Consider the following 125,576-nt stretch of genomic DNA (forward strand, 5'->3'; position numbering starts at 1 on the left):
CCTACCAAAATGTGTTCCCTAACAGAGACATCCAAATCAAGCTACCAGGGGGAATTCGACATTGCAAATACATGAAAGTAGGGGAACCTTTGGCTCCCACCGAAATGGGTTCCCTAACAGAGACATCAAAACCAAGCTGCCTGGGGGAAATCGACATTACAAATACATGAAAGTAGGGGGATCTTTTGTTCCTACCGAAATGTGTTCCCTAATAGAAACATTATTAAAGAGTTTAACGATGTAATTTTTCAAACATATCCAAAATCAACAGATAGCCTAACGGAATCCTACGTCAACTATGCGGTCGTGTCTCGGACACAACCCTCCTGCGACTTTTTTCAAAAGGATCTTAATCATACAGTACAGTTATCTTGCCATTGTGAGGCGTTTTCTGGCCTCAAAAAATATGATTTCAAGTAATCTTGTAATCGAGAAGGAGATGTTTTATTTGTTGATGAATTATGAGCAAGAAGATTTCTATACAAGCGGTTATGTTTTGCAATCTGTGGAATTGAAAACGTGCTCTCTCTGAATTTTATAATGTTATGAAGAACACAAGCACTCTTAATTATTGAAATAGCTGACTCTTCTTGATCTAATATTGGCCTTCGAAAAAATTCAAATTTGGAAGCAAGCATTCCGAATGCACATTCTACACTTTTTTGCCCTCTTGATAGTCTACAATTAAATATTCGTTTTTCATTATCAAGATTTTTAAGAGAACGCCTCATCTCCCACAAAGTAAAATTGAAAATCGAGCTTGTCATTTCGCAATGGTGTTGCCTCCGGAATAAGGTGTTTTTCTTGTCTAGCAATCTTTCAAGAGCAGAAGAGCGAAAAAACGCAACCGTCACTCATTGCACCTGTTTCATCAGTATTGGCGCAGGCCATCAGAACCACAAAAAAAAAGTGAAAAAAGTCACAGGAGGGTTGTGTCCGAGACACGACCACATAGGTGACGTAGGATTCCGTCAGGTTATCTGTTACATGCTGATTTTGGATATGTTTGAAGAATTACATTGTTAAACTCTTCGATAGTGATTTGGTGGCCCCGTAAAGTTTTGTCTGGTTGTTAGGAATTGTTTGTTCACTCCACCAATGTCCATAACCGATTGATAATGATAGAAAGATGGTGATTAGTCATTTGATAGTGCGTATCACGATAGAAGATGCCTAAATGAAATGAGATATGATGAAAGCCGCCCTCTGTGGCCCTGGACGAGCTGGATCCTGTGTTATTTATAGATGAAATAAAGAGAAAAAAAATCATCAATGTAATATAAGACAATTATCATTATCGAACACAATTATCAAGTTTTCTCACCAGAATAAAAAGTGTTATTTTATTATAGAAAAATTATATATGAAATGGAAAAGGCAATTTCACTTATAATTTTTACTTTCTGAGTGTTTACTCAACCCATTTCCATTTTCGCTTTGAAGCCAACGGAACACGATGCTACATACCTCAATGCGAATTTCAATTGGAAATTGATATCGGACATTGATATGAAATTTCACGAAGCAACCAACATAAAAGTTCCAAATTTGAATTTTATCGAACATAAGTTCTATTCATTGAAATATCATTCTTTAATTAATCGAAAGATTCTTATTGGAACGAAAATAAAAAACACTCATTCATCGTTCCCTACTTATTCGCCAGCACGTATGCAATCAGCACTGCCCACGCTAGTTACAATGAGCACTATCCATTTGAGCGCGTCGTTAGTTAAACTATCGACCACGAGGGTATTTACTAGAGATGGGCAAACCGTTCACGAACGGTACGAACGAACTAGTTCGCCGAAAAGAGTGAACGAACGGTCGTTCTTTTTCAAAGAACGGTAGTTCTCCCCACGAACTGATTGCGAACGAACGGTTTGTGAACGAACTGATTCCGAAAGAACGGTTTGCGAGTGAACTGATGGAGAGTGAACTGCTTGTGAACGAACTGGTTCAGAACGAACTGTTTGCGAGTGAACTGTATGGGAAAGAACTGATTGAGAGTGAACTGTTTGGGAACGAACTGTTTGAGAACGAAGTGTTTGCGGGCGAACTGTTTGCGAACGAACTAGTGCAGCTGAACTGATTTGCGCTGGACGGAATGAACAAATATAACGAGAACGCTTGTAAGGAAAATAAAACGATATTGTCATGATGAGCAAAATGCATCTAACGCAGGGTTTATTTTGTTAATGTATACTCAATTTTGTGTTAAAAATTAAATTAGATTTTCGTAGTTTTAAAAGCAAAAATATGTATTTTCAATTACATGTATTCTTTCAATTCCGCCTAACATTCATATATTTCGTGATTATCAGAAAAAAATCTGGGGGAAGCTGGGGCGATTCATGGATTAGGTAAACATAAAATTTTATAGTGAGGGCATGTTGAGAAAAAAGTTTTTTCGTGGCTTTCAATTCATTGATTGGCCTATTGCGTGTACGTGTTATTGTGATTGTTTGTATGATTGATTGTTAGTGAAAATCGCTGTTGATTTTTTTCCCTGAATGAACATTATGAAATATGTAATCTTACATGGAACCAGTGTGTTGTCCAAAAAGAGAATATGAAAAATTGCACATATTTTGTGCGGATCAAATTATTACATAAATACCATACGTACACTATCCAATCCAACGATATCAATTAATAGCTGTCTATTGATGTTGGGTTCCAGCCAACATTCTATGTTGTTTTTAATACCGCTGAACGAAAGAACGGTTCAAAAGAACTGATTCACGTAGATGAACGGTTAGTGAGTGAACCGTTCATCAAAGTGAACTGTTTTGCCCATCTCTAGTATTTACATGCTGATTTCCCCTAGACACCTTGGATTAGACATCTCTGTTAGGGAATACACTTCGGTGGGAACAAAAGTTCCCTCTACTTTGATGTACCGATTTGTCCGTATCTTCAATTTCGACCAATCAGAACGAGGTATTTCCGTTTGGAGATTTTTTGATTGTTGGCTAGTTAGTTTCATATGATATATTATTTTATCAAATGTGATGAATTGTTATGGAGTGCTCAGATCGATTGATGCAAATATCTCGTAAATCCATCAAAAAATAACTGACCTATAATTATAAGTACATGAGCCGCCGCATGTGTCGTCAATTTCGACCAATCAAAAGTATGTATTTCCGTTAGGATAGGGGTTGAGATTTTCCAATTATTCGATAGTTAGTTTCATGACATATATTATTTGATTCATTGTGAAAAATTGTTATGGAGTGCCGAAATTGATTGACGCAAAAATATCATCAATCCATCATGAAATGACTGAGCAATAAACGTTTGAAATTGGACAATTTTCACGATGTGCTCGATTTTCGATTTTCAATTTGTACCCCAATATGTTCCCGAAAGACGTAATCCTACGTCAAAACTCTTGCAATTATAACAATGCGATCCGGTCTTGGAAAACTAGTTTATCCGACAATGCTTCCCATCGATTGACCCTATGCAGTTTGGAAGGTCCCATAATTCATAGTGTAATCTTTGTTAGATTAGGAAACACGAAGTTTTAAGATGTTAAAATTTGAATGAAAATTTCTACGTCATGTTATTCAATTACTTGAAACACGTATTTCCGACTCTTATTTAACCATTTATGTATACATTCCCGATATTTTTACTGAAGCTTTTCATTTTATTATAAAATTGTCTTCAGACACAATTTTCGTATGAGATTTTTCATCACCTGAGAAAAAGGATTTTAGTTTAAATAGAATACTGATTTGACACGGAGAAGATATTTTCATTCATAATTTGTACTTTAAAAACGTGTTTATTCCGTCTGAAAATCAACGCTCCTCCAAACTGGTAAACGAAGCTCAATGCCGTCAACACGAATTGATTTGGTATGCAGTACAACAGAATATGTTACGTATTGCTGGTTGCTAGTTGCGTTTTGCTTTGGTGTGCGAGCCACCTAAGGGTACTCGCGTTAGTGTTAGTAAATAGCGGGCAAAACTGCCTGAATTTGTATGGTTTTTTTTAATTTTTTGTCGTAGAACTACGTCTTTCAGGAAGGATGCCAAATCAGAAAACAGGTCACGATTTTGTGAAATAAAGTTAACGTTAATAACTATTTTCACAGTGAACAAATTCTGATACTTTGCACACCAATGGAATCGGAAATTCCCTAAGATTTGTTTGATATACTATACAGTACAATCCACTAATACCTAGACAGTTTAAATAAATGAAAACTGGAAGAATTCTCATTTTCGCATACATTTGTTCTACCGATTTGAATAAGAGTATCCAGAATTTTGGAATATAGATATACACTGCATTTATTATCAGGGTAACCTTACTGTTGCATGTCGTGGGGTTCGATCACATATCAAGCGGAATATAGGAGCAAAAGGGTTCATAGTTTGTGATCGATATCTAAGTCTGATGCGAGTTGAACCAAATAAACGAGAAGTGCTGATAGCTTTCGACTCTATTCTCTATTCTAGACTCTATTCTTTCGTGTCTATTGAAGTAATAAAAAATTGAAAAGCTTAAAGGTTATTATAACAATTTCGGTACATTCTAAAATAATATCCGAAGTGATAAACGGGTAGATTGAATAATATGATTCCGTAGTTCCAGGTCGAAAACTGCGGTCGTGCCCTAGATACAACCTATTACATTTTTTGTGATTTAATGAAAAATGAATAAATATAAAAAAAGCTAAAAAGCCTCGTATTTGATGTAGAATGAAAAATATGATTACCAACGTTTCTCTACTGCAGTCTGATACGGCTGACTTAAAACCCAGCACGTCAGCATCGTATACCTCGTTGACAGCGTCCATAAACAATACGTCTTTCATTGAAACATTGACAGATGCATGATACCGCTGCTTCCAATCTCCATGAAGTCCCCGAAGTATCCAGATCTGGAAGAACAAGGAAAGTATTAACATTCTTTAAAGGACAGCACAGACAAATTAACGAAAAGAATAAATTACCTGAACGGTACCTAACCTCTCCATGATAATCGCTAAGGAACCACGCTTGAGCTCGAATTACCGAAATTAGTACAATGAGAATGGTTTGCTACTCTCAAGCGTCACTCGGTGTGTTCTTTGTGCTATTTCATTGATTCAGGTCAATCATGGAGACCAACTACGAATTGTACAGTTTACCCAAGCTCAAGTCCTTAAAAACAAACAATGAAATGGAAAGAAGTCAATTTAGAGACGAATCCTTCAACTAAAAAAATTAGAGTGTGTTCATTCCACATGAAATTCCATGATTATTTTTGACGCTTCACAAACCTGTATAACTAAGCTCAATGTTATCAACACAAATTGCAGGAGTACAAAATTCGATCTTGATTAAATCGAGTTTCAAATCTGATCGGTTTCGGAATATGGGTGGAATGAAAAACAATAGAATCGACTTTTATTCGAATGACGCAATTGAAAAACCTATCTTACTTGTGCATCTCTAGTCAGCGTATTGTTTATCCGGTGAGATCCGGTGCTTCTTTCAGCCGATTTGTTTACCATTTTCACGTTCGCAAATCTGACAGTTCTCTGCCAGTCTGCGTTTTCTGCAACTTCATCTCGTACATTGTTCGATTGTTGATCAGTTTTCCGCTAAAATTTTCCCAAGTTTCGCTTTCTATTTGTTTACCAAGATTACGTTCGTTCCCCGAAACAACGTTTCCATTGTCTTATCTTCGATTTGTTTATCTTTGATTCGCCGGTTTCATTTAAAGAGTTACAACCAGTGAAATACAGCTGTTCCGGCACAGTCATGACTTTCAAGTTTATTGGCACCGCTAAAGCTAACGAGGTGATTCCTGTGCACAAATATCGCTCGGAACGCACAGGATTGACCGTCATCGTTGGTGAAGTAGAAGGTATGTAGTTTACGACATTAGAGTGAATGTTCTAGAGTGTTGTGTTCCTCCCATAGGTCCGCTGGTCAATGGTTATTTTGCACTGGCAACCGAAGCGCATGATGATGATGGATTACCGCACACATTGGAGCATTTAATATTTTTGGGTTCCGAAAATTATCCCTATAAGGGAATTCTTGATCTGGTTGCCAACCGTTGTTTGGCCTCCGGTACGAATGCATGGACGGATACGGATCATACATGCTATACGATGACTACCGCCGGTAGCGGAGGCTTTCTGTCCTTGCTACCGGTTTATTTGGACCATATTCTTTATCCCACTCTAACCGATTCAGGATTTTTGACCGAAGTTCACCATATATCTGAGGAGGGAGAGGACGGTGGTGTTGTCTACTGTGAAATGCAAGGACGGGAAAATACGGGTGAGTCCCGAATCCAGTTGGAGATGCTACGATCGATGTATCCAAACTGCGGATATAGCTCTGAAACAGGTGGCATTATGCACAATCTCCGAACCAGTACTAACAATGAGAAGGTTCGTGCATATCACGCTGGATTCTACCGTCCCGATAATTTGCATGTGATTATAACTGGCCAAATATCGCCGGAGGATATTTTCAAAGCACTGGAACCGGTCGAGCAGAAGATTATTTCCAGGGGTGGACTGCCTCCGTTCGTGCGGCCGTGGCAAAAGCCGGTCGAAGCGTTGCCCGAATCGAAGGACATCCGAATAGTTTATCCAGCCGATGAGGAAGATTGTGGTCTAGTGAATGTGGCTTGGCGGGGGCCCAAGGCTCGGTGTTACGATACGCTGACCGCATGTTCCGTTCTGTTGCGTTACTTGACAGACACATCCGTTAGTCCTCTGCAACGGGAGTTTGTCGAGACTGAGGATCCCTATGCGAGTCGTGTTGGTTACAATATTGCGGAAAACTCTGAATCTTTGCTTTATATTTCTTTTGAGAATGTTCCGCTAGGAAAGATTGACGAAATCTTCCCTAAATTGAAGGGAGTGTTGGAAAAAATCGCTAACGGGACGGAGAAGATCGACATGAAAAGGATGGGGAGTGTCTTGGAGCGATACATACTGGAGTCGTTGAGTAATTTGGAAAGTAATCCGCATGACGATGTAGCTTTCCATGTGATTGGCGATGTGTTGTATGGTGAGGTGGAAGAAGATGTAAGTATTTTAAGCAATAATTGTTATTCAGCGAAAAAATAGCATATTAAAGTACAACATCGAAAATTGTAGTGGGTTGAAGGTTGTACCTTTCTGATTAAAGAACACATGGAGATGAATTATAATCGATCATTTGAAATCTCTAATCAAATAACTCCACACTGCAGTCTTCGAGCTATTTGTTTTTGGTTTACAAAATGTATGATAACGATTAGAAATGTTGGGGAAACGAAAATCGGACCATTTGTAAAAAATATTCAAGTATTCAAATTTTTTAAATACTGTGAGAAGTTATGGAGATACCTCGAGTTTGTTGTCAATTCGTGAATCGTATGCGCGAGTGAATCATCATTAATACATTTAAAAGCAATGATGTGCCATTCTGGCGTATTTACACGCAAGTGTGTGTTTGCTTGTTCCTTTGGCGTGGATGTACTGTTTTTTTCCCCTGTTGGGTGTGAACCACTGCTTCCATTATTTTGAACTATTGTGGTATACCCCTTTTTCTATACTTCACTTCAAGCTTATCTACTGCTTATTGATGAAGGAGTAGACTGAAAGCTATAGCGTGATAGGTGCCAATCAGGAATAATCTGTTTGATAAAATTTATAATCCTGATCGGCGACGCAGACCAAATTTCCTTGGGCTCCAGAATAGCTTTATCAAGGTGTTGAAGTTTGCGTCTAGTTAGAGCTCCGCAGTTACAGAGCAAATGTTCCGAGGTTTCGCTTTCGGCATTACAAAAGCGACATATATCATCTTGTGCTAAACCTATGTTCTTAAGATGGTATTTACTCGAGCAGTGTCCTGTTACAAGACCAGTGAATGTGCTTAAGTCTTTCTTATTAAGGCTTAGCAGCTGTTGAGTAATTTTAATACTCGGTGTAATAATTTTTTTCGCCTGTTTAAGTTTTGCAGCCATCCAATTGGCTGTCACTTCCCGGCCTTCCCATTTTTTCAGCTCGCTTTTCAACACACAGTCGGAGAGTCCATAGAATGGTTCTGGACCAGTGAATGGTGAGTTTGAGTCGTTCCTGGCAAGTTCATCTGCTCGCTCGTTGCTCTCTATACCGCAATGGCCAGGAATCCAGTACAATTGTACCGAACTTATCTGACTTAATTGCCGTAAAAGAGAAATGCATTCCCAGACAATTTTTGAAGAGCACTTGAAGGCTTTTAGCGCTTTAAGTGCCGCTTGACTGTCAGAGAATATGCAGACATTTAGACATTCTATTATTGCAGCTATTTCTGCCTGAAAAACTGTTGGCCAGTTTCCCATAGCCACAGAGATTTTTGTTCTGGGACCATACACTCCAGTAGAGATGGGCAAAACAGTTCACTTTGATGAACGGTTCAGTCACTAACCGTTCATCTAAATGAATCAGTTCTTTTGAACCGTGCTTTCGCTCTTTCGTTCGGCGGTATTAAGAACAACATAGAATATTAGCTGGCTATTCATTGATATCGTTGGATTGGATAGTGTACTTATGGGGTTTACATTTTTGAAATTTAGTGAGGAAAGATAAGGTACTTCTTCTTTAAAAGCAGCAAACTGTATGTTTATCGACCGACAAAAGTATATGTAATAATTTAATGCGAACAAAATTGTATTTTCATATTTACTGTTTGGACAACACACAGGTTCCATGTTAGACCATATTTATTTCAGAGAAAAAAAATCAGCGATTTTCATTAACAATCAATCATACAAACAATCACGATAACACGTACACGCAATAGGCCAAACAATGGATTGAAAACAACGAAAAAACTTTCTTCTCAACTTACCCTCACTATGAGATTTTATGTTTACATAATTCATGAATCGCCCCAGCTTCCCCCAGATTTTTTTCTGATAATCAGGAAGTATTACGCGGAATTGAAAGAATACATGAAATTGAAAATATATAGCTTTGCCTTTAAAACTACGAAAATCTAATTTAATTTTCAACCCAAAATTAAGTATACATTAACAAAATAAAACCTGCGTTACTTGCATTTTGCTCATAAATGACAATATCGTATTATTTTTTTTACAAGCGTTATATTTATGCCTTCCGTTCAGCACAAATCAGTTCAGCTGCATTCGTTCGTTCGCAAACAGTTCGCCCGCAAACACTTCGTTCCCAAACAGTTCGTTCACAAACAGTTCACTCTCAATCAGTTCTTTCCCATACAGTTCGTTCTGAATCAGTTCGTTCACAAACAGTTCACTCTCAATCAGTTCTCTCTCAAACAGTTCACTAGCAAACCGTTCACTCGCAAACCATTCACTCGCAAACCATTCACTCGCAAACCGTTCTTTCGGAATCAGTTCGTGGGGAGAACTACCGTTCTTTGAAAAAGAACGACCGTTCGTTCACTCTTTTCGGCGAACTAGTTCTTTTGTACCGTTCGTGAACGGTTTGCCCATCTCTACACTCCAGCACCTGTTCTGATTCCCATTTTCGACCCATCAGTGTAGAACATGATTGAACCATTACGACCGTTGGGGCCACCTTCATCCCATACTGAGCGAGAATGTTCGATCACTCTGTATGGAATGTCATAATTGATCCTAGGTTCCATCCAATCATTGTTCATCTCTGAGGCTGGTCCAATGGGTAAAAGATTCAAGATGCTCAAGTCAAGTTGGAGTTTGGTTAGCTTTTTTGTAGCTACAGTCTCCTTAGTCTTTGGCCACCATACAAGTGAGGCATAGGTTATCCTAGGCCGCACAATTGCAGTGTAAACCCACATAACCATTTTTGGTTTAAGGCCCCATGTTCTTCCTATCACTTTAGAGCATGCCCATAGAGCTGAGTTGGCCTTGCTGATTATTGAATCTAAGTGTGCGTTCCAGTTTAATTTAGCATCTAAGATTACACCTAGATATTTCACTGAAGCGCTGCTTTTTATTTCCTCTCCCCCAAGATTCAGAGACTGCAGATGCAGTTTTTTCTTTTTGGTGAACGGAATAATTGTTGTTTTTGAGGGATTTATGCTCAGACCTTCTGTGATACACCAAGATTGTGTAAAGTGCTCTAGTATCAGGCTTGCCTTAAAAATCTCGATTAGAGGTGGAATTAGTTTAACCCAGCAACTATGTTAGCGACATCCTTTGCACTTTCAGGTCTTGTGGGGTGCCATCGAGAGCATTTTGTGTTGCTATTATAGCCAGGATTTGTATTCGAGTGGACAAATGTAGATCCCGGAAAGTGAGTCTTCATCAGTAAGTCTAGTACTTCTGAGGGAGTTTTTGTAAACGAACCGTCGCCCTTTTTAAGGGAACCTAGCCCGTTTGAGTGGTCTTTTGCCAGAGTCTTATTGAGTCTAGCAACGGTTGGAGTACTTTCAATGCTTTCGCAGTTATATACCCAGGATTTTCGTTTGGATCGTCTCCGTTCTCTGCTGTACTCAGTTAGAGCCGTTTTGTATTGAGACCAGTCCGAAGTAATTGTTGCTCTGTTGTACTTGTCGAAGAAACTTTTCTTAGTGGGCAATTGTTGTTGTAGACAGAGACTATCGTTTCGTTTAATTCTTTTGAGGCTGATTCAAGCTGCTGAATCGACCGTATTTTTGAGTTTAGAGTTTTTGACTCGAGTTCAAGGGAATATCGATCCCAGTTGGTTTTTTTTGGGATCTCGGTATTCTCGCTGAACTGTCATGCCACCATCCCATTCAAAAATAAGTTGTCTATGATCAGACAAAGATGCCTCTTCGGAAACGTGCCAGTTATGAATCTTGTCAAGAATAACCGGGCTACACAGCGTTAGGTCTAAGACTTCTTGTCTGATTGCGTTTATGAATGTTCTTCTTCATCTGTAGGAGCATTGTACTACTGCGACCATTAGTTTGATCTATTGTAGTGCACTCCAGTTTGCTATGTAAGCAGTGTCAATTCGTTCCATCACTCAGGGAATAAGTGATAGTCGCACCGGGACTTTGCATATCCCCCCACGAAGGTATGACTTCCTTTATGAAGTTCCTTACCTGTTTTGGTTCAGCAGACCAAATCTCGTTAGGCATAAGAATGCCCTTTCCAAGAATTCGCAGTCTTCGCTGAATTAGTGTACTGCATTGACATAGTAAATGTTCCGAAGTCTCAGCTTCGAAATTGCAGAAACGACTGTTATCATCTGCCAGTTTTCCGATTTTTTTAAGGTGATACCTGCTCGGACAGTGTCCGGTCAATAGACCGGTTAATGTACTCAAATCTGCCTTATTCAAGCTGCGTGTTATTCTGTTACAAGGTGTAATGAATCATTTGGATTGTATTGGTGTTGATAGAGCCCTCCAGTTGGCTTCAATCATTGATATTTCCCAGGTTTTGAGCTCCGATTCCATGCATGATGTAGATAATCCACAAAATGGCTCAGGCCCGACGAATTTAGTTGAAGATCCTAATCTTGCTAAGAGATCGGCTTTTTCATTACTTTCTATACCGCAGTGACCAGGCACCCAGTATAGGTTAACTTCGTTAGTAGCAGCTAGTTGTTTTAAGGATAAAATACATTCCCAAATTAGCTTTTACTGTCATGTGTATGCTTTTACTGCATTAAGAGCTGCTTGGCTATCTGAGAAGATACAGATATTGGCATACCTGTATTTTCTAGTCAAACAAATATTTGTACATGTTAGAATAGCTTGTATTTCTGCTTGAAAAACTGTAGGCCACTGTCCCATTGGAATTGACATGTCGATTCCTGGTCCAGTAATACCAGCTTCCGTAGATTTACCGATTTTAGATCCATCGATATAAAACAAGAGTGATCCTGGACGAGTTTTGGGACCACCTTCTTCCCATTCGTTGCGATTGAATTCAATCACTTTGAAGGGAAAACTGAAGTTGTGCTTTGTTTCCATCCAGTCTTCATTCATGCTTACTATAGTGTTCAGTTGAAAATCTTCAGGATTTGTAAATGCCCTGTGAGATCTCCTTCTAGAAAATGTTTTATACGTTTCAGCCTAAGAGCACCTTTTTCCGCTTCAAGTTGCACATATTGGTGCAAGGGTAGAAGGTATAAAAGAGCACCTAGGGCTTTGGAAGGTGCGCTAGGCATTGCTCCAGTTATTGATAAGCATGTCAGACATTGTAGTTTATCGAGCTTTTTCTGAGCTGATATTTGTGTAGTTTTAGGCCACCACACTAGCGAAGCATATGTTAGTCTGGGTCTCACAATTGCCGAGTAAATCCAGTGAATTATTCTCGGTTTTAGTCCCCACTTTTTCCCGAATATACTACTACAATTCCAGAGAGCAGTCTAAGCTTTAGATATTGCATACTCCAGTTGGTCGTTCCAATTTAGTTTTTGGTCAAGCATGACACCTAAATATTTGGTTCGTTTTGAAAGCTCCAATTGTACACCTCCCAATCTAAGAGGTAGAATCTTATACTTTCTTTTTCTGGTAAATGGAATTATGACTGTTTTTGAAGGATTAACACTAAGTCCTTCCAAGTTGCATAATTTGAGTGTGTAGTTAAGGGCTGTTTGCATTCTAATGGAAATAGTATACTCACATTTACCCCTCACTAATATGATTATGTCATCAGCAAAACCAATGACTTCGTATCCTAAATTAGCTAGGTTATTAAGAAGATCGTCGACAACTAGGGACCACAACAGAGGAGATAGAACTCCTCCTTTTTAGAGGCGAATGAACTGCAAAGTTTAAAGCCTCTTAAAAACAAAGAAGATAAGATAAGAACTCCTCCTTGAGGGCAACCTCTAGTTGGTTTCGTTGTTAGAGTAGATCCTACTAATTTAGCTGTTATTAGTCGGTTGGTTAGCATGGCATGTATCCAGTTGGAGATGCACATGTCAAAACTACATTTTTTCATAGCTTTATTTATAGAGTTGTAGGATGTTGTGATCCCCCAATATCAAGAAAAGCTGTAAGTGAGATTTCTTTAGCATCAAAAGACTTCTTTATTTTTGAAATTAACGTGTGAAGCGCTGTTTCAGTTGATTTATTTGCTTGGTAGGCAAATTGAAATTTGTTCAATGGTTTTCTGTTCAAATATGATGATTTGATATGGAGTTCAATGACCTTTTCCATCATTTTTAAGATGACAGATGTTAGACTAATTGGTCTATACGCTTTGGGAGTCGTCCTGTCACGTTTGCCAGCCTTGGGAATAAATATAACCCGGACTTCTCGCCATTTACTAGGAATGTAGCTTAGAACCATACTAGCTCTAAACATCTCCGTTAGAAGAGGGACAGTGATATCCTTGATTTTTTGTAACAGCACCGGATAAATCCCGTCTGGTCCTGGAGATTTAAAGGGCTTCAAGGAATCCACTGCCCATTCAACCCTTGACTTCGTGAAGACCACCCTAGCCAATTCATTAGCTCTATTCTCGTCTCTGATTAGACAAGATTGAGCTGTGTTGAACACCTGTGCGTGTCCGGAAATCAATTGGATTGAGCCTGGGAAGTGTGTTTCCATCATGATACTAAGTGTTTCCTGGGAATCGGTTGTATATTGACCATTTCCTTTTTTCAGACTACCAAGTCCGTTGGTACGATCCTTAGAAAGGGCTTTATGAAGTCTTGCTACAACAGGTAAACTTTCTACCTGTTCACAAGTGAACTTCCAATCCCTTCTCTTAGATTTACGGATTTCTTTGTTATATTCTGTTAGACTGTTTTTGTAATCTGTCCAATCAGAGGTAATTTTTGCTTTGTTGAAAAGTTTTCTAGACAATTTTCTAAGCCTTTCAAGTTTTTTGTTCCACCAAGATGCATCCTTACTTGAAGTTTTTTGCTTCAGTGGACAGTTTTCTTCGAAGGTGGATTTAATATTGGTTTCAAATTTTGATGAAATTATTTCAAGCTGTTCAGTGGAAGAAATACTTTCCACTGATATCAAAATTTTCTCCTGAAGTTTGGAATGATAACTATCCCAATTTGTTTTTCTCGGATCTCTGAATTGTTCGATAAAAAGATCACCAGAATTATAATTAAACATTATATGTTTATGATAGAGATTCTTCATTTGACACATGCCAATTTTTTACCTTATCTGATAGTTTTGAACTGCAGAGTGTTAGATCAAGGACTTCTTGTCTAATAGAGTTAACAAATGTTGGGTCGTTTCCTTGGTTACAAATGTTAATATAATTTGACATTAAATATTCAAGCAAACATTCACCTCTAACATTGATGTCGCTACTGCCCCAGACCGTATGGTGGGCATTGGCGTCACATCCTATGATGAATTGTTTGTTATTTAATTTACAATGTTGTATCAGCATAGCAACTTCAAATGGAGGAACTTCAACGTTGTCCCCTGGGAAATATACCGAAGCGACGATGATAACGGTTTTCCCTCGGATCGTTGGAACCTCCAATTGTATTGCCACGATGTCACGGTTGATAAATGCTGTGATCGGGTCATACCTAATGTTATCCCGTACAGGGTTTTCCAACTTTAAATTCCGAAAGTAAATTGAAATAAAACACACTTAGAATTCGAATTTCGATGAAACTTTTATTTCAAATTAAAGTTTGGTTTATGCCATTATGTGTGAAATACAACATCATTCAAATGTCCACCTAGGGCTTCCTCGCACACCTTGATCCGGAACAGGTAATTTTCGATGACTTTTCGGCACATATGGGGCGGTATCTCCGTCATAACTTCACGAATGTTGTCTTTCAAATGTTCAAGAGTTTGCGGAGGGTTGGCACGTTCTTTCGCATAACCCCACAAAAAAAGTCTAGCGGGTTCAAATCGCATGATCTGGACGGCCAATTGGCATCACCAAAACGCGAAATTACTAAGAGAGCAGCTCTTGGGAAGTCATGCTTGTCATCGTAGAACAACTTACATGAACCTGTTTGAATACCTAGTATTCTTCCTTTGTGAACCTGAGGCTCTTGGATAAGAGCTAGATCCACAGCGTCTTTTGTAAATCTCCTGGATAACACACTCGACGCTGCTTTAGCGTAATGGAGGTTTATTTGCAAAACTTTAGTGTTCTGCTTTAGGTTGGGTTGACCGATCCGGGGGAGAATCGGAGCCCCATCTGTTTTGTTGAAATTATGGTCAGGTTTTTAGCTTGTTCCAGTGTCCATGCTCGTTTTGGATCTGGCGTGATGGGGGGTTTGAAGAAACTCACCTTTTTCACTTGACGTAGTTGAAGTTCCTACCCATTTGCGATTGCTTTTATGTTTGAATCGCTTGGACCAGGAACAGTCAGCTTGTCAAGTTCCTTGTTTTGACGTAGGACTACGTCTTTCATTTCTATACCGGGGTGTAAAATCAAAGTTTCGAAAACGAAAGCGTTACGCCGGAGACCGAGATTTTGAGTGTTAATAGCTCCTAAACAACTGAATGAAATGGTATGATAAACACTTCATTCGAAAGATAAAATGTCTACGCGTTCTATACTTGTTACTTTCTGATCCAAAAACTTGTTTCAATAGTCTTAAATTTGCTTTCAAAATAGGCTATTGAAATCACCAATCGGTATATAAGCGAGCGCCGCTCGGAAATCCACTCAGTTCTAATTGAACAGCGATTGGAGCATGTTGTCGCTGTTGTGGTGAAGCTCTTCATTTATCATGAAAGCGCGGATGAACGGTGTCACCAAGAGCCTGTTTGTGCACCTTAGGCCAGAAGGGAATCCATCAGGAGGAGAGTGATGCTACAAACGGTTCCCCGGGAAGATCTCGAAGCAACCGCTACACACACACACATACACGCACGGAATTCTTTCCGTTTGGATCGAGAAAGATCCGGAAAATAATCTGCCAGTTCCTCTAGGAATTTAAAAATACATTCATGTGAAAGAGTTTATTTGAATGTTTTCTATCCATGTAACACTGTGACCAAATATGTTTCAATCAAGTGCTATTAACAGATGGTTATCGAGTTAGCATTAACCACTGGTGGGCTTCCAGTATCGAGGAAAATGTGGAAATATCTAATCGTTACTGAAAATAATCTGCCAGTTCCTCTGGGAATTTAAAATTACATTCATATGAAAGAGTTTATTTTAATGTTTTCTATCCATGTAACACTGTGACCAAATACATTAGGTTTTGTGATTTTTCAATCAATCGCAATCAACAGGATAGCTTCTGAAGATTATTCTTCCCCATCAGTAGGATATTTCCGTATCCAATATTGGATGCATAAAACCTTGTGCCTCCAACGTAACGCTCTCGTTTTCGAAGTTCTCCAAATATTCATTCATTCATAATGAATTCAGATTCAACTTCATACAAATGATCTCTAAATCAACGATAGTCCTACGTCACCCTTGCGGTTATACCATAGATATAACCCACTTCCTGTTTTTCGGAGAAACTTCTCGAGGAAACTTCGATTTACCAGAAACCCTGCTGATGACTTTTCGAGCATTTTGTGGCTCCTCAAGTATGGAGTCACTGGGCTCTGAAGACTTCAGATTACCTGGGTTTTTGGAGTTATGAAGTTTCTCGTTTCTTGACACCAGATCTCCTTCGAGCACACTGGATTTCTTTTGAGTTGTGGTTTGGCGCTGCTTTGGATTAGTTTTCCTCAGCTAAGTTTCGCCAAATCGGAAGTTTATTTTGAAGTGGTTGCTAACAAGTTGACGCATTGAAGCTTCGTCGACTGTTAGCGTCCAATCCGCGTGGATTTCATTGGGATTGGATCTGTTGAGTATTCGCCATTTATCGTTGGAGAGATTCTCGTTTTGGCTCTCAACGAGGCTTTTGAGTCTTTCGTCGCTGTATGTTGCACATTGTGAAGAAAAGGCATGAAGAATCTCTGAACGCGGAATATTTTTTGCGTCTAGAGCAACCAGTTTTGTGTTATCCTCTAGGGTTATCATGGGAACCACTTTCTTCAACCATTCCGAAGTTTGATGGTCTTTACAAGAAAAGTTCTGTTCTTATTTTTAAGGGACTTTAACCCGAAGGTCATTCCTCCCTTTTACAAGAAAGGATTAGATAACCCGACTTATATGAACAGTTGAAAAACTTGGGTTTCACCGGTTCATTTCTTTGTTGCTCTATTGCAGTGAGATTCTGAATAGAATCTAGTTGAACTGTAGTCAGTTCAGTGTTGGGATAGTTCTCCGGGAGAATACCAACTTTGATCTGCTCTAAGGCTTCTTTGAAGGACATTCTAGATTCGATAGTGGTTGTTGTGGTATTGTTTGAAGAGTGTTTTGTGCAATTTTTTTCTGCTCATCCTTCCCCGCTCTTTGTCGGGGGCAGAGATTTTGCTTCGATTTTTTAGGAATCGGTTTTTCATCACTACTAGGTAGCTCAGATCCTCGGGGGCGTTTTGTTGGTCCAGTGATATGCTGACTCAGTGCTTTCAGCCGAGCTTCCTTTGCAGGAATCCCAGCTGCGACCAAGTTCTTTAGTTTTCTTCTCTGACCCTTAGTGAGGTTCTTTTTCCACGAAGAGTGGACCTCGACTGAATCTACAACTTTAGATTCAGTTTTTGTAGTGACGCTACATTCGTCACTATCATCCTCTAGCGACTCACAACGAGTCGGAGTATTGAGGATGGAAGAGGAGCATGACTGAACATCCACAGGTGCGTCACTCAGTACTTCATCCTCTTCAATATTCATAGAGTCGATCTCTATGGAGGTTTTTTTCCGACAGAGAGAGGCTGCCGGAACCCGAAGTTTTTTTTATTGTTATCATTTGGATTATTCATAGAAGTCCCACGAGTCTCGCGGTAAAGAAGGTCCGCTGCATCAGTGACCGGCTTAATGCAGCAAGGATAGACGATACTGTGGGCACTCTCCACAGGTGCTCCACAGGCTCCGTTATCGGCAGGGTTTAGATCCCCCCTACCATTCATCCCTCGGCACGGGTCGCTTTACACCTTGGATTAGGGGTTTATCCATTACTTTCTTTCCATAATACCCATGGATAACAGTTATTATCACCATCCTCCTTTACCGGGGCTTTGGACCCACTGCTCTGGTTCTCAATAATTTCAGGTTCTTATTCGGACATGCTATTATTGGGATCCGTCATTCGCAGGCGGAGTTGGATGCACTGTTACTAAACGGGACTTGTTTACAGGCAGGTCTGTGCAGGGATGGGTGGCGCAGGGGCAGGTTTGTCTGTGGTTATATTTGGTATTTTTGTGCAGATTCTATTTTTATTTCGTTTGTTATCCGTGATTTTTTATTCCTTTGTTATTCGCGATGAGCAATTAAATATTGGGTTGGAGAAAAAGAAATGTCATATATTGGCAATATATGGCACCACTTAAACATGTCTAGTGTTGTACTTATCGCATCGGGTCATACTATACGGCTATTTAGAAACGACAATCTGTGCTACAAGTGTCGTTTTGACAGTGCTGTGATTGTCCTTTTCAGTCTCATGTTATAGCGCGTCAAAGATGGAGTTCACCAAGCAAGAAATTCGTCATATTTTACGTTTTTACTACCTGCGAGTACTAATTTGGTTTGGTAAAAATAATTTTCATTTATAATTTTTATTTTAAAAGTGTGTTCATTTCTTCTCCAAACCCATATTGTCATGCCTACACCCCCATTTCGTAATACGAGACTCAATGCCGCTAACGCGGATTACATTATACATTTCTCTCCGTCAGTCTCTCCTAGTTCTCCTTTTTATCGAGGAAAGAGAATACAAAGATTGTCAGCCGTTCAGTCAAAGCTACGTAACAGATAATCCGATTCAACGAAACTGCAATTAATTCGAAACACTAGAATTTCCAATTTCGTTCATATTCTCCCAAAAATGTACGATTAATGCTCTCTCCCACAATATGGTTCAATTTAACGGAAGGTATTTCCTCGGTGACCTTGTGAGGTTTCCCAAAAATAACACTCCGTCGTCGCGATTGAAGTTCGATACAGAATAAGCGTGACTATTGATGGAACATATTCCCGGCTCGATTGGCTTCAGAGGAATTCTCTCAGTTACCAACCTGCTTAGGTTTCCCACAGTTAAATCTCCGCCGGATTGATTGAATTTCGATCAAAAGTACATGCGATGAATACTAGAATAAAAGCCGGTTCAATCTATTTGACAGGTTTTCCTTCTCAGGATACCCTAATCTTCGCCGCGTATTGTAACACATGTTGTTTTCGAATTTTTGTTTCGTCGAGTGGTCGATAGTTCGCGTTTACATAATCACATCACTTACCTCAGTGAATCCTGATTTTTACTCCTCCCCACTAACAACTATCCCTCCCATGATAAACGCTAGGGAACCACGCTATAGAGGCGACTCTTCTGGCCTACGGGCGGAAAATATTCTACTAACATTCCTTCCCTTCCCCTGGTGACTGTAAGGACGTGGCCGGCGTCGTTATTGACCATTTAAAGCTCGAATCACCGAAAATTGCACAACGAGAATGATTTGCTAGTCCCAAGCGTCATTCTGTGTGTTCTTTGTGCAATTTGCTTGGTTCAGGTCAATCACGGAGAGCAACTACGAAGTGTACAGTCTACCCAAGCTCAAGCTGTGAGAAGTTATGGATTTTTGAAAAAAGTCATTTTTGGAAAAAAGGGGAAAAATATTTTTGGACCACCCTAAAATGGGAATGGGCACCCTTATAAAATATATCAGTTTGGCATGGTTGGCTGTTTGTGTAAAACTTTTAATTGCAGGGGTAAAAATTGATGAATGTTTAGGTAAAACTAGTCTCAAGTGTAATGTTTACATGTGCAAAATTCCGTCACAATCTGTCAAGTGGTTATCGAGATGGATCCCAAGCAAGAAGATCGCGAAACAGTTGGGAATCGACAAATCGACCGTGTCCCGCGTGATAAAATCGCTCAGCGAGACCCAGACGACCCAGCAGCGAGTTGGCAGAGGAAAAAACAGGAAGTGGGTTATATCTATGGTATAACCGCAATGGTGACGTAGGACTATCGTTGATTTAGTGATCATTTGTTTGAAGTTGAATCTGAATTCATTCTAAATGAATGAATAAATGAATATTTGGGGGACCTCGAAAACGAGAGCGTTACGTTGGAGGTACAAGGTCTTATGCATCCAATATTGGATACGAAAATATCCTACTGATGGGGAAGAATAATCTTCAGAAGCTTTTCTGCTAATTGCACTTGATTGAAAAATCAAAAAACCAATTGTATTTGGTCGCAGTATTATATGGGTAGAAAACATTAAAATAAACTCTTCCCCGCGAATGTAATTTTCAAGTCCGAGGGGGACTGGCAGATTATTTTGCAGCAACGATCACTTCTTTCCGGATTCTTCTCGATAACCAGCAAGCATAAAGACTTGCGCGCGTGTATGTGGGTGGCGGTTGCTCCGATGTCTCAAGCGGAACAAATTTTCGATGCTGGTACTCTCTTGATCGCATTCTCTTCTCCTGCTGATGGATCGGCTCTTCAGCGCTCCCTCACAGTCCGAAACATACTGAATGCGTTTCGGGTTAGGTTAGGTTTTTGATTATAGAGACTGTGTGTTTTTAGTTCATTCGTCTCTAGCCTTGAGTAAAGCCCTTGGAAATATTTACTCTACTCCTGCACTACACCTCCATCCTCATTGCCTTGAGAAAAGCACTCGATCCCTCGTCGTCCAGTTCGTCCAGCAACGATGTTGTTCGTTCGGCGTCCACACAAAGAATGTGGTTGAATGCGTTTAAGGTAAGGTATTGTATTATAGAGACTTTAAACTTTTGCAGTTCATTCGTCTCTAGCCTTGAGAAAGGCCCTTTGAAAACTCTACTCTACTCCAGCGCTACCACCTCCACTCTCTTGCCTTGAGAAAGGCACTCGATCCCTCGCCGTCCAGCTCGTCCAGCAACGATGTTGTCCAGTCGGTGTCCACACAAAAAATGGCTGAAATGCGTTTAACCACCAGTATACCGCTTAAATATGCTTTTTTCCGTGATTGAATCGAAAGAAGTTGTGGTTTCAATGGCAATTTGGGAGGCAAACTAGAGGCGAATGAACTCTTTGAGTTTGAAACTTTTGGCGACTGAGCAATAATCGATTGAAAATTATATGATTTTCGCGATGCGAAACATTTTCCGTTGCGCGCGTATCCTATATTGGATACGAAAATATTCTACTGATGGGGGAGAATAATCTTCAGAAGCTTCCCTGCTAATTAATTGCACTTGACTGAAAAATCACAAAACCAAATGTATTTGATCGCAGAAGTACTATGTAGATAGAAAACATTAAAATAAACTCTTCCGCTTGAATGTTATTTTCAAGTCCAAGGGGGACTGGCAGATTATTTTGCAGTAACGATGACATCTTTCCGGATTCTTCTCGATTCTTCTCGAAGTCCACCACCAGTGGTTAATGCTAACTTGATAACCACCTGTTAATTGTACTTGATTGAAAAATCACAAAACCAAATGTATTTGGTCGCAGGGTTATATGGTTAGAAAACATTAAAATAAAATCTTTCGCATGAATATATTTTTCAATTCCCAGGAACTGGCAGATTATTTTTCAGTAACCAGAATCCTTCCGGAATCTTCTCGATGCTGGATGGCATCCGAACTAAAAGAGTTCCGCGCGTATACGTGTGTGTGTGACGGCTGCTCCGATGTCTCAAGCGGAACCGTTTGTAGCATCACTCTCCTCCTGATGGATTCCCTTCTGGCCTAAGGTGCACAAACAGGCTTTGGTGACACCGTTCATCAGCGCTTTCATGATGAACGAAGTTAGCTTCACCACAACAGCGACAACATGCTCCAATCGCTGTTCAATTATAACTGAGTGGATTTCCGAGCGGCGCTCGCTTATATATCGATTGGTGATTTCAATAGCCTGTTTTGAAAGCAATTTTAAGGCTATTGAAACAAGTTTTTGGATGAAAAAGTATCAAGAATATAACGCGTAGACATTTTATCTTTCGAATGAAGTGTTTATCATACACTTTCGATCAGTTGTTTAGGAGCTATTAACGCTCAAAATCTCGGTCTCCGGCGTATGTTTTTTTTTTTTTGGTGAAGAAGGTGGAGATCTTCATAGACACCCAGTCGCCATGTTGACTGGGTAGTGTGAGATTCTTACTCACTAAAACCACCTCCTATGCGCCTTGCCTTTCCCCCCCCCCCGGAACCACCGTTTGGTATTACTTCGGGAGGAGGCTGTGCTCATGCACTCATCTCTATGAATTGCTACTTCTTTGTTCTTCTCTCCATCTTCGTTGGAGCATCGTGAGTATTTTGGTAATAGCAGAATTAACCGCATTCCACGTGCTCTCTTTTTCGCACATTCGTTGAACAACGTTTCCAGCGTTCACATCTGGGCTGATCTCCCGGTACATTTGTTCTCTTTCTTGGACAAAGCGAGGACAGTAGAAAACCACGTGCTCCGGCGTTTCCTCTATTCCATCACACTCAGGGCAAAACGGTGAACTTGCATGGCCGAATCTGTGCAAGTACCGTCTAAAGCAACCATGTCCGGATAAGAATTGCGTCAAGTGGAAATTGACTTCACCGTGCTTTCTTTGTACCCAATTGATTATATTTGGGATCAGTCTGTGGGTCCATCTACCGTTAGGGGTGCTGTTCCACTCCTGCTGCCACTTCCTCATGGAGTCGGCTCTTGCTGTTACTCGAGCTTCTCTATTGCTCTGTGTGCTTGTCGTTCTCAGATTGTAGCACACACTATCTTCGCTCAGAGTGATTTCGATAGGAACCAATCCGGCTATGACACATACCGCCTCCGCAGATATCGTTTTATAGGCACTGGCTACTCTCATCGCCGTCATCCGGTAAGTTCTGTACAACAGTCTACGGTTTTGTTGTAATTTAAGCGCTGCTGTCCAAGCCGGACCACCGTATCGCAATATCGAAGTGGCTACACTGGCCAGAAGGCGCCTCTTACTACTGCTTGGCCCTGCATTATTGGGCATTATCCTAGCAAACGCCGTGGAAACTTTAGCCGCTTTTTCACACGCGTATTTCACGTGGCTCTTAAAATTGAGTCGGTCGTCTATTATAACACCCAGGTAATTAAGTTCGCGTTTGGAGACGATAGTATGCGCCCCAACTGTTATTTCTGCCTGCTGTACTGCTCTGTGGTTGCTGATTATCACCATTTCTGTTTTGTGGTGTGCGATCCTCAGTTTAGCATCGTTCATCCAATCTTCAACAGTTTGTATTGCCTCAGTAGCCAACATTTCTACTTCCTCTCGGGACTTGCCTGTTACCGTCAAGGATATATCGTCGGCGAAGCCGGTAATCACTACACCCTGCGGAAGCTTCAACCTCAGCACTTCATCGTACATTCCATTCCATAGTGTTGGACCCAAGATGGAACCCTGTGGGACACCCGCTGTTATGTTAAATGACTCCTGTCCCATGTCTGTGTCATAAATCAAAACTCGGTTCTCGAAATAGCTTTTCAGGATCTTACAAACATAGTTTGGTACCGTCAGTCTGTGCAACGCTTCGGCGATAGCTTCCCAGCTGGCACTGTTGAACGCATTTTTTACGTCGACCGTAATTACTGCGCAAAATCGATTTCCACGTTTTTTCTGCTTCAACACTTTTTCAGCTGCTTCGACAACTGACAAGATGGCATCCACCGTAGATTTATTTTTCCGAAATCCGAACTGCATCCTCGAGAGTCCGTGTTCACTTTCTGTGCATCTCGACAGCCTGTTGAGGATGATCTTCTCTAACAGTTTCCCAAGGGTATCAAGGAGGCAAATCGGTCTATACGAGGATGGATCCCCTGGTGGCTTCCCTGGTTTTGGCAGTAGCACCAGTCTCTGCTTCTTCCACATGTCTGGAAAGTACCCCTCATCCAGGCACTTTTGCAGCGTTGCCCTGAAAATGTCAGAGTTCGCTTGTATTGCGGCTTTAACCGCCACATTTGGGATTCCGTCGGGGCCAGGTGTTTTGTTGACTTTTAATTTTCTTGCTGCCGTAATCAGCTCCTCTGTTGACACTCTCTCGACGCGTTCTTCATCATCGCCATATGGCGTTGCTAGCCAGGTAATCGGATCATGCTTCGGGAAGAGCCCTTCTACGATTTTCTTCAGCTTATCCGGACAGCTTTCACGGGGCATCGATGGGCCTCTGATTTTGGCCATCACTACCCTATATGCTGTGCCCCAAGGGTTCGCATCGGCATCGCGACATAACTCTTTGAAGCAGTTTCTCTTGCTGGATCTGATTTCGTGCTTAAGGGCGGCTTTTGCCGTTTTGAATAATTCTCTACGCTCTATTCTTTCGCTAGTAGTTCTAGCCCTCTGCATTCTCCTTCTCGCTCGGAGACAGTCCGAGCGAAGGGAGTTAATCACCTCGTTCCACCAATAAACTGGGCAGCGTTCGTTTTTCGGTGTTCTTTTTCTCGGCATGGCGACGTCACATGCTCTCACCATTATACTTGTCAATTCACTGGCGCTCGTGTTATTGACTGATCGTTCCTCTCGGAGTGCTTCCAGGAAGAGATTTTTGTCGAATTCCTTCGACTTCCATCTTCGACCCTCTGTTCTCATTATTCGTCTTTTTACTAAGTTCTGGTATAGCGAATTGCTTGGTGGTCGCTGTGAGTATAATCATCACACACTCTCCAATTAATGTTTGATGCCAGTGTCGGACTGCAAAATGTGACATCAATAATTGATTCTCGACCATCTCTATGGAAGGTGCTGGTGCAACCTTCATTGGCCAGTCTCACATTCAGCTTTGCCAGAGCTTCCAGCAGACTAAAGCCCCTCGTGTTGGTAAATCTGCTACCCCATTCCACTGCCCAGGCATTGAAGTCTCCGCCGATGACTATAGGGCTCCTTCCTACGAGATCTTCGGTTAGATTGTGGAGCATCTGATCAAACTGCTCTATCGTCCATCTCGGGGGGGCATAGCAGCTACATACGAAGATTCCATTTATTTTGGCTATCACGAACCCTTCATATGCGTTGGATACCACTTCCTGGATGGGGTATCTTCCCGTTGTCTTCACTGCAGCTATTCTAGCTTTGTCGGTCACCCAGTTTCCGTTATCTGGAGGTACTTGATACGGCTCTGCTATGATCGCTACATCGCATTTGGTTTCTGATGCGGCTTGCCATAGCAATTGTTGCGCCGTGTCGCAGTGATTCAGGTTTATCTGGGTTACCTCCATTTGGTTATTGCTGCCATCGCCCTTTTAAAGACCGGGCATCTCGGTCCCCCTGTAGCGTGGTCCTTCTCTTCCTCAGTCGTGCAGAGCAAGCACCTTGGGGGCTTCGTACAATTCTTTGCCAAATGCCCCTTGTCGCCGCATCTTATACAGAGCTCCGATCTGTCAGGTCCTTTACAGTACTTTGCTTGGTGGCCAAAGTCCATGCATTTGAAACACCTAGATACTTGCTGGATAGCTCTCAGGGAGCACACCGTCCATCCGACTTTCATCTTACCAGCCTCCAACAGCTTGCTGGCTGCAGTTCTTGGCAGTCTTAAGGTTGCTATTTGGGTATTTCCAAATGCTTTCCTCAACCTGATTGATATGGGGACTTCTCCCAGCTTAAACTGTTCATTCAGGGCTTCTTTCAATTCGGTATCTGTAGTGATCTCATCCAGGTTTCTACATTCTACCGCTGTTTCTTGGGACAGAGCATTCACTTTCGCTGTTTCGCCCAACGATTTCTCGACAAGCTCTTTATAAGTTGAGCTTTTAATCGTTGGGTCCTTCTTTAATTCGAACAGCAATTGTCCATTTTGAGTTCGCCTTACTTTGGCCACGTTTTCTCCGAGATTTTTCAGGGACGGATCCTCTTTTACTTTCCGCAAGATCTCAGCATATGTTGCAGCGCCCGCTGTAGCCACAATCAGAGCGTCCGGCTTTGGCCTCTCCAGCCTAGGCTTTAATTTTTCTTTCTTCTTCTCTTCTTTTTTCTTTCTTTCGATCTTTTTCCACTCATTTATCTCTTCGTTGTTCTGTTTGCTTTCACCATTAGCCACTTCGCTACCATCTTTCTGTTTCATTGCTGCCCTTTTCTCTTCAGGAGTTAGTCTTTTCCTTTTCGCGGTTAACGGGGTACTGTCACTCATTGGTGTCGAGATCGCTTCTATCGGCTTACTCTGCACATTCTCTTTCAGTGCGTTCTCCGCCTTTTCAGCTTTTGCTCTCCAGAATTGTTGCTCGCGTTCGGCTGCTGCAAGCGCCGATTTGATTTTAATCGTCAAGGTCCTTATGACGGCGTGAACGTTACTGCGAGGCTTAATGTACTCGTAGAGTTCATCAGATGCCCTTTTGGCCTCACCCAGCTTAGTTTTCTCGTGTTGCAGGTTTGGCTGCTCTCCGATGTATTTATCGCTTGTGGATTTTGGTGCTGGTGGTTGGCTCAGCGGCGGAGATCTCATCACCTGTCCCCTTCTGGCAAAGATGCCTACCTCTTCGATTTCGCTCTCGATTTCTGTTGAATTTGTTTGGAAACTCATTTTTGTTGTTGGGTCCCAACTCCGGGCCGCTATCTCCGCTCGTTGCACATAGTCGCTATCAGTGATCCCATGGTTATCTATGCAAGCAGTGAGGCCATGCAGGGGGTTGACACGGTCCTTCATGGGGACCGTGTTCAGAGCCAGATCAGCGCAAGTCAGGAATGTGACATCTGACGCCTAGTACCTAGTGCCTGAGCCTAGACGAGCATCGAACGTACCCGAAGACTTGCCAAGTTATTACCGGGACGGTGGCAACCGCGCTATTAGCCCACACGCCTTTTCAGGAAGGTGTCACCCTTCCTTACTCAGGGAACAGGATAGCACGATTGTCAGCCTTTAGCGTCGAAAGTAGTTCTCATCCTTAACATGTCCGTTTTCCGTGTCGTACCAGTATGTCGTAATCAGGATCTTACTGGCGTCAACCCTGATGTGCTCGGCACTCCCTACGTTGCTCCTGTACACGGTATTTCCCCCGTGCAATCTCCATAGGTTTTACCGCGCCCTTACTCGCGTTGTCACCCGATTAGTCGCCTTCTACGACAGGGACAGGGACCAAGACCCGAAGTGCTATTCTAGGCCGGCAGCTCCACGGCCCGGTCTCCGGCGTATGTATGTTTGAGTGTTTGTAGGGTTGTCCCACATTAATAGAAAATTGACCCCATTCCTGTTGATTGATTGATCTGAAATTTGAAAGACACCTTTAATTCTACTATCATTATAAACCTTCGTATTCCATGATCTTAAAATTCAATTTGGCCATCGCTAAAAAATGGCTGAATGGATTGACTTGGAGAACATAAAAAACATAATAAACAACATAAATTCAAAAAGGTCATCGTGAAAACAGCTACTACAATCAATGTGTTGGTCTCGCATCATACGATACCACTCAGTGAGTGAACGAATCTTAACATTTGGTGGACAAGTTCATTCTGTCTCGTAAGTAGACCGAGCAGCAGCTCTGTCGACCAATGATTCACTCTCCATTGATCGGATTTGTGTGCGGATGAGACAGAGAAGGATCGCCAAGCGATAATTTTCCCGTGATTGCACTCATTTGAACAATTATCATACCGACAGTAAGCGTTTTAGGGGCCAATGCCGCGAATGTCTGTAAATTGTGATGCATACCATACAAACATTTATAAGCAAGGAACAATGCGGTGATTTTCATTCGATCAGTTGTTTTGAATGTCCCCTGCTTATTCTTAAAATTTATCAGGTGTAATACATATTTTAGATTTATGTTGGCTTATTGTATATACGATAAAAGATGTCATGTTTTGTAAATGCTTGTGGCAAAGTAGTTTGTTTTCGAAGAATAGCAACATTAAAGGTAATCGGAAAACCGCCAGCTGATAACTTTTAACGACTAATGTAAAGCTAACGTAAAGAAGAAAACATCGAATAAAAAAGTCTGGTGCATGCGAATATACACACAGATGTGATATGAAATTGAAAGCAAGAATTTTCCTGTTATTCGGATGGTCAATATGAACCATTTTTCGCATGGAGTATAGCGTTTCACCAATCGATGGAAAATGAATATGATACAGTAATATTCCGAATATACATATTTCAGTTTTTTGCGGAATGTTCCTACAGTTATTCAAGAAAAGAAATGAGGTTTTAATGTAAATTCGAAAGAACATTTCACACAATCAAATAACGTTACGTTCCGGATTGTATCCACTACTTCTCCCAACAAAACGTTATTCATTTTAAGGACCATTATGTCTTTAACCCTAATTAATTCACGCAGACGGTCTCCCTGACCGACAATCAATAATTTTGTGCATTAAATGACTTTAAAAGCTGAGTGAAGGCGAAGAACACATGTTTTCTGGAGTTTCTTCATTCAATTATATCTTTTTCTTAAAATAAATACCAATATCGCCTCAAAATACACAATAGCAATATTACAGAGACACGTAAAATCTGTGATGAGTTGTGTACACGCGGATTGCTGGACAGAGTTGTTGGCTTTGTTTTACAGTTTAACTAGTTTAATTTTGTCTCGATTTTCGAGCTTTATCAGATCAAACATCAAAGATTCGTTTGATGAATTCTCAGTTGAACTGAATGCAAAGGCGTCTTGGCGTCCTTCATCGAAAAAGAACATTAAATAGTCCTCCACGAAGCCGCTGTTGTTTACCGATGCTGCATTTGTACATTGTATATTGATTCAATGCGATGAGATAATCCTAAAAGTCGTCCAGCGTCAATTTCTTCAGTAGAACAGTGAGGGGTAAAAGTTCGCATTGTACTTTTTGAAACATACCAGCATAACAATCTTGCAATGCGGTGTAAGTTTAACATATTACACCAGCCGCTCGCACGTATCAACAAGATACATTTCATAACAATGGCGGAAAGTTTCAAGGCAAGAGGTATTTTGCGTTATTATGTTCTAATTTAGTCAATTCTCAGAATAACGAATATGAATCTGTAGTAGTTCATAAGGTGTATTCGTTTTTAAGGTAAAGGATATAGAAAGGATATAAAGCAAATATAAAGGATGAAGGAATCTAGAACGTAAATATTTTCAACCAAAATTTTTTCATACAGGACTTACAAGAGAAAATACATCTGGAAAAAATTCACTCCAGAAATGCAATTAAAGGATTACATTTTAGAAGCAACACATTTTTACATAAAATGATGTACTATGATTGAATTTCTCGTGATGGATAAATATTAATGGGGGGCCAATGTCTGGAAGGTCGGAAAATCATGAATTTTCGTGGATTTTTTTCGGATGTTACGCATAAAGTAAAGTGTTCGTGTATTTTGGTTATTGTTTAAGGCATATTTGAAGATGTTTTTTCCATTTTTTGAGTGCACGAATTATGATTATGACGCTGTTGACAGCTGGATGCGTAGATGCTGTCTGAAAATCGGTATCTTGCTGGTGGTATCGGTTCTGAAGCAACGGGGTGTCGTAGAACAAATTCCATAAAAATATTTTGAAACATTAGAATAATACCTAAAGCGTTACATAGGGGTTTTTGAAAATTCGAAAAATTGCCAAAACGGCGGCCATTTTTGTTAAAAAATTAGATATTTTTCATGAAAAATCTCTAAATAGAGATTTTTAAAAAATAGATAACTCATTTCAAGAAAAACACGTTTTAAAATTCGTACAGCAATAGTCCCTTGAGGTGACTTCATTATTTTGGCTGTAACTTTCCAACGAAATCAAACATCAAAAAATCCTTTTCTGAGGGCATAAGCCTCCCAAAAATGCAAGAAACAAAAATTCATTTTTTTCGATTTTCCAGACCGGGGTCCCCCTTTAATGGAGTATCAAGTTTTCTGCAAGGAATATTGAACAGATTTTCTTCTGTTAAGAACCTTATAACAGAAAAGGTTACAATTATGATTATAAATGACGCTAGTTGATGCATACGTTGAGACGGCAAAAGTTCCACAGGGAACGTTAACGCCATTCAAGAAGAAGATGATAGTTACCAATACAAATACACTAGAATATAAATTGAAGCGTTGTTTGTTTACAATGACACAAAGCAGCAAGATCATCACCTGGTCTTATAGAAGTTGGACAGAGTATATATGGGTAACATAATATTTAGATCGCGAATGCTTAAGCTATCATGATCTGACATGTGTGACTATAACCTTTAAAACCTCAAAATCAGCAGCCAGATAATTTTTTAATAGCATTTTTGTATACATTACTAAACAACATGCTCGATATCATGATGGCATGGATCACAATAACATAAATTGTTAGCAGCAAGATCTATACGATGAAAAATGGAATTGAGCACGAACCTGAACGAACCAACGACCTGAACATCTATTAATAAAATCTCTATCGATGATTAACCTTTTAAGCCAGGCTCTCATCAAACCTTTGGGAAGAATAGATTAAAACCATCCAAGATCATCTACAAGATTATTTCAAGATCATCCCTCCGTTAATTCTGCCGACTGATAAATGCTTATTATCGGCAAACGGAGAGTAAAGTGCGATTCACATACAACATCCACGTCACGTTCACGTTCCGTCCCGGCACGTTGCGTCAATTATTCTTCCAAGCAGTTCTTCTGCAAACATTCACATACACCGGCAACGGGAACTTCGACTTGCCGTTGCTGGTGTATGTGAATGCTTCAATAGGAATTCCATGGAAGAATAATTGACGCAACGTGACGTGACGGAACGTGAACGTGACGTGGATGTTGTATGTGAATCGCACTTAATTCGTAATACGCATTGACTCACGTTGTGAGCTGAGGGAGAGGAGCCTGCTGAATGACAGATAGTTTGTTATCTTCTTATTTCCTCACGTCTTTTCATCATGAAAATTCAAATCGGATAATTTCATACAAGCAAGTTGTCGTCATTCATTTTCGGGAAAAGTGTTCAAACTTGACGTGAACTTTTTTTTGTGAGATTATTTGTGCGTTTTTATCCGGGATTTGATTTTCGACGTATGACTACGCCTAACAGGAATATATGAGGGTTAAACTGAAAATTTGAACACTGATCATGTAGGAAATAATGAACGATGTACCAGATCAGCCCACAGTATGGCTTCCAGCAGCTTCGAGGCACTGCAAACAAGTTTTTTTACTACATTTCATTTCGATGCATTCCAAAGCAATATCCGAAATAATAAGCAAACTGATTTTTATGATTTGTTTGCCGGTGGAGATTTCGTATAAAATTATGGGTGTTTGGGCTCATTTGTGATTTTTTTCGATTGTTCATTCATGCAGTTTCTATCAATTCGCCGTGAAAACCTAACCGATTCGGTTCCGACTTCTGTCTTTCAACGAAAGGTGCATATACAAATTTGTGGATTATTTATTTTGGAATGATTTTTGAGTTTTTGAGAGGATTTGAGATGTATTTTTTCTGTAATCATAATGAAAAACTAATTTGATATACAAAACAGTTCAGTGTTTCAGCGTCGCTCTAGATACCAAACAATCAAATGTTGAGGCTTAGAGTTAATTTGGAAGTTTTATTATTCTACTGCTTTGATAATGGTTTGCGCATTTAGTCTAGATTACATCTATAATGTATATAAATATGATGTGTGTGATATAATTTGTATACCATTTCCAATAGACAAAATATCTGTCATTTCCAATCAGTCTAAATAAATGTTGCGCTCGCTCAGCCCTTCCTCACAATACCCACTTCCCGTTTGAGAAATTGTTGAGTGAGAGTGCGAGAGTCGAACGGGAAGAAATTGTCTGTCTCAAGATTCATTGTACCGCTAATAAATTCTCAAAAAATGTAATCTTACGTTGATCGCACTTGATCGAAGAAATTACAAATATTATGTATTTGAGGGCAGTATTTCTTCAAAACAATTTTGGGCAATTTGGGGGACTGGATTTGATTTACAAATAGATTGACTCGTGTTGTACGTGATGTGTGGAGACGGCAGTTCTTTTTCGAAGCCGCTGCTAAGTTCTATGGTTTCGGCGTTTTCGGCTTCAGTGCAGCGATTTTTGAAGATTTATTTGACTTTTAGTTTCGGGCAGTCGCATCATCAGTAGCAGCAGCTTTCTTTTTGTTGGTCGTCTTCTTCACAGCAGCAAGTTTTTTTTTTACAGCAGTAACTGTTTCCCCGGTAACAGAGGCAGATTATTTGCTAGCGCTGGATTTGGTTCGCGCTGACATAAGGGTGGTCACAACAAACGCGAGCTGGCTTCTCTTTCTCAGATTATGAACAAACACCCGAATTGTAGACGAGTTGTGGGCGGAAATGAGTGGCTAGTAAAATCGAAATAACATACCCAACTCACGAATGGGTTTCGATCTGGTTAAAAATCAGTCTGGTTAGTTCAGAACCTGGAGGCGATCTGGCGTAGTGGTAACATCCATACCTCTCACGCAGAGATCACGAGTTCAATTCTCACTCCCGACATTCTTCCAAAAATGGAAGTAAAAGTGACGAACCAGCCGAAATGTGCTGAAAATCACTATAATAGAGAAAAAAAGGTCAGAACCTCGTCCGACTTTCATGAACTGGTGTGTTATTTGGTGCAAAATGGCAGTAAATGATTTCGAAATACTTCGTTGTAATTCTGGTTATTTATTCGTGTTGATAGGAAAACTATCTGAACCAGTCCTTTATTTATTGAATTTTCCCTAAACTATCAGCATCCCATCTCTATTGTTGGTGTTTCGACTAGCAGCTTTGAATACGAAAATTTGATGGTTTGTGAAGAACTTTTTTAACCCTCCTGAACTTGCGTGCAAAATCATAACACGTATACTCGCGCACGGTGTCACAGACCGAAAATTGAACTTCTCTGTAATGTTGCCATTGTGTATTTTTCAGGCTTTATTGGCATTTTTTTGAAGAAAAGGGTATGATTGAATGAAAAAACTCCAAAAAATGTTTTCTTCGCCTTTATTATGTTTTAATAGTCAATCTAATTCAGCCTCCTGAAAATAGAGTAATTTTTGATACTCCAACACAAATAACGAAATTCGAATTTTTCACTCTTATTAATTGAAAGTAAGCAACTGAATATAATTCATGGAAGTGTATAGAGCTATAAAATAACATAAAAACGTATTAATCGATTGTGGTTTTATTGGAGTAAGAATCAGAACATAGCATAACTGCATGCTCGAAACAAACATATTTTTTACATTTCATGCAGTTGTTGCGTGTTTTTCGAGTCTTTTATCGAAGAGAAGTAGGTATAACGAACTTCTAGATAATTACCAGATGATAAAGGCTCTGAAATATAAAGTTTGCATATTTCTAATATTCTTTGTCTCTGTTTTCTTGGTAAACTAAGAATTAATGCCTTTTTGGATGGGGCATAAAAAGATGATATAAAAGGATTTCTAGGAACTTCCTTTTCTTTTTCTTGTTTTCTTATCGATATTGTCCATTATAAATAAAATATCCCCGAAACTGTAACTGTTAAAAACTACCATAAGCCACCGATTAGTTTTTAGTTAACTGTTTACAATTATTCCACAAGTGAAATTCTTTCACAAGTGTGTATATGTATGACCATTATATTTAGCGAATAACTATACGAAAGTCAAACATTTATATTTTGCCTTTGAACGTATGAATCTAACGACGAATATATCTACGAATAGTTAATGTATGGATCCGTTCAATCCAGTTACAAAAGGGATTGAAATCAAATAAGAATAGTCCGGTAATGATCTTATGCATTATATGTAATAAAAATTCCACGCCACTAACATTACTTTATACATTTCATTCAACAATTTTCTAGAATATGAAAAAAGGCACTTGTCCAAAAAAGTTACTCCTATACTCGCGTCGGTGTGTCAGACCGAAAGTGTTAAAAAAGTGACACACGTCCCCTTTGTACCAACACATGCGATACGCTAAACGATGACGAACGACGAATAACGAAGCTAGAAAGAATCGCAAAGTCGTAGTGTTGATATTTTCTGAGAAATAAACGAATTATTGATTTCTCGGTCTGACAGACCAATGCGCGAGTATAGGAGTGTTAAGAGACCTGATTCCTATGGCGTCCTCATTAACATGAATTAACAATCAGGAGAATTCATGGGGATGATTAAACAAAGAACTCATGGAGAGTGATCTTACGAAGATGCAGCTAACAAACAGTATGGGATTGTTGAAGAACTTAAACGGGCAGTTCTCTCTTCGTGGAACGAGATAAAAATTTCAATAAGTCGAAAGCACGCCGAATAGGTTGTGTTGAGCGGATTTAGAACTAGGAATGACCTTGAACTTGTGTCTGATTCTTATGGACTCGGAAACTACTGAACCGATCAACATGAAAATTGGTATGTAGGGGTTTTTGGGGCCGGCGAAGGTTTTCGTGATAGTTTGAGACCCCTCCCCCCTCTCTAAGGGGGGGGGGCTTCCATACGAATGAAACACAAATTTCTACATTACTCGAGAATTAATCAACCAAATGAAACTAAATTAGGCATATTAAGGTTTTAGGATGCAATAAATGTTCCTACGGTGGTTAGAATCTCCACCCCCCCTCTCTAAGGGGGGGGCTGCCATACGAATGAAACACAAATTTCTGCATTACTCGAGAATTAGTCAAGCAAATGAAACAAAATTTGGCAAGTTTGGGTTTTAGGGTGCAATAAATTTTTTTACGGTGGTTAGATAGTCTTCCCTTTTCTCTAGGGGGGGAGGAGGGGGCTGCCATATAAATGAAACACAAATTTCTGCATTACTCGAGAATTAATCAAGCAAATGAAACCAAATTAGGCATATTGAGGTTTTAGGGTGCAATAAATGTTTCTATGATGGTTAGACTCTCCACCCTCCTCTCTGAGGGGTGGGGGGCTGCCATACAAATGAAACACAAATTTCTGAATTACTCTAGAATTAATCAAGCAAACGAAACCAAGTTTGGCATGTGGAGGTTTGAGGATGCAATAAACGTTTCTATGGTGGTTAGACTCTCCACTCGCTCTTTAAGGGTGGGCTGTCATACAAATGAAACACAAATTTCTGCATAACTCGAAAACTAATCAAGCAACATGAACAAAAACATGTTATTTGCAAGTGGTTGAAAAATCTCGAACTAGAATTGTGTCTGAAAATAATCTGAGTTTTGTTAGAAATACTAAGAATTTTATAGTAAAAGATAAATTCAACGGGGTCGAATAGAAGATCAATCAATGAATAGTTCTGCGATTGGACCCTTGAAATTACTCATAGTAAGAAAACGTGAATGTTTGAAGGTATTGATAACAAAAAACAAATTTTAGGCGGGATGAAGTTTGCCGGGTCAGCTAGTATCCCTATATATATAAAAATGTTTGTGTACGCGTCAAAAAAAAACTCGAAAAGTGCGGAACCGATTGAACTCAAAGTTGGACACAATATACAATCCACTTCAAGGAGTGTTGTTACGGCATAACACATTGGAAAATTGGAAGAAAAATGATTTTATATATGACCAGAGTGCGTTTCTGAAATTGAGCTTCTAATGAAAATCGACTATTCAGCAATGAATATGTGTTCTATGTGATGGAAACATCTTTTTTCCCCGTGTTTGACAAAATCATGAACTGAAATTGTGTTTCGAAGTGATTTAAAATTTATCGATTTCCTTCATCTATCTCTATATATAAAAATGTTCTGTTCGTTTGTGTATGCGTCAAGAACTCGAAAAGTGCGGAACCGATTGAGCTCAAAGTTGGACACAATATACAATCCACTTCAAGGAATGTTGTTACGGCATAAAACATTGGAAAATTGGAAGAAAAATGATTTTATATATGACCAGAGTGCGTTTCTTTGTGCGGAACTCCTCCTAAAACACCGACTGGAGAACACGAGTAACATTCAATGCATATGTTGTTGACAGCACAGCGACGCGAGAAATTGTGATTCGAAGAAGAAGAAATAATCTGGAGTTCATCGTTCACACAAGTTCAAACGACGCTCTCCATCTTCTTCTTCAATGATACTTTTTTATATATGATGATGGTCCCACCTCTTTCCCCTGCAAAGGTTTGAGCGGAACGAGTTATCTCATTGATAATAATTATATTACGGTATTTACATTTTTTCATCAACTAACCAGTAGGCAAGCTAAATTGAAAAGAAAAAGGACTGGTTATCTCGCAGGCATAGATTACTAATCGAAAGAACAATTTAAGCCATTATATGAACGTATTTATTCCATGGCATGTCGAGGGAATTTCCAACCGGGGAAGACCCTAGACCGATCGGGAATTGAACCCAATACCTATGTCAGTATTAGCCAAGAATTTACAAGGGAATTCCCGCTTTATTAGATCCCCAGCCACGATGAGATCGTTTCCGAGTTCAAGCAGCTGAGCAAACCCAAGCCTAACTCTAGCCGATACTTCAGGCCCATTACTTATCTCAAGGCATGTCAAGAAAATTTCTAACCCGAAAAATTCCTTGACCGATCAGGAATTAAACCCAATACCTATGTCAGCATTAGCCTTGAATTTACAAAGGAATTCCCGCTTCACTAGATACCCGACAAATTTTCATTTCTGTTTTTTTTTCTTAAATTTGGCATAAAAGTATATATGATTCGATCTAAAGTATTTTTATGTCTGTCAACGCGCGCGGCCTAAAACTATTGCAGACTTCACAATTATTTTATTTTTTAATTTATTTAAAAACTAAAAATGAAATACAAACAAAATCAATCAATACCATCATCATCAAAGTCTTGAAATAAAAAAAAAAATAAAATTAAAAAAAATACACAAACACAGAAGACAATATTTCAAAATATGAAATCATGATGATGGTACCCTTACAAAAGCTTGAGCTGAACGACTCTTGTTAATAATTATTATAAAGAAACTTATGAAAAAACAGACTGTTTATGTCACAGGCATAGATTCCCATCCGAAAGAGCAACTTAAATCATCATCTGGACCTATTTATTTCATGGCATGTCGAGAGAGTTTCCAACCCGGGAAGACCCTAGACCGATCGGGAATTGAACCTTAACAAAGGAATTCCCGCTTTACTAGATACCCGACAACGACCTGCTAATGCGGTCATTTTCGAGACCCGACAACTGAGCAAACCTAAGCCTAATTCCAGCCGATACTTCAGGCCCTACATTCAACCCAGGGTGTAACGTGTCAACCTGACTCTGCAATGAGATCCGCCACAACACAGAAAAATCTCGTTATAATTATTAGTTGAGAAGATGAATTTACGAGTATTCTGGTTGAGCTATCCCTAGCTTCATTCTGGTTTCCACATTAAGCCTATTGGAATGTCGAGAGAAATTGCTTTTACTTGTGTTGAATCTCCTGCTTCTTTGCATCTGTCACAGCGCGCGGGCTCAAACTATTGTTTGAAGTTAAATTTGGGTCTACGACTAAAAGGAAAAGAATATATTGCAAAACTAAACAAATAATTAACATACCATCATCATCATAGTCTTAAGATAAGAAACACAAATATCCGTTATAACTTCGTCATCTTACACACTAACATTGATTAACATTGCATACTGGGTTAAAAATCTAGATCATGTTTCAAAAACTCTTTACAAATACTACGGAACGTTCGAAGGCTTGTTGCTATCTTTGCTTCATTTGGTAATGTGTTGTATAGTCTATATCCTTTATAAAAAAAGTGACTTTTGGGTACATGACATTCGAAAGTTCATGGTTCTGAGGTCGTTTGCTTGTCTTGTGTTATATCGATGCATGTCTCTTCCATACGCTATCGTGTTTTGTAAATAATTCGGTGTCATCCCGTTAGTCATCTTATGTATGAACGTAAGCGTGCAATATTTAATACGCTGTCCCACTGACATCCACTGCAGGCAATCGAGCACAAATCTCCGTGAAGTTAGTCGATCACATCTCAATATCAGGCGCATTACCTTATTTTGCACAATTTGCATTCTTTGCATTTGCCTCTTATTCGCCGAGAAATAGCACAGATGCACAATAATCAAAATGTGGAGCGATCAGCGCTTTGTAGGTCGTGATTTTACTTTCAAAAGTCAAGAATCGATTTATTCTACAAAGCACTCCATATTTTTGAGCTGCCTTCTCTATTGTATAGTTAATATGTTCATCGAAGTGTAGCGTTTCGTCAAGAATAACGCCAAGATATTTGATCGATGATGCTCTTTCTACCGTTTGCCTATCAATATTTATACTAAGACCTTCACTGCCAAAATTGCGTGTCGATACTACTATTTACTTTGTTTTGTTTATGTTTAACTCTTTAGTTTTTTTCCATTTCAACCATTCGTCTAAGTTTTGCAGTTCATGGTTCATCTTTTTGTAGTAATCTTGCAATGTCTCAGCTACAACGAATATTACAGTGTCGTCAGCAAATAAGTTTACGTCACTGTCATTTAGCACCTGTTTGATGTCATTGATATAAAGCAAGAAAAGTAGCGGCCCCAGAACACTTCCTTGAGGCACACCCAGATTCACTGGTCCCGCCGATGATTTATTGTCCCTGTAAATAGTGATTTGTGTTCGTCCGTTCAGGTAACTTTCGAACCATTTCAATGCAGGTGAATTTTCCAGTAACATTGTAATTGTAAAGCAAAATTAGTAATTTTATTCGATCTATTGTTCCAAAAGCCCTTTTCAAGTCAATAAATACGACTAATACTATCTTCTTCGCTTCTATAGCCTGTTTCCACTTCAGGAGCAACAAATTGAGAGCCGTTTCGCAAGAGTGGTTTTTTTCTGAACCCAGACTGTTCATCCACCAGTATTCCATTTTTCGTTATATGTTCCAACAATTGATCTTTAATTACAATCTCGAGAACCTTTTCGTATAATGGCAACATATTAACTGGTCTACGGTCTTCTGGTTTGGATGATTTCGGATTTTTTGGAATCGGTATGGCAACAGATTTTTTCCAACTTTGTGGGCATTCGCCGCGAAACATCGATTCATTTACGATATATAGCAAATTCTCTTTGATTAAGTCAAATGCATCTTCTAATACTGTTTTATTGATGTTTTCAACACCTGCACAGTTTCTTGAATCCATCACTACCTTCCTAAGAGTTCCCATGTTGATAGTTTTAAAACATCTCAATTGCGAAGACAGGCTAGGGAAAACAAAATTCAGTCGATTTGATGGAGCTACAATACCATTGTGGATTTCTTCTACACTTGACGTGAAAAATTTGTTAAGTTTCTCTGCTGTTATGTTGTCACTTTCCTTGTTACCGTCAAACTCAATGTCGATGTCTTTGCGGCCGCCTGGATTACACAATGCTTTAATTTTTTTCCATAGCTTCTTCGTATCATGTTGAATTGCATGTATTTGATTTTGGATGAGTTTATTCTTTGAATTGTTCAGCTCACGTACATAAATATTTCTCCATAATCTGTACGTGTTCCAATTTCCAATAGTTTTTGTGCGTTTAGCTATTATTAGGTAATAATCTCGTCTTCTCTTGATGTAAGCCAATGAAGAGTTATACCAGACTTTGTTGCCAATATGTCTGAGTACTGAAATTCCAGTGTGAATACCAGCAATTATCTGGTTCATTGAAGAGCAAAGCGCTTCTTCAAGATTTTCTGCAACAACATGAAGAGAGATTCGTTCACTAACCGGAGTTATGTTGTTCTGAAGAACAGATAGCAACCTTCGTTTAGAATAATTATTCCAACACTTATAAGATTTTTCTTTTTGTATTTCGGAAAAGTCTACATCAGAAATATTGTACTCCATACCAATCGTTTCATGATCCGAAATTTTGCTATCATAAAAAATCTCAATCACACCATCGTCAGAATTTGTAAATACTAAGTCGATGTTCGTCGAAGATGTTCTTGTTATTCTGGTGTGATAATTAATTCTCTGTTTGAATCCAGCGGCTTGGGTGATTGCTCGTAATTCAGAAGATTTTCTATGCTCGGTCCAATCAATATTAAAATCACCAGTAATGATAATTCTTTTTTGGTCATGTACTTGTATGTGTTGTAACCATACATCTTCCATAAAATCTAAGAAGTGCTTGTCACTACTGCTAGGTGAATGGTATATTCCAGCGTAGATTCCCGAAATTTTGCATCCCCTGACTTCTAAAGCTAGAAACCAATTGTCCCCGTATGGCTCATTGAAAATCTCTTTAAAATTTAAAAGGTTCGAAATATACATAGATACGCTTCCAGTATGGACAGATCTCGACAAGCAATTAACCATTGTGTATCCAACTACATTGAATCCATTCAGATCAGTTGATTCCGTTAAATGTGTTTCAACAATAATTAGTAATTTCGATTTTTCGTTGGATAACAAATTTTCTATTTCGTCGAAATGTGTGCGTAATCCAGCCACATTCAAATAAAGTACATCATATCTTATATATGCCCCTTTCTTGGATGGCTATATATAGAAGTCCACCTGTTCCTTCTTCCTCTCGTAGTTTCGTAGGAATATAGGACAACTTGTACTCCACGCAAAATGTTTCGTGTCTATGTTAGTGCACCCGTGGCCGAGTGGTTAGCGTCATAACAAACATGCCGGGTGTTCGGGTTCGATTCCCGTTCTGGTCGGGGGAATTTTTCGTCAAAGAAATTTCCTCCGACTTGCACTGTGATCACGCGTATTCTAGAGCTTGCCACTCAGAATGCATTCAAGGCGTGTTATTTGGCATAGAAATCTTAACTAAGTACTAATTAAAATGACATAAGTAATACTACGTTGAGACGGCGAAGTTCCTCTAGGAACGTTAGTGCCATTGAAGAAGAAGAAGAAGAAGTCTATGTCAATTCGTCGCTCGTTTTTAATTTTATTACAATTTGAACATTGAATTTCTTCGGATGTGCAATTCTCCAATTCATGATTTTTCCCGCATTTCGGACATACGCTGTGTTCAGCTTGGCAGTCGACAATCTTGTGACCATATTCACAACATTTGAAGCATCTCAGAATCTTCAAACCATCAATCACGCGACATTTTTCAAACCCACAAAATACTGATTTCGCTACTATCATTTTGTTATAAGTAACCGACTTCTATGATCGCGCTGTATTTATTATATTTCATCTTACTATTACAATAGATTTTCCTAACTTCGAAATGTTTGTTTTCATGCAACGATGGATTTTGTTTCATTAACGTAGCTTTCAATTTATTTTCACTCATTTGTTCGCTAAATCCTATTATTCTAATCGTCGGTCTCAATGCTTCTGGTATTTTAACCTCGTAGTCTTGACCCAGTTTTTTCTCAACATTCACCTTGATCAATTCAATTGAATTTTTGTCTGAAGCAGAGACAACAACCGTACCGTTTCGCAGTCCATTTATATTTAATCCCTTGGGATTGACATTCTCTTTCAATATTTTTCTAGTTATATCAGATTCCTGCTTAGTTTTTGGTTTTATGATCAAGATTTTTTCCCTGGTCAAAAACTTTCTTTCTTTCAATATTCTCAACATTAGCTACATCCACAGTTGTTGTTTTCCCAGCGTCTTTCAAAACCGCAGCAAAACTCAGTGGAGTTGCATTTTCATTCTGAATAGTTTGCTCGTCCCGTCGGCGCTTTTTCGAATTTGAGCGCAAATTGTATCGCTGAGGTGTTTCCTCTGCATTTGTATTGATATCGATACTGTTTTTGAACAAATTTCCGATTTCCGCCCGTACTGCTTCTTTAACTTTAAGCTCAAAGTTGTTGGCCAAGTCTACCAAACACTTCAGCTCTTTAATATCGCTTAAAATTTTTCCAAAGGAATCATCAAAATGGTTATTACCGAACCCATTTTCGTGTAACAATAAACATGTGTCACATACAAAAACGGCATTTTTTATTTTTTTCAAAACATCGATATTGTCCCGCACCGCGCTTGGTAAACAGTCAATATGTATAGTCTCATGCCACTTACCGTAGCACGTTATCGCTTCTGTGTTTGGATCACTTATCTTCTCACAGCAGCGACTATACATGTCTACTAGGCTCATATCTACAAATTCGCTATTGTTCGCATGTGTACCGGCCATCGGCCGGTCCGTGCGAGGGAATGAAAAACAAACAACAACACAATCGCCTGCTGTTAGAAAGTGCTGGGAGAACACTATGTATCAGCAGCAGATTGGCAGACTTACGATTAAGGTACTCAAGCTCTCTTAAACACTACCACCACTACAGTGATGACTATGTGATTTAGCTACTTGACTACCCGTTTCAGTCAACTTTTTAATTATAATTTACGAATAAAAAGTAAACATAAGAACTTATCTTTTTCTCGCCGAATACATATGTGTATTTCACCAGCGAAGATCCCTGCGATAAAATTGAATCACAACACTAAAGTTCCTAATGTTCCTAACGTTCACCATCTCAACGTAGAATTGCTTGCGAACGATAGAGAGGTAGAGAGCGAGCGACTGTGATTCTCGACAATCAGAAACAGTGTGAGGAAAAATACACTCACTTGCGAGATGCTGCGAATGCTCATGAGCAACGCCGACACAGCCTTATATATATATATATATATATATATATATATATATATATATATATATATATATAAATGATATTATAATAATAAATAAATGAAATTCGGGTGTTTAAGAGAACAAAAATGTCAGTTTCGTTAATGAAATACATCGAATTAACAGAAGGAATTGATTTTTTTTAAATTTGTCGGTAAGAATCGCTCTATTCCTCGGTATGTCAAACACAAATATGAAAACAAGAGTTACGAACGTTTCACGTATGTGTAGATTGTTAAACTTTTAAACGCACTTACAATACATTAGTTATTTTTTTTATTTAGCAACCAACTTGTTCACTACAAATAATTTTTATGGTAGAACAACGTTTGTCTGGTCAGCTCGTTAACATAAAGTGCAAGCCTATCAAAAATCATCAAAAGATTTGATGTTGCACTTTACTCCGCAAATTTTTGTGGTATTCATTCGAAAATAATCTGAATTTACTATTTCTACAGTTTGAATGCCGGCTGAATGCAAATCGATATTTACAACAATTGAAAGGAAAGGGCGATGAATTTTGGATTTCTATACTTACTCAATATATCGTTAACGTGAGTACGAAAATCTTAGTTATACGAGGTTATGTGTATCGGCTGAGATCGATTCCAGACGAAGCATGTGGTCGTTCGGGCAGTCCCCAGCATCGAGGAGCAAAAGCGTTCTGCCAAGGAAGAACAGGACCGTGTCGAACAGCAACGGGCTGCGCTGGGAGAAGAAGGTCTCGCTAGCAAGGGTAAACAACTCCACGATGCAATGGCAGCCAATGAGATTCCACCACCAGACGAGATGTTAACTTCGATTCCTGTACCATCAATCGATGGTATTATGTTTCACCCTGTGGAAATCTTCAGGTCTACCGAAGGAAAGAATCCCCCGGGATTGAATTTGGAAGATTTGCCTGTCTATGCGGAAGCGTATCATTTGCACACCAATTTTTGCTATGTAAGTGTTCCATTTATACATCTTTTTTAATACAATTTTATGAACCTTTTGTAAATCTTGCAGTTGATGGTCACCATGAACACGGAACCGGTGCAACCAGAATTGCGCCCATATCTGTTACTGCTAATGGAACTCTTGACCGAATCACCAGTCCGACGGGGTGACGAACTGATGCCTTATGAAGCCGTTGTGGCGGCGCTTGAATCGGATACGATCGAAACGGAGGCACGACTGGGCATCGACACCAGATCTCGCTTCAGTTTGGGCCCATTCAGTAACACTGCCACGCTTTGTATGCAAGTGGTGCGCGAAAAATACGAAACTGGCATTGGCTGGATAACCGATTTGCTGCACAATACCCAATTTACCGCCGAGCGGGTGAAGGTTTGTGCGTCGAAAATGGTGAATGATGTGGCGCAATCGAAACGAGAGGGGAATTCAGTGGTACGGGACCTGCTAAAGGCAATGCTTTACGGGAGTGGTGAGACGACAAAACACTGCAGCAGAACAGAGCTGTGTTGTTGAGTCATATATTTTTTTTCTATCACAGAAAGTAATGTTCGCGTAAGTTCAATCCTTAAGCAGCAGAAATTTCTGAGTGCATTGATAGAGCGATTGGATAGCAGCGCTGGAGCTGAGATCGTTACTAATGATCTGAACAAGGTTCGCGAAATTATAACCAAACCAGAAAACCTCGCACTGCATGTCGCTGCCGATTGGGATGAGATGGCCAGGCTGGGCGTCATTTTGGAGGCACCCTGGGCGAAACTTATCAAAGCGGAAGGAGTTCCAAAAAAGATGTAAGTATCGCGAGGTGATTTGAGAATGTGTTTTTCTTAGAAGCAAAAATGAAGAAAACACTACATCTTAACGTGATGAATACATGTTTAGTTCAATGAACAAGGTTTCGTCCAAATAGGGGAGAGTGATGCATATTTTTAAAAATTTCGCCGACAGATTTCATTAAGAAATGCTCTGAAGCAGCGGTACTCAATTTTGTTTTCATAGGGACCACAAACACAGGTTAATCATGGTGTCGTGGGTCGTAAAGAATAAACAAAAAACGCAAGGTAGACGTAGGACTATCGTTGGCTCTGTAATCATTTGTTTGAAATAACATCTGAATCAATTGTCAATGAATGAATGAATAATTATTTCTAAAGATTAGAGACGAATGAACTCTCAGAGTTTAAAGTCTCTCTAATTCAATACCTTCCTTCCTTCCTTCTAAAGATTGCTGAAAGTTTTCCTTGTTAGTGTGTGAGTGGATGAGTATGAGTATGAAATTTTTATTATGTAACATGAAATTCAACTATTTCGAACTTGTTGGTGGTCCAGAAAAGAACCGTTGGGTTTGCGTGGTTTTGCAGAAGCAACTGATGATGTTTGGTACACAATTCTATTTTGTTCTCGTGAGAATAATACGCGAGAGTTTTTATGACAACTCCACGCGGAAGTAGAATAGAAACTGATGTTCTTGGATTCAATTGCATCACTGAAATCGAATGCGCAAATCTTCCTTCGCTCGACCGCAATTACAAGCAAATATTATTTCATGACAATTCCATGCGAAAGCAATACAGATACTGATGCTCTTGGATTCGATTGCGTCACGGTAATCGAATGCGCAAATCTTTCTTTTACGAGCGCATTTGCAAGTGGGTAAAAGATATCACAGTCTGCATATATTCGCGATGACAGTTTCTCCAGGTGCACCAGGTGCTAGATTGTTATGATTTCAAAGCCTGTTTTTAAAGCAATGTTTATGCTATTGAAACGATTTTGACGTAGAACCACGTTTTTCATTAAGGGTGCCAAATCAGAAAGCAGGTCACGTTTTTATGAAATAAAGTTAACGTTAATGACTATTTTTACCGCGAATGGATTTCATACCAAACGAATCGGAAATTCCCTTAGATTTGTTTGAAGTGCTATACATCACAATCCCATGAAGTTTAAATGATTAAAATTCATTAAAACTATAACCGTTTCCATTTTCCCATACATTTCACGCTCAAATTTTCAATAGGACCTATCTATTTTGATCGATTCTCTTCATCGACAATCTCTACCGTTAATAACTCAGATGTTAAAGCATTCCCTAATCTGTTCGAAGATCAGGAGGGTAAAAGGGATCCTCGTTTATCGAGCTATGTGGCAAAACTGGCGCAAAATCTGTATGCAAGGCCGTGGTTATTGAAAGAGGAAGTCAGTTAAGAGAATCGATCAAAACAGATATGTTTCTACCCGTACCGTCAATAACGAGCTTATCGACGATCAACGAAGGGGAAATCGTGAGATTTGAAGTGTCCGTGAACAAAGGAGAAGAAGAGAACGAAGGGGAATATTTACCTGGAGTATAAACAGTGAATCTCGTTGAGGCAAACTTTCAGTACCGTTCTAGATACGAAGCAATGAACATCGCTCGATCTTCCTTGTTTTGCGCTATCACATGTCTTCGTTTCGAATTGAGCTGTGGACGCGAACAAATTACTTACTCGCTGATGTCTCTGGCACTGCAACCATTGCATCAAACTGATGTCATTGCATTAAGGTTGTGAACACAATTGTGTGGGGAATCATCAAGCTAGGCTATCATCGGCTCACCAAGAAAATATTAGTTCTGGAATTTTGTATGTGATTTGGTTTCGCATGATGGTAGCAAAACTATCTCTACCAAGGATGGCAGCTAAGCTAATCGAGACCGGCAATATTAACAGAAAGGACTTCTGTTTAGAGGAGCGCAAAACGGAGATAAATGTGTGTATATTTAGTTGCTTCAAGCCATGATATATGGATATTTGTTTGTGCGTGCTTCATAACTCGTACGTAAAATAGTGCATCTTCGCTACGCTGAAACCCCATTTGTATCTGCTTCCGTGTGCATTGGCCCAATCACGATGCAGCAATCGCCTAATTTTTTGATGCTATGATTGACATGATTGACTATGATTGTTTCATGGTGCAAATTATGAAACCGTAATGATAAGTATAAACAAGAAGGGTAGATAGCGGGAGGGAAATATTTGCGCTAGGGTATTAGTAATGAACCTCTGCTGAGGCAAATATTCAGTCTTTTTCCAAGCAGTTAACATTGTTTGTTTTCCGTCATCAGAAAGGCTTCGTTGGTGTTTTGACATTGCATCAATGCATTGAACTGACGCTATGGCGAAGCAGGCGTTATGGTTTTGCGCCAAAAATTATTTAGGGCACCAAGCATCTTGAATGTCGTGCTGGAATGTTATAAGTTATTTGGGTTTGCCAAACTGCCTTCAACTAGGATTGCATTTGCGCTAATCTTGATCATGCTTCTCTTTTCGAGGTTATTGAGATTAACAGAAAGACTTTATTTTGTTTATTTAGTCACTAAGAAAGTAAATATCGTTCTGGAATATTGAATGTAATTCGGTTTCGCTTATCAGTAGCAAAACTTTCTCCACTAAGAATGACAGCTGCGCTTATCTTGAGCATGAGAAAGTAATGAAACTTTTTTTTAGGCCAGTAATATTAACAGAAGTGTTTCTTTAGAGAATAGCGCAGAATGATGAAAAGTGTTTATATTTCTAGTAGCTTCAAGCCACCAGTGTATGGCTCTGTATTCATGCTATGGCGCTTGTTTGGTGCTTGGTTTACGTTGTACGAACTATGTCTAAAGGTGTGTTTCCACTGAAACGATACTAAATAACATGTAGCATAATATTTCATACTTGCAAGTATTGTCATTGTTGTTTCCATGCGGTGCCAAAGATATATTGATTAAGTTATGAGTGCAACGAGTCATCGTCTATAGCCGAGTCTATGTAAATTGCGAAAAATGCCATCGGAATAGCGTTCGAGGTAAATTTTCAATGCATTGACACGAACCAAATTGCAACATAGGATCAGCGAGTGTATTGTTCTTTGAGGGCAAGAATGAATCATCAATACATTAACGTCAACTGATTCTACAATAAAGAAATCGTTTCAGGGCGATCAAACCATTCTATTAAACAGTTATTTCTAAAATCTCACAGCATTATGAAATAATATCCGAAGTTATTAACAAGTGACTTATATAAACAGCGTAGTGCTACGTCACCAATGCGGTCGTATCTTGGAAACAACCTCCTATAATTTTTTTGGAACAAAGTGACAATCATATAACTCTTTGACATTTTATCTTTCAACTGCAGTGATTATTATACCACTCCAGTCAGCCGGTAAAGTGGTATTAACGTTCAAAACCTTGCACTCCAGCGTCACGCTCTCGTTTTCGAAACTTTGAATTTACAACCCGGTACAGAAATCAAAGACGTAGTCCTAAGACACGACGGCATTGTTAACGTAGGACTTAGAAATTATTGCGGACGAGAACAAACATTATAGAAACCTGAGAACGGGATTTATTACTACAAACATTTCTTCACACTGATGCGGAATTATTAAATCGTTGAAGCTCGAACCATATTCACTGAAACTAATCAAAATGACGATGTGAAAAAATGTGTAGTATACTAGCAGGCGTAATCAGTTGTCGGCACTGATTGTAAGACTAATACGCCCCCGACACCTCTTTTAATTCCACTTTTTTGAAAGACGGTCTGGGAAAATCCAGTTTGGAGAAATAAAATCGAATGAAACGATGATCGTCCTTTCACGTGTGAAACTGAAAGTGACATAGATCCCATTCATAGGGCAGTTTTGATCGTCAAGTGAAAGCGTCTGCTTTCAAATTCAAAAGAAACGACATCAAAACGAAAACGAAATTGAAGAATTGATGTTTCAGTTTGCGTAGTGAATACACACAACCGAAATCGAAATTGACTCAAGAGAAATGGAGAAATAAAAAAGTCATTTTCATCTTTTCATTTCGAAATTGTCAAGCCTTGGTTATAGTAGTGGCGACAGCAACCGCTGCGGAATAATTTTTTACATTCTGTTTTCACCGAAGAACACAGCTCTCTGCATTGGAAAATATATTCTTCACATTCGACTTGAAATGCGCTGCAATTTGATGCCACTTTTTACATGGAAACAATGCTTGAATTCATGAGAATTTTACTGTCGATCGGATAAAAGTCACCAATTTGTCATTCACGATTTATCATTCATTCAGACAGTGGCAACGAGGCTTTCCAAATAGTCTTCCACAAATACGAGTGTTCAGATCTGTTTTCCAAATTGGCTTTTTTCAAGACTGGAGGCGAATGTATCGAGAAATTTTAAATCCTCTACAATACAAACCATCATGATTATCACCAATAAACATCAATCTGCTTTTTATGACACGGGATATTATTTAAAAATACATCAAAATTTTCAAAATAATTCTTCAATTGAGGGTTTTGGTGGAACGTTTGGTTGAGAACGCCCCTTTTCATCAAGCACACCTCTAAAATATTACCGTGGTAGCAACAGATGGATGGCTGAACAGATTTAGTGATAAGAATATTGTATTAAAAATTCACCTTTGTTCCAAAGAATTCTTAGAACTGAACTCACGTGCTCTATGCACAAATTTATTGCGTTATATAGTTTCATAAAGTGTTTCATATAGAAAACCATATCCACTAAAATTTTCTTTACCGATATAATGAGTCAAACATTAATAGTTGTAATTAATTTGGAGTTTCAATCAACTTATAATTCTAACTAGGCTAGGTTAAGTGCGTTGTGCCAACGCTCATCTCCACACAATCTCCAACTAACGGTATGGAAACTGCCGCCGTTCGTTCCTTTCAATATTTCTTTTCTGTTTCGATTCTGGCCGTCAGTGCAAGCTCTGCACTGTGCTGGCTTCGTGCATATTATGGAGCGAATAATTTTGCACGTCCGTCCAACACAGTAGCAAAAAAGAAACTGAGGTTGACCAGGACGAGCCCAATATTTATAGTGTTTCCACTGCCAGCCAATGACAAGCATCAACTACTGGTCAGTTTTGTCTGAGTAAACCAAGCTTTCAAAGCAATTTTTAATCTATTGAAACAAGTTTTTGTGCCAATAAGTAACATCACTCATACACCTCATACACTCATTGTTCGAATTTACTAATTTTCATACCACTTCATTCAGCCGGCAAAGGGAAATTAACGCTCAAAACCTTGCACTCTAAATGTAATGCTCTCATCTTCGAAATTTTAAACTAACACCTCAGTACAGATGCAAAAATGATATGATTAAAAAAAAGGAGCCTCAGAGCCTAGGTGCACGGATGAAGTTTGACGTAGGGCTGTGATTGTTCGGGACTATTTTTTTTGAAACTCCAAACGGTGGCCCTGAAAAAGTTGTTTGTTTTGTGTACTGTTATCCTTCAAACGGGTTGTAACAATTGAAATGATAAGATGTATCATCCACAACATCATTGTTCAGAATGTTTCTCGCTTGAGCATCCAAGTGTAGCACGGTGGATGATGGGCCAGCAGCTAGCTATCGTTTTCTGTGGCACCTAACACCAGTGTTGCCACACGTACAGATTTATCTGGAAAGGTAAGATTTTATCATTATTTTTGGTACATATTCTGTTCGGTACAGAGTACAGATTTCCGTCAAAAAGTACAGATTGGTACAGATTTTTTCCACGTGTGAAATTTCTTACATTAGAACAAAGCAACACTAAGGTACAGGTACATTTTACGCCGCAGTATCGCATAGTGCTGCTGATCATAAAAGCATTCGGATTCGCGGATCGGACGGTGCGACGTATGTTTTGCCCTAGATCAACACATTGAACCGTTTGTTCCAAACTGAAAAAACATGAATTTACGATGCCACATAAAGAGCTGAAATTATTTTATTTTATCATTCTCACTAATATCTGCGAGGAATCTCACGTTGTTTCAATGTCCAATGCTACTAAATTTGAAGAACATTTGAAAAGTGGCAAGAATTTTTAGGTTGGAACAGCAGCAGAAGAAACAAACAGAACAAAGAACAGCGAAAGGCAGATCATTTTTAGGGATATTTGTCGCAGTTTTTTCGTGGAGTTGATCAAGCGAGAAAAAGATGCGATTTTGATGAGAAAGAAACTTTTCCATGTTGACAAATATTAACGTTGTGCTAGAGGCGTTCCAGGATTCAACAACGGGAATATACAAGATCTCGAGAAATAATTCTGTATGCTAAAGATGAAATTACTCCGTAATGAAATCACAGTTTCAGAAAACGAGCATGTGCAGAATTGGTGGACAACAATTGGATGCCTCGATTGTAATGTTCTCACTATGACTCACTCCTCGACAACTGTCGAGCGATATTTTCTGAATATAATCAGAACGAAAATAACTTTCGAAATCTGCTCAGCAACGATACGATGAATGCTATTTTCAAAAGATCTGAACAAACAAAATGGCGGCAGTAAGTATTTTTCCCATGCTAATAAATTAGTTTTTTCTCTACAACGAATATTTTCGATTGTACATATTTTTGGTACAGATTTTTTGAAGCAAAAGTACAGATGAGAAAGATTTTTAACCCCTCTGGGACAGATTAAAATGCGGCAACACTGTCTATAACACGTAAAACAGGGTGTTTGCACCACTTTCGCACTTGTGCTTATTGCGATTATAAATCCGATTGTAAATAGCAGTCAGATGTTGCGATATTTCGACTAGTTTGATCCTAACAAAGAACAAAATTAGTTTCTGACAGGAAATTCAACTGACTGACTGAAAATAATTAATGAATGTCAGGGTGGAATGATAGACGGAGTATATGTGGATCGGTCAACTCAAAAAAATGTCACCATTGATTACCTCTTCTTCTTCTTGAATGGCCTAAACGTTCTCAGAGGAACTTCGCTGTCTCAAGGTAGTATTACTTGCGTCATTTTTACTAGTACTTAGTTGAGATTTCTTTGCCGAATTACACGCCTTGAATGCCTTTTGAATGGCTTGCTCTAGAATATGCGTGACCACAGTGCAAGCCGAACCCGAACCCCTGGCATGTTAGGCGTGACGCTAACCACTCGGCCACGGAAGCACCAATCGTTTGATTACCCCATTGTTTACATTCATGGGGAAAAAACGAAGTAATGTTGAGAATAATTGTGATTTCGTGATATTTTGAGGCAAAATACACATGAAATCATGAAACTGCTTGATATTTAATTGTATTGTATTGTGATTTCTTTCCATTGTATTTTTCTTATTATTAGTCTGTATTAATCTAAATCATCGAAAAAAATGTTCGTTGTCATACTATATTTTACGTCACACACACATTGACACTTCGAGCCATCACAATATCACCTTGGTATCGCTGAAATAATGATTTTTGACGTAGAACTACGTCTTTCATTTAGGGTGCCAAATCAGAAAACAGGTCACGTTTTTATGAAATAAAGTTAACGTTGATAACTATTTTTGCCGCGAACGGATTTTGGCGATTTACATACTAAACGAATCTGAAATTCCCTAAGATTTGTTTCATATGCTATATATTTGAATCCTCTGGTTTGTAAATGGTTAAAATTCATGAAAACTTTAAGCGTTTCCATTTTCCCATACATTTGTTCTGTCCATTTGTGTGCTTTCCCGAACAGAGCTGTCAATAACGAGCAACTTATCGACGACCAACGGAGGGGAAATCGTAGGATTTAAAGTCTCCGTGAACAAAGGAAAAGTAGAAGAATGAAGGGGAATACTTGCCTAGAGTATAAACAGTGGATCTCGCTGAGGCAAACTTTCATTCGGCATCGGACTGTTGAGCAATCCAGTTCACTTTGCTTTCACTGCGCTTTGATCTAAGATTGGACCCCACCAGTTGTAATCCAACTTGGATATCGTCGTTTGGTTTTTCTGTTCGTTTTTCGCGTTATTCATATCGTGTGTTTTTCTTTCCGCGTCATAAATTGGACGCTTCGCATATAGTGCTATGAGCAAGAGGAAGAGGAGGGCAGGCTCGAGCCCTGCAAAAACCGAACTCATTGCCAGGGGCAATAAAATTTCTAGGTCAGCGTAATCTAATGATGCACGCAATGTTGGTGCAGTGAAAAGAGCTCGCACTAAACCGAGCCTTCGCGAGTGTGACATCGCATCGGACAACAGCGAAGTAGGCGATTTCGGCGCGTCGATCGAAAATGTAAACGCCGTTACCCAGGCAGCAACCAAAATCAAGCTCCCCCGCTGGTGGTGAAGGCGGTCGCTCTTGACTAACTCATCAGCGAATTCGCATCGATGTACAGAGTACAAGCTGTGTGGCATAATTCAGTTTTTTTCCAAGCAGTTAACATCGTTTTCCGTCATCATAAGGGCTTCGTTGGTGCCTTTGAGAATGCATCAATGCATTAAACGAACTTTATGGCGTAGCAGGCGTTAAGGTTGTGCGCCAAAAAATTATTTGGAGAATACCAAGCACCTTGAATGTCTCACTGGAAAGTTATAAGTTTTTTTGGTTCGCGTGCCAGTCGCAAAACTGCTCTCAACTAGGATTGCATTTGCGCTAATATTGATCATAATGAAGCATTGCTACTGTTTTCGATGTTGTTGATATTAACAAAAAGAGTTTATTTCGCTTGTTTAGTCACCAAGAAAGTAAATGTCGTTCTGGAATTTTGTATGTGATTAGGTTTCGCTTGCCAGTAAACTTCCTCCACTAAGGGTGACGGCTGCGCTTCTCTCGAGCATGAGAAAGTAATGCAACTTTTTTCGAGGCCAGTAATATTAACAGAAGCGTTTCGTTTGAGAATAGCGCAAAATGATGAGAAGTGTTTATATTCCTTGTGGTTTCAAGCCACGAATGTATGGCTCTGTATGCATGCTATGGCGAACGCTTGTTTGGCGCTTGGTTTACGTTGTACGAACGATGCCTAGAGGTGCGATTCCTTTGAGGCAATACTGAATAACCTGTAGCATGATATTTGATACTTGCAAGTGTTGTCATTGTTGTTGTTTCCATGCGGTGTCAGAGATACATTGATGTAGTTATGGGATGTGAAATAATGGTGCTGGTGCAACGTGTATATAATTGACTGTAGCTGAGTCTATGTCAATTGCGAAAAAGGCCACCGGAATAGCGTCCGATGTAAATTTTCAATGTATTGACATGGAATAAATTGCGACATACGATCAGCTAGTGTATTGTTTTGCGAGGGCAAGAATGAATCATCAATCAATTATTGTTAACTGTTTCTACAATGAAAAAAACATTTCAGAGATTATTCTACTAAGCAGTTGTTTCTAAAATTTCACAGCATTATAGAATAATACTCGAAGGTATAAACAAGCGACTTATATAAAATAACAGCGTAGTTCAACGTCAACAATGCGGTCGTATCTTGGACACTTCCTCCTATAATTTTTTTTTATGGAATTGCATCCATCTCACTAGGTCACATCGTCATCTACTTTACATTTATTCCTATACATTGAGTGGATGTTTATTTGATAGAACGAATTATTGCACACAATTTTGTGTTGCAAACAACATTCACGGGAAACAAGCTGGAAGAAAGAATGCATAATACATGAAATAGCTTCGCATTCGCTCGCAAAACGAACCTCTTTTATTCGTTAAATTGTTAATTTGTTTTATCGATGTCTCAGGCGCAAGAATTGTTGGATAAATTTGCCGTTTAATGATATATATTATAACATATATCGTAAAAAAGGTTCTGCGTAATATTTGGAATTTGAAGTCTCTTAATTTTTCGTTGCATTTTTCGTAGAGTGACCTTCCTATATAAAAATCAAAGACGTAGTCCTAGTCAATACAGAAGCACTGTCTGCTACGAGCCATGAAAATCGATGCGGTGTCTCCACCGAACAAAATTGCGCAACTGTGTGCGATATTTATATTCTATTCTTCAATTCTTCCTTTGCGTCGAGCGAAACCGCTGTGTATGACATCAGCATTGAGAAAAACTACACTCTGCTAGTTGGAGTGAGAGTGTGACTCGAATGATGATGATGTTTTGAATGATAGAGGTTTCAAAGCTTCCTAGTTCAATCGCATCAAGCCTCGAGACAAATTTAAAAATCTGAACTAAACTCTCGGCCTTTAGAATAACCATTTGGAAAGCCTCGTTGCCGTCCGATCGCTAATTGGAAGAGTGATGAATCGTAAATGATGTGATCTGAAAATCACGAATTGATGGTTTATCTATCTATCTATATATATAAAAATGGATTTCTGTCTGTCTGTCTGTCTGATTCTTATGGACTCGGAAACTACTGAACCGATCAACATGAAAATTGGTATGTAGGGGTTTTTGGGGCCGGGGAAAGTTTTCGTGATAGTTTGAGACCCCTCCCCCCTCTTTAAGGTTTAAGGGTGCAATAAATGTTTCTATGGTGTTTAGACTCTTCACCCTCCTTTCTAAGGGGGGGGGGGGCTGCCATACAAATGAAACACACATTTCTGCATTACTCGAGAATTAATCAAGCAAATGAAACCAAATTAGGCATCTGAAAGTTTTAGGGTGCAATAAATGTTTCTATGGTGGTTAGACACTCCTCCGTTCTCTCTGTGGGCGGAGGGGAAGGTGGGTACTGCCATACAAATGAAGCATACACTTCTGCATAATTGGAGAACTAATCAAGCAAACTGAACCACATTTGGCATGTGGAGATTTTAGGGAGCAAGAAACATTTCTAAAGTAGTTCAACACTCCTCCTACCTTTCTGAAGAAGGGAGGGGGGAGGTTTGCCATAGAAATGAAACAGTTTTGTTAGAAATACTAGGAATTTTATAGTAAAAGGTAAATTCAACGGGGTCAATTAGAAGATCAATCAATGAACAGTTCTGCGATTGGACCCATGAACTTGCTCATAGTAAGAAAACGTGGATGTTTGAAGGTATTGATAACAAAACACAAATTTTGGGCGGGACGAAGTTTGCCGGGTTAGCTAGTACTCAATAAATTGAGAACAGATGGAGCTTAGATTGCAATATTTTCTCTATCCTCATCGCATCGAACGTTGCATTTTCATTTCGAGCGAGCGATTTTTGCGCGCCGAATTCGTTGTGACGTAGAAATAATGTGCCTTGGTAATACATTAGTTATTGCTCGTTATTGACAGCACGGATAGTTGAGCACACAAATGGTCAGAATAAATGTATAGGAAAATAGGAATGCTTTCAACTTTCTGTAATTTAAATCATTTACGATATAGGGATCGTAATGTAGAGGATATCGAACAAATCTTAGAGAATTTCCGATTCGAGTAATATTCAGATTATCAAAATATGGTTACAAAAAAAATAGTTTAACGTTAAAACCATATCATAAAAATGTGACATGTTTTCAGATTTGACACCATTACCGGATGTAATCCTACGTCAAAAAATAGGTCATTATCTCTTAGGGTGGGTTTAGACTAGGGATATAGTCATGTGAAGAAATATGATGAGATTTATAGAAATCGCATCAACCGTTTACACTAGCGTGATCTTCTATAATGAATATATTCATATCTTCGGTGAATTTATTCACCTGAAGTAGAACTGCATCTAACTTTAGTGATTTCTCACCAGTGAGAAATTCACAAGCGTTTACATATGCTGAACTTATTCAAGTTATATATACCTCGAATAAGTGTATCATATTTATTCTCACCCGTTTACACCTATTTTCACGTGAATAAATCCATCTATAACTATAGATCTCCCTAATGTAAACCCGCCATTAGGTTTTCGTGATCATTACACATACAAAATGGTTCAAAATAAAGTAACGCCAGGGCCCTGTTGCAAAATTAAAATTTCACTAATAATATTAGTCTTGTAGATTTGTACTTTGAGATTCATTATGCAACAGGAATCTACAAGTTACAAGCTACAAGTCTATTATTACAAGTTGTTTACACTTATATTATTAGTCTTTCATATCACATATTACAAGTGAATGTTGCATAAACAAAATACAACAGCAAATTTCTAATTTCGACTTGTACTTTTTTCTGTAACTTCGAGTGGACCCGTTATTTCATTTACAAATTTGTTTTTTAAAATGATCGGTTTTTTGGTTGAATTTTTAGAGTACGGAAATATACTGTTTCAACGTCTTAGATGACTCGAATAACTCGAATAAGTTGTTTTTAAAAATAAAAATGCCGTAGAGTGAAATATTATACACCGAAAATAAATTTCACTTTTCATCATAAGCTGATTTTTTTTAGTTTTAGTGAAGGTAGAGCCAATTTTGCGAGTAATTGGCCTTTACATCCAGTTTCAAGTCGTGGATGTGCATTCAAGCCACGTCAACAATTGAGTTCAATTTTACATTGGCTCGGCCAGGGAAGCCACTGAAATGATACTGAGCTTTGTCAGGGAATTCACATATCAAAAGTAGAAAAGAAACCATAATATCCATGAACAAACTTTGATTTTGACAGATAAATGTGGCGTTACTAATAAAATAAGTACTAATATTATTAGTTCGATGTAAGATTATTATGCAACGCAAAATCTTAGAACTTGTAGCTTCTCGACTTGTAACTTGTAACTAATATTATGAGGCTACAGGTTGAGTATAGCAGCACTAGAAGTAACTAAGCCCAACAATTATCTTTATCCGCAAATTCTTTCCCATAACTCAATAGGCTTACCGTCATCCCCGATGGGAAGCTAATGCAACCGGATGGTGTTCTTTCCGCTGTCAGCGGAGTCGTTGTTGGATTGGGAAGCGTGGAGAGTGCGTTTCTCTACCAGAGCTCGAAAGCAATCAGCGATTTTAACGATGAGGATTTGGCACCCCTGCTTCTGTTCTTGCAGTATTTGACGCAACTTGAAGGACCACTGTGGCGTCAAATTCGAGGCCAAGGATTTTCTTATGGTTATAATATCGTTCCAAGGCCCAACGAAGGACTGCTCTACTTTACGTTATACCGTGCGAGTAATGTTGTGGCCGCCTACAAAGAGGCGAAATCGATAACGGTATGTATGGCATCCTAAAATTAAACAATCACCCTATAACCTCGGTTATATTTCCCACCAGGAAAAACAGCTACAGGATAAAGCGGAATGGGATCCAACACTGCTCGAATCGGCACGCAGCTCGCTTATTTTCGAAATAATCGCTCGCGAGAAGAGCATTGGAAATGTGGTTGTGCAATCGTTCCTTTCGAGCTTCAAACAGGTTCCAACCGGGTATAATAAGGCGCTGGTGCAGCAAGTCGGTAAAGTCACCGAAGAGGATCTGGCCCGAGTCGGGGGCAAATATGTGAAACAGTTGTTCTCGCCCGAGGCTAGGACGGCAATTGTCTGTCATCCTGACAAAGCGGCAGATATTGCGGCTGCCTTCAATCAGTTAGGTCATAATCTTAAAGTTGAGGAGAGCTTGGAAAATAGTATCTTGGCTTAGTTACCTCGATTTGCCATAATTATGACGGGCAATTGCATTTACTTTGAAATGATGGAAGTTTGTTTTGAGATCTGCTGCGGAAATGATGTGCATGTACGAGTAGTTTTTGTTCAATGTCCAAGGATTGGAAATAAAAATGTGTAGAGTGGAACTTCCACCATTAGTATTTCTTTTGTTTCAATGATCCGAATCTGGAACCAGCATTGTTTCAAAAAATACAACGGAAGGTTGGATTTGGAACACGCCAAAACGAACGAGATGATAAATAAGACGACCGATCTATTTTGCAGGGTAAAAACTGCTGACTATATTTGCTCAATTATTGTTCCTTACGAGTGGGGAAAGTTAAATGTAACTATATGAAATGTGAAAAAATAATAAAATTATAACCATATTATTATTATGTTTATACTATATGTTTTATTAATTCATAGTGCGGATAGTTTGTACTGCAGCTTTTCGCGAAACTCATATAATATGACTTTGGCACGTATTATTGTTGTCAATTCATCTTCAAATTAAATAAAATATTACTGGATCATGCTAAAGTTGTGTACAAACTAAGTTTGATCTTAATTTAATCATTTATTCGCAAGAAACTTAGAAAAGTCGCTTCGGACGACGAACGTGTAAAATACTTCTTCAAACATATCCTAAAACAAGTCGCAAGACGTGTCAAAATCAAAGGGTGGTTGATTGCTTTGAAAGTTGGAGTGCTCTTAATTTCATGACGTTCAGCATCTTAAAAAATGAGGTATCTTTTCCATCCACCGAAACAGTACACCAATTCCTTTAACCTTCCTGTACTCGCGCATTGGTCTGACAGACCGAGAGTAAATGAGGTGGCTGAATTAAATGACTATTAAAACTCAATGAAATTAAAGAGAAAATATTTTCTGGAGTTTTTTCATTCAATTATGTTTTATTCTTTAAATAAATACCAATACACCCAGATTTTTGTTATGCGGTTTTTTACGAGTTTTCTTTTACGTGGATTTCAGAATTAACGCGGTTTTCAAACTTTCCCCACTTTCCAAGGTCGATCAATGGTTAAATTATGCTATAAAATTCCACCACAAAATTTGTTAATGCTAACTTCCTTCTAGTGGGAAACCAAACCATAATTAGCGTCATTCATTACAACGTATTGCTGTATAAGCGGGGTCAAAACAGAATTTTCCCGAAACTTTGTTGTTTCTCTTGATGGCACATTTATTTCAGGATTTATACGACCGATCTGTCTGATTTTTTTTCAGCATGTAAAAATGTATTTCGTATCGCACACCGTTACACCTAAATGTAACTATATGAAATGTGAAAAAATAATAAAATTATAACCATATTATTATTATGTTTATACTATATGTTTTATTAATTCATAGTGCGGATAGTTTGTACTGCAGCTTTTCGCGAAACTCATATAATATGACTTTGGCACGTATTATTGTTGTCAATTCATCTTCAAATTAAATAAAATATTACTGGATCATGCTAAAGTTGTGTACAAACTAAGTTTGATCTTAATTTAATCATTTATTCGCAAGAAACTTAGAAAAGTCGCTTCGGACGACGAACGTGTAAAATACTTCTTCAAACATATCCTAAAACAAGTCGCAAGACGTGTCAAAATCATAGGGTGGTTGATTGCTTTGAAAGTTGGAGTGCTCTTAATTTCATGACGTTCAGCATCTTAAAAAATGAGGTATCTTTTCCATCCACCGAAACAGTACACCAATTCCTTTAACCTTCCTGTACTCGCGCATTGGTCTGACAGACCGAGAGTAAATGAGGTGGCTGAATTAAATGACTATTAAAACTCAATGAAATTAAAGAGAAAATATTTTCTGGAGTTTTTTCATTCAATTATGTTTTATTCTTTAAATAAATACCAATACACCCAGATTTTTGTTATGCGGTTTTTTACGAGTTTTCTTTTACGTGGATTTCAGAATTAACGCATTTTTTATGCTTTAAAAAACCTGAGCAATATCACATCTATCTCAGCTCACACTTCTTCTTTATGCTCCCTCAAAGCACATGATGGTAACTATTTAGTGCTTGTGACGAAACTTAGCGCTTTTGACGGAAATTACCCAGCAAACATTAAATCGCATAACAAGCGTATATATAACATCATATGTCCTAAAATTTGGTTGGCATATAATGCGCCTAACTGACATATGCAAAAGTGGAGGCCATATACATACATGGCAAATGCTTACCGAATTTGTTTGGATTAATATGCAACTTTGACCGGATATAATAGCGATTATGTTGATATTGAATTGCGATCTAATATGAATATATTCATGAATTGTCAAAGCACCAAATACGACTTATGCTATACTCATATACGATTTATTACAGACATAGAAAACAGGAAGTGGGTTATATCTATGGTATAACCGCAAGGGTGACGTAGGACTATCGTTGATTTAGAGATCATTTGTATGAAGTTGAATCTGAATTCATTCTGAATGAATTAATATTTGGAGAACTTCGAAAACGAGAGCGTTACGTTGGAGGCACAAGGTTTTATGCATCCAATATTGGATACGGAAATATCCTACTGATGGGGAAGAATAATCTTCAGAAGCTATCCTGTTGATTGCGATTGATTGAAAAATCACAAAACCTAATGTATTTGGTCACAGTGTTACATGGATAGAAAACATTAAAATAAACTCTTTCATATGAATGTAATTTTAAATTCCCAGAGGAACTGGCAGATTATTTTCAGTAACGATTAGATATTTCCACATTTTCCTCGATACTGGAAGCCCACCAGTGGTTAATGCTAACTCGATAACCATCTGTTAATAGCACTTGATTGAAACATATTTGGTCACAGTGTTACATGGATAGAAAACATTCAAATAAACTCTTTCACATGAATGTATTTTAAAATTCCTAGAGGAACTGGCAGATTATTTTCCGGATCTTTCTCGATCCAAACGGAAAGAATTCCGTGCGTGTATGTGTGTGTGTGTAGCGGCTGCTTCGAGATCTTCCCGGGGAACCGTTTGTAGCATCACTCTCCTCCTGATGGATTCCCTTCTGGCCTAAGGTGCACAAACAGGCTCTTGGTGACACCGTTCATCCGCGCTTTCATGATAAATGAAGAGCTTCACCACAACAGCAACAACATGCTCCAATCGCTGTTCAATTAGAACTGAGTGGATTTCCGAGCGGCGCTCGCTTATATACCGATTGGTGATTTCAATAGCCTATTTTGAAAGCAAATTTAAGACTATTGAAACAAGTTTTTGGATCAGAAAGTAACAAGTATAGAACGCGTAGACATTTTATCTTTCGAATGAAGTGTTTATCATACCATTTCGTTCAGTTGTTTAGGAGCTATTAACACTCAAAATCTCGGTCTCCGGCGTAACGCTTTCGTTTTCGAAACTTTGATTTTACACCCCGGTATAGAAATGAAAGACGTAGTCCTACGTCAAAAAAAAAACAAATGGCGCAAAATATTTTCGTGAAATATTTATTATAGCCTCACGAATCGCCATTTTTATATTATATATGAGTATTTATGTTTGTAGCAACAATAATTGTTTGATTGACTTGTGTTGGGAGTGGAATATGAATGTTTCAAATGGCACAGATTGATGTTTGGTAAAAACTACTCCGATGTGGGTTCGAACTCCGGTCGTCTGGATTATGATCCACCTCTCGCGCGGCTATCTGAAATTTAATTCAACAGCGGTTAAAACTTTCGAGTGCATCAGCATTTCATTGACATTTCAATATGATGTAATATGTTCTTTATTAGGATCCAATATGATTTACTGTTTCATGATTTTCTTCAGCATGCAACACGATTTACTACAGTACTGAATCGATTTAAATTATACGCTTATACGACACATAAACTGCATCAGCGTACCCAGCAAACATTAAATCGTATAACTTTGCACATGATAAGTTACATATAATTTCGTATCAAATCACAATCGCATAAAATATGAATCAAAATATCGATTATATATATCTAAAATCGCATAAAATCTAAAAACACGATTTTCCATGTCATCGATGGATTGAGTGGTAACGTTGTCGTATCAAATCGCATATCAGTCCAAAAAGCATCGCATATCGTTATATACGGCTTTATATGCGTACAAAATATGGCATATACGTATATCGCCTCCACTTTTGTGTGTATATGCTAGTTATCTGCATCATATATCATACAAATGTGTCTTGGTTGTATGTACATCGCCTCCAATTATAGCTATTCATACGACTTAATGTTTGCTGGGTAATATACGCATATGATGCGGATTAAATATATTTTACGATAATGTACATCATAAAATTGATGTTTATTATACCGAATTGCGACTTAATTCGATAATGGTATATAAAATCGAGTTTTTACATTTTATGCAATTTCAAATATACACGATACATATCTTGATTGATATTATATGCGATTATGATTTATTCGGATTTCTTGTAAGACACGTGCACGGGCACGTGCAAAATTATACGATTTAATGTTTACTGGGTAATGCCGCACTCTATCACGATGCTTACGTAGATTTTAGGTGACCTGGTTTTTTGACGCGGATTTTCCCATTAACGCGGTTTTTTTCACGCGGATTTTCCAATTAACGCGTTTTTTTACGCGGCAGAAGTGGAAGAAGTGGCAGGAGTGGTAAAAGCGGTGGCGGCGACAGCGGACAACAAGTTTCTATTTTGCTGCGGTCATGTAATAAGAGCCTCCGCAGACTGCAGTCTTTCCATCGACCGATAATTTTGGACAGTTTGGGCTAGCGCAAACACCGACCCATCTGCCTCTCCGTACGGATCAAATTATAGGACGAAAAATTCTGCAGTCTTCGGGTTCTTCAAGGCCACTGTTCCACCATCCAGCCATCCAATAGATAACCGTAACCCATCGCTTTCGTGTAATCGATCCCGCACATAAAATGAGGCAAAATGGCAAAATGAGGGACACGAATTTCGGCATGATAAGAACAAAAATTAATATTGTTTACAAGTCTTTGAATTTTACACAAGTCCAATTTTTACTGCGTTGAAAATTTCCAGTTTAATTACAAGTTAGCGCAATCTGCGAGAAGTTTTTATTTTTCGTTTCCTTTGGAAGAAGTCTATGGTGGCTCTGTATCATCGGATATAACCGTCGCGATACCCGCGGCGCCGAATCCACTTAATGTGAGTGGTATAGGTTTTACTTCAGAACAGGGTATCGAAAATTGACTGAATTCATTCTTGGCTTCAAAAGATGAAGGCTTGTTTTGCGACAGAATCCGTAAAATGCCAGAAAGATGGGAAAAAGTAGTGGCTAGCGATGGCCAATACTTTGAATAATGTATTAATTCATTTTACTATTTAAATAAATGTTATTTCCAGAAAATGTTTTTTAAAATTATATGTTCAGTTATCCATGTTAATGTATGTTTCAGTTATGGTGTCAAATTAAATTCAAATCGCTTGGAAAAAGGTTGAAGTATATCGTGCAGGACTTACAATATAGGGGTAGTGGGGGCAAAGTGGTCACCTGCTTGTTTGGTAGTATAGCTATTGACTATAGATGCCATATTTATAATCACCTAAATGAATAAAGTGATAAATAGAATAGTTCACATACTGGTTCAAATTATATGTGAAGCTCTTTTTGAGACGGAACATTGTAACACATCGGTATGAAGAAATATCACCTGTATCACTTTCCTCTCTATTTCTACATTATATTATGTTTTTTTTTCTTTATTTATTTTATTAGGCTCAAGTGGAATTATGGTGAGAGCAGTTGGCGAGTGCAGATGTGTTTTTCGGTCGCTCCGTTGCTTTGTTGGCTCTCGTGTGCAGTGAAGTTATGGAAAAATACTGTTTCGAAAACAGTCCGAAACATTCGGTCGAAAAGATTCGTGAATCTAGTCATTATTCATATTTCGTTACGCTATGTGAATTTGGAATTAACTTTCAAACGAGTTTATGGTTTTTGTTTCGATGTGCCGAATGTTCAGAAGCGTTTATTTTTTTTTTCGTCCATCGATGCGCGGCTGTATGTGTAGAACAGAGTAATTCTCTGAGCAGGAATCGGGAGAGTGAGACCCTGCATTTTCTCCATTTCACGGAAGGATCAACGAAGCTAAGTTTATCTTATTATATATTTATGTTTGTAGCAACAATAATTGTTTGATTGACTTGTGTTGGGAGTGGAATATGAATGTTTCAAATGGCACAGATTGATGTTTGGTAAAAACTACTCCGATGTGGGTTCGAACTCCGGTCGTCTGGATTATGATCCACCTCTCGCGCGGCTATCTGAAATTTAATTCAACAGCGGTTAAAACTTTCGAGTGCATCAGCATTTCATTGACATTTCAATATGATGTAATATGTTCTTTATTAGGATCCAATATGATTTACTGTTTCATGATTTTCTTCAGCATGCAACACGATTTACTACAGTACTGAATCGATTTAAATTATACGCTTATACGACACATAAACTGCATCAGCGTACCCAGCAAACATTAAATCGTATAACTTTGCACATGATAAGTTACATATAATTTCGTATCAAATCACAATCGCATAAAATATGAATCAAAATATCGATTATATATATCTAAAATCGCATAAAATCTAAAAACACGATTTTCCATGTCATCGATGGATTGAGTGGTAACGTTGTCGTATCAAATCGCATATCAGTCCAAAAAGCATCGCATATCGTTATATACGGCTTTATATGCGTACAAAATATGGCATATACGTATATCGCCTCCACTTTTGTGTGTATATGCTAGTTATCTGCATCATATATCATACAAATGTGTCTTGGTTGTATGTACATCGCCTCCAATTATAGCTATTCATACGACTTAATGTTTGCTGGGTAATATACGCATATGATGCGGATTAAATATATTTTACGATAATGTACATCATAAAATTGATGTTTATTATACCGAATTGCGACTTAATTCGATAATGGTATATAAAATCGAGTTTTTACATTTTATGCAATTTCAAATATACACGATACATATCTTGATTGATATTATATGCGATTATGATTTATTCGGATTTCTTGTAAGACACGTGCACGGGCACGTGCAAAATTATACGATTTAATGTTTACTGGGTAATGCCGCACTCTATCACGATGCTTACGTAGATTTTAGGTGACCTGGTTTTTTGACGCGGATTTTCCCATTAACGCGGTTTTTTTCACGCGGATTTTCCAATTAACGCGTTTTTTTACGCGGCAGAAGTGGAAGAAGTGGCAGGAGTGGTAAAAGCGGTGGCGGCGACAGCGGACAACAAGTTTCTATTTTGCTGCGGTCATGTAATAAGAGCCTCCGCAGACTGCAGTCTTTCCATCGACCGATAATTTTGGACAGTTTGGGCTAGCGCAAACACCGACCCATCTGCCTCTCCGTACGGATCAAATTATAGGACGAAAAATTCTGCAGTCTTCGGGTTCTTCAAGGCCACTGTTCCACCATCCAGCCATCCAATAGATAACCGTAACCCATCGCTTTCGTGTAATCGATCCCGCACATAAAATGAGGCAAAATGGCAAAATGAGGGACACGAATTTCGGCATGATAAGAACAAAAATTAATATTGTTTACAAGTCTTTGAATTTTACACAAGTCCAATTTTTACTGCGTTGAAAATTTCCAGTTTAATTACAAGTTAGCGCAATCTGCGAGAAGTTTTTATTTTTCGTTTCCTTTGGAAGAAGTCTATGGTGGCTCTGTATCATCGGATATAACCGTCGCGATACCCGCGGCGCCGAATCCACTTAATGTGAGTGGTATAGGTTTTACTTCAGAACAGGGTATCGAAAATTGACTGAATTCATTCTTGGCTTCAAAAGATGAAGGCTTGTTTTGCGACAGAATCCGTAAAATGCCAGAAAGATGGGAAAAAGTAGTGGCTAGCGATGGCCAATACTTTGAATAATGTATTAATTCATTTTACTATTTAAATAAATGTTATTTCCAGAAAATGTTTTTTAAAATTATATGTTCAGTTATCCATGTTAATGTATGTTTCAGTTATGGTGTCAAATTAAATTCAAATCGCTTGGAAAAAGGTTGAAGTATATCGTGCAGGACTTACAATATAGGGGTAGTGGGGGCAAAGTGGTCACCTGCTTGTTTGGTAGTATAGCTATTGACTATAGATGCCATATTTATAATCACCTAAATGAATAAAGTGATAAATAGAATAGTTCACATACTGGTTCAAATTATATGTGAAGCTCTTTTTGAGACGGAACATTGTAACACATCGGTATGAAGAAATATCACCTGTATCACTTTCCTCTCTATTTCTACATTATATTATGTTTTTTTTTCTTTATTTATTTTATTAGGCTCAAGTGGAATTATGGTGAGAGCAGTTGGCGAGTGCAGATGTGTTTTTCGGTCGCTCCGTTGCTTTGTTGGCTCTCGTGTGCAGTGAAGTTATGGAAAAATACTGTTTCGAAAACAGTCCGAAACATTCGGTCGAAAAGATTCGTGAATCTAGTCATTATTCATATTTCGTTACGCTATGTGAATTTGGAATTAACTTTCAAACGAGTTTATGGTTTTTGTTTCGATGTGCCGAATGTTCAGAAGCGTTTATTTTTTTTTTCGTCCATCGATGCGCGGCTGTATGTGTAGAACAGAGTAATTCTCTGAGCAGGAATCGGGAGAGTGAGACCCTGCATTTTCTCCATTTCACGGAAGGATCAACGAAGCTAAGTTTATCTTATTATATATCCTTAAGGTGAAGGTGGAAGCTAGCCACAAATGGCTGCCACAATGGCGCTCATTTCTTTCATCTCCCTCCCTCACCTCTCGCCCGAAAATCAATAATTTTGCGAAACAGTGTGAAGAAAATGATCGTTTTCGCACACTTCCCATCAAGTAATATCAACCAAACTCTAATCGATTACTCACAAGATATTAAATTTTCATCTGCTTTCGCACCGTATAGTGAAGAACGTCGGAAAACTCGAGCAAGTGCTCTGAAAGTTAAATTTTCGTTTTTCAATCTTCTGCAATGGTTTTGTTTTGAATTGGTGGAAGCATCGTTATTTTTTCGACACTGATGCCAAACAACATCATCGAAACAGCTATAAAAACCACTCAATAAAATGTTATTCCGGAGTCATAGCGTCCCATGTCATGAAAATCAATAGAATAAAATTGTGTTGATATCAATACAATTATTATTTTTACGTTTAATGGGTCTATAATGTAAGTTTCAGCAACTTTAACATTGGGTAAGAAAATTGTATTGCAGAGCTCGGAACACTGCCACGGCTGCCTATGCTTTCAAAAACAGTAAACGGAAAAGTATTAAATTCAATCTAAATGCCTCGGCCAACGAAGAGAAGGGTTAAGGCTTTCCAACGTGAATATGTGAAAACAATACGATCAACGAAGGAAAATATTACGGAATTATCAAAATCGAGTTACTATGCGGAAGAACTTGTTAATACCAAAAGAGCCCCAATTCGCATGTGTTATAAATTTGCTCATGTTACACTCGCGTATAATCAGAATCATATGCAAATGCACCTTCTATATATATTTATATTTGCAATTGTACATCGGAACATATCGTACATACATTTTACTTTAGTATTGAATTGTTATTTTTTTTTTTGACGTAGGACTACGTCTTTCATTTCTATACCGGGGTGTAAAATCAAAGTTTCGAAAACGAAAACGTTACGCCGGAGACCGAGATTTTGAGTGTTAATAGCTCCTAAACAACTGAACGAAATGGTATGATAAACACTTCATTCGAAAGATAAAATGTCTACGCGTTCTATACTTGTTACTTTCTGATCCAAAAACTTGTTTCAATAGTCTTAAATTTGCTTTCAAAATAGGCTATTGAAATCACCAATCGGTATATAAGCGAGCGCCGCTCGGAAATCCACTCAGTTCTAATTGAACAGCGATTGGAGCATGTTGTCGCTGTTGTGGTGAAGCTCCTCATTTATCAAGAAAGCGCGGATGAACGGTGTCACCAAGAGCCTGTTTGTGCACCTTAGGCCAGAAGGGAATCCATCAGGAGGAGAGTGATGCTACAAACGGTTCCCCGGGAAGATCTCGAAGCAGCCGCTACACACACACACATACACGCACGGAATTCTTTCCGTTTGGATCGAGAAAGATCCGGAAAATAATCTGCCAGTTCCTCTAGGAATTTAAAAATACATTCATGTGAAAGAGTTTATTTGAATGTTTTCTATCCATGTAACACTGTGACCAAATATGTTTCAATCAAGTGCTATTAACAGATGGTTATCGAGTTAGCATTAACCACTGGTGGGCTTCCAGTATCGAGGAAAATGTGGAAATATCTAATCGTTACTGAAAATAATCTGCCAGTTCCTCTGGGAATTTAAAAATACATTCATATGAAAGAGTTTATTTTAATGTTTTCTATCCATGTAACACTGTGACCAAATACATTAGGTTTTGTGATTTTTCAATCAATCGCAATCAACAGGATAGCTTCTGAAGATTATTCTTCCCTATCAGTAGGATATTTCCGTATCCAATATTGGATGCATAAAACCTTGTGCCTTCAACGTAACGCTCTCGTTTTCGAAGTTCTCCAAATATTCATTCATTCAGAATGAATTCAGATTCAACTTCATACAAATGATCTCTAAATCAACGATAGTCCTACGTCACCCTTGCGGTTATACCATAGATATAACCCACTTCCTGTTTTTTCAAATGTATTCAAAGACTCGTGTCAATGAAGCGCCACACAGACTGATAAGTGAATTGATCTATTTACGTGTGCTTTGCTCTTCTCTCACAAACACTATTATCCCATTTTTACACGAGGGTTTACCTATACTACTACAATGGCTAGCTTCCACCTTCACCTTAATCTATCTATTTTAGCTTGATTTGTCATATTGCAATTATATCAATAAAAAGTGACAATTCTGAAAAGTGGTGAGAGAGAGAAATTTGCTCTCATGGTACCTACCAATGTGCAAAAGGTGTAAAATGAACGGACATGTTTTTTGTGTTGTATTGTTGGTGCCAAAAAGAAGGCTATATCTTTAGTGGTGTGGATAGGAAAGTATTGGTGCGAAAAAATTCAACGTTTATGGTGACCCCCCAGAGCGAGGTGTGAATAAAGAACGTCATCTTTCCTTTAATACGCGTTTGTATATATGTACTAAGATTTTTCGCTGCAGATGACGTAAATGCACATATACTCTCTCGAGGTAGTTTTTGTTTTTCATTCCATCTGTTCTTACGAGTGATTACACCAGGAGGGTGCGACTCGGGCAAAACACACGTCACGTATAGACGTGTGTTTTGATCGCTCCGTTAAGGCCCATTTATACGTTGCTAGTAGCTGACTTGACAATGAGCAGCTACTGACCCGGTGGACTCGCTTGACAATTGGTTGACTCGCCTTGTCCGTTCACACAGTGTGAGCTGCTGGCGAGAAACTAGATACTACGGCACGGGTTTACCAGGGATGCCAGGCGACTTTTCAAATGTCCATCAAATAGTCAGAAACAGCAATCAGGTCCGAATTTGTCAAATGATTGGTAAAAAATCGACTTCTTTATTGGCAGTTTTCATCTTAGGTTTTCAGTTGAATGTATCATCACACAATTTTATAGCAAAACAAACGCTGATCGTGTTTAAAAATACATACTTTGTGCTGAATTTCTTTGAACTGAAGGTACTATCCGAAAAAGCAGAAAGAGAAAAGGATTCGGGCCAGGAATTAGATGCAAAGAAAAGGAGCAACAAATACAATATTGAAGGAACTCTACGATGAGGATCCCCGAGATTACAGAGCAGTGTTGGTAATAACACCTGAACAAGTGAAAAAACTGTTGGATTTAATTGCTCCACGAATACAACGCCAAGATACAGTCATGAGGGATGCTGTACCTGCAAGAGTTAAATTAGAAATTACATTGATGTGCCTTTGTTTTGGAATATCGTTGGGATTGTTGTCGATATTTTTTAGAATCTCGAAAACATCCATAGCTCAGATAATTCCGAAAGGATGTGATGTTATAAATGGTAGTCTAAAAGATTTTTTTTTTAATTTTATTTATTTTGTGAAATGAAAATGATAGTCGATTTGCAGGTGCAATAGATACGCTTCAAAAATTTTAATAATGAATGAAAATGTACTTTTTTAAATCGAATATGTATTCTGTTTCTTAGAACAATACTTTTTTTTGTAAGTTGTGATCTGATAATGATTCTATATTAGAGATTCTCAAGAAAACTATCTCAAAAAGAAAGCGTGCCCCGCCAGCGTGCAAAACGAAATAACAATTATTTCGTTTAGAAACTATGAGGGTTTTATTTGTTTTTCCAATAATTTTCAAGTCTATAAATATCTTCACATATTTTCAAATATCTTAAAAATAGAGACATTTCATTACATTTGGCATCACTGATTCGAACGCTAAATTCTGTTTTTGACGTTGTGAAGCATGCAAGTGCGAGTAAATTCAAAAAACTTTGAAGTAGCTCGCACGCCGGATCACACATGACAATAACTGGCATGATGTGTTCACACGGTGTGAGTAGCTGCACTGCAGTAACTGACTAGACCGACTCGTATGCTTACTCGCACCGTCTGAACCCGGCTTTAATCTTGTGCTAGGTGATTGTAGTGAGTTAGAGAGGGAGGTGCGCGATTGATTAGTTTTTAGATAGACGTTTTTATAGAATGTTGGTAGTGCGTGTGTGTATATGTTTTTGTAAGTGATTAATATGAATATTATCGTTTTTATTGGAAAGTGCCTCATTACGAGCGTCGCTTCGCTGTGAGGGCGAGATGATTTGTATGCAAGGTTATATACACTTCATCTCGTTTTCACCGTGAGGTGATGTTCGTGATCAGGCTCAGAGTAGGTGTGATGAATAACGGAACATATCGTCGGATCGGTTGGCCTTGGAGGAGTTTTCTCGGTTACCTTCTCAGGTTTCCCACTATTGAATCTCCGCCAACGCGATGAAAAGTACATACGATGAATACTAGAATATATTAATATAATATATTATATAAAATGTATTAATTTTACAGGTTTTCCTTCTCAGGATACCTAAAGATAATCTGTGCCGCGTGTTGTAACACATGAGATTTTCGGATTTTTGTTTTGTCGGAGGTCAATTGCTCGAATTTACATAATCACATCACTTACCGCAGTGAATCCTGATTTTTCTTAACCATTCCCACTAACAACTATCCCTTCCATGATAAACGCTAGGGAACCACGCTATAGAGGCGACCCTTCTGGCCTTCGGGCGGCGAATATCATACTAACATTCCTTTCCTTCCCCTGGTGACTGTAAGGACGTGGCCGGCGTCGTTATTGACCATTTAAAGCTCGAACCACCGAAAATTACACAACGAGAATGATTTGCTAGTTCCAAGCGTCATTCTGTGTGTTCTTTGTGCAATTTGGTTGGTGTAGGGTCCATCGTTCCTAAATAAATACACACCTTAAATATATATGTATACACCTTGCATCAATTGGAGAGAAATGATGACAGTCAATACGGTAGTGGAGAGCAAGGAGCTGGAATTGACAGGTGGTTCTTTTTCGACAGTATGATGATAAGGCATGGATGATGCGAGAGGGGATGAAAAATGACAGCGGCTTTTTTGTTTATAAACAAAGTAGATCAAATCTTTATGCTACATAGCGGTCCCCACCAACATATACCTACGCTGGGCTGGTTTCAATCGAACTAGCTGTTGTGTCTCACAACCCGAACGATCAGGCGAGTCTCCAGCTAAAGCAGTACGGCACAAGCCCACCGGTTATTAAGAGCCACCTCTTTTATATACCCACTAGCAAAGCTCCCACAATCGCTGAGTTTCCAATCCCAGCAGCAACGGCAACAACCCTCACGTCCCGTAGAACAGCAATACAGACAATAACTTGCAGCAGCCACCGAAACACTACAATGATGCCAACAGCGTAAACAAAACCAACATTTATGCGCAGCAAACACATAGCGGCATGCACTCCTCATTGCATGCCATTTGTTATCCTCTTTCTCGGAAAACTCTAGCCGTTCGTTTGGCCGCTGTCAATTCGAACTCAAGTAATGGCTGAGCAGCAGTTCTGACATAACGTTCCACCTTATTATACCGCCTTGGTGGAGAGTAGTGTGGAGGAGATCGCGTAACAAAGCACATGGAAATAGTAGTGATTGAAACGGTGAGAAAAAGGACTGCAGTTTATAGACGTATTTTACACCTGGCGACGACGGAAAATTTATTTAAAGGTGAGTAATATTAGTTTATAGAAAAAGAAAACAAAAGAAAAATTGCGAGTGTGAATAAAGGTAAGGTACTAGTGGCTGAAAGGTGGGCATAGCGCTGGCCCCAACAGTTGAAGTTTGGTTAGGTTTCAAGTGTATGATCGACTGAGGGGTGAAGCCACCATCCACAAATGGAAAACTGGGAAGTGGATGGTGCGGGGATAGAAAATTATAGAGTGTAGTGAGTTACGTGAAATTTGAATAAATAAACAATGAATCAAGTAATGGACGTCGGATTGAATGACAATCCCTTGACTTTGTTATGAACTTTTCACAGTGCTAGTGTCTAATTACGACTTCTGGCAAATGTGTCAACGACCGTTTTCATCGCGATGAGATACAAGTTCACTGTCAAGGTTAATGTCAGCTCGTGGGAGAGACATGTACCGTTCGATGTCTAGTTAGAGTTCAAGTTTGTCGCAGTTGTGATATGGTATAGATGGATGGTGAACTCGAATTATTTGGCTAATGATTTGGTCCACAATAAACCGACACGAACATAAATGATTGTATTGTAGAAAGCAATATTCTATTTGCTGGTAGTTACGTATTCTCTGAGTCACATTTACTTCCTGAAAGCGGGTTTAGTAGCTCGGATTCGTTGTTGTTTACTAATAACAGACCGATTTCGATACAGTTTATATAGAGCTCAATTTTTTTCGTAAAACAGCATTTCTGGGTTGGGACACAATGGTATTCTATGGAAGTATGTATGAGCTGAAGGTTTAATTTTCAAAAATGTATAACTCCATTTTTTTTGGGGGAGTGAAGGTCAAGTTCATTATTTTTAATGCATTTTGTCCAGGAGGAGAAACGAGGTAGTGTTTTTGTTTTTGCATTGGGAAAGAGAAAAAGTATAAGGTAAGTACTTCAATATAAATTGTTTTTCTTTATGCTTGAACCAGACAGTGTCTCAATGGGTGTTATATCCCGAGTGGAAGTATAAAATAAATTGATATCATTAATTGCTTTTAAACTTCTTTTACTTTCTTTTTTCCTTTACTTCCTAATAAATTTAATTCCTGCTGACTGTCAATTAGACAGTTGAATGTTAAGGTATAATCAATTGAAGTATTAACATGTTATGTGCCGGAATATATATGAATCGAGAGTAACTATATTTGTTGACATAACAGTCGGGATCTTTGTGGAGTGTCTCTAGTGCCGGGAGCCTAGGGAAAGAGAAATGCTGCAGCAGATAGTTGAGCATCAAAGAGATCATAGCCGGGAGCTATGAGGGGGAACTCTAGTGCCGGGAGCCTAGAGGGAAAAGTTACAGTATGAAGCTGAGCATTGAAAGATCATAGTCGGGAGCTATGATGGGCATCATTAGTGCCATGAGGCAAGAGAGCGAATGCATTGATACAGAAGGGAGCGGAGAAAAGCATAGCCGGGAGCTATGATGGTTAATTCTAGAGCCGGGAGCCTAGTTATAGATAGAATTTCGCAGTAGTGATCCGGGTATTTGTGAAAAAAAAAGTAGCCGGGAGCTATGTTGACTTTTGACTTTTTTTGGAGCTTAAAGAAAGATACACAATAGTAGGGTGTTGAGTATTTGAAGTTATAGCCGGGAGCTATATTCTTCGACTCTAGAACAGGGTGCCTAGAGAAGGAAAGAAATTGTACATTAGCAGTGGGACACTAAATGTTGACGGTGCCTATTCGAAACATCTAGTAGAATGGATATAGAGAATATACTACCAGGTATAATTTTTCTGTTTTGTTTGTTTTCTACGATTTCAGATGGATGAAAGTCGACCCTTACCAATGTTTCGATGTGAGCAAATCGAAAGTAGTAGGTTAGCGAAAGAATGGCGAGATTGGAAAGGAGCATTGGAATATTACTTCGACTCGTATCAGATTATTGACCAGAAAATCAAGCGCTCTAAAATGCTACATTTCGGTGGGCCACAATTACAGAGAGTCTTTGAAAGTTTGGATGGTATTGAAGAGTTTCCTCTGGTGTTGTTGGAGAGGCCATACTACGATGTAGCAATAGATCGGTTGGATGCTTACTTCAAGCCACGTAGTCAAGATGTTCTCGAACGACATAAGCTACGTAATATGAAGCAATGTCCCAATGAACGCTTCTCTCATTATGTTTTACGCATACGCCAACAACTGATGGATTGTGGTCTCGAGAAGTATTCGAAAGAGATACGAAATGTAATTGAGGAGATCATGCTTATCGATGTGATTGTGGAGGGTTGCAATTCACCGGAGCTACGGCGTAAAATTCACGAAAAGGATCAGTCAGCGGCTGATATTGAGGCGTTGGGGGAGTCATTAGAGAGCGTTCATAACCAGGAGAGGGAACTTAAAGTTGGAACCAATAGCGACAGAGTTGATCAGTCAGAGATCTGCAAAATAGGAACGCATAAAGCAAAGAGTGAACGTCGACAGGAACAAATTGTAAAGCGTTTTTCAACGGGATCCTTCAGCACTGATGGAAAGAGAAGGGAAACTCTGTGTTATGCTTGTGGAAATTATGGTCATATTTCTACTTCTGTCGGAATGTCGAAAATGTAGGAAGACCGGGCACTTCGAAAGGGTTTGTCGCAAATGCTCATCGAATCCAGAAGTGCTGTCTTCGCCGAAGAAAGTTCGAGTTATTGATGGAACTAATCCATTGACTCAGGATGTCCTACCAAGCGAAAAGGAAACGGAGAAAAAGGTTCACTATACATTCTATACAGGGAATCAAGCCAACGTGTTCGATTGCAACATCGGTGGAGTTCCTGTGGAAGTACTGATTGATTCCGGTTCTGATGTGAATCTGATAACCGATAAAACGTGGAAACTGATGAAAGCTCAGCACATCGCCGTATCTAAATGCGAAAAGGGAAGCGAAAAGATTCTTAGAGCATACGGTAGTTCTAAACCTCTTTCGATTTTGGGGACATTCATGGCTGTTGTTGAAATTGGGAACCGTGCTACAGAAGCTACATTCTACGTTGTCGATGGGGGACAAAGAAACCTGTTGGGTGATGTCACGTCGAAAAAGCTGGCAGTACTGAAGATCGGATTAGAAGTGAATGCAGTCGCGGAAAATGCAGAGATAAAGCGTTCTCCTTTCCCGGAGATCTCTGGTGTTCAAGTGCGTATCCAAATGGACCCCAACATAACTCCGGTTTTCCAACCCTTGCGACGCGTACCGATACCTTTGGAAAATGCAGTAAATGAGAAGCTGGATGAATTACTAAAACGCGATATAATTGAGGTGAAGACTGGACCCGCGACATGGGTGTCACCACTAGTAGTGGCAATCAAAACAAACGGCTCATTCGTGATCGTCACCCAATGCCGGTGATTGAAGAAGTTATAGCGAGGATTGGAAGAGGTAAAATTTGGAGCGTGCTAGATGTGATGGACGCGTTTTTTCTACTAGAACTGGAGGAGGAATCGTGAGATGTAATGACATTCATAACACACCGTGGTTTATATAGATTCAAGCGGTTGCCGTCCGGTCTCGTCTCAGCACCAGAAATATTTCAGCGAACGATGGATGAAATGCTAGCAGACTGTGAAGGTGCCTACTGGTACCTCGACGATGTGGGTGTCGAGGGCAGTACGTTGGAAGAACACGACAGCCGATTGAATCAGGTATGATTTGGAAGTTACGAGTATATTCATTCATGTACATTTTTTTTGCATAATGAATAAATCAAAGCGAATTTTGACGTAGGACTACGTCTTTCATTTCTATACCGGGGTGTAAAATCAAAGTTTCGAAAACGAAAGCGTTACGCCGGAGACCGAGATTTTGAGTGTTAATAGCTCCTAAACAACTGAACGAAATGGTATGATAAACACTTCATTCGAAAGATAAAATGTCTACGCGTTCTATACTTGTTACTTTCTGATCCAAAAACTTGTTTCAACAGTCTTAAATTTGCTTTCAAAATAGGCTATTGAAATCACCAATCGGTATATAAGCGAGCGCCGCTCGGAAATCCACTCAGTTCTAATTGAACAGCGATTGGAGCATGTTGTCGCTGTTGCGGTGAAGCTCTTCATTTATCATGAAAGCGCGGATGAACGGTGTCACCAAGAGCCTGTTTGTGCACCTTAGGCCAGAAGGGAATCCATCAGGAGGAGAGTGATGCTACAAACGGTTCCTCGGGAAGATCTCGAAGCAGCCGCTACACACACACATACACGCACGGAATTCTTTCCGTTTGGATCGAGAATGATCCGGAAAATAATCTGCCAGTTCCTCTAGGAATTTAAAAATACATTTATGTGAAAGAGTTTATTTGAATGTTTTCTATCCATGTAACACTGTGACCAAATATGTTTCAATCAAGTGCTATTAACAGATGGTTATCGAGTTAGCATTAACCACTGGTGGGCTTCCAGTATCGAGGAAAATGTGGAAATATCTAATCGTTACTGAAAATAATCTGCCAGTTCCTCTGGGAATTTAAAATTACATTCATATGAAAGAGTTTATTTTAATGTTTTCTATCCATGTAACACTGTGACCAAATACATTAGGTTTTGTGATTTTTCAATCAATCGCAATCAACAGGATAGCTTCTGAAGATTATTCATCCCCATCAGTAGGATATTTCCGTATCCAATATTGGATGCATAAAACCTTGTGCCTTCAACGTAACGCTCTCGTTTTCGAAGTTCTCCAAATATTCATTCATTCAGAATGAATTCAGATTCAACTTCATACAAATGATCTCTAAATCAACGATAGTCCTACGTCACCCTTGCGGTTATACCATTGATATAACCCACTTCCTGTTTTTCTCCCTATTTTGTGTGTGTTTTTTTTAGGTATTGCAAAAATTTAAGGAAAGGGGTGTGGTTCTTAACTGGGACAAATGTAGGATTCGTGTTACCGAGTTTGATTTCCTCGGATACAAAATCACCCCACGTGCACCTTCCGAAGCTAAAAGAGATGCCATAGCAGCTTTCCGACATCCAGTAAACGAAAGCGAGGTTAGAAGCTTTCTAGGTCTTGCAAACTACATGGGCAAGTTCATTCCTAATTTAGCCGAAATTGATGAACCACTTAGAAGACTCACGCAGAAAGGCATCAAGTTTCAATGGAGTACAACCGAGGAACAAGCTTTCAACGCTATTAAATCCTCCCTTTCAAAGTCCAGTTGTCTTGGATTTTTCAATCCAAACCATGACACATCGTTGTATGCAGATGCAAGTCCGATAGCTTTAGGTGCAGTTCTCGTCCAAATTGACGATAAAAGGGAACCACGAGTTATCTGTTACGCTTCGAAATCGCTCACCGAAACCGAAAGAAGATACTGTCAAACAGAAAAGGAAGCTCTGTCGTTGGTTTGGAGTGTTGAGAAATTTCAAGTCTATCTGATAGGAAGACAATTCAATCTTCTAACGGACTGTAAAGCCCTGACCTTCTTGTTCACACCCACGTCCCGTCCATGTGCGCGAATTGAGTGGTGGGTGTTACGATTGTAGAGCTTTAAGTATAAGGTAGTTCACATTCCCGGCCAATCAAACATCGCTTCTCCCTATTTTGTGTGTGTTTTTTTTTAGGTATTGCAAAAATTTAAGGAAAGGGGTGTGGTTCTTAACTGGGACAAATGTAGGATTCGTGTTACCGAGTTTGATTTCCTCGGATACAAAATCACCCCACGTGCACCTTCCGAAGCTAAAAGAGATGCCATAGCAGCTTTCCGACATCCAGTAAACGAAAGCGAGGTTAGAAGCTTTCTAGGTCTTGCAAACTACATGGGCAAGTTCATTCCTAATTTAGCCGAAATTGATGAACCACTTAGAAGACTCACGCAGAAAGGCATCAAGTTTCAATGGAGTACAACCGAGGAACAAGCTTTCAACGCTATTAAATCCTCCCTTTCAAAGTCCAGTTGTCTTGGATTTTTCAATCCAAACCATGACACATCGTTGTATGCAGATGCAAGTCCGATAGCTTTAGGTGCAGTTCTCGTCCAAATTGACGATAAAAGGGAACCACGAGTTATCTGTTACGCTTCGAAATCGCTCACCGAAACCGAAAGAAGATACTGTCAAACAGAAAAGGAAGCTCTGTCGTTGGTTTGGAGTGTTGAGAAATTTCAAGTCTATCTGATAGGAAGACAATTCAATCTTCTAACGGACTGTAAAGCCCTGACCTTCTTGTTCACACCCACGTCCCGTCCATGTGCGCGAATTGAGTGGTGGGTGTTACGATTGTAGAGCTTTAAGTATAAGGTAGTTCACATTCCCGGCCAATCAAACATCGCTTCTCCCTATTTTGTGTGTGTTTTTTTTTAGGTATTGCAAAAATTTAAGGAAAGGGGTGTGGTTCTTAACTGGGACAAATGTAGGATTCGTGTTACCGAGTTTGATTTCCTCGGATACAAAATCACCCCACGTGGTGTTGCACCTTCCGAAGCTAAAAGAGATGCCATAGCAGCCTTCCGACATCCAGTAAACGAAAGCGAGGTTAGAAGCTTTCTAGGTCTTGCAAACTACATGGGCAAGTTCATTCCTAATTTAGCCGAAATTGATGAACCACTTTGAAGACTCACGCAGAAAGGCATCAAGTTTCAATGGAGTACAACCGAGGAACAAGCTTTCAACGCTATTAAATCCTCCCTTCCAAAGTCCAGTTGTCTTGGATTTTTCAATCCAAACCATGACACATCGTTGTATGCAGATGCAAGTCCGATAGCTTTAGGTGCAGTTCTCATCCAAATTGACGATAAAAGGGAACTACGAGTTATCTGTTACGCTTCGAAATCGCTCACCGAAACCGAAAGAAGATACTGTCAAACAGAAAAGGAAGCTCTGTCGTTGGTTTGGAGTGTTGAGAAATTTCAAGTCTATCTGATAGGAAGACAATTCAATCTTCTAACGGACTGTAAAGCCCTGACCTTCTTGTTCACACCCACGTCCCGTCCATGTGCGCGAATTGAGTGGTGGGTGTTACGATTGTAGAGCTTTAAGTATAAGGTAGTTCACATTCCCGGCCAATCAAACATCGCTTCTCCCTATTTTGTGTGTGTTTTTTTTTAGGTATTGCAAAAATTTAAGGAAAGGGGTGTGGTTCTTAACTGGGACAAATGTAGGATTCGTGTTACCGAGTTTGATTTCCTCGGATACAAAATCACCCCACGTGGTGTTGCACCTTCCGAAGCTAAAAGAGATGCCATAGCAGCCTTCCGACATCCAGTAAACGAAAGCGAGGTTAGAAGCTTTCTAGGTCTTGCAAACTACATGGGCAAGTTCATTCCTAATTTAGCCGAAATTGATGAACCACTTAGAAGACTCACGCAGAAAGGCATCAAGTTTCAATGGAGTACAACCGAGGAACAAGCTTTCAACGCTATTAAATCCTCCCTTTCAAAGTCCAGTTGTCTTGGATTTTTCAATCCAAACCATGACACATCGTTGTATGCAGATGCAAGTCCGATAGCTTTAGGTGCAGTTCTCGTCCAAATTGACGATAAAAGGGAACCACGAGTTATCTGTTACGCTTCGAAATCGCTCACCGAAACCGAAAGAAGATACTGTCAAACAGAAAAGGAAGCTCTGTCGTTGGTTTGGAGTGTTGAGAAATTTCAAGTCTATCTGATAGGAAGACAATTCAATCTTCTAACGGACTGTAAAGCCCTGACCTTCTTGTTCACACCCACGTCCCGTCCATGTGCGCGAATTGAGTGGTGGGTGTTACGATTGTAGAGCTTTAAGTATAAGGTAGTTCACATTCCCGGCCAATCAAACATCGCTTCTCCCTATTTTGTGTGTGTTTTTTTTAGGTATTGCAAAAATTTAAGGAAAGGGGTGTGGTTCTTAACTGGGACAAATGTAGGATTCGTGTTACCGAGTTTGATTTCCTCGGATACAAAATCACCCCACGTGGTGTTGCACCTTCCGAAGCTAAAAGAGATGCCATAGCAGCCTTCCGACATCCAGTAAACGAAAGCGAGGTTAGAAGCTTTCTAGGTCTTGCAAACTACATGGGCAAGTTCATTCCTAATTTAGCCGAAATTGATGAACCACTTAGAAGACTCACGCAGAAAGGCATCAAGTTTCAATGGAGTACAACCGAGGAACAAGCTTTCAACGCTATTAAATCCTCCCTTCCAAAGTCCAGTTGTCTTGGATTTTTCAATCCAAACCATGACACATCGTTGTATGCAGATGCAAGTCCGATAGCTTTAGGTGCAGTTCTCATCCAAATTGACGATAAAAGGGAACTACGAGTTATCTGTTACGCTTCGAAATCGCTCACCGAAACCGAAAGAAGATACTGTCAAACAGAAAAGGAAGCTCTGTCGTTGGTTTGGAGTGTTGAGAAATTTCAAGTCTATCTGATAGGAAGACAATTCAATCTTCTAACGGACTGTAAAGCCCTGACCTTCTTGTTCACACCCACGTCCCGTCCATGTGCGCGAATTGAGTGGTGGGTGTTACGATTGTAGAGCTTTAAGTATAAGGTAGTTCACATTCCCGGCCAATCAAACATCGCTGATGTCTTGTCACGTCTGTCTACGTTTGCACCAATGCCTTTTGATGAATCGGAGGAACTAGCTGTCCGAGAGATTGTGTCTTCTACAGCAACCACAGTAGCCTTGAGGTGGGGAGAAATTGAGTCTGCCAGTAAGGAGGATCCGGATATAAATCAAATACGAGAGGCATTGGCCTCAGGTATGAGTAATGATTTACCGTTATGTTACAAAATGATTTTGTCGGAGTTGTGTTTTGTCAACAATGTCCTACTAAGAGGCGATCGCATTGTAATACCTGCTAATCTTCAACAACGGGTCTTGCAGGTTGCGCATGAGGGTCACCCAGGAATAAGAATGATGAAATCATACTTGCGCGCGAACGTGTGGTGGTCCAAGATGGACCAGCACATCGAGAAGTATGTGAAAACCTGTCGTGGGTGTACCCTCGTGTCTGCACCTAATCCACCAGAACCGCTCGGAAGAATTTGCCTTCCCATCCGTGGGAACAAATCGCCATTGACTTTTTGGGACCGCTTCCTAATGGTGAGAATCTTCTGGTATGTATTGATTACTACAGTAGATACTTGGAAATTGTAGAAATGCAGGATATCACAACCACGGCCACCATAGAGCAGCTGTTGACAATCTTCTCTCGATATGGAATTCCTAACACTCTCCGAGCAGATAACGGGCCACAATTCTCATCGGAAGAATTTCGAGCGTTTTGTGATGAACAGGGAATTCATTTAGAAAACACAATCCCTTACTGGCCCCAAATGAACGGAGAAGCGGAGCGCCAAAATCGTTCAATCCTAAAGCGTCTTCGGATTTCTCAACAGCTGGGATAAGACTGGCGAAAAGAATTGCGCCGATATCTTCTAACCTATCATTCAGCAATACACACGACAACAGGAAAAGCGCCTTTAGAATTGATGTTCGGACGGCGTTTGCGTACTAAATTGCCTTGTGTACCTTCTGTTGACAATTTCGATGAAGACGTGAGAGATCATGACATGATTCAGAAAGAAAAAGGGAGGGTATATGCTGATCGCAGACGGAGAGCGAGGCCATGTGATATCGAAGTAGGCGACCACGTTTTAACAAAAAGACACAAGAAAGATAACAAACTGTGCTCTGATTTTTCCCCTGAGGAATTCGTAGTCACTCAAAAGAAAGGAACTGACGTAATGATTCGTTCATCATCTTCTGGGAAAGAGTTCAGAAGGAGTGCAGCTCATTTAAAGGTCATACCGGCAGAAACAACACTAAACGATACTCGGGATGCTGTTCCGGACGACGATCAACGAGAACTAGCTGTGGAGGAATCTGGCATAACGGAGAATGAAGATTCATTTCATTCAGATGAAGGAACATCACGCCATAGACCGGAACGAACCAGAATGGAATCGAGTCGATTAAAGGATTATATTTCATATTAAATACGAACGATATGCCTTTGTTTCCGTTTATAGAAGGGGGGAGGTGTAGGGTCCCTCGTTCCTAAATAAATACACACCTTGAATATGTGGGGTACTTCTATCCCACGAAATACGGGAACGCGTTAGCGGATAAACAATATTCTTCGGATTTGTAAGACAAAATGGACCGTACGGTTTGGATGTTTTATCAGAACTAAAATATATTTAAATCGGGGTTTACAATAGAGATAGCATTCTATATGCATGATTGTTGTGTGTGTGTAATACAAATGTGTTATATAATAATGGTTATATAATCAGAGAAACTATGTGTAAGGTACGCCACACTACTTCCCCCTTAGATTACCAATATCTAAGAGGGATTCTCACATGACGGCCCGAGCGTGTTTGATAGGTGCTCGGCTCTTCTATGATCCTGGTTGGTTGGTCTTGGATGCGTGGCTCGTCTGCTTGTGTGAATGCTGCTTTTAGGCGATCGATCGAGATGGTAGTGGACTTACCATTTATATCCACTATATAAACCTTTTTCTTGCGACGGATCACTCGGTATGGTCCATCGTAGGGTTGAGAGAGAGGTGGTTTGATTGCTCCTACCTTCACGAAAACATGGGTGCATGTAGATAAATGTTTTTGAACAAAGGCAGATTCCTTCGAATGGTTGGTAGTGGATGTAGGTTTCAGCTTCGACATGGTGGCTTTTAAATCCGAAACAAATTCTGGAGTTGGCTTCTTACTTTCGCTGGAATTGAAAAATTCACCGGGTAAACGAAGTGATGTACCGTATGTGAGCTCAGCAGGTGTTGCTTGGTGATCTTCCTTCAACGATGATCGCATCCCGAGAAGTACTATCGGCAGAACTTCAGTCCACCGAGAATTTTGATAACACATGATGGCTGATTTGAGCTGCCGATGTGTTCGCTCAATCTGACCATTTGCTTGTGGATGGTAAGGAGTCGTGCGCAAGTGTGTAATTCCGAGCAATCTTGTTAATGTATGAAATAATTCTGATTCGAATTGCCTACCACAATCCGTAGTTACGTTCGTTGGTACGCCGAATCGTGCGATCCAGCCATTGATGAAGGCACGTGCTACCGAAAGTGCTGTCATGTTCGGCAAAGGAAATATCTCCGGCCATCGGGTGAATTTATCGATGATAGTAAGGCAATACATATTACCTTCGGACGGCGGCATTGGTCCGATCAGATCCATATGGATGTGCGCGAATCGGCTTTGTGGTACGACAATACTGGTTGTTGGTGTCTTGTTATGCCGTTGTATTTTTGATTTCTGGCATGGTATGCAAAAAGTGACGAACTGCTTGCAATCACGACGAAGCGACGGAATGCAAATGAATCGCTCCGAGACTAAACGTGTGGTGGCGCGAATTCCGGGGTGCGAAGTACTGTGAATTTTTTCTATAACACTCCGCTGAAGCTCTTTCGGGACAAACGGTCGAATAGCCTCCGTGGATACATCGCAATACAGAGGCGAAGAAACTACGGGTGATTATTGGGGGACTCTCCAAAAATCTCTTCAGTTCGGGATCCGATTTCTGGAGCTCGGCCATACGATCGTAATCTATCACATTAGTGGTAATAGAGTTGATACGACTAAGCATGTCGGCGACTTTATTATCTTCACCAGACACATGCCGAATATCTGTAGTATACTCACTAATAAAACTGAGTTTGCGTTGTTGTGTTGGACTTGCCTTCTCGGGTCGCTGATGGAATACAGTGGTTAGTGGTTTGTGATCGGTATACACACAAAAGTCTAGTGCTTGTAGTGTATCTCGGAAGTGTTTGACGGATTCGTAAATAGCTATCAGTTCCCTGTCGTATGTACTGGCTCTTTGTTGGCTCTCACTCAGCTTACGAGAAAAAAATGCGAAAGGCTGTGGTCCATCGTTCGTTATTTGGTGAAGAACCGCTCCTATGGCTGTGTTCGATGCATCGACGTCCAAGGCGAGTTTGGCTTCTGGAGAAGGGTGAGCCAGAAAGGCCTCACTCGAAACCTCATCCCATACGAGAACTTTTGTGTCGTTGCGAACATTGCCTTCGATCATTCTTTGTAGAATTTGATGGTTTTCTGCAGCGCGCGGAATGAAACGTCTGTAGAAATTAACTGTACCGAGAAATCTCTTCATTTGTTTTGCGAATGTCGGCTTTGGGAAATCCAGAATTGCTTGGACTTTGCTCGTCTTTGGCTTTATTCCCTCGGGCGTTATTTGATGACCGAGGAATTCTACGATGGGTTGACCAATTTGACATTTAGAAGCATTGATGACGAGGCCATTTTGCCTCAGTCGATCAAATACCGTACGAAGATGAAATTTGTGTTGGTCGATACTGTCTGATGCTATACACAGGTCGTCAATGTAAGGGTACACGAAATCAAGATCGCCTAATATGGCATGCAAGTGTCTTTGCAGTGTCTGTCCTGCATTACGCAATCCAAACGTCATATATTTGAACTCAAAAAGACCGAATGGGGTCGTGATGGCTGTTTTTGGAACATCCTCCGGGGCTACCGGTATTTGATGGTATGCGCGTTGTAAATCAATGCAGGAAAAGATCTGTTTCCCATACAAGATACTGGAGAAATCCTGAATATGTGGCACGGGATACCGGTCTGGAACAGTTATGGCATTCAGATTTCGGTAATCACCGCACGGACGCCACTTCCCATTAGATTTTTTCACTAGATGCAGTGGGCTCGCCCAGTAACTTTTTGAGGGTTGACAAATACCTTGCTCCATTAGAAATTGGAACTCAGCCTTAGCTTCCCTGAGCTTATCCACGGGTAGTCGACGAGGACGGCAGAACACAGGTTGACCATTAGTGATAATTTGATGTACGGTACTTGCATTGGTTGGCTTGTGCTTCATATCGAGGATGGTGATGTCTCGGTACTCAGCGAGAATTTCAGCGAAAGGTGAATTTACGTTGAACGTGGTGATGGACGGTTCCGATGTTGCGTTGATGTTCACGACTTCTAATCGGGTGGTATTATCTAAAAGCTTGTTTCTCCGAAGGTCTACGAGCAGGTCATAGTGCTTGAGAAAATCGGCTCCGATAATCGGTGATTTTACGTCGGCGATGACAAATACCCATACAAATGATCTTCGCAGGCCGAGATCAATCGTAAGGCGCTTGGTACCGAATGTTTGTATTCGTGTACCGTTCGCGGCGAAAAGCTGGTGTGACGATGTTGGTGTGAAACGTTCTCTTGATGACGGTGGGATAACAGATACGTCTGCTCCGGTGTCGATAAGATATCGATTAGATGTCTTCAGATCGTGAATGTGAATTCGTTGGACGTTTGCGGAATGGTTCAGGCTGCTGCTGGTATTCTGGTGAAGTGTGTGTTTGCTGCTTATTTCGTCTTGATCGTTATTACTGCTACTATGATTTAATTTTCCTTTGGTCGGGTGTACACCTCGACATTTCCGTCGAAAAAAATACACTTGACGTTTGGATTATCCCCTTTTATCTTCTCGCATTTTCGAGCTTGTGCACCGTGGCGGTAGTGAAACCAACAGATCCAGCGACGAGGTGTCTTGCTTCTAGCTGGGGTTCCATCTCGGCGATTAAATGAACGAGTACGTGGACGACTGTTGTGTCGATCTCGCCCGCGAGTGTTTCCAGACAGGACTTCATCGAGACGTCGTGATAGGGCTTCGATGCGTTGTTCGAGTGACGATGTTGAAGATGATGATGGTAAAGTTACTGCAGAGATCTGTTCGCGAGGAGCTTCCAAGATTTTGTCTGCAACTTTAGCTTGATCATCTAACGTAGCAGTTGGCATAGCAGCGATTATGGAACGAGCAGTATTGGGAAGGGCTCTCAGCCAAAGATTCGAAAGAACGTTGTCTGTGCATCCTGCTCCACCCAAGCGTCGCATCTCAGACAAGAGAACGCTCGGCTTTTGATCACCCAAAGACATCCCTGAGAGTAGGCTGGTTAGTCGTTGTGTTTCCGATGGTTGAAAATGAGCTATTACGGCACTTTTAAGAACATCGTATTTGTCGTTGGTGTTCGTTTCTTTACATCTGGAGATAACTGAATGTAGAAATTTTGCACGTGGACCAAGAGCAACGATCACCGCATTAAACTTGAATTTATCATTTTTGATTCCGTTGACACTGAATGCTGCTTCAAGGCAGATAAACCACGTTTCGATGTCGTCTGGATCGAATTCAGGAAAATTTATCTTCGCTATGACTGTCGGTTCTTTAACATCACTTCTCTCTTCTTTAACCAAGTCACCATTGCCATCGGTAGCCATTGTGTAATTTACACGATTGCAGATGAGAATATCGCGTTCGCGATTCTGTTTCAGGTTTCGCGATCGCGGCACAATATTTTGTTTGTCGGGGTCACCAGTTGTGGGGTACTTCTATCCCACGAAATACGGGAACGCGTTAGCGGATAAACAATATTCTTCGGATTTGTAAGACAAAATGGACCGTACGGTTTGGATGTTTTATCAGAACTAAAATATATTTACATCGGGGTTTACAATAGAGATAGCATTCTATATGCATGATTGTTGTGTGTGTGTAATACAAATGTGTTATATAATAATGGTTATATAATCAGAGAAACTATGTGTAAGGTACGCCACAAATATATATGTATACACCTTGCATCAATTGGAGAGAAATGATGACAGTCAATACGGTAGTGGAGAGTAGTGTGGAGGAGATCGCGTAAAGCGGACCTTACACGGTCAAATTTATTGACAATATGATGACATTTGAGAGCATAATGACAGCTGAACATAGCCGACAACGCAGAAATCCGGATTTTCTGATTTTCGGGCATCAATATCGTGACATTTCATATGGATGCATGATGATGACGTTTTATCTCACGGACTTCCAGACTGAGTTGCCAGATTTGCAAGCGGACATTTAATGTTTGTTAGTCTTTTTTGCGATTGCAATTAAAATTCATAAACTGAAATTGTAGGAATCATAAATGAAAGCTTTTGGTTTGGAAAACTGATACAGTAATTTACATTTAATGCGACATGCCGTGGAACCACTCAGTGTCGCATTGGAGGCGATTTGAACTGTAATTGGACATTGAAGATGAGAGTGGTACAGCGTCGACGTCTGGCGGCGAATTTCAATGTGGGGCCATAATTTGGGCCCGAACTCGATGTTTACAAAAATGTCTAACTAAACGTGTCGCATACAGGTCTGCCCAATTAGAAAAATGTCGCATTAAATGTAAATTACTGTACCTAAAATAGCAAAATACAGTACTTTTCGCGATACAAATCGAAATCTCAAAGTAAACTGACAATGTGATGGTGAGAGAGTGAATGTCATTTTTTGCGCTAGCGAGCGGGGTCTAAGTTGTGTGTTTCTTCACACTCCGCTATAAAATTTGGAGAATGAGAAGATCTGGGAAAATCACAGGTGAAAAAAAATCACGTGTTAATTGAAGTTACAGTAGAATCCCGATTATCCACGAATAGTCGGGATGATGTTTAAACATAGAAACTATATTTTATCAATACAGAAATAGATACAGATACAGATAATCGAGGTACAGATACAGATACAGATAATCAGGGTTCTACTGTCATAGTCTTATTTATCGAATAAAAACATTTGCTTGCAGATAATATATTTTATATTTTCGCAATCTAAAATAATCTGGCATCCCTGAAACTGAAAGGATCAGTCTGTATTTATGAAGCGAGTATTATGATGTGTTTTTGAGAAGGAAAAACGAGTTTTAAAGTGTAAATTATTAATGAAAATTAACTTTTCCAAATCAAATTAGTATTCTATGTGAATGCAAATCACTTTTTTTCTGCAAGTGGTGAGAAAATCCCATACAAAAATTGTATCTGAAAGTGACGTTATATAATAATAATAAACTTTAGTAGGAATATCTGAAAATTCATAGAAAATAGGTTAAGTTAGAGTTAGGACTACGCGCTTCAACTAATTAAATAATACCAAGTAGATATTTTCAATCAAATTTTACCAATTGAAAATTGCCTTTTAGCCTTCTAATCTGATGGAGAATAGTTTGGATCCCAAACACGAATGTCGCCACTAGCCATCGCGGATATTTTCGTTGTCTCGGGTTGAGGGCGATATTGACCGTGTAAGGTGGCAAAATATTGATTGAGGTTAGATCGGATGTCGAAAGCCTGGCTGTCACGATATTGAAGACACTTATTGTCAATCAGTTTGATCGTGTAAGGTGCCCATAACAAAGCACATGGAAATAGTAGTGAATGAAACGGTGAGAAAAAGGACTGCAGTTTATAGACGTATTTTACAGTTGGTTCAGGTCAATCACGGAGAGCAACTACGAATTGTACAGTCTACCCAAGCTCAAGCTCAAGCTTAATTAGGCTCAAGTGGAATTATATTATGTTTTGTTGTCAATTATTTTTAGTATCAAGATTTCTGAATGTAAAACGCATAATTGAAAAAATATTTCAACCTTGAAATAGCTCGTCATACCAATTTTTGTTGCACTATACTGCAATTCATTCATCGAACTAATCAAACGATTGTTTGTATTTTTGTCATTCGCAAAAATTTTGCATCTTTCACTTGTTCAAATATATGTAACATCCGAATAAAAAGCCTCCTATTGTTCAACCGAATTATGCAGGTAATGACAACATTTTTGAATGCCGATGCATAATTCATTTGAAGTATATAAATGTAACTGAAAAGAACAGTTTCATCAGTCAAGTTTCATGCTCAAGAATGAAGCATTTGGTGCATATAGTGGTTTCCATTGCGACTTTTCGGCTGGCGTACGGATGTAAGTTTATTTTTTTTTGCTTTCAATAATGGAAATTATTATTATTTTATTCAATGTTTGGATTTCTGTTGGTGGTGAAAACATTGAAAACTTGTAACGATATAAGTTTATTGTATTTATTTAAATTAGTAAGGAATTTAGATTAGCCTTACCTTACCCTTTTTGCGAATATGCGTTCATATAATTATCAATCTTTCAACGTTTTATTTATTACGTTCTATAATAATAGAACAATTTTTTTTAGTTTCCGGAGATATGTAAAAACTCGGTGGAAATAATATATATAGTGTATGATATAAAAACTGTCTTTGTTTGTAAGACAAGCTTTGTGCACTGTCTTTGTCAGGCGCGAAACATTCGAAAACAAAAATACTAGTTTTTATAACTATAGAACCAGTAGAAAGGTTTCCACTCCTTCGTAATGTAGGGAAAGTGCGGGTAATACGGACAGTGGGGGTAATATGGGCCGTGGTTGATTTGTATAGTTACATTTTGTATTTCAAATTTCTGTTAATGAGAACCCGTTCTACATATTATTCCATAATATGTTAACCACCCTAAGATAATGAATACTGTTCAAATGTAGGAAAGGTAAACAAAAACTGAAAATTATACATGATTCCGCGTGTGGATGTAATTTTATCGGCTTCGATATTAAGCATTTTCAGTGGTTTAATATCAAAATTCAATTTACTAATGCCTATATTTCAGTTCTTGAGTTGACATAGAAGCGATATTAGGTATGTTCGGCAAAGTAAATTCATTTGTGAGTGCAAAATTTAAATTATTGGGTACTGGTGAGGCGAAATGGACAGTGATGTCATCCAATCACATCCAATACATAATGGAAAGTGATGGAAAGAGTATTATCTATATCAGTTGTTGTACAAACAAACGATAAGAGAGCGAAATTATTTATATTACCCGCATCCACAAAAATGTTCTACTTTTTTGTCTGTCTAAATTTAATTCGGTAAAAAACATTGTAAAACACTGTTTCGTGGCACATTTGGCCGATTAATTCGAAAACCAGTGAATTGCACATAACTGCATATATGTTTTGGAAAGCATGAGTTTCTAAAGATATAATTGAAGTTATTCTTAACATGTCCGTATTACCCCCACCTCCTCTACGTCAAATTCGCATGATTACAACATGCGTCCTTTGTTTTTAATCAGTTCAAAGATCCTATTCTGCGTGCTTTTTTTTTGCTTTTTTGTTTGATTTCGTCGTTTTAGCTTTATATATGTCCTATATAAGCATTAAAAGCATAGCAAGCATTCGTTCATTGTTCTATATGTGGATAAAGGGTTTATAGCTATTGTTTAAAGCCTATTGATTACTCTGGGGTTCCACGGAAGTTAATCTCGGCTGAAGTGATAGATTGCTAAATGTGATCAAAATTTCACAGGACTGCGAAAATGTCAATGAATCAAAAAACGGTAGGATTAGTGATCCCCGATACTCGTTCGATCAATCGATTAATCGAATACTTCCTACAGAAATCGATTATTAATCGAACGAATACTGCACAACCAATAATAGAAGCGAACGAATAATTTACGTCGATTAATCGATCCAAACCCAGAGAAAAAAAACGTACGGCCGCTGCAGTTTTATCCAATTCGCGTTGAAGGCAAGGCTACTTGTGTGAAGTTAGCGGATAAAAGTTTTTGTTGCATGCAAGTTTCTCTTCAACGTCTTGTTGGATTTAAAGAATAATGAATTATTTAAATTGAAATAAAATGAGTGTTTATTAGGCAACTTCCTTCGAAATCATGCTCATTTGTTAGAGAAAGAATTCATTCATCTTTGAACATGTATCATTTTCTTCTAGATCGTGTCAGATAAAAGTTATAGAGAGAAACGTGAGCATGAGTCTATATAGGAAAATATACCATATATTAAAAATCAAAAAAAGTTGTTCGAAACATAAAAATACGCTTATCTGGGGATAGTCTCATCCGATAGAGAATTGTTACACCTATCTTCAGCCAGAATTTCAATTTTTTTATCGGGTCTAAAAAAAGTTATAGATTGAAAAGTGAACATGGGTAATGAATTTATATATGAAAAAGCCAAATTTTGAAAATCAAAAAAATGTGTTCGAAACATAAAAATGCGCTTATTTGGAAAAATGCCTAATCGATAGAAAATCGTTTCACCTATATTCAACCATAATTTAAATTTTTTCAATCGGGTCTAAAGAAAGTTATTGATTGAAACGTGAACTTGTGTGATGGGTTTGTATGAGTAAAAACATGCCAAATTTTGAAAATCAAAAAAAGTTGGCTTATTCGATAGAGAATAATGAAGAAAAGAAGTGATCTGCAACAGCTTTGCAGAATATAAATCTCATTGTTATCAGGCATTCACTTACAAGGTGTACACGTGTTCTGTTATCTTTTTATTTTTTTTTTACAACTAGTTTATTTTCCTAAACCAGAAATAAGTGCATTAGTCCTGCTGAAAGCGTGGGATCAAATTCTTGTACTTGAACCAATTTATTTATTATGGATCTACATAAACTACATGGCAAGCCAGTTATGCCTAGAATATCAACATGAGACAGTTGTGTTTGGTGTTGTTTTTTTTAAAGCTGGGACAAACAATAACTTTTTTGTATTTTTCCAGAAGACTAGGCATAAAAATATCGTTTTATGAAGAAAAGTGAAAATTGTCGATTAGTAACATGGGACAACTATGCGTAGAGCGGCAGAACAGTTCATTGCCATTTTCAACATCCGTTCAACGAAGCAAAAAAGACTGTAAGGAACGTAGCTCACGACACCTTTTGGAATTGTTTCAACAGAGTGGCAAAACAAAATAATAGTAAGTGTCGCGATCATGAAAAAAATCCAATTGTTAACGAAATCGACTGTTAAGTGATTCCGATTCGAAAACGATATTTTCGCAATCACGATCATTATATTTGATGGTCACTCTAAGCAGTATTATACCCATCTGGCAAAGTTCGCTAGTTCATCATTCAGTTCTTTGCAGTAACGTTTACAACTGCTGAAAGTTATTATTCATTCATCATTATATACAACTAGTTGATTTTTGAGTACTGATAATAAATTAAGGAGGTATTCTAGTATAGTGGCACGAATTTCGGATGTTTTTTCGAATTCTGAATAAATAAAACAAAGATTTTAACATTAAAACAAAAATTGAACGGAAGAAAATATACATAATTAGATAAGTTACAAGTTGGTAAAGTGGGAGTAAAGTGGAATGATTTTTATAACCTGTTGTGTTATGATTTATTTTGTTTTAATGAGAAGTTATTTATCCAGCCGAATAGTATATATAATTGAGTTATAATTGAGTACCGAATATCTGCTTAATCTCTAGTTACAAGTGTGAAATTTACCTTCTTGATTCAACGCCATATGAAACATTAGCTTTCAGAGGATCAATGAGGATGAGTGTAATCAATATTAAAATACATCAAAATAGAATGGTAGTCAGGTTGGTGAATTAGAACAATACTCTAATTTTTTTTTATTTTTCCTTCATTTTTAACTTCTTTGATTCCAAAGCTTTAAATTTGTATATAAATTATTGTTGAATTTTCCAGGTATCATATAAACCTAATCCTCCTCCTTTCACGGGCTTGGAACCGTCAGCTTATTAAGCTGGCAGAGTTGAATCCAACTAATGCTTATAAAAAATATTCCAAAAACCTACTTCTAGCATAAAAAAAGTAATATTTGAATATAAACTATTTGTTAATTTTTATTTACTCTCTGAAATTGTACTTGATTCCAACACACATTATGCAAGAAAATTGTGTGGAATCTTTAAGTAAATATTTATCCCTGATGCAGCCTACATGCCACCACCTATTGCATTTTTTGCAGTTCACTCGATTTAATGATCCCGAAAACGATGTGTCATTTTCTTTTACTCCGCAGCCCAGACACATTTTTTCAACATTATTGGAATTTAAAATAATGTTTTTCAAAATTCTCATCCTCTCATATTCAGGATCGAATGAAGCGCTCAGAAGACATTGGTTGGTGAGATACATCTCAATATTATGGAGAACATGAACTCCACGGTTTATTCTATCTGGTTGATAATTGCATTTCATAGCCATTGAAGTGAATTTATTTAAAATATTGAGAAAATTTGAAATTTTACTATTCCTGGTGTGTGTCTTGAGATTCGTTTTGATTAATTCAAACATTTGATCTGAACTATACATATGCTTAGAATCTATGAAAATAAATAATTTTGACGTGGGACTACGTCTAACCGGAATATATGGAGGGTAAAATGAAAACCTAAACACAGAACATGCAGGAAAAAATGAAAGATTTCGAATGCTTATAGCTCGAACATTTCGTACTGGATAGGAGAGATGTTTGCATCAATTGATAGGGAATATTTCTACGCATCTATCGCAACTAACAAAATGTTGTTTTCCATAAGATAAACAATTGAATAACTGTAAAATATTAGGCGTTATCTAAACGCTCTAACTGCATCGTTTTGATTGGCCCGATTTACGGTGTCCCTAACACAGCCATCAAAACCAAGCAGCCTTGGGGAAATCGGCATTGCAAATACATGGAAGTAGGGGGACTTTTGTTCTCATCGAAAAATGTTCCCTAACACAGACTTTAAAACCAAGCAGCGAAATCGACATTGCAAACACACGAAAGTAGGGGGAGCTTTTGGTCCCACCGAAATGTGTTCCATAATAGAGATTTCTAAACCAAGGTGCCTGGAGAAATCGGTATTTCAAATTCATGCAAGTCGGGGGTATTTTTGTTCCGACTGGAATGTGTTTCCCTAACACAGACTTCAAATCCATGGAGCGTGCCCTGCTGAAATGCTGAAACACGCATTGTACTTAGAGGGGTTTGGACTGGTGAAGCTGGAGTAACGAATAATTCTGAATTTTCCAATTTACGTTTTCGGGAATTTTTATTAAAAAAAGGTGTGGATGTTGCATCAGGTCGTTCAAAATTCTCCATTTTCGTATTTCGCGTATTTGGCACTCGCAATTTGAATCTTTTAACGATTGTATTTACATTTTGTTCATGAATATGTAAAATATAATCATCGATTCTTACCCGATCTTGATTGCCAATAAAGGTGCAATTTTTAATATCACATTTCATGTCCTTCTGATATTCTCCAATGGTCCTATTATTAGATCGATTGAATTTTTGCCTCAATTCAACTTTCTGTGTTTCTGGATAATCCTGTTAAGTTAATAGAGGGGTCCAGAAAGGTAAATATGTAATGTATTTTTTCAAAAATGTGTTGATGAAGGTATAAATCGAGTTTGCTTCACCACAGCTTTGAAATCAATCAATCCTCGTTGGTAAAAAGGACTTGACTGATAAATTGTCTTGAAATCATCATAATTTTCTGTGCCAAAAACATTACTTACAGTGCAAGATTCTGTATCACTTGGTATTGATTCATCTTCTTTCAAGAAACTTAAATATTTTGTCAAACGTCCATAACAATCTAATTTAACATTTGTCTTTTTAGTCAATAAATATCTGAAAAATAACTTTAGAATATCGTAAATCGTGTCTGCGTATCTTATATTGAACAAAAACGCAAATACAATTTTACAGAATTTATTATCCGGATGATATTTCTCTGGTATGAATTTGTCTACATCCCTGTAAAACATTTTCGTCAAATGAGAGCTGCACAGCTTGAGAACAACAAAATCTTATTTTTTATTCAAATTTTCATCTAGAACCCACGCTTCACAAACTTTGAGATACTGCACTATAGACATTGCATTAAAAGATGACATAAGTGCATTTATCTCAGCTAATGAAAAATCTGTTGTAACAGTTCGAAAAATAGACGAGAGTCTTTTTTTCGTGTTGTTGACTATAAAATTTGCTATCACACGCAAATTAGTCTCAAAATTCCCGGTGTAGTGATTTTCAGTAAAAAAATTAGCGATAGGAAATGGTTTTAGCTTGTCACGAGGACAAATTTGAACGCGTGCAATCAAACTGTACAGAAGCATACTACTACCGGATATGGAATACCATTGGACACCAGTCGCATCTAGATGAAAGTCAAGTGGACCGGATTCAACTGAAATATTAATAAAAATGTCAAGCTGTGCTTTGGTCATCAGAAGGATATTAATAGGTTTGTATTGCAAACTCATGATTGAACTCTCAGGCTTCCTCGACAACTCTCCAAGCGCAGAGAAGACATCCTTATCTTCTCGGAGCTTATATCTAGCTTCAGAAGCCATTTTTCTGGCTGCATCATCAGAAATACAACCTCGAAGGTTCCTATCCAATTCAAACGAAATTTGGTTCTCATGAAGAGTGTCTATTTGGTTCTTGATGAAATCACGAGTGGTAGTTTTCAAAATTTCCTGTTGTAACAAAACTCTTTATTTTCCCGAATTTGTGAGGCCAATGGAGTTGGGTGGGAAATATCATCCATGTCATGAAGAATTTTAAAATCAACGTCATCATCTTCCAAAGGATCAAAGGTAGTGATGAATATAAAACGTTTACATGAAAGGAACATGCAACGTGCAAAAATTTTAATCGTTCGTTTCGTTTTTTTCAATGGAACGTAATCTTCTACACCTTTGAAATAAGCCTGACATGTACTATTGGGATGTCTGATTAAATCATGGAATGTTGTATATGATTTCTGCTCTTCAAGACTGTCGAATTTAATTCGCTCTTTATATCCAGTCTTGAATCTAATTAACCTGTTTTCCCCATCTAACAAACATTGAAATTGCTCTCGTCTCCAAACGAGATCTTTTCCAGAATCCCAGAAATCTTTCTTTCTAAATTATATATTGTCCCTTTGCGGTAAATTAGCAGGGTTAATATCATCTACCTTACCAAGAGATGTTCGTGCAACGAATAAATTTTCATGTTTCGAACAACTTTTTTTGATTTTCAAAATTTGGTGTGTTTTTCTCATACAAACCCATCACACAAGTTCACGTTTCAGTCAATAACTTTCTCTAGACCCGATTAAAAAAATTGAAATTCTGGCTGAAGATAGGTGAAACAATTCTCTATCGAATAAACATTCTTCCAAATAAGCGCATTTTTATGTTTCGAACAACTTTTTTTGATTTTCAAAATTTGGCTTGTTTTTCTTATATACATTCATTACCCATGATCACTTTTCAGTCTTATTACTTTTTTTTAGTACCGATAAAAAAATTGAAATTCTGACTGAAGATTGGTGAAACAATTCTACCGTTCTTCGCATAGTTGTCCCATGTTACTTTTTGACGATTCTCACTTTTTTTTCATATAACGTTGTTTTTATGCATAACTTTACGGAAAAACACAAAATAACATATAGTTTATTCCCAACTTAAAAAAAACAACATCGAGTTCAATTGTCCCATGTTGATATTCTATTCATAACTGTCCCACCATGTATTTTTTGTAGATCTATATCGAATAAGTCGGTTCAAGAATTTCATGTCACACTTTCAGAACTAACTAACTAATTCTCAAACAAATAAGAAAAAGTTTAACAGAACACGTGTACACCTTGTTAGCAAATGCCTGATAACAATGATTTTTATATTCTGCGAAGGTGTCGGAGATCACTCATTTCTTCATAAAACGATGTTTCTATGCATAATTTTTCGAAAAAACACAAAAAAAATTATTGTTTGTTCCCAGTATATCAAAAAACAACATCAAGTTCAATTGTCCCATGTTGATACAGGCATAACAGTCCCGCCATGAATTTGTAAACCCGTAATCAAGCTTAATTGATTCAGTGAGGGGATCTCATCACATTTCATTAAACAATAGTATAGTGCTTATAAAAAACCCGATGTATTGCTAAATTGAATTGCTTAAAGCTTTTGGTAGACAAATATGCGAGAAAACTTTGATTGCGTTTTCCTTAGTTGCTGTGTTTGGAAAATGGGATAACTATGCGTAGAACGGCCGAATTCTCTATCGAATAAGCCTATCCCCAGATATGCGAATTTTTATGTTTCGAGCACCTTTTTTTGATTTTCAAAATTTGGTTTGTTTTTCTTATATAAATTCATTACCCGTGTTCACTTTTCAGTCTATAACTTTTTTTAGACCCGATAAAAAAAATGAAATTCTGGCTGAAGATAGGTGAAACAATTCTCTATCGAATGAGACTATCCCTAGATAAGCGTATTTTTATGTTTCGAACAACTTTTTTTGATTTTTAATATATGTTATATTTTCCTATATAGACTCATGCTCACGTTTCTCTCTATAACTTTTATCTGACACGATCTAGAAGAAAATGATACATTATCAAAGATGAATGAATTCTTTCTCTAACAAATGAGCATGATTTCGAAGGAAGTTGCCTACTAAACACTCATTTTATTTCAATTAAAATAATTCATTATTCTTTAAATCCAACAAAACGTTGAAGAGAAACTTGCATGCAACAAAACCTTTTTTGCGCTGAACTTTTATCCGCTAACTTCACACAAGTCACATTATGTAGTCAAGTTAGGCCATCATCGTCATCTCACAAGGAAAATTGACTTTTCTGCTGGAATGCTATGTGTGATTTAAGCCTGATTTAGGCATTCATTTAGATATTCACCGTCCTGACGAAAAACATTGACTGTCCTGACCAACTGCGTTAAATCCCCCTCATTGCATCCTGAAATTGATCTTTATTTTTTGGACTAGCCATGTAAACAATAAAAAAACAAATACAATCAACAATTTTGAAAACAAAATCCATTTTTTTGCAAGTGAAACATTATTTCAAAAAAGTAAAAAAAAGTCTAATATGTCGATCATCTAAATCAGTCCACTGGTTCAAAAGATATGAATCTAAAAAAAATTTTTTGACGTAGGACTTCGTCTAACCGGAAGATATAGGGGGTGAAATGGAAATCTAGGCACTGAACAAGTAGGAAAAAATGCAAGATTTGGAACGCTTATAACTCGAGCATTTCTCAATAGATCGCAAAGGTTTTTGCATCAATTGATAGGAAATATATCTACGCATCTATCATAACGAATAACATTTCATTTTTCTTGAGATAAATAATTGAATAATTGTGAAATATCAAGCATTGTCCAAATGCACTATGTGCCCATTTTTGATTGGTCCATTTTGTGCTTCTCAAATCGTACCGACCAAAACGGGCAACCAGAGTAGCAGCGAAATACAATGAAGGAAAGGAAAAAGAAAAAAAATGAGGGAAACATTGGTCGCAGACTCACACATGCGTAATTTTCGAGCCAGCCAGTCAGCTTAAAAATCCCCGCTCCGCTGCTGTAACGATCATTCTCATTCAAACCGTACACCACATCGGTTCGCATCACAACACATCAACAAACCAACCCAAGCAGCCATGTCTGGACATGGTAAAGGAGGAAAAGTGAAGAGAAAGGCAAAATCCCGCTCGAACCGTGTTGATCTGGAGTTCCCCGCAAGGGTAGCTAGGCCGAGCGCGTTAGTACCAGTGCACCAGTCCACCTAGCCGGCGTTATATAGTTTCGGCCGCCGAAGTGATCGAGTTAGCTGGCAAAGCTGCTGGCGACGATAAGAAAACCCGCGTTCGGAGCAGAACACATTCGGTTCGGTGGACATCAAGACAACAGGTAGTTGCAACGAGTGGCGAGTGGGGAGTGGCAAACGCAATCGCAAAACGGCAGCAGGTAGCAGATGAAAAAAGTTTGTTCTTTTTATAATCTGCTTTGGTGGCAAATCCAGAACAAGGCGGCATCGAGGGCGTTCGAAATGGTTTTTTTCAAAACCACGAGTACTAAGTTTTCTAAATTGGAACCATTCCATAAAACAAGGCGCTTTTCAGGGCCATTAAACCTTCTAAAAAAGAGTTTAGGAAATACAGTTCAATGCTTTCTAAAACATTATCCAAAATAATAATAAAACACAAATTGATGTTTTCATAATTTGTTTGCCAGGATCTGATGAGTATGTGAATTTGGCAGTTGTTCTGAGCTTATTGATAGTTGGGGACTTTCCTGATTGTTCAATTTTCACCAATTCTTAAATTGTTTCCAGATTGAAAGTACAGTAATTTACAATTAGTTCGGCATTTAGCTAATTGGACGGACATGTAATGCGATTTATTTAGTTGGACATTTTTGTAAACATAGAGATCCAAATTATGACCCCACATTGAAAGTCGACACTGTACCACTGTCATCGCAAATGTTCAATTACAGGTTAAAATCGCCTCCAATGCGACACTGAGTAGTGATAATGCGACGTGCCATTGAATGTAATTTACTGTAAAATATGTCACAAGCTGGATTGGAAGAAATTTTCCAACTGTGAAAGCTGTGGCGAGTGGCAAATGCAATCAGAAACCGAAAGGTTTAGCCGAACAAGATGGGGATATCGAGTGATAACAAAACAATAAACTCTTTAGATTGAAGATAATTTTGTGATCCTGAAAAGGACCCTTTTTAGCCTGCATGTGAATCCAACGAGCGAACAAATCGTAATGAATCTATTTTTTTGCCATCGCTCCCTTTCAACGCTCATTTGTTCGTCTCGTTGGACTCGCCCCTCTGGCTGAGTCTGCCGATTTGTCTCTATCCTGTGAGTGTGTACCGCTAGAGTATAAAACACGCGGACCCCAAAAAAATATCTTATTTTTTTTCAAACCGTAAACCCGTGTGGTTGAATTTTCTGCACCCTGAACTGTAGCTAGAAAAAACTAACTATAAGTTAGTAGGAGGAAAGCATGTCGCTGCTAATCTTGATGAAAACCAAACTATTCGCGATACAATGTCTATCATGGAAGCCTCATGTAACTACATCTGGTCAAATATTCATCATGTGAAAGAATTTTTTTTTTGTTAAACCGGATAGGTCTAAGTAACTGGCTGGAGGCATTTTTGAATGAAGCAAGTGTATTGATGCTAGAAAACTTCAATGAATCTATGTGCAAACAAAAAATGTATAAAAATGAAACGCCGCGGTATTTTTGCCTAGTTGAGTTCAATCTTCCAAGATGAGCAAATTAGCGTGTATGCTGGTTTTAGCTGTGACCTTTCGTCTCGTTGATGGATGTAAGTAAAAGTGCCTTTTAATGATTAAATCGCTGACAGAAAAACGAACGTTTTAATTGCCCAGCATGCGAAGTGAACATAAACGATTTAGCTGATCCAGAGCCGGTGTTCCTAAAAAGCAACAATGAGTTGTGGGCACCAGTAAATGGTACGCTACAATGGTCGGAAACTGATCGAACTCTTATAGCATGTCCGGGTAGCACTATTGACGGAAGTAAGTGTTAATACAAATGTATCGTACACACGTTGAATCAAGAGACTAACACGTTGGTATTCTAGCAAACTTGGAAGTCGCATCAATTGAATGCGTCTGCGGTACGACCTTTCGAATTCAAGGATCCACCATTGACATCAGACGTGTGGTGTGTCAGAGAAGAACTGATAGCATTGTGTGGAGGAAAACAGCACCCCAGAATTGTGCGGTAGATGGTACACTGTTCAATATTGGATTCGACATACCCACCGTCGGTAAAATTCCCTTGATTGAAGTATGTTACGATATGCGTTTGGCCGCACCGATCTATTCTCATCACGAAATTCGAGGAACAGCAATAGGATGTAAATCATTTAAATTTCTTGGTATGATATGGTTCCATCAGTTTGGTTATCTATTCTAGCCAAGATTAAATCCTTTACACGTCCAAGATCATTCAAATCGGACATGACTCCTCCCGAGGTTGATCCATCGAACCTGTTCACCATAAGGTCATCTTTTGCAACGTTGACGAATTTACTTGGAAGTGAAACTCAAGCGAAAAAATTCATGCCACGTGAGAAATACTAAGTATCATTTTAAACATGTTATAATCCACAAAATGTAGATAATTCTAGCCGTTTACGTCTCTCAAGAGGTCACCTCGCTCCAGATGCTGATGGGATCTTTCGATCGTGGCGCCTAGCCACGTATTACTACTTGAACGTTGTTCCACAGTGGCAGGTAGGTGAAACTACCAATCAAAGCATGACATTTTAAACAAAGCACATTTAACATTTCATACAGATATGCAATGCCGAGAATTGGGAACGCGTTGAGAGTATAGCTCGAAAAATGGCCAAAAATATGCAAGAGGATTTAATGATTTACACCGGATCTTCAGGAGTATTGAATTTACCCGATTCGAAGAAGAAATTGATTCCATTTTACCTCACTACTGTGAAAGAAAGTGAAGGCACTGTTAGTAAAATACCTGTTCCATCTCTGATGTGGAAGGTATTGAAATCACGGAAACAGAACGCTGCAATTGCATTTGTGCAGCACAATAATCCATTCCTGGATGAGGCAACTATTTCGGATAGATTATGTGACGATTCCACACATTGTGCTCAGTATGGTTTTGTGAATGGGCAGTTTAAAAACGTTACACGTGGCTACACTTATTGCTGTACGGTTGATGAATTGAGCTCAAAATTACCTAGTTTGATTCCTTCGGAAGCTAGAGCAGCTAAGGTTCTTTGCGGTCCAAAATGATTGCCAAATTAGGTTGTAAAAAATGTGGAAGTGAGCCCTGAGGAATTTGTGCACGATACAGTCATCTATTGTAAAAAAATCTATGAGATAGCTAAGGTAGCTCAAGGACTATCATGTGAATATCATGGAGCTGAAATGATGAAATAAACATTACTCGAAAGAAATCTTTTTTTCTCGTGTATAGGTCTATCTCACAAAAAGCTTGTTGAATCTTGTGAATTATAGTAGACGATGGAACAGTTAATTGAATTTATGTACAAACAAAAATGTGTAAACAAAAAAAAATGCGGCATTATCTTCTGTCTAGTCGTGTTAAATGTTTCCAGATGAACAAATAAGTCTATGTTACAAATAAGTGACTTACCATCATCGGTCATTAGGCCTACTGAGAATATTTTTTCTGATAGGTGAACGAACATATGGTGAGTTATATTAGCAATAAAATTTCACGACAAAATTGAGCATTTATGTAGATTAAATTTCTGGAACACTGCATTGTCTTTTTACTGAAACTATTTAGTTTCTAATCTATTTACCAGCATGTAGGGAATCAGATATCGATTGATCATTCACATATTTGGTGTCTTATGAAGACATCGTGAAATATACATATTCTTAGATAAGACCAAATCATATATACTTATTAGTTCATAGAAGTCGGACCTAACTTCACAAAAGATTGATTTATCGGGTCTATTCACCTACTATGAGTATTATCTGGTGAATGCATGTCTAAATTGTGAAAATAATTCAATGAACAGATCATTTCACGTCTCGGGACTATAAATAGCGTGGAAAGATAAGAGGATCTCTTTCAAGGGAAATTAATTCCGACCGAAAAGGGTTAAAACTGATCCAATGTTCTATATTCATTATCATCGTTAAAAAGTTTAATTTCGCATATGCGAAAAGGTGATCGCAGCTATTCGATTTAAACTTCCATGAAAATGGATTGCCCCGGACCTTCAAAATTGTCTAGTATTTAAAAAAATGTTTTGAAAGGGAGGGCATAGCGGTCAAGCTAATCACCACCCAACCGATCCCGGGAACCATTCACCATAATATTTCACCAGTGAGTATGTTTACGAATACCAGTGAGTATGTTGAATGCTAGCAGATCCAGCGGACTTCGTCCCTTGATCCGCACTATGAAGCACAAAAAAAGACCAAAAAAAAAGCTTGCTATTAGATCGTCATTTTTATTCTTTCTGTTTGTGTTCTTTTACTAACATATAGACGTAAAACGAGGTATAACCTAAAGTCCAATCTGATCACCATTAGCTGCGATGATTTCTTTGAACCTTTTTGGACATGCGTTGTATCTGATTTTAGAGACTGTCGTTCCAACTTTGAATTTTCTGAATCCCATTTGCATGGGGTTCTTCAACCTTTCTTGCATTATTCCCAGATCGAAAAATTCAATGGATTCAGCTCTGACAAATTTTGATTGTAACATGCTTGTGTTAATTTTGCTGCATGTGAGGGGGGAAGAGTTCTGCTGGGAGATCCATTTGCGTAGTAATTGGCGTCAATTTAAACACCTGCCTCTATAAAAAGTAGAGAAAGACTCTCTGCCGGCTTACTCAAGAGACGAATGAACTCTCAGAGTTTAAAGTCTCTCTAATTCAATACCTTCCTTCCTTCTCTGCCGAAAATATTTCACTCCAAAACATGACGGTATTTTCAAACCATGAAACCAGTCTTCCGAAAAACACTTACACATGTCCACGCGATTTGAAAATTCCATGTTTTTGTTTGAATTCGAACATGATTTTCGCTAGTGTTGAAAGTCTATCCCGAACACGAACAATGATACACAAACATAAACATTTGAAAACAAACACGATGTTTATAATTCAAGAACATCATGTACAAACATATCACCCGAAGTCGCAGTATTCATTGCTTTCGTTTCGTTTCTTTTCATACACGGAAAGAAATTATTCATCCCAAAACATTTCTTCGTAGAATACTTTTTCACAGAAACGAACTTGAAATTTAGTTCGCATTACAAAAGTTGCACGAACTAAGAGGCTATGAGTTCATGCACATTTTGCAAGTCTGATTAAATAATCCTTGGTTTCGTGCAAAGAAAACATTCTCTAAATAGAAAGAAGCTTTCTATGAGATTTTTTTTTGCGTGCATGTTGGCAATTAAAGTCTGGGGAACCGACTGCACAGCGGGCGACGTCGTACAAATCCTAACCAAAAAAATAAATACCAAAAAAATTAGTTTTATATGCAACCTTCAGCGGCACACAGCAGAACCAGCAGAGAAATTTCAGCGGCTAAAACACACCATTAATTTCTCAATGTTATCACAAACTGAATGAAGGAAAAAACTAAAAGCTTACACTGCACGACATATGCTATGTATGCATGCGATTGCATCATCCTTTCTTTTTCTCTTCCTCGCTCGATTTATAGCTCGGCAGTATTGGCCATTTGTATTCCAGCCAAAATTGTTGCTCCCGTAGTCGAGTGGTTAGCGTCACGCCTAACATGTCACTGCTGAATAATTCTGGTGCTTTATGTTCGATTAAAATTATAGAAATATTGTAAACAAAATTTGTTGTGGGTAACTAAATATCTCCACCACGCTCTATTCAATTTTAGTACTTGTTCAAATAGCTAATAATAACGAATGTTACATGAATTCAATATATAAATTGATGCGTCCACTAAATAATGATATTAATAGTGAAAAACTCTGATATTAATCGACGTTTATTTTGTTCAGAACAGATAAAGAGGTTTATTTTATTTGCCCAATATTTTAGACGAAGCACCCATTGTCATGATAGGAAAGCATTTTTTCCATATCAACATACCAACACACCACGCGTTGAGTGGTGGTGGTGTGGTGTCCGATTCGCTTCTTCTACTCTACGCACAGCCTGTGCTTGGGGTGAAAATGCAAGAGAAACTGTACACCATGTTCGAACATCATGTGAAACATTGGGATTAAACATCGTATGTCCAAACATACTACGAATACAAACATGTCACATTTTCAAACATAGGTACGAAAAAATCATGTTTGTATTCAAACACAAAACTGCGAACAGCAGCGTGGACATGTTTATCCCGGATGCAGTGTTTTTTGTGAAACATGGAAGACTGCATGAAACTATTCCAAATGATGATAGAATATTGACAGAGAGAAAACATATCATCTTCGAGTGAAAAAAAATGCTTTTTCGTGTCCAGAAGGGTAAAATGAAAAAATAAATTCATTTTTTTTTTAAATGTACAGCTGTTTTACATGACTGAGTTATCCCCATAGCTACTAGTGCTGTTGCAAAAAGTGTTTTCTAAGAGTAAAAAATAAGAACATAAACGTGAACCTATATCCTTTTCGGTTTGGGCCGTGTATGTGGGAAAGTAGAAAGAAGGATCTCTTGTTTCGCTCTCTCATATCGGTCTTATATCGCTATGGTATGTATATATATATTATACAAATGCTGTACCAGTATGGGAGAGTGGCAGATTTTCTGTTATTTTAAAGCTAATTTAAAGTAACAGATCAGGATGTCAAAACATGTGCTAAAATTATTTTTGAGTATAGATTCTAAACTTCTACACTGAAACAAAAAGCTGCTTTAGTTTTTCAGGCCATCTCTATAAAAGTTCTATTAGTGGCAAGATAAAATGTTATTTGCATCAGTAATCTGATAAAGCAGTAGGTCTCATTTGCAGTGCCATTTTTTCACTTAGACTTTTAATCAGTATGCCGAGAAAAACAATTTGTTGAATCAAAAAACCTTTTATTTTTCTTTATTTTGTGACTTCTTATTGATGTAAATAATTTTTTTGGCACATAACCCTAACGCGGATCAAAACACATCAAATATGAAAGCATAAGGTTCTGTGTCTATGAGCACCAACGAACACTTTACGTAGGATTGTATTTTACTGAATTGAAAATTTCAAAAACAATCAAAAACAGTCAAAATCTGTTTTTGAAATTTTCAATTCACAAATTAGACTAATAAATGCTCCAGATGGAGGCCTTACAATTAGGCCATTTGTTACAACTAATTCTTCAAACGGGTTGTATAAGTTGAAGTGACTGACAAACCAGTGCAGGAAAGCAGCTGGTACAAAGTGTGATGCGCTATGTGCGGGGGAGAATGCGAGCATTGTGCGATATTAACATACATACATACAATTACAATCATGTTCGTGAATTATTAGAAAATGCATACTGCTGCTGGACATCACTGCCCATGTTTGCATAGGAGACGTAATCACCAACACAATTAGTGTTGGGAAAACGCAATTTAGTTGTTTTTTTTTGCCTACATGCGTAACCATGCAAATTCCCAATGAAATAATCTGTCCAGCTGAAGGATATTACCAAAATGAGGGCCTAGGAGATTTTGCGGATTAAAACATTTTTTTCCCATTTGGAAAACGCTTGCGCCTTCCTAATGCGAACAATCAATCGTTTCAATGAACATTTGTTCGCATAGCTACACGTAATCGCTAGGTTGCTCTGTCTGTAGCGTTAGTATTTAGATTTCCGATAATAGTCAAAACGTCTCCGTCGGTAGTTTCAGTTGTTATCGGATAAAATTAAAAAGGTTTGGAAGAAATTCATTGAAATGTCTGGAAAATGTGCTCTGGATTTGTTGTGAGGTTATGATAGTACTTTTTCCTGAGTACTCTTGGATATGATGAGAACAGCAGGTTCGTGTTTTTTCAATTAATTGAATTTGTAAAGGCAATCTGCAATGTTGGTAATTTTAGCAACATGATTTACCGATATCACGATGAATCGCATAAAGACGGAGGGGTGACGTACCAACGGTATGGTACGACTAAATGCTGAGTATGTGGAATAATTCGATGTCGAATCCGAGGAGTTATAATGCTAAGAACAAATATTATTTTAATTTTAAATCTGGTCTGATTGTTTCAATATCTACTTGAAGATTCAAATGCAGAAATTTAGGTATTTATAACATTAAAAAACACAATTGCTTCTCTTTGCTTTGTTCTTCCCAGTGCAGTGTACAGAAAATAGCATTTATATGAGCAGTGTTTCAATGGTTTCTTATATTCATCGATTAAGAAACATTAAGTAATAAGACACTATTGAACTCTACAAAGAATGTGATTCAAATGTAGATTTTGCTTATAGCACATCATACTGACAATTGTTGGTTTTCGAACGTGAAAGCTGTATGGCTGTATGTATCGAAACGTGAAAGCTGTACATTCACTATAGAAACGTTTCGTTTCGTATATTGAACTGTGATAAACTGCTTTAAAGTTTTGGAAAACACGAGTTTCCAAAGATACAATTGATGCTCTTTATAACTTTATAACATTCTGATACTTATGAACAATCTTTTCCATCACTCCAAAGTGTTACAATGGCTGAATTCTGCTGTTATGATTTTTTTCCCACATTCCTATGCATTCAACGCACTGTGCTTTGTCTTGTGTGGGTGACTACTTTGTTTGATATCAGTATTACTATGAGTAATAGATAGCGGTACTCAGGTACCGCTATCTATTACTCATAGGAGCACCGTATTGATTCGTGAACAGGTTCACTAGACATCAAGCTTCGTTTAGGAATAGCATAAGCTGATACTTGATTGAGTAAAATATATGATTAGCATGATTTCTTGCAGTGGTGGCTGAGAGCAGACAGACGACCACAAAGAGTAAAAACAATGTTTTTTTTTCACATAACCGATTGCAGTGTATTTATTCTCATTTTCGAATTTAATCGAACCTTGATAAAATCTCATCGGTTACGATATCACCATTGCGTAAAGCTTTTTTTCTATGTTTTCTAACCGAAATTACAGTAGAGCCCCGATTATACGCGGAATCATATGGAAAAGTCCCCGGGGATAACGTAATAAAAGGGTAAACATTAGATGAGTTAGTGCAACACCAGTCAGCCACTCGCGATAAGCAAAATACGAGTCATCATAATATCGATCAAGCCAAGCGAGCGATCGATAAATAAACATAAACACACAACATCAACAATCATCCAGACTATAAACATAAACATCATGCCACCCAGATCGTTCCCACCAAGTATGCTGAATTAGAATAAGATTAAATATTGTAAACCATTTCATTCAGTATAAAAAGGCAGGGATAATCATTGTCAAGAACAGTTCTATGTGATCATTCAAATAGTGAATGAAAAAGGAGCTTCACTCCGAAATTATTTTTTTTTACATAATTTAGTCCGAAAGTTATTAACTGGCGCCCGAATAGGGACCAGCGCGATTGTAGTGAGTGATAGTAAGATTCGCCACGGAAGAGTGACGCGAACTAAAACTATCCAAAAAAATTCGAAACTCCGACCGCCATTGAGCAGCCGTGTGGAAAGGCTCCACAAGTAGCAATCAGCAAAAGGGAACTAGCCGCCACACCGGAAAGATTTTGGACATCTCCTGGTCTCGACCCGAGGAGGATACCGACCGACAGAGGTTCCGGTTCCGAAAATCAAAGACGAGGACTTTCACCGAAAGAGGTTTCGAAAACTCGCACTTCCACTGGAAGAAGCCGGAAGTTAGAATGCTAGGAATTTTCATGTAAGTACACCAAATGAAAATAAGAGTATCACAAAGTGAGAAATAAAATAAAAAGGGATTTTTACATAATCAAGGGAATTAAAACAAATAATTTTCTATAATTTTAATCAAAGTGAATAATAATTACAATAAAATATATGACGAATAAATAATAACAAATAATTGAATTCAGAAAAAATCAAGGTAATTAACAAAATATATTTTGATAAAAATAATAAATAAATAATAAATAATTGATTTCAGAGGAAGGAAAGGTAAATTTTGAAAATTATATACATTTGAAATAATAAATTTATATAATAAATATTATATAATACAATATAATACAAAATAATTGTTTTTTCAGGTAAGGTTAAATTTTTAACATCATATAAATCTTTTTGAACAATATTCAACAAATTTTTTTGTGAAACAATTATTTCTGATATATTTGATACTGAATACAATATTAAAACATTTCTTTCAGGATAAAATAAACATTTATCACATTTTTTTATTTTATAAAATTCTTTGAAAACTGGATAATTTATTAGAAGCATTCAATCAATTAAGAATAAACAACATGGAACAATTCGATATTAATCAACTCCTGAGTCGTATTGCCGCTCTAGAAGCCGCTTCCGCTCCACAAATTGTTCCTGACTACAGTGATCCACCCCTATATTTCTCGAAACAAGATGGTTCTCCCGTGAACCCAGATACCTTATAGCTTATGACAGTTCAGCAAAAAGGAAACTCTTTGGAAATTTATTACGATGAAGTAAACAGGTTGTTATCATTAATAGCAAACCAAATTAAAACAGATACCCGATTTAGCCATCCAGAAGCTTCAAAAGCTTTAATAGAATCATATAATAAAAAAGCAATAGATGCATTCATACGAGGTCTTGATGGAGATATATACAAATTCATTAGAAACTATGAACCTTCATCTTTGGCAAGGGCATACAGCTATTGTATCGCATTTCAGAATGTAGAGTGCAGAAAAATGCTTACCAAACCAAAACATTTTGACCACACAGCAGCACCAAGAAACTTAATTCCCATCAACCCACCAAAATTACCACCACGAATGTTGAAACCAAATCCCATTCCAAATTTCAGAAATCACAATTTCAAACCCCAGCCTTTCTTTAATAACAACCATAATTTCAGGCCCCCATTTCAATGGAATGCTCCAAAACAAAATTTCCAACAATTTCCACAACATTCCTTTCAACCTAAACCACAATTACCTCCTAGAAATCCTTTTCGACAACCCCCACCAGAACCAATGGAAGTAGATCAATCAATCCGAAGCAGGATGATAAATTATGGAAATAGACCACAGAATTCAAACCAAAATAGACCCCCCAAACGCCAACCTATGTTTAATATTTCTACAAATGATCCCCAAAACTCCCAAAATTCCCAAATTATAGAAGAAAAAGAAGAGCCAATTGAAGAATATATTGAACAGACAGAAGAAAACTATAATGAACAACTTCAACAGGATCAATACTTTGAAAGATACATGAAACAATTAGAAATTCAAGACGACAATGAAGAAATTGAGGACTTAGAAAATGCAGAATTCAATTTTTTAGGATAAAATCTTCGTTACCATACTTCTTATATTATTGCAACGAAAGAAAAGCATTAAAAGTTTTAGTAGATACAGGCTCCAATAAAAATTTCATACATCCAAAATTCACAAAGATATCATACAATGTAACAAAACCCTTTTCAGTTTCATCAGTAGGAGGAAATATAATAATCAGAAAATATTCACAAGGAAAATTCTTCAAACCATACTCTGACAATATAATAAAGTTTTACCACATGCCCGAATTGAAAACATTCGACGCAGTTATAGGTCATGATACTTTAAAAGAACTTAAAGCAATCATCGACGTTTCTGGAGAAAAAATTATAATGCCCAATAATAATATTATCCCACTTTTACAACATAATTTTCAGCAAATCAATAAAATTCACATCAGGAACGAGCATCTAAATACCGAAGAAAAACATCAGCTTACATTATTATTAACTTCATTTCAGGATCTTTTTCAGCCACCAGACCAAAAATTACCATTTACCACCAAAGTCGAAGCAAAGATACGAACAACTGATGATAATCCTGTATATTGTAAATCCTATCCCTATCCTCAATCTCTAAAAACAGAAGTCATAAATCAAATTAACAAACTTCTAAATGATGGTATAATAAAGCCTTCGCGTTCTCCATATAACGCACCTGTTTGGATAGTACCAAAAAAACTCGATGCGAGCAATAAAAAAAAATACAGATTAGTAATTGATTATCGTAAACTGAATGCAAAAACTATAAGTGATAGATATCCTATCCCGGATACGTCAGCAGTTTTAGCAAACCTTGGAAATAATAAATATTTCACAACACTTGATCTTGCGTCAGGATTTCATCAAGTACCCATGTCAAAATCTGACATTGAAAAAACAGTTTTTTTCTATAAATAACGGTAAATACGAATTCGTTCGAATGCCGTTCGGTTTAAAAAACGCACCATCCATCTTCCAAAGAGTAATGGATGATATTCTTCAAGAACACATTGGCAAAATATGTCATGTTTATATTGATGACATTATTATATTCGGAAAAACACTAAATGAACACTTGAATAATTTGAAAATTGTACTGGAAACACTAAGAAAATCAAACTTCAAAATTCAACCAGACAAATCAGAATTCTTGAAAAATGAAGTAGAATTTTTAGGATTTATTGTTTCAGAACACGGCTTAAAACCAAATCCAAAAAAGGTTGAAAGCATTGAAAAATACCCAGAACCAACAAATTTGAAAGAATTAAGAATATTTCTTGGACTATCTGGTTACTACAGACGTTTTATCAAAAATTATGTAGCAACTGCAAAACCTTTGACAAAACTTTTAAGAGGGGAAGATGGCCATCGCGAAATTCCGAAAAATCAATCTAAAGCATTTTTAATCAAATTAGATGCAGAAGCACGAGATGCTTTTCAAACTTTAAAAAGTATTTTATCCTCAAACGATGTTCTAGCTTATCCAAATTTTGAAAAACCCTTCATCCTTACCACAGATGCATCAGATAAAGCCTTAGGAGCTGTGCTTTCTCAACAATTTCCCAACGGAGAAAGGCCGACAACCTTCATTTCCAGAACAGAAAAAAACTACACAACAAATGAAAAGGAGATGCTTGCAGTCGTCTGGGCATTACAAACTCTACGAAATTTCATTTACGGAGCTAAATTAAAAATTTACACTGATCATCTACCACTAACATTCACACTATCACCAAAAAACAACAACGCTGAACTAAAACGCTGGAAATCATTTTTGGAAGAGCATGATTATGAAATGCATTACAAACCTGGAAAATCCAACGTAGTAGCAGACGCGTTATCACGAATCCAAATTAACTCACTAACCCCAACCAAAACGATGACACTTCATACATTCCATCAACTGAAGCACCCATCAATGTTTTTCGGAATAAATTTTTCAAATCGGACAAACCTCATCGCATGAATTAAATATCCCTTTTGAAAAATTCAGTAGACACATATTTGTCGAACCAAATTTTACCCCACAATTTCTAAGAAACACACTTAAACAATTCTTAAATCCAGGAGTTGTAAATGGAATTTTAACAAATGAAAACATAATGGGTCAAATACAAGAAATATACAAAGAACAATTTAATTCTAAAATTGTCAAAGCTAGGTTTTCACAAACACAAGTAACAGATCTGAACAATGAAGAGCAACAGTTAGAAGAAATAAAAAATATACATAACTTTGCTCACCGAAATGCAAAAGAAAACTCTCAACAAATCATAAAAAAATTCTTCTTTCCAGGAATGCACAAATTAATACAAAAAATTGTAAAAAATTGCGAATTATGTAAAACAGAAAAATACGAAAGAAACCCACAACAATTTATACCTGTAAAAACACCAATACCAAATTATCCTGGAGAAATTATCCATATTGATATTTTTGTATACAACTCCAATTTTCTTTTTATATCTTCTATAGACAAATTCTCCAAATATTTAAAAATTAGACCCATAAAATCAAAATCAATTTCTGACATAAAAGATGTATTACTTCAATTATTATTCGATTGGGATTTACCAGCTCAAATAGTCATTGATAATGACAGTTCATTCGTTTCCAATATTGTAGAACAACAAATATTAAATCTAGGTATACAAGTTTTCAAAACACCAGTAAATAGATCAGAGACTAATGGTCAGATTGAAAGATGTCATTCAACTCTAAAAGAAATTGCAAGATGCATAAAAGCATTAAATCCAGATATGACAATAAATTGTTTAATTCAACAGGCAGCACATAGATACAATAATACAATACATTCCTTTATAAAAAACACACCCAAAAATATCTACAAAGGGGAAAATAGAGAAAATTTATCATTTAGCGAAATTGCAAGGATAAGAGATCAAAACAATGACAAAATTATCAACCTATTCAAAGATAAAGAAGAAAAGATCATTCCAAAAACCTATCAACAATATGAACCAAATTCCTATGCATATGAAAAAACAAATTCTCACAATAAACGCAAAAGTCGCTATAATATTATAAAAATTAAAGAAAACCACGATACATATGTCATTGACTCAAACAACAGAAAAATACATAAGGTAAATTTGAGAAAAAACATTACAGAATAAAATTACTCTCTATCTTTACAGATTCATCATTTATGCATACATTGTACACTCCAAAATACATATTCATGATCTAACCAATAATCCACTGGCAATCATACCTTTGGGAAAAGCCCAAATACAAATAGGATATATCAGAATAATTCACCCAATAGATTTATATCAACTTGGAAACGCAGTAATCAAAATTAATGAAGAAATATAAAACAATCCATATCCCAATCCATTGTACGAATTAATACGAATTAAAAATCACAAATTGTATGAAACATTTCTTAAAACTAAACCATTCACAAGAAGACAGAAACGATGGGACTCCATTGGCACCGTCTGGAAATGGATAGCCGGAAACCCGGATGCAGAAGAATTTCGAATCATCAACACTACTCTAAACTCCCTAATCCAACAAAACAACAAACAGGTCATGATTAATGAAGCAGTCAGCAACCGTATTCAAGATGTCACCAATATTGCAAATCAAATACTGTCATTAGAAAAACAAAGAATGAAAAACCATTCGATGGAAATTAATCAACTAATGATCCTATCCAATTTAGACTCCCTTCAGGATCAGATAGAAGTAATCGAAGAAGCAATAATAATGGCTAAACATGGTATACCGAGCAGCAAGCTCCTATCAATAAGAGACTTTACCAATATAGCCACTTTCTTAAATGAACATGATATCTACATGTCATCATTTGAGGAACTTCTATCTCAATCAAGTGCACAAGTAACCCTCAACAATTCTCACATTGCATACATACTGAAAATTCCGCAATTATCCAAAAGCATTTATGAATTCAATTACATCGACTCTATTATAAAACATAACAAAAGGATACTATTAACTGAAAATTATTTCCTACACAATCAAGCACACATTTTCGAAGTTAATCACCCATGTGATAAGCAAGATAACAATTATCTATGCGAAAACACATTTCTGCAAATACCATCCGATTGTGTACAACAATTAATTCAAAGAAAACACTCAAGCTGCACATACGAACAAGTCTATTCAAAAGGATTAATCAAACGCATCAATGAAGCAACAATATTAATCAATGATGCCATAGCAGAAATTTCATCAAATTACAGTAATTCTAATCAAATTATAAACGGATCATTTCTTGTCCAATTTGAAGATTGTGACATATACATCAATGGTGAACTATTTTCAAATCTGGAATCAACCATACCAGGAACACCATACCACCCTACCATTGGCTTAATAGCATGGGAAACGGAAACAGTCGATGACCCTCCTGTGGAATACCTGCAAAATTTAACACTCGAGCACCGTGAGAAATTAGAAACTATCAACCTGCAAAACAATTCCTTATCCTGGAAAATAAATTTATTCGGATCATTAAGTGGAATATCAATTGTATCAATTTTAGTCGCACTTGGAATTTTTTGGTATCTTTCCAGAAACTCCACAAAAATAAACATCAAAATACCAGATAAGCAACAAGAAGACATCCCACTTACAATAAGCCCTGAACCTGATGAACCAGCAAAAAAGGAAATGGAAACTTTCATCAATATACCAACAACATTTCAAACAGCAAACAAACTTTGAGGACAAAGTCATCTAAAGGGGGAAGAGTTAGTGCAAAACCAGTCAGCCACTCGCGATAAGCAAAATACGAGTCATCATAATATCGATCAAGCCAAGCGAGCGATCGATAAATAAACATAAACACACCACATCAACAATCATCCAGACTATAAACATAAACATCATGCCACCCAGATCGTTCCCACCAAATATGCTGAATTAGAATAAGATTAAAAATTGTAAACCATTTCATTCAGTATAAAAAGGCAGGGATAATCATTGTCAAGAACAGTTCTATGTGATCATTCAAATAGTGAATAAAAAAATAGATTCACTCCGAAATTAATTTTTTTACATAATTTAGCCCGAAAGTTATTAACTGATGTAAATATGAAGAAATATATTTCAACATGGAAACCATGTTTTCTTAATGAAAAAATAATAAAGTTTTAATAGGTATACAAAAAGGCAGATACCTCATTGACAAATTCCAGAAAGGCCCATAATTACAAATCGCAATAAACCTGTAAGTGAAACAAACAAGCTTTCTTCAAATCTAATTTTAATCTTAAGGAAATGTACGATAAGTGAGTGACTAGCAGTATTCTGATCGCCTAAAAAAGTCAAAAGAGGGAGCGAAGGTTGTTGGGTGTCATTAGGCCACTATATACCTCTTCAAAAATATCGACGTTATGTTATTAAGCCCCAGAGGCACGGAAGTTAAACGTCTGCAATCTACACGCACACGAGAGGTGATTCGATCGGTCAAATATAAGATTTCGCTTCATTTGTTACATTCCATCAGGAAAATAACCAATGATGTCAATATATTCATAACATCCATATGAAGAAAATATAACCTTCCTATACTCGCGTATAGGTCTGACAGATCGAGCATCAATGAGGTGGCAGAATTAACCCTTTCGTCGCCCCGTCACCCAGATATGGGTGACACTTTCGTCGTTCAAATTGAATAATATTTTTGGAAGGAATTTGATAGAACAGACATCGAAATGTAACTAAAAATAATAAAATCATAGCCATATTATTATAATATTTATACTATACTTTTTATTACTTTATAGTACGGATGGTTTGTACTGCAGTTTTTTGTGAAACCCATATAATATGACTTTGGCATGTGTTATTGTTGTCAATTCGTCTTCAAATTAAGAAAAATATTGCTAGATCATGTACAAAATGTCTACAAACTAAGTTTGATCTCTATTTAATAATTTATTCGCAAGTTGGGCCTTGCAAGAAACTCAAAAACGTGGCGTTTGGCGACGAAATGACGAAATGACTATGAAAACTGAATGAAGTAAAAAAAATAATTTCTGGAGTTTTTCACTCAATTATTTCTTTTTCTTTGAATAAATACCAATAACGCCTAAAAATACACGAAAGCCCGCGCACAGTCCAGAGTACACAAATTACGATTTTACGCGCGAGTATAGGAGTGTTCAAGATGAATGAAGCATCATAGACTGGAAGAAATGGTTGGGAGTGACTCGATTGAAAAAGTTGTTACTCTTTCTGAAAAAAATAAAAGGCACACATCAGTTCATTAGATCTGTTAACTCTTTCCCGTACAACATCTAGTCTCATTCGTGGGTACTTGAATAACATAGGGCGATAGAACGCTCAGCAGGTAAGTGAGATCACATGACGTGTGACGTATTAAATAATACGGGAAGGGGTTAATATCATCTCAAAATTTTAAAGATGTTCCAGAGAAATTTGACTTTCAAAGCATCCTGCTGCAGTAATGATATTTTCCCTTGTAGCGTAAAAAGGTTTGAAAATGTCTCCTGTGCTTATTGAAGTTGGTATTAACATCAATATCGAAGATCATATTGGTATACACAGAGTTATTTTAGTTTGAATGAAAAATTACCCCTTCGTCTTTGATGCAGAATAATTTAATAAACAACCATCGCACCGCAAATCGAAAGGCAGTTGTGAAAACTCCAATAAATTATGCACAAGAATAATTTGTTACTTTGACGAAAAAAGTACTATAAAAATCCTGTTTTTGGCACTTTTTTTTAAATCTATGCAAAAAATAACATTTTTTTTTTAAAGTTCCCAATTATCCTTGTGTAGAATTTATTGGAGTTTTCACAACTGCCTTTCGATTTGCGGTGTGATGGTTGTTTATTGAATTATTTATCATCAAAGACGAAGGGGTAATTTTTCGTTCAAACAAAAATATCTGTGCGGGAAGGGCCTACAGGAACGTTCTTGGAACTGGTTGATAAGTTTCATTGGATTTGTTGAGTTGGTTAGCAAAAAATTGTGTTAATCCAGAATACTCTTAAAAAAATAAAGAAAAATCGGTTTTCTCACGAAGTTACAGCATGTGAAAAATCACTTAAAATTTCCGACTTCGCACTCTGTTCCTCTAATTTTTTTGTCGAGTGTAGATCGGATCTCATCAACAAAGTTTCTAGAAGAGAAAAACGCCCGTTCTGCATCCAATTATGTTGGGCGTACAATACGAAGAGTATCGAATACCATTGTCATGTATTTCTCTCTGATGCCCTCTTTACGAAAACTCTTGTCCGAGGGTTTTCATCAATCTGTTTATAGACGTTGAGCTTGGGCTAGACGATTTTTGTTTTGGCAGACTTATCTCACTTCTTAACTAGGCGAACCTAGCCAGAATTTTCACCTGCCCCCGGGCTTCTGAATGCCAAAGGGGGACTAGGCTCTGCGGAATGCACGTATCTGCATGCTCGTGCTGTTTCAGTCCTGACCGAGAAATTGTCGGACAATCGCGCAGGTGCTAAGGATGACCGACTTTTGGATGCCGGCCAATTCCTTCTCCATATTCAACACCTTTAGCGCTTCCAGAAGTGTCTTCGGGACAATTCCAGTTCCAGAGAGAACGACTGGAACAATTCTTGGGACCTCCCTTAGCCCCCACAGTTCCTTGAGCTCCACGGCCAATGGTCGGTACTTGCAGATTTTGCGACCGTGGGTCTCCTCCAGATTCTGGTTCAGTGGAATAGCGACATCGATGATGGTGACTTTGCGGTCGCTCTTGTCGTAAACCATTATATCTGGCCGGTTGTGGTGGATCGAGAGGTCGGTCAGAACAGTGCGATCCCAGTACAGCTTGAAACGGTCATTTTCCAGGACAGGTGCAGGCAGGTACCGGTAGTTTGGTACGTTGTCTTCCAGTAGAGCACATTGGAGCGCCAGTTGTCGATGAACAATACGGGCCACGTTGTTGTGGCGCTCGGTGTAGGCTGCGTTGGCCAAAACGGGACAGCCTCCCATAATGTGCTCTATGTTTTCACCTGGTTGATGGCACATCCGGCAAATGTCATCAACGTCTTGATGCCAGACGTACCGCCTGCAGTTTCTCGTCGGTATTATCCTGTCCTGGATGGCTATCATGTCGGCTTCTACTACTGAAGAGAGTTCACCACGCGTTAGCCACAGATTAGATGCGGCCTTGTCGACGTGTGGCCGGTCCAGTTGATGGGGGTGGGCACCATGCACTGCCTTCTGCTTCCAAGCTGCAATCTTCTCCTCCACTGTCTGCAGATTGCAGTTGAGTTGGTACTCCGCTTGCGCCAAGTGCAGAGCGCTGTATCCTCTGTCGGCGGCGCAGACAGCCCGGTATAGCGCGTTTTGGTTGGCGCGTTCTGCGAAGTACTCGCGCAGTTGTCGTACCTGGGCAACACACAGTGCAGATATGTCGACTATTCCAAGTCCCCCTTCTTTGCGTGGCAGTGAAACTCTCTCCAGTGCCGATTGAGGATGGTGCATTCCGGCCTCTTTAAATGCTTTCCTCATCCTCCTCTCAAGGTCCTCTAGGTCAGTTTTGCTCCATTTGACTACACCAAAACTGAAGGTCAGCAGGGGAACCGCGAATGTGTTGATCGCGCGTACCTTGTTCCCCGCGTTGAGGAAAGTCCTCAGGACACAGTTCACTCGACTCAAGAACTTGTCTCGCAGCTCCGTCTTGATGTCGGAGTGGCGAATCCCGGTGAGCTGTCGGAATCCAAGATATTTATAGGATTCGCCACGAACCATGTCTTGTATAAACTCGCCGTCATAGACCTCGTAGCCTCCGGATTCGGTAAGTTGTCCCTTCAGCAGGTGGACACAGCGGCACTTGTCGAGGCCGAACTCCATGCAGATGTCCCTGCTTATGTCTTCGACAACCCGGATAGCTACACCTAGACGCTGACGTGAATCAGCGTAGACCTTGAGATCGTCCATGTAAAAGGTATGGGTCACTTCTTCGTGGGCGCCGTCGCCATACCTTATTTTATAGCCATGACCGTTTCTATTGAGCGTCCTACTGAGGGGGTTCAGTGCCAGACAAAACCAAAGCGGGCTGAAAGAGTCGCCTTGGAATATCCCCCTCTTTATCTGCAGCGTTCTAGACTGCAACACATTTTTCCCATCACTGAGGTGCAGAGACGTACTCCACTGCCTCATCGCATGCTGCAGGAACCTAACGACGACGGGATCAATTTTGTAGAGCTCCAATACCCGGACGAGAAACGAGTGAGGTATGGAGTCATAAGCCTTCCTGTAATCGATGTAGGCCATACTTAGGCTCCGCTGGTTATATACCGCTTGGCCGACTATGGCTGCGTCGATGATGGCCTGGTCTTTGCAGCCATGCGTATTTTTCCTGCATCCTTTCTGCTCTTCTGCGATGATGTGATGCTGTTCGCAGTGAGCAGAAACTTTGGCGGTAATTATGCTGCTCAGTATTTTGTACAGACTCGATAGGCACGTTATCGGTCTGTACTTTGATGGGTTCAATGTGTTGCTGTCTTTCGGGAGGAGGAAGGTGACGCCACGGGTGGCGAATTCAGGAAGGTTGTGTGGGTCACGTAGCACCTTGTTGAAGCACTCAGCTATCTTTGGATGTGCGACGGTCAGCTTCTTGTGCCAAAAGTTCTGGACACCATCGGGGCCCGGTGCTGCCCAGTTCCTCAGGTACCGCGAGGCTTCGCGGACATCGTTCTCTCCGACGATGATAGCTGGCATCTCTCCAATTTCACCACACCTCTCCTCCTCCCGTCTTAACCACATTTGCCCGTCGCGATGTTCTACTGGGGTCTTCCAAATACCAGCCCAGAAGTTCGTCACATCGCTAATATCTGGCAAACCTTCGCGGTAGTCGGGCTTCTCGTCGCTAATGTGGTCGTAGAACGCTTTCTCGTTATCTCTGAACATCCGATTTTGTTCCTGGCGCTTTGCAGAGTCAGAGTAACGTTTCAGCCGTTTTGTAAGGACGCTCAATTGCTGTACCAGTGTGTCGAGTTTTTCCGTCAGCTGGTGAGCTCCCAGCTGGCGAAGTTCAGTAGGCCGCACGATCACAGCAACTTGGCGACATAATTTCACCGATCTGCTGCCTCTTTTGTACGTCATCAGTCTTCCAATTGCGGCGCGCTTGTTTAGGATCCGTTGCTCCAATCTCCTTCGCCATGGAGGCTCACGCCTTTCACGGAGATGTTGGAGCAGTCCGCCTCTTGGCCTAATACGGTATCCTAAACTTTTGGCGGTCGCCACAGCAGCACAGTAAACTTTCAGTTGCAGCTCCTCCATGTTCTCAGCATCAACCAAGTGCAGCGGAAGAACGTGCTCGTTCATGAGCTTTACTGCACTTGTCAGCCTGCGGGAATGCTGCAACTTCGGGATCCTGGGGCGCGACAAAGGGTCCGTGTCGCGGAACTGTGAGATCGCCTCGTCGTAATGGAAGACCAGATCGCGTAGTAGTTGTTGATCTGGCTGTGGATCTTCCGGCTCAGAGGGTTGTTGTACTGTGGCCTCCACTGGTGCTGATTCGCGTGCCCCACTCGCGAATGAATTGCTCAGCCGTACTGAACTTCGTCTCGACACATCGCTTGCTCTGCTTGTTCTGGAGCTTAGTTCTCTCTGCACCTGCTGCTTGATCTCGTCGACTTGCGTTTGGGAGAGCATATTGTTGCGTACAATCGCTCTACGCCTCGCGTTCATCGCGTTTTGGTCAAGCCTCCCGACGAACTCTGGATACGCTTCCTCGAACATTGCGAGTATTCGAGGGCGACCGCTCATGTCCGTCTCCAAAGCAGTGCAGATGTAATAGGCGCGGATCACGAATTCGTTCATTTCGTGTGTCCACATGATCCGTCGCCTAGTAGTACCCACAAGTGTGGACGACTGTCGTCTGACAGTCGCAACACGCCTCGTAGGCGCAGCGTTTCGTTGGTGATGTCTATGGCTGCTGTTTCCGTGTGGCGGTAGCTCTTCGGGTTGAACCCGACTGGTGGCCCGCTCTTGCACATCGCCCTCCAGCCGCTAGCCGCTCGCTCTTACGTCCGTTCCAGGACCAGCTTCAGTTCGGGGACCCTCCTCGGGTGATCGCATTCGTAGTATTCGTCTTGACCTTAGCTCCAGAGAGATATAGCGCTCTGACTCGCTCGCACCCCCTCACTTAGCCACTTTCGACACCCGTTCTCGGAGCCAAGACCAGGTGTGTGTTTCCAGTTCACGCCCGATCTAAAAATGTCGTCATATGATCTTCGTGGAGGCGTGAGATAGGAACATTTGAGACCAACAGGTAGGCTCCTACCCTAGTGTTGATCCCCATTTGAGAACCTTTTTATTTTGATTTTTTTGGCAGACTTATCTCACTTCTTAACTAGGCGAACCTAGCCAGAATTTTCACCTGTCCCCGGGCTTCTGAATGCCAAAGGGGGACTAGGCTCTGCGGAATGCACGTATCTGCATGCTCGTGCTGTTTTAGTCCTGACCGAGGAATTGTCGGACAATCGCGCAGGTGCTAAGGATGACCGACTTTTGGATGCCGGCCAATTCCTTCTCGATGTTCAACACCTTTAGCGCTTCCAGAAGTGTCTTCGGGATAATTCCAGTTCCAGAGAGAACGACTGGAACAATTCTTGGGACCTCCCTTAGCCCCCACAGTTCCTTGAGCTCCACGGCCAATGGTCGGTACTTGCAGATTTTGCGACCGTGGGTCTCCTCCAGATTCTGGTTCAGTGGAATAGCGACATCGATGATGGTGACTTTGCGGTCGCTCTTGTCGTAAACCATTATATCTGGCCGGTTGTGGTGGATCGAGAGGTCGGTCAGAACAGTGCGATCCCAGTACAGCTTGAAACGGTCATTTTCCAGGACAGGTGCAGGCAGGTACCGGTAGTTTGGTACGTTGTCTTCCAGTAGAGCACATTGGAGCGCCAGTTGTCGATGAACAATACGGGCCACGTTGTTGTGGCGCTCGGTGTAGGCTGCGTTGGCCAAAACGGGACAGCCTCCCATAATGTGCTCTATGTTTTCACCTGGTTGATGGCACATCCGGCAAATGTCATCAACGTCTTGATGCCAGACGTACCGCCTGCAGTTTCTCGTCGGCATTATCCTGTCCTGGATGGCTATCATGTCGGCTTCTACTACTGAAGAGAGTTCACCACGCGTTAGCCACAGATTAGATGCGGCCTTGTCGACGTGTGGCCGGTCCAGTTGATGGGGGTGGGCACCATGCACTGCCTTCTGCTTCCAAGCTGCAATCTTCTCCTCCACTGTCTGCAGATTGCAGTTGAGTTGGTACTCCGCTTGCGCCAAGTGCAGAGCGCTGTATCCTCTGTCGGCTGCGCAGACTGCCCGGTATAGCGCGTTTTGGTTGGCGCGTTCTGCGAAGTACTCACGCAGTTGTCGTACCTGGGCAACACACAGTGCAGAAATGTCGACGATTCCAAGTCCCCCTTCTTTGCGTGGTAGTGAAACTCTCTCCAGTGCCGATTGAGGATGGTGCATTCCGGCCTCTTTGAATGCTTTCCTCATCCTCCTCTCAAGGTCCTCTAGGTCAGTTTTGCTCCATTTGACTACACCAAAACTGAAGGTCAGCAGGGGAACCGCGAATGTGTTGATCGCGCGTACCTTGTTCCCCGCGTTGAGGAAAGTCCTCAGGACACAGTTCACTCGACTCAAGAACTTGTCTCGCAGCTCCGTCTTGATGTCGGAGTGGCGAATCCCGGTGAGCTGTCGGAATCCAAGATATTTATAGGATTCGCCACGAACCATGTCTTGTATAAACTCGCCGTCATAGACCTCGTAGCCTCCGGATTCGGTAAGTTGTCCTTTCAGCAGGTGGACACAGCGACACTTGTCGAGGCCGAACTCCATACAGATGTCCCTGCTTATGTCTTCGACAACCCGGATAGCTACACCTAGACGCTGACGTGAATCAGCGTAGACCTTGAGATCGTCCATGTAAAAGGTATGGGTCACTTCTTCGTGGGCGCCGTCGCCATACCTTATTTTATAGCCATGACCGTTTCTATTGAGCGTCCTACTGAGGGGGTTCAGTGCCAGACAAAACCAAAGCGGGCTGAAAGAGTCGCCTTGGAATATCCCCCTCTTTATCTGCAGCGTTCTAGACTGCAACACATTTTCCCCATCACTAAGGTGCAGAGACGTGCTCCACTGCCTCATCGCATGCTGCAGGAACCTAACGACGACGGGATCAATTTTGTAGAGCTCCAATACCCGGACGAGAAACGAGTGAGGTATGGAGTCATAAGCCTTCCTGTAATCGATATAGGCCATGCTTAGGTTCCGCTGATTATAAACCGCCTGGCCGACTATGGTTGCGTCGATGATGGCCTGGTCTTTGCAGCCATGCGTATTTTTTCTGCATCCTTTCTGCTCTTCTGCGATGATATGGTGTTGTTCGCAGTGGGCAGAAACTTTGGCGGTTATGATGCTGCTTAATATCTTGTACAGACTCGATAGGCACGTTATCGGCCTGTACTTTGATGGGTTCAATGTGTTGCTGTCTTTCGGGAGGAGGAATGTGACGCCACGGGTGGCGAATTCAGGGAGGTTGTGTGGGTCACGTAGCCCCTTGTTGAAGCACTCAGCTATCTTTTGATGTGCGACGGTCAGCTTCTTGTGCCAGAAGTTCTGAACACCATCGGGGCCCGGTGCTGCCCAGTTCCTCAGGTACCGCGAGGCTTCGCGGACATCGTTCTCTTCGACGATGATAGCTGGCATCTCTCCAATTCCACCACAACTCTCCTCCTCCCGTCTTAACCACATTTGCCCGTCGCGATGTTGTACTGGGGTCTCCCAAATACCAGCCCAGAAGTTCGTCACATCGCTAATATCTGGCAAACCTTCGCGGTAGTCGGGCTTCTCGTCGCTAATGTGGTCGTAGAACGCTTTCTCGTTATCTCTGAACATCCGATTTTGTTCCTGGCGCTTTGCAGAGTCAGAGTAACGTTTCAGCCGTTTTGTAAGGACGCTCAATTGCTGTACCAGTGTGTCGAGTTTTTCCGTCAGCTGGTGAGCTCCCAGCTGGCGAAGTTCAGTAGGCCGCACGATCACAGCAACTTGGCGACATAATTTCGCCGATCTGCTGCCTCTTTTGTACGCCATCAGTCTTCCAATTGCGGCGCGCTTGTTTAGGATCCGTTGCTCCAATCTCCTTCGCCATGGAGGCTCACGCCTTTCACGGAGATGTTGGAGCAGTCCGCCTCTTGGCCTAATACGGTATCCTAAACTTTTGGCGGTCGCCACAGCAGCACAGTAAGCTTTCAGTTGCAGCTCCTCCATGTTTTCAGCATCAACCAAGTGCAGCGGAAGAACGTGCTCGTTCATGAGCTTTACTGCACTTGTCAGCCTGCGGGAATGCTGCAACTTCGGGATCCTGGGGCGCGACAATGGGTCTGTGTCGCGGAACTGTGAGATCGCCTCGTCGTAATGGAAGACCAGATCGCGTAGTAGTTGTTGATATGGCTGTGGGTCTTCCGGCTCAGGGGGTTGTAGTACTGTGGCCTCCACTGGTGCTGATTCGCGTGCCCCACTCGCGAATGAATTGCTCAGCCGTACTGAACTTCGTCTCGACACATCGCTTGCTCTGTTGTTCCTGGAGCTTATTTCTCTCTGCACCTGCTGCTTGATCTCGTCGATTTGCGTTTGGGAGAGCATGTTGTTGCGTACTATCGCTCTACGCCTCGCGTTCATCGCGTTCTGATCAAGCCTCCCGACGAACTCTGGATACGCTTCCTCGAACATTGTTAGTATTCGAGGGCGACCGCTCATGTCCGTCTCCAAAGCAGTGCAGATGTAATAGGCGCGGATCACGAATTCATTCATTTCGTGTGTCCACATGATCCGGCGCCTAGTGGTACCCACAAGTGTGGACGACTGTCGTCTGGCAGTCGCAACACGTCTCGTAGGCGCAGCGTTTCTTGGGTGATGTCGATGGCTGCTGTTTCCGTGTGGCGGTAGCTCTTCGGGTTGAACCCGGCTGGTGGCCCGCTCTTGCACATCGCCCTCAAGCCGCTGGCCGCTCGCTCTTACGCCCGTTCCAGGACCAGCTCCAGTTCGGGGACCCTCCTCGGGTGATCGCATTCTAATTACTCTTCGTGAACGTAGCTCCATTTTCTGGGTGTATCTCCTTTGCCCGGGAGACAGCGGGTTGGCAAGGCCTCCATGACCCGGGAGGCCTTCCCCGGGAGAGATATAGCGCTCTGACTCGCTCGCACCCCCTCACTTAGCCACTTTCGACACCCGTTCTCGGAGCCAAGACCAGGTGTGTGTTTCCAGTTCACGCCCGATCTAAAAATGTCGTCATATGATCTTCGTGGAGGCGTGAGATAGGAACATTTGAGACCAACAGGCAGGCTCCTACCCTATGTTGATCCCCATTTGAGAACCTGATTTTTTTTTCTTTTTTTTTTTTTTTTTTTTTTTCTGTATTATAGTGACTTTCAACGCTTCTGGCTGGTTCGTCACTTTTACCTTCCACATTTTGGAAGAATGTCGGGAGTGAGAATTGAACTCGTGATCTTGAGCGTGAGAAGTATGGATGTTACCTCCACGCCAGATCGGCTCCCATATTTTTGATTGTTGCTATCGTCGTTCAGGGTTTTCCTTGATGCTCAGTTTCTTATCGTTTCGGATCGTCCAGTGGATTTTTTCCCTCCTATTGTCCAGCTACTGAAACAATATCATCATCGTCAAATTTGATCAAGATAGGAACCATTTCAAATACCTGCTTGACCAATGCAATCCGTGACGTGACATAATTGGACTATGAACGGGCGTTTCCTCTTCTAGAAACTTTGTTAATGAGATCCGATCTAGGTTAGAAGACGCCAAAGTCATCACTAATTGTGTCACGATACCTGTTCTAGCATAAATTGAAATCTGACGTCAGTTTCATGAAGGGTGCATTTCTTCCGCAATAGCAGTTGAAAAGCGACCAGAACAGGTTCGAGGGCATCAACCAATTACTTTATCGTTGCCAATTCTTCATCGCTAAAGCTTATCTTGTGTTTCGTTTACCGATCGAGCAACGATTTTTGAACTGAAGTCTGGGGGTTGTAGAATCGGCGCAACACTGCCAGTTGTGTTTTTTCGATATTCTTTAATTTTCGAGGAGTATTTCAAAACGGCATAAGGAAAAATATTATTTATGGTGTAAAAATAAAAATTTCCGAAATTATCGGTTATTAATTGTAAAATTACCGATGGAAAATGACCCGGTATTACCGGTAAAACCGGTTCTTGCTGGTGGTATCGGTTCTGAAGCAACGGGGTGTCGTAGAAAAAATTCCAATGAATATTTTGAAACTTTAGTACAAT

General features: G+C 39.1%; 3 protein-coding genes across 3 annotated transcripts; all 3 read left to right on the forward strand.

The window, feature by feature from the left end:
- The first annotated feature begins 5,524 nt into the window (after window positions 1-5,524).
- Window positions 5,525-57,751, forward strand: LOC129771279 (uncharacterized protein C05D11.1-like). The gene is made up of 8 exons (XM_055774765.1): window positions 5,525-5,871; window positions 5,928-7,051; window positions 42,821-42,916; window positions 42,975-43,307; window positions 43,371-43,788; window positions 43,858-44,107; window positions 56,825-57,158; window positions 57,220-57,751. Exons 1-8 carry the CDS (start codon window positions 5,766-5,768, stop codon window positions 57,583-57,585), a joined length of 3,027 nt encoding a protein of 1,008 aa, XP_055630740.1. The 5' UTR covers window positions 5,525-5,765; the 3' UTR covers window positions 57,586-57,751.
- A 15,940-nt stretch (window positions 57,752-73,691) lies between these two features.
- On the forward strand, window positions 73,692-75,234 carry LOC129766051 (uncharacterized). The gene is made up of 2 exons (XM_055766503.1): window positions 73,692-74,313; window positions 74,366-75,234. Exons 1-2 carry the CDS (start codon window positions 73,692-73,694, stop codon window positions 75,232-75,234), a joined length of 1,491 nt encoding a protein of 496 aa, XP_055622478.1.
- A 24,244-nt stretch (window positions 75,235-99,478) lies between these two features.
- LOC129770413 (uncharacterized) lies at window positions 99,479-101,178 on the forward strand. The gene is made up of 6 exons (XM_055773243.1): window positions 99,479-99,653; window positions 99,718-99,867; window positions 99,933-100,211; window positions 100,271-100,423; window positions 100,475-100,590; window positions 100,654-101,178. Exons 1-6 carry the CDS (start codon window positions 99,596-99,598, stop codon window positions 101,119-101,121), a joined length of 1,224 nt encoding a protein of 407 aa, XP_055629218.1. The 5' UTR covers window positions 99,479-99,595; the 3' UTR covers window positions 101,122-101,178.
- The last annotated feature ends 24,398 nt before the right edge of the window (window positions 101,179-125,576 follow it).

This window comes from Toxorhynchites rutilus, chromosome 2, assembly GCF_029784135.1.
Source record: "Toxorhynchites rutilus septentrionalis strain SRP chromosome 2, ASM2978413v1, whole genome shotgun sequence".
Classification (NCBI taxonomy): domain Eukaryota; kingdom Metazoa; phylum Arthropoda; class Insecta; order Diptera; family Culicidae; genus Toxorhynchites; species Toxorhynchites rutilus.

Coding starts and splice junctions, on each gene's coding strand:
- LOC129771279 (XM_055774765.1), top strand. CDS start 5,766: ATGACTTTCAAGTTTATTGGCACCGCTAAAGCTAACGAGGTGATTCCT. Junction 43,308..43,370: donor TGCACACCAATTTTTGCTAT/GTAAGTGTTCCA, acceptor TAAATCTTGCAG/TTGATGGTCACCATGAACAC. Junction 44,108..56,824: donor GAAGGAGTTCCAAAAAAGAT/GTAAGTATCGCG, acceptor ATAACTCAATAG/GCTTACCGTCATCCCCGATG.
- LOC129766051 (XM_055766503.1), top strand. CDS start 73,692: ATGTTTCGATGTGAGCAAATCGAAAGTAGTAGGTTAGCGAAAGAATGG. Junction 74,314..74,365: donor AGGAACGCATAAAGCAAAGA/GTGAACGTCGAC, acceptor GGGATCCTTCAG/CACTGATGGAAAGAGAAGGG.
- LOC129770413 (XM_055773243.1), top strand. CDS start 99,596: ATGAGCAAATTAGCGTGTATGCTGGTTTTAGCTGTGACCTTTCGTCTC. Junction 99,654..99,717: donor CTTTCGTCTCGTTGATGGAT/GTAAGTAAAAGT, acceptor TTAATTGCCCAG/CATGCGAAGTGAACATAAAC. Junction 100,424..100,474: donor AGCGAAAAAATTCATGCCAC/GTGAGAAATACT, acceptor CACAAAATGTAG/ATAATTCTAGCCGTTTACGT.